This window comes from Sphaerodactylus townsendi, linkage group LG11 (genome assembly GCF_021028975.2).
Source record: "Sphaerodactylus townsendi isolate TG3544 linkage group LG11, MPM_Stown_v2.3, whole genome shotgun sequence".
In the NCBI taxonomy this organism is placed as follows: Eukaryota; Metazoa; Chordata; class Lepidosauria; order Squamata; family Sphaerodactylidae; genus Sphaerodactylus; species Sphaerodactylus townsendi.
In genome coordinates, this window is record NC_059435.1 from 57530163 (window position 1) to 57652482 (window position 122320).

At 42.8% G+C, this 122320-nt stretch overlaps 3 protein-coding genes and 1 pseudogene across 8 annotated transcripts; 1 reads left to right on the plus strand and 3 right to left on the minus strand.

Moving 5' to 3' along the window:
- Positions 1-7866: 7866 nt before the first annotated feature.
- On the minus strand, positions 7867-54483 carry PRTFDC1 (phosphoribosyl transferase domain containing 1). 2 transcript variants are annotated; one of them, XM_048511296.1, is made up of 9 exons: positions 54206-54483; positions 50828-50934; positions 47304-47487; positions 25001-25066; positions 15916-15933; positions 15505-15587; positions 13724-13770; positions 12317-12393; positions 7867-10822 (listed from the first exon to the last, which is right to left on the minus strand). In XM_048511296.1, exons 1-9 carry the CDS (start codon positions 54275-54277, stop codon positions 10775-10777), a joined length of 702 nt encoding a protein of 233 aa, XP_048367253.1. In that variant the 5' UTR covers positions 54278-54483; the 3' UTR covers positions 7867-10774. The 2 variants fall into 2 exon arrangements, with proteins under 2 accessions (XP_048367253.1, XP_048367252.1); XM_048511295.1 differs by lacking the exon at positions 15916-15933 and having other exon boundaries at positions 54206-54481.
- Positions 54484-59769: 5286 nt separating this feature from the next.
- ENKUR (enkurin, TRPC channel interacting protein) lies at positions 59770-69414 on the minus strand. 3 transcript variants are annotated; one of them, XM_048511630.1, is made up of 6 exons: positions 69309-69414; positions 68375-68484; positions 63809-63954; positions 62125-62351; positions 60745-60891; positions 59770-60309 (listed from the first exon to the last, which is right to left on the minus strand). In XM_048511630.1, exons 2-6 carry the CDS (start codon positions 68449-68451, stop codon positions 60136-60138), a joined length of 771 nt encoding a protein of 256 aa, XP_048367587.1. In that variant the 5' UTR covers positions 68452-68484; positions 69309-69414; the 3' UTR covers positions 59770-60135. The 3 variants fall into 3 exon arrangements, with proteins under 3 accessions (XP_048367587.1, XP_048367586.1, XP_048367585.1); XM_048511629.1 differs by having other exon boundaries at positions 69213-69383; XM_048511628.1 differs by having other exon boundaries at positions 69313-69377.
- LOC125441382 lies at positions 64405-64624 on the minus strand (annotated as a pseudogene).
- Positions 69415-69450: 36 nt separating the features above from the next.
- THNSL1 (threonine synthase like 1) lies at positions 69451-80549 on the plus strand. 3 transcript variants are annotated; one of them, XM_048511512.1, is made up of 2 exons: positions 69451-69498; positions 76869-80549. In XM_048511512.1, the coding sequence occupies exon 2, from the start codon at positions 76909-76911 to the stop codon at positions 79111-79113; it is 2205 nt and encodes a 734-aa protein (XP_048367469.1). In that variant the 5' UTR covers positions 69451-69498; positions 76869-76908; the 3' UTR covers positions 79114-80549. The 3 variants fall into 3 exon arrangements, with proteins under 3 accessions (XP_048367469.1, XP_048367470.1, XP_048367471.1); XM_048511513.1 differs by having other exon boundaries at positions 69459-69498; positions 76887-80549; XM_048511514.1 differs by lacking the exon at positions 69451-69498 and adding an exon at positions 73331-73426.
- Positions 80550-122320: the final 41771 nt, after the last annotated feature.

Here is a 122320-nt window from a genome sequence, read left to right on the forward strand (position 1 = left end):
TAGATAGTTGTAATAGTAGATCTCCAGCCCCCACCTAGAGGATGGCAACCCTACTTGGTGGGGTGCAACAAGACGGAATGTTCCACTCTGCAGTCCTTGGACGCACGCCAATACATTTTCAGGCAGCCCCTCCTGATTACTGCTACATATTCTCCACCACCTTTCATTTTGCTCTGTCTAAGCAGATCCCAGACCGGCCACGGAGCTTTCTTCTCCCCGCTGAGCCAGGCAGGAACAGCTTTACAGCTCAAGCTGTGCTCTGAGCAATCTGGGCCTACCCATCTGGTCTTGGTATTTGGCAGGGAATTGTTTATGTGCTCCATGGCATCAGTGGGCACATGCGGTGTGTTTCCTTTTGTAAGGTTTGGGCATCTCTGTGCTTCTGCTGAAGGAAGAGGCCACAGCTCAGCAGTAGAGCACATACTTTAAAAAGCAGGAGCCTTCTGTCTGAGCTAGAATTATAAAGGATCTCAGGTAGCAGAGCTGGAGAAAAGCCCTGGCTGGGATCCTGGAGAGCTACTGCCAAACAATATGGGACTAAACAAACCAATGTTATGATTCATTGTCAGTAGGGTTACCATCTCCAGGCCTGGAGACCTCGTAGAATTACAACTGGTTTCCAGATAGCAGAGTTTGGCTCCCGTAGACTGCTCTGGAGACTGGAGTTTCTGGCATTATACCTTGCTAATGCTCTTCCATTCCCTAAGCCACACCCTCTCCAGGCTGCACCCCCTACCCCCAATCCCAACTCATAGTTGGCAAGTCTAGTTACAAGACGGACTCTTTTGCTGATTTCTAGTCATTTTGTTATTGTGAAACATGTGATACAGAATAGGACTGGCGTGGCCTCTCCTGGGGAAGGTAATGATAGTCGCCTGTACAAGCACTGGGTTATTGCTGACCCATGAGGTAATAATGTCACATCACAACATTTACTAGGCAGACTATGTTTACATGGTGGTTTGCCACTGACTCCCCAGTCGTCAACACTTTACTCCCAATAAGCTGGGTATTCATGTTACTTACCTTGGCAGGATGGAAGGCTGAATCCATCTTGAACCAGCTACCTGAAGCTGACTTCTATTGGAATCAAACTCAGGTCGTGAGCAGAGCTTGGACTGCAGTACTGCTGTCTATTACTCTGTGCGCTGGGGGTGAGGGGCACATTAAAGGCTCCTTCCATAAATACGCAACCCTCCCAGCCTGGCCCAAGCCTCCCCATTCCATCCTCCTCCCACGCCGAGTCTCCCCATCCCACCCTTAAGCAGAATATATAATAGACTCAGCATACGTTTTCACATTGTGCTTTAAAATCTAGTTTAAAATCTTTCCCTTGATCTGGTTATAGGACACCGCAGTTTGGGACCATATTTGATGTATCATCAGGAATTCCTTTACCAGATAGTTTTGGCACTGCACCAACCAAAGGAACAAATGAACTGAATTAATTCTTAAAGCTGGACACTCCAAAGTGTTGATGTCACCTCGGTGTATATGCAGGAATTCTGCTTCTATCTTTGTGGGCAGAGTGTGGAAGGACGCCAGTACTAGAGAGCAAAAGAGGAAAGAGAGGGAGAAATGGATGACTGCCAGACATAAACATGTTCTCCATAATGGTTTATAAAGAACATCCTTTCGCCTTATATAATCTACCAGATGTTGAATTTAAAAAGACTGCACACACACACACGCACGCACACACATACACAAAACCCCTCCTACAAGTAATTCATGAGTCATGGGGTGCAACCAGAAATGAAAAGGATCTATTGGCTCGTGTAATGAAAGCATTTGGTGGGACACAGCATAAATGTTATTAAAAGATTTGAAAAGGCCTGGAAATAAAATGTGCAAGCAATTAAACCACTGGTGGGTTCTTTGCTTCACTTTCTTCAACTTTTTTTAGTTTCATAGAGCAGAACTATTCAAAAATGCTACCAACACAGCCAAAAATGAAGTATAAAAGTAGATGCATGTACAGATGGAGCATGTCTTTTTCTTTCCATCTATCTATATTTTAAACTTTACAATGTAGTTCAAACTGGTTGAATCTAGTCCAAAGTGGCAATTTCCACTGATCCCTACTTCCTGCTGCAGATCCTCCACTTGTCATTCCTCAGGATCCCGGATCCCCCAGAACTGCGTTTTGTGGAGATAAGCGGGCTGCCGTGGAAGGAAGGAGGGAGGAAAGTTCTGTTTTGCTACTGGGAAATTGAATCTGGATCTAACCCAACAAAAAGAGCAAAATTAACTACTGTTCCATCAATAAGAAACATTCGTCCAATAATTTGGAGTACATGGTTATTAGTAATAAAATTAAATGCTTCTGGTTTTCTAATCTTCCCCAAATTGTAATTCTACAACTAAAGGCACCCAGGGAAGCTGGTAGGTCAGGATTGGTCTTCATCCAGTATACCATTAACAGTCAGTTCACTGCTATAGCATGAAGCATTGGTCGCCAGTTTAAATGCCTTGAACATTTTACAGGCCTTTAACATTCAAAGTCTATCAATGACTGCATCACTTGCTGCGATGTCTAAATGGAATATCCGTGTTTTAGAGATAGTAAGATGCAGGGCAGGAAGGCAACTGTAAATGTGGGTGGGACACTTTGTCCTCTGCCTTCTGATTGGCCAATAGAGAAGCAGGCTGCTGGTCCTGTGGTTTGATCCTGCAGGGTTATTTCCCCCCCTATTATGTGGGTATCAATTAAAAAAATGAAAGCCTGGCTGTTTTTAAGTATCTAGTACATTATCATCTGTCAAGGAACTTAGGGTGGCATATGCTATTCTCTTTTCCCCCAATTTAGCCACACAACAACTCTGCAAAGTAGGACTATGCCAAACAGGGGTCACACATTTAGTTCAGCACTTTCCCTAATGTGTCAAGATGTTATACTGGCTACTGTTCTCTCAAACCTCAAGAGCTTCCTTCTTGCATGTCAACAGATCCTATTGGCATTTAATAAAATCCCTGTAATCATTCAGTGTCAATAAATCTGAAGGGGTTGAAGAAATTTTAGTTTATTTTGATGGACTTATATCCCACCCTTTCCCATGCAAAAAATGTTCCTCTGTACCCATATCAATAAAATCCCATCAATTTAAGTACCCAAGCAGCTACTATTACAGCATATTGTACTTATTAGTTGGATTTACCCAGGAGGAGGAGTTGGAACAAGCTCAGAGTAACATTTGGGGTCCTTTCCCCTCCTGTGTTGTCTACACAACAACTTTGTAAGGTTGACTGGACTGAAAATGTCTGTTCCATGGTCACCTGGTGAGTTTCATGGCTGAATTGGAGGTCTGAACCAGGCCAAATTGCTACACTACAGTTAAAAATACATAAATGAGATAAATATTAGATATGTTCTCTCTGAAACCCCATAAAGTACAAAGAAGGAAGGAAGATTACCATCTAATCTCTTTCTTGAACACTGATCTAAAGATTTTCACATCCCTGTCGGCAAATTAGGTTTATTTTAAAAATGCATGCAAGGAGAACTTAAAGGGCTTATTCCCCAAAGGCACGATGTTCATGGGAGGCCCAGTGTTATGCAATACTGTAAAGTGAATAAAATTATTCTGAACTACTGGATGCCAAGATGGCCTCTGACTGCCACGAATGAGCATACGGGTTTTGAAGAGCTCAGATTTAGGCACGCTGTATTCTGTCCCTTGAGGTGGAAACACAGGACGTTAGGAGAGGGTCCCAGTAGCTTCCAGCAGGGGTCCCCAATCTTGTTAGATACAGATAACTTTTAATGGCATAAGTCACAAGGATTTAAAATAAAATACAAAAATTAAAAGATGAAATACAAAGCAAAATTAAGACCGTTGGTTTACGACTGTACATAAAAACCTGGCCGTTTGCTCTAGAGCCATGGTGGTGAACCTTTGGCACTCCAGATTAATGGACTACAATTCCCATCAGCCCCTGCCAACATGGCCAATTGGCCATGCTGGCAGGGGCTGACGGGAATTGTAGTCCATAACATCTGGAGTGCCAAAGGTTCGCCACCATGGCTCTAGAGCATCCCTGGATTCGTTGTTTAAAAGATAAACAGTCTTCTGCTGGTCTGTCCAGCACTCTAAGCCCAACAATAAGGTTGAGAGAAACTTTGTTCTGGCCCTGTTACGAAGGGGGCAATAATACAGAGCACGATGTACAGTTTCTGCAGTTTTCAGCATGCAGACCCCAACCTTGTTGAACCTCTGGGCATTTTTTAAATTCTGAAAGCAGGTAGTGAGCACCGCAAGACAATGGCTACCACAGAGTGGTACCAATAAAAAGTAGTACCAATTAAAAAATGGTAGCCGTGGGCCTGTGCCCAATTTCAAAATGTGAGGTCCTTCAGAGTGTTGAGAAGTTTCAATCCAAGCATCTTCATGCTATGAAGGCAGCTATCTCTGAATGGTTGGTCTCTGCAGACACAAACCTCCCAGGCTTTTCTGAAACACCTCCCAGTGAGGTGGAGGACAGACAGGTTGGACTCTTTGCTTTGATGAGATGCTTTGGGGGAAGGATTATTAGAGCATCAAGGAATGTATCAGCAGGAATGCATCATCATGTTGGGATCATTGTCTTAAAGTTTCTAAGCAGCAGTTAGATCTTTCCTGATGCCTCAGGTAAGATACACATGAAAGAAACTGCTGTAGATGTTTGGAACGAGGCAGTACTTCCCATCTTCCGGTCCTTCCATCTTCAACAAAACTGGTGCAGTAGGTAAGGCAACAACAAACGGAGCCCTTGTTGCAAAAATCAGCCCCTGTGCCAGATGACTGGGAAATAACAAAACACCACCTCAATTTTTACAAAGAGATCCAGAGGCCACCCACATCTGTTCCAAGGAAATTAGTAGAAATGGTTATTAAAGAGAGGATTGTTAAGCACATTGAGAAATAAAGTCTACTGTGGGAAAATCAGCAGACATCATTTACTTAAGACTTCCAAAGGGTTTTTGACAAGGAACCTCAACGAAAGACTCCTGCATAATCTTGGCAATCATGGGACAGGCCCTCTTATAGTTTAAAAGTTGCTCAAATGGCAGGAAACAGAGAATAGGAATATATGGATAGTTCTTGCAGTGGAGGGAAGTGAGAAGTAGGGTCCCAAAAGGATTGGTCTTGAGATCAGAACTATTTAATTTGCTAATTGTTGACTTGGAATTGGGGCTGAGCAGCGTATTAGCCAAGTTTGCGTGTGATAAATTATTCAGGACACTGAAAAAGTGTACTGTGAAGAGTTGCAGGAAGATCTCTCTAAATTGGGTGAGCGTGCAACAACGTGGGTAAGTGTAAATTGGTACATCATGTAACAAAAAGTCCTATTTGTGTGTGTGTGAGAGAGAGATTCTGAGGCCAAGAGAGATCTTAGGATTGTAGTGGAAATCTTGATGAAAATATCAACCCAGTGTGCAGCAGCAGTGAAAAAGGCAAACCTCATGCTAGGATTTGCAATTTTGGTTGCCCGTCTCACAAAGGATACTGCAGAACTGGAGAACCTACACAGGGCAGCCAAGATGATTGGGGGCGGGAGGGCCTTTTCCTATGAAAAGGAGGCTTTTTTTCCTATGAAGAAGAGCTGCACAGTCTGGGCCTTTTCAATCCAGAAAGAAGTAGTGAAGGAGGAACATGATAAAATTATGCGTGGGATGGAGAAAGTGAGCAGAAGAAACCTCTCCTCCCTCTCCTCGAACTTGGGAGCACCCAAGAAAATGGTTGGGAAACAGGTTTAGGACAGACAAAAGGAAATATTTCTTTATACACTGTCAATGGAGGTTTGTATCACTCAGTTCATCTGAGCTGTCACTGCATGGGGGACAGGCCAATTGCACCCAAACCTTAGTCCTTGTCCACGCTTAATGTGCCTGATCGTTGGAATAGTTTGAATAGGAGCATGGTGCAATACCCCCATCTACTATTTTAAAATAGCCTATATGGGGCTAAACAAGCAAATATCTTAGGACTACAAAAAAACAAACAAACCTAGGACTGATATTGAAATTTATGAATCACTTTGAGTAAAATTAAATTGGGTGCTGTGGGTTTTCCCAGCTGTGTGGCCTTGGTCTGGTAGTTTGTGGCCCCACAGCCTGGAAATCCCACAAACACAGTCGATTCTGACCACAAAAACCTCTGACAATACACAAAATGAAACTGCCATGAAAAACAAATACTGCAGCAGTATTTGAAGCCCATGGAAATGATTCTCTGGAAGAGTCCTGACCTAACATGATAAAGTTCAGTTCTCCATGGCTCAATTTATCAGTTGCAATGGATGGGTAGGTTTGTTTATTCCTCCAATGAGAAGGCTAATTCAATGCAGGAAATTCCTCCCTACCAACCAACCTCTATCTCATCAAAAATCCATATACAGTATTCACAAACACTGCAGAGGTAATGAGGACAAAGGAATACGTTCATTACACTATGGAAATAACACCATAATGACTGTAGTTCATGCAGGATTTTATCTAGCTAAGAAAATTGTAAAAGGCCAGTGTACTCAGGACATATTGAGATTATCACTCACAGGAAACATTTACAATGTTTCCCCCCCCCCCCCTTTAAATTGAAAAAGGCCTAACTGTGGGGGTACAGATGCTAAAGAAGAAAGGGGGAAAGTCATAAACAAATTGTAACACAGCAAAGGGTTATTTATACCAGCCTAAAGGAAATCGTGGCTAACAACAATAGGCCCCACACTGTTCAGAATGAAGCAGCTCATGTTAAGTTTCAAATCAGTTTTTTGCCTTGGCTTCCTTCAGGAAGTTATTAAGAGCAGTATGTATACAGAACATATTATCCTTCTCCAAATAGGTCTACCAGGTGAAGGGGGAACTTCCTCTTGCCGATGGTGGTGAAGGAGAAAACAGGAACACTCAAATCATACAAAACTTTACAACGATCGCTTAAAAATGCTACATAGCTTTATTATAAAAAAAATTCCTATCTTTAAATACAATATGCTGTTCCAACCATTCATTCTCAGCATTTGCATTCACAGGTTATAACCCTAAAATCAACAAGACAAAAATCAACATCTAGAAAAATAAATGCCATCTAAGCAAACCGTCATACATGATCACTTTTGAGTTACAGAAATGTGTGTTCTCAAAGGTCTTCAGTTTCTGTGTCAAATCGGTGACTTTCCTACATTGTATACAAATTTGAGGGTGCAGTTTGGAAACCAAAGTCTGGTAGCTATTGTTCTGTCCCAATTAAAACTCAGTATATTAAACACAGTTGAGTACATCCATGACATCTATTATCTCTTGAAAGGTCAAATCAACAGCGCCTTGCAAAGATTCATTAAGGTTCAGTTTCTATTGAAACTCCGTACAATCTGGGAAGAACAGATGACATTGGTTTGTCAGGAATGCACCAGTAATGACAATTAACTGAAGATCAACCAGTTTTGGACCCAAAAAATTCACGTACTTCAGCTATCCTACATTTTATTACCTCAAATAGGCAGTTTCCACTTTGGTTGGGGGAATTAGCTGGAAGAAGAAGAAGAAGAAGAAGAAGAAGAAGAAGAAGAAGAAGAAGAAGAAGAAGAAGAAGAAGAAGAAGAAGAAGAAGAAGAAGAAGAAGAAGAAGAAGAAGAACAACAACAACAACAACAACAACAACAACAACAACAAGAAGAACAAGAACAAGAAGAACAAGAAGAACAAGAAGAAGAACAAGAAGAAGAGGCGGAGGAGGAGGAGTAGGAGGAGGAGTTTGGATTTATATCCCCTTTCTCTCCTGCAAGGAGACTCAAAGGGGCTTACAATCTCCTTTCCCTCTCCCCCACAACAAACACCCCGTGAGGTGGGTTGGGCCAAGAGACTCCAGGTCACCCAGCTGGCATGTGTTGGAGTGCACAAGATAATCTGGTTCCCCAGGTAAACCTCCACAGCTCAAATGGCAGAGTGGGGGATTAAACCTGGTTCTCCAGATGAGAGTGCACCTGCTCTTAACCACTATACCATGCTGGCTCTGGAGACAGAAAGTGAAAAAGGGTAACTGGGATTGAGAACCTATGTATATCAGGATAGTCCTGGGTGAAAAATCCTCAAATGAGCAGGCAGTTGTATAATTACAGTGGCGTAGCACCCACTGGGCAGGGGGGATGCCCCGAGCGGAGCCGCAGCGGAGGTGTGGCCGGGCCATGACATTCTGGGGTGTGGCGGGAGCAGACTGCGCCGCAGCAGGGGTGCAGGGTGCGCGTTGTGGCCAGTTTCCCCTTGCTCTGCCTCTGTATAATTAAAATATGTTTTAATTAAAGAATAAAAATAGTAAATGAAGAAATACGTGAAGCAAAGAACACAAGCACACACAGCACACAAGAGCTGACTAAGAGAAAAGGGAGGAAGCCGGATATAAGTTTCAGGGATGGGTGATCAGTCTTGAAGGGACGTTCAGGGAAAGCAACACTGAAGAGGAAAACAAGCAGCATTTCCCAGAGCAAAGAAAAGAGCCCACATGCAAGACATAAACACAGAGACACTATGAATGGCCAACGGAATAATATTAATACCCCAGAATGGCAGTATGAGGTAATATGGCAGGAAAGCCAGACACAAAGAATTGACTGCTTTTCCGGGCTTCGAACAAAAAGATAGGAGAGGTTTGATGAACTGTCAGGACTCAAGGGAATGCCTGGGCTAGTCTCTTGAATATTGACTGATTGCTGGGATGGGACTGAGTAAGTAATGATCAGTCTGGAGAACTGATTGAAGCACCTTACGGTGACACAATAGGAATTAGTTAGCCCCATTGTCCAGCTAGGAACACCTTAGGGCCGGGGGGGAAATTCAGTGGTCCACCACCTTCCTGTCCAGGCTTGACAGACAAGATGAATCCCAGAACACTCTGAGAGGCATCCACGTTGTGGAAAGCAGTGTCTTCCTCTGACGCCTGCCTTTTGTCCCCATCCCTTAGTGAGTGGAGTGGTCCGACTGCTTACACTGCGAGATGAGATCGGAATCAAAACCAATGATCCTTCTGGTTCAAATATTTTCCATGCTACTTCTCACTCCCTTCCAACCAAAGAAAATGATAAGAGAACCATACTTACATAAGAATGACAGATGGTTTAAAACACAATCCTAATAGGTTTACTGAAAAGGAAATCCTGCAGAGTTCAACAGGATTCATTTCCAAGTATTTTAAGACTGTAGTCTTAGAATGATTAACAGCATATGGAAAAATACATGTATGATAAACGAGCCTCTGGATGAGTCACATACAATGTGCAGTCCAAGGCATTTTTGATATCCATTACTTGCGATTAGTTTACAAACAACATTAAGGCAAAAGAGGGCCTGCAAACCATATCCTGTCATTTTAAGTTTCAGCTAACCTATAATCCACCACAGGGAACCACTCTGATAGGTACTGATGGTATTGTGACAATTTGTGTGCGTGTGCGTGTGTGGGAGGACCAAACCCAAGTAATAAAGCCTGAGTTATAAACAAGCAGGGATACATCAACTATCTTATCCATCTCGTTATCTTGTTACTGAAATGAAGCCTGATAGTTTGATGCTAGAAATTCATGACTCTGTTGTTGTGTTAGATGGTTGGATCCGAACTAATGTTTCTACAGGTGTAAGGATTCCTGCTCATGGAGCACAATTTTCCCACTGCCCTCCCTCTCAGCTGTCTCTTCTCTCCTGTGAACAGAATTTTGTGGACATTTTGGCCTGCTGCAAGAGAAGGAAAGCAGGAAAATCATACCCTGTGACAAGAAATCTTTGTGCCTGTGGACATGTCTACTCTGCATCTAGCCTCATGTGGGAAACCAATGTAGACTGAGTTATAAAGGCCAGATAGAAGGCTCTAGTAGACCAGATAATATCCACATGCTCTTTACATTAAAGTTTCCCTTTCAGTCGTATCTGACCCTGGAGTACTACTGTAAGCAGTGATTTTAATAGAAAAACCACTTTTGTGGGGTAGTTTGCCATTGCTTTCCCTGGCTATTCTTTACCTCCTAGCTATGAGCTAGGTACTCATTTACCAACCAAGAAATGGATGGATGGCTGAGTTGACCATGAGCCAGCTGCCAGAATATCTGACCCACAGGGGGCTCAAACTCCTGACCGTGTGAGTGGCACTTAACCACTACGCCAGGCGGCTCCTGTTATTTACATTACCTACAACCTTTCATAGCCCCCCACACACACCTTTGAGCCCCAAGATCCTTTACACCATACTTTTTCTCTCTCAGGATGTGTTTCCTGCTTTCTGTTTTGCTACACACTTGTTAATACTGTATGGATTCTAAGTAATCACCAGCAACATTTACTAGGAGTCACACTCTCAGACTATGAAGTCACTCTGTGTTGGCACAACCGCTTGTGTTAGGAAGTGCAAACAGAGGGAAAAGACAGGAAGTCAAAAAGGATGGATCAACAAGAAGGCACAAACACATCATTTGAGAGCAGGGGAATATGGGACCACCAAAGTTTGCCAAAGCCCCAGAAGCCCTTGTGAAATGACGCATACATACATTTGTATTCTAGAAATTTTTCACAAAATTGTTTTATGTGTTAATCGATAAAAACAAATATCTCTGCCTTACCTATTGTCTCTTCATTCTGAATAAAACTTATTACATGAAAGATTATGAGATAACTGAGGCATTAAGAAGACCTAAGTGTGAGGAGGATGGTCATGGGAAATAACACTTTTTTAGTCCAGGATGAGTGAGAAGGATGTCAGTTGAACTGTTCTTCAGGAGATCTTGTCAAAATTCCAGTTCAGTCCGGCAAATTTCTTTAGACTCTGTATTTGGCTTTGCCGTGGTTATTGATAACACATATGTGCTGAAATAATGAAACAGTTTAATATCAACAATTCGTAAAAAGACAATCAACAGTGTTTATTACTCATTCTAATAAGTAGGATGCAGCAGTGGTAGATTAATATACTAAAAATTAAATGTTACTAGGATAATGAATCCTAATTAAGTGATGCTGTGCTGTGCAAAACAAGGAAGACACAGTGTTCTACAGAGGTCTTCACTGCCACATCAATTAGCTGCAATGTGGAAGCATCAACTGCATTTGCATCCAAAGTTGAGTATCCATCTCTATAAACATTCAAGATGAACAGATAAAACACATTCCCTAATATATTTTAATTCCCTTTAATGTTGCTTGCCTTGGCCTAGATCCAGTCATGGAGTTCTGAAGGATGTATCACACTTACATCTCCCTAGGAGGGCGCAATAATTTCGGCTGTTAATCACTGAAGTCTTGTGAAATTTTGTTTAAGGGAGGGGGGGTCAGTGAATCCTCATGTACAACAGAGAAGATAAAGTAGGTATGTGCAATGTGTGTATGTGTTTGAAGTGCATCTTAACAATGGGATAAAATCAAAGGATAAATTAACATTACCCTGCTGCAAAGGCCCATTTGCAGTTGCCTCTTACCGTGTTGCTTTAAAAACAAAACTAAAAAGATATCTGCAAATTGGAATGGGCACAGCATGCTTGAGAAGGGGTTTCATTGTTTATCACCAGTAATGCCACAGATGATGACGAAATGGGTGGAACTGCACTACAAACGCTATCATGACAGCAGGATCCAAAAATCCCCGTTTTGAACACATGAAGCCGCTTTAACGATCAGTATTGTTTACAGTGACTGGAGCAGCTCTCCCTGTAGAGGTTTTCCACATCACCTACCAGCTGACCTTAACTGGAGATGCCAAGAACTGAACTGGGACCTTCTGTATGCAAAGCAGATGCTCTGCCACGAAGCCCTGGCCCCTCTCCAAATTTCCATTTGACAGAACGTTGCAGTTGGAGTGCTGAGAAAACACCATGTCCTTCCATCTTCTGAAACGGCAAGAAGGCCAGGCTCTCCAGATGCACGAGTTCTAACTGCTATGTAAAACAGACTGAACTGGGAGACCGGTGTTGAAATGCCACCTCATCCTTAGACTCAGTAGGTAGCCACATCATCCCTCAACCTTAATTCTCCATCCGCAAAACGGGCACCAAAAAGCCACCCTGGCAGGGCTTTTTCAAAGGCAATCAAGCGGAGCTCAAAGCCCATTCCGCACATGCAGAATATTTCACTTTCAATGCACTTTGCAGCTGGATTTTACTGTGCGGAACAGCAAAATTCACTTACAAACAATTGTGAAAGTGGACTGAAAGTGCATTACTCTGCATGTGCGGAAGGGGCCTTAGAAAGCACCATGCATAGCAAAAATGCCACTGTTCCAAACTTGTAGCGGTAACCCAATGTAAACTGGCCAGCTTTGCAAACCGCTGTTTAGAAAAGTTTATTCAGGGCCCCAATGATGCTTACATTTAGATCTCTGAAGTGCTCATTGTAGTCTAAGGCATAGCCCACCACAAATAAATTTGGAATTTCAAATCCATAATCTGTACGGGAACAACAAAGAAAGACCATATTGTTAGAAAGACAAACATGGACGTTTTCTTCTTGTGATTGTTCGCTGACCTGGAAAACATATATAACAGCCAAATCTCAGCTCTGCCTTGTGTGAAGTCTTCATTACGGCTGAGGTGGGGCATCTTCTTAATTAGAGCTGTCTAGAGGTACTCAATTAGGTCATACAATATGCAAATAAGTTGTCCCATTTTGAAGAAAAGAAGATACAGACTCCTGACTGCAACTCTTACCCAGAGGCGTGGCAGGGGGGCGTGATGCACTGGACACGTGCCCCTGTGGGGGTGTGGAGAGCGCGTGGCAGGGACGTTCCAGGTTGAAGGCGTTTCAGGGCAGGACAGGGGCAGAGAATGCACTGGTTCACCGGGCGCTCCCCCCCCTTGCTACGCCTCTGCTCTTACCCAACCTATGATGCTCATTCTAGTTACCATCAGGTGTGGTGTGCCAGCTTGGTAGGCTTTGTGAAGGGAGTGGACATGTTCATGGAGGATAGGGCTATCCACAGCTACTAGTCAAAATGGATACTGGTCATGACCCATTCTCTCCAGCATCAGAGGAGCAGCGTATTATATTAAGTGCTGTGGAACACAGGCAGGATAACGGTGCTGCAGCCATCCTGCTTTCGGCCTTCCTTGGCCACAGAGTGAACAGACTGCTGGACTTGATGAGCCTTGGTTTGATCCAGCATCTGCTCTTACCCAACATATGATGCTCATTCTAGTTACCTTCCTTGGCCACTGTGTGAACAGACTGCTGGACTTGATGAGCCTTGGTTTGATCTACGCCTCTGCTCTTACCCAATAGAGAATGCTCATTCTAGAGAAGACTAGACACAGTGTGTAACAGACTTCCCCCTGTGATACACCTCTGAAGATGCCAGTCACAGATGCAGGCGAAACATTAGGAACAAGATCTACCAGACCACGGCCACACAGCCTGGAAAACCCACTACAACCAGCAACCCATACAGTTTTCAAGGTAAGAGGCTTGCCATTGCCTGCCTTCGTGAAGCAACCATGGACTTCCTTGGTGGTCTCCCATCCAAATACTAGCCAAGATCAACCCCGCTTAGCTACACACCATGAAAAGTGGTATCTACCGCAGCAGATTTCCTCGTCAGTTGGCAACCCTAGGTAAGGGTCCTCCTTTTTTAACTGGTGGAAATTTCCCATTCAAATGCCATTCTGAGCATCAATGCCAAAAATGCTCCGTGGGCTAGATGTGGAGTTTCTTGTATGTTCAGTGAAAGGAAGATAATGGACCATTTTAGCTACAGTCAGGAAGGGAAGAAAATCCACTTACAATCAGGTCTGTACCCATCAGGCTGTGATGTTCTTTTCAGCAGCAAACTGTCATGAAATGAAGAACAAAATGTTTTTCTGATTAAAGAAAAACTGGATTTGTTCGGACAACTTCTCCTCGCGCATTCTTCCTTGCTTTTTCATTCACTGCCCCGGGGCTTGTACAGCTTGTGACACACCAAGCTGGACACAACCCATCATCCTTATGTGGCTAATGAGGTGTTCGGAAAACAAGCCCATTTTTGTAGTCCCAAATGGGCTCCCATAAATAGTTTGGTTCAGGCTTAGTCAGTCACAAGATGTTGATGCCTAGCCTAAACTTTCCTTTACCCTTTCAGTAGCGTTAGTTTGCGTGATGTAAACAAAATAGGTCTGTTGCCCCTTCAGCTGCTATCAGTAACATCTGAGATGTTTGAATGGTAACCAGGGGAAATGCCATAAGGATATCCTCTGCTTGTTCCACCCCTATTCTTAGTTGCTGAGTCAGTTGTCTCTTTCTGTAATCAACTCATACAGAAAGTAGATGGTATCAAATGTCTAAACAGGAGTTTCTAAAGGAAAAATCAACTCATCCCATCCTGTTCCAATCTTATTCACCTTTCTATTTTATCTCCATTAATAACACTGTTTTTTGACATTATGAACATGCTATCTGCTAAGATCATCTGGTTCAAGGGTAGGGTACTAAGCGAGGGTGTTTTCTAGTCATCCCAAAGACAACAAATTTCTGGGAATTTTGAAATATAAGTAATACCTAATTCTTTGATCAACTGATCTGTTTGATTCTGCTGCTTTGTTACCATAAAATCTGTCACTTGTAACCTTAAAGCTTATCTAGCATGCACATTTAAAAGTATAAATGGCTTACAGCCCAGTCGGGGGGGGGGGGGGGGGTCTGAATCCGCCTATGGAGATGGCGAGGGGCTGCACCAGCAGATCTGCCCTCCCAGGGGCACCTACCCAGGTGGAATGCAAATCTGCCAGAGGGCGGCTGCTATGGCCCTCCATAGCGGGCAAACGTAACGCAGAGCACTGCATCGGCACTCCCGTGCCCTCACTGCCTGTGCTGGTGTAATGGGGCTGTTCCAGAGGCATGAACAGGTTGGCTTCTACCAGGTTAAGCCACCTTTTTGGGCAAAATCAAGGGCTTTTGGGCAGCATGGAGGCCTTTCTGGCAGCTGGGGGCTCTGGATTTGGCTGCCTAATGCAAAACTACAGACCCAGTCAGTGCTAAAGAGAGCTTGAAAACCGCTACCTCTGACAGACAGGAAAAAAAATAAAAACTGAAAACAAAAAATACAATTTTTGCAGTAAACCAAAGGAAGTATGGTATTTGGAAAGAAATACTCTCATATAATAGGGTGGGCTGATCGCTCGATAATAACTTGAGCTTTGTAACACTGAGAACACTGAACTGGCCAGTCGTGTAATATCACATACATTACAGTAGATTAACTGAAGTCAAAATTAATCCCAGTTAGTAATACATATCCCTGAAAATATGGTGTATCTGTGTATAGTATACAAAGAAATTATCATTTGCTAATGGTGTAGGTTGTTTGAGCATTTCACTCAGTACAAAAGACAAAATATTTCCTTGGAGGTTTTCTTCCCCCAGTACTCTCGTACACTTTTTATGGGTTCAAGTTTTTCACCTTGGACTTTCATACCTCTAAGCCCTCCCGCCTCTTTTGGTTGGTGATGCTGGGGATTGAGGCCTCTACCTTCTGCATGCAGGACAGGTGTGCTGATGTACCCTTCCTCCCCGCAAATGTCACTTACCTTGCTACCTTAACCATTTTGGGCTTGTATTTTTCAATGTTGTTGAGGAGAGCTCTCATTGTCCTTCCAGTTCCAATAATATCCTTTGTAAAGCATGAAAAGTACATTTAACAAGGAGAGATGAAAGCTCTACCACGTTAGCCTAATTCTGGTTTCTTGGGAAACTGGCTTGCTTTGTTCCTTCAGCACTGTTTTTATAACTACCAAAGACCAGAGCAAAGGTTATATTCGCTAAAGACTACACTTGGAATTACCTCCAGTTGACCCCCATACCATCCACATATCTGACGTTAAACGGCGTTTAAAAACTACCTCAATGAAGCTTATGTGAACTTCATAGGATTCTGTTTGCATATCTGGATCTAGGGCAGAATGTAAATAGGTACACACATGCAAACACAGTGAACTTACCTCCACAATTAATACATTCTGAAACAAAATGAAAGAGAGAAACTCAGTTAAACACAGAATGAAATGGAAACAACCATGACAATGGATTGTCGAAGGCTTTCACGGTCAGATTCAACTGGTTGGGGTGGGTTTTCCGGGCTGTGTGGCCGTGGTCTGGTGGATCTTGTTCCTATCACAGTGTGTGACAGACTTCCCTCTGTGATACACCTCTGAAGATGCCAGCCACAGAATGCAGACAAAATGTTAGGAACAAGATCCACCAGACCACGGCCACACAGCCCGGAAAACCCACAACAACCAGAACCCTGACAGTTTGCTGTAAAACAAAGAACACAGTCGGAACCCTGGCCCATATGCATCGTCAGCTCTCCCAATGGGTTACAGAATAGAGAAGTAGATTCTGATTCTGGACAGCTCCACACATTCCCATGACTCTCTAGGACCAAAGGCCAAGCTGCACAGCATGTCAAGAGATTCCTGGTCTCTTGGCATTTTATTGAATGTAGCCATGAGGGCCATGAGGCTACATTCCTTTGAGGAGGATAGATGGGCGTGTGGAGAGTTAATTTTATTTATCTATGCCACTTTCCACCTAAATACAGTCTTCAAGGCCGTGAGAGATGCTAGTTTAATTCCGTTCAACATGCTAGGCCAGTGGTTCTCAACCTTCCTAATGCCACGACCCTTTAATACAGTTCCTCATGTTCTGGTGACCCCCAACCTTAACACTTATACATTTTACAGATGGGGAACACTGATGCAGAGAGTCTTAGGCGACCCCTGTGAAAGGGTCATTCGACCCCCAAAGGGGTCACAACCCACAGGTTGAGAACCGCTGTGCTAGGCACTGTGTGTGTGAATGTCAGTCCACTGGAATGTATATATATTGCTGTATATGTATGTATATGTATACTGCGATTTATGGAGCAGTTCTAAGCAGAGGTGACTTCAATGGCCTTAAAAGGGTGGAACTCTGCTTAGTACTGCACTGTTAGATGGGGACATTGGTTCAGGGAAATGGTTAGATACTTATACCTCCTATGCTGTTCCTTTGCTCAAATTAACAAACACCTGACATCCCATGGCTGCATTTAAAGGCAGGAAAACAGCCAAGGATCTCCCAATGTAAAAATGCAGTTTGGTCCTGAGCCAACCAGCCAAGGAGTGGCAGGAAGGAGAGCTGCGGGAATTCCTCAATAGTGTACTATCATCCTATACTTTATAGCATATTAATTATGGAGGAAAATAATCACATTTGAACAATATCCTTGAAAATATGCTGTTCACATCTGCAGTATTCACAGGCATTATCATTCTCTAATCTTGTAGATAGTTTTAAATAGGCTTCACGCAACACATTTTGAGCCTCTGAAGATGCCAGCCACAGGTGCAGGCGAAACGTCAGGAGAAAATGCTACTAGAACATGGTCATACAGTCTGGAAACCACACAACACCCCAACACATTTTGAGTTAGTAAAAAAACCTTGTTTTAAAAAGCATGTCGCTCATTCCAGAGACAAAGAATCATGTTTTTCCCCCTCTGGTGTTCTCCAAATTGTCTAAACTTTCCCATCAGGAAGAAGTAAGTTCTCTGGGAAAAATATGAAAAACGTTTGTTTTGTTTCTTGGGTCTTCATTTCTGTACAATACCCCCTGTGAAATCAGCACATAAGGCTACAGACAGTGCAGTTTTAAGCAGATTAACTACAGTAGAAATAACTTTACTTAGGATTGCACTGTTCAGCACTGTTCAGTATAAACTGCACAGGTATTTGTGCCTGGAATGGCAAAGACGGGCTTCTGGTTGCAGAGATGAAGCAACACACACAGAGAGAGCAAACCCAACGAAACCTGTTCAGAAGTCAGCCCCATTTTATTCAGTGGAGTTCGCTTCCAAGAAAGGGTTCTCAGGGTTTCAGCTATAAAATTCATAAATTACAAACCATATCACGGTACAAATGACACAAGCTCTTTTATTGGCATTGTCCTGCCTATCAAAACCTGTTTGCCTGTGGGTCAATCAAATGCCAAGCTGGTCTAATCCCGCCCCGCCCCCACCCCCCAATACTAGTCTATGGTACAGGAACTCTTTCCCCAAGGAGAGGCTACCAAGAGCAAAATTCTGGACCCCTTTGAACACCTCTGTGAAAATGCTAGCCAACAGGTGAAGTATGTTGCCTTCCGAACCTGTATGTACACTTATGAAGTAACCTGCGACGTGTCAACTGACTTGCTAGCTGAGAATACTCAAGTAATGAGTCAGTACACCTACACTGTTTATCTCCACATGGGTGGTTAGCAAATGGTTCAGAATTGGCTAATAAAACATTTTAACAGTGGCACAGCAAGCAAATACTACAGAAACGAACACCCATCTTTTAGGAGGCTAATAATATTTCCTTTTTCCCTTCAGTCTTTTTTTTTTAGGGCGGGGCGGGACGACACAGATAAGCCACTATGTGCAAGTGCCAGACACAGGCCATGATGGAGCAACAATGCTTTCTCCTCATGCCATTCAAAAGTAAACTCTATTGCTGGGAAAGGTCTTGTTGATACTAAAATAACAAGAAGGTATGTTGCAGGTTCCACTATAAAGTTATGCAATCGCAACATGAAGTGGCCCAATTCTCCTCTCGTAAAGGTTTTACAACAGATCATTTTTGCTGACGGAAGTGAAAGGATTGCATCCAGGTCATCTCAACACCACCCTGAAGTCATCAGAGGCATCAAAAGCTGGGACTAAGTTCTCACACGCTTCTAGAAGTCCTTGCAACAGGAGGAAGAGGCTGCTCTCGGTCTATCTAGCCCAGGGGTAGGGAACCTTTAACACTCAAAGAGCCATTTGGACCCGTTTTCCATGGGAAAAGAAAACACTTGGAGCCGCAAATAATTTTTGACATTTAAAATAAAGATAACACTGTATATATTAGGGGTTTTTTTCCTTTTACTCCGCTCATTCTGATAAGCGTATGGATGCGTCCGCCCTGCTGCCTGCGAGAGGGGAAGCCCACGGCGTGGCCCAGCCGGCTGCGGGCAGTTGGTGCGCCTGCTCTGCTGCCTGCAGGGCGGGCAAGGATGGGGCCAGCAGCTTGGCTTGTGGAGCCGCAGTGCAAGGGCAGAAGAGCCGCATGCGGCTCTTGAGCCGCAGGTTCCCTACCCCTGATCTAGCCAGTGGTTAATTGGTGACACACAAGGAACAATTTCCTCTGAGCTGTCACTCTGTCATAGGCAATCCCAACCGGTCTGATTCCTGTCTGCACCTTTGCCTTGATTTTCTGGCCCAAATTCTACCATGTCTCTTTTCTATCCACAATGTAAGACCAGTTTCTGTAAACCAGCCCCTAAACCAAGCTTGCTGTCCCTGTATAAGGTACCAGAAATACTGGGATTATTGCTGTGCAAACCATGATATGCAGTATGATGTAGTGGTTAGGAATAGGTGTCAAACTCGCGACCCTCCAGATGTTATGGACTACAGTTCTCATCATCAGCTGATGGGAACTGTAGCCTATAACATCTGGGTGGCCACGAGTGACACCTGTGGGTTAGAGTGTTAGACTAGGCTCTGGAAGAGGCAGATTCTGGGTGGCCACGAGCCAACTGTTCTCACTATTAGTTTAAACTTTCTCACAGGGTTGATGTTAAATAAAGGAGAATTAAATAAAGGAGAAGGACATAACGCTGTAATGTATTTTGAATCCCCACTGGGGAGAAAAGACAGTAATAAACACATAAAATGCTGTTAATGGTTTGCTGTTAGGCAAAGAGGTGTCAACCTGATATGACTTTGTGGGTTTAGCTTACTTGTATCTGATTTGTAGCTCTAATTGGAGCTGAGTAGCAACTTTATTTTGGCATCACAGAACATGCTCCCTCTTTTTACAAAGAGCACTAAAATATCAATAGAACATTGAAGTGCTGTTAGGAATAGGCTTTACAGGTTCTCTGAATTGTCAGCTTCAGAGAAGTCAGTCCCTTCCCTGGGAGAGCCAGCGTGGTGAAGGGGTTCAGTGGATTCTAATCTGGAGAACCGGGTTTGATTCCCCACTCCTCCACCTGAGTGACAGAGGCTTATCTGGTGAACCAGATGTGTTTCCACACTCCTACATTCCTGCTGGGTGACCTTGGGCTAGTCACAGTTCTTGGGAACTCTCTTAGCCCCACCTACCTCACAAGGTGTCTGTTGTGGGGAGAGGAAAGGAAAGGAGATTGTAGGCCACCATGAGTCTCCTTACAGGAGAGAAAAGTGGGATATAAATCCAAAATCTTCTTCTTTATATCTTTGTGAGGGAAAGGGATAGAGACTTTTTAAAAATGAAAGCTGGTAATTCAGAGAACCTCCTTGGCCTATTGTTACAATGCTCCAGCGATATATGAATATTTTAGTGCCCATAAAAAAGAAATCACTCATCTTCAGCATGCGAATGGGTGGTTTGACCACGACACTCCAATGATTTGACAGTAATCTGGGGGTGGGGGTGAAAGTAGGTAAAAGTGGTCCCAAAAAAACAAGACAAAAAACCAAGAGAAAAACAAAACACCCTAAGTGAAAATTAAAGGTACAAAAATATGTGCAGAAACTAGGGGATGAACCAAAGCAGTACAGGGCCAGAACCAACAAAAAACCCATGTGGAAAAGCCTAGTCTCTGTTGGCCACGCCATTTTTTCTGAATTACAGAACTATGAGAGCAGGTGTGAGTTGTTCCCATTTTCTCTTTCACAAGCTCATCTTGGCTCCAAGAAATTAAAATGACTCGGCAGATGAATCAAATGTGTGCGCTGATACAGCCAAACAACAGAACCATGCCGAAGGTGGCTGATTATGTAAATCAGAAGATTACGCTAGATCTCATCCTGATAAAAGTGCTGTTTCTGAAAAGTTTAAATTTGGCTTGAAAGCTACGAAGAAAATCCCTGATAGCTGCAGTCATTCACAGCTGGAACGAAGAAGGACGCATTTGCACCTGTAATCTCAAGTCGAGGCGGTTTACTTCCCCAGTAGCTTGAGCAGTAAATCGTTTCACTTCCGCTGACCTGTCATGTCAGTGCAGAGTAACCTGAGTTGGCAGCACAGACAGAACAAAAGTGAATGACTTTACTGCTAATTTTACTGCAGGACTGAACTCCTGTGAGCTAAGAGTGTGTTAAGAGTGCAAACTTGCCTTAGAGGGATTGTAAAATTCCATTCTTTACTGACCTGGGGTTATATTCTGTGGAAAATTTCTGGGGGGCAATTTTACCGATTCTCCCCTCCTGTTGTAGTCCTCAGACTCCCCTGTCATGCTGTGTCTGTGGCCCACGAGTATTTTAGGACTGCAGTGGAAGGGGGGATGACAAGAAGGTTACAATCCACTGAAGGAGGTCCTTCCATAAGCACAGATTTACCTCAGCATAAGGGTAGAGTTGGATGGCTGATGTAGCAGGATAAATGGTAAAACTTGTGCCCCCACTTGCATGTGCAGATCTTTTTGATGGGACCCTCTGCTAGCCAAGAACTTTCCCGGTAAGTGAAATGGCCAGTCTACCCCTGCCTACAATATGTCAGGAGGTGCTCCTGCCTTCCATCAAAGGGATGTCCTCGAGGGAGGCATTCACACCTAGCCCAGAGAAGGGGCAGCGCTTGCTCCCCTCTCCTATGCTAACGGACCTTTCTCTTCCTTTCATTTCCTTTGATGCTGGCAACTGTAGTTAACTAGGAACAACTCTGGCATCAACACTGAAGGAGTAGCGGCAGGTGGTTGCTCTATCGCTATGCTGTCCTTGGGATGTTCGCTTCCCCAACGGTTCTTTCTTTCTATTGTGTCTTTCTCACATTCTGAGGGAATGAGGGTGGGGGGGGGGGGGGGTTAAGGGTGCTGGGAATAAAGGCAGCAGTTGTTGCAAGTATGATCAGAACTGGCTTTTGCAAAGCCAGATATGGGCTGTTAGTTATCAATAAAGACTTCTGATCAAGAATCCAGAGTCTCGTGTTGACTTCAGTCTCAGACCCTGACATAATGCAGTCATAGATGCTTACACATCGGGAGGGTGTTCTCTGACTGGGCTGTTATCGAAAACTGAGGAGCAAAAAATGCAGGTAAATGATAACTGGTTATACATCAAGCTTTCAGGAGTGTCTGGATCAGCTACCACAGGAATGGCTGCTGGGTCTGGAATAGCTCCACTCCCTCATAATTGCTCCGGAAGAGGAAATGGAAAGTATCTGAACGATGTCTGCAATGAGAGTGTTTTACTGTGCAATTTTAGGAGTTCTGACTGGCTTCTGTTTCATAAGCCACTTTGAGGTTGTGGAGGTAGGGTAGGATAAAAACACACTAGATAGATAAATATTTGGATAGTTAACTTTTGAACTGACCCCTGTAAATTGCCTTTTTAAGAGGAATCTATTCCCAAGCTACTTGCTGGAGACAAAAGTCCTGAACACAAAACAGATCTGTAAACAGGATCAAGACACATACACAGGGGTGAAGGAATAAGTGTGCCAGCCCTGCCTCTGTCTAGATACATTTGCCTGAACAGGGATATGGCATTCCCAATCACAGAGACTGAGCCAATGTGTATACATGCAGATGCAACAACCATGCATCTATATTTTGGTGAACTTGGGTGGGATGAAACAGAGGCCGCATATTCATTCCTGCACTGTCACAATATGTTCTGCATATAGATTAGATATGTATAAAAGCCACTGTTTAGTTCCATACTGCCAACAGCATCATCCATTGATTTCTTGGTATCAAAGTCTGTTCAATGGGACAGAATTAGACCAGGCCATGACTTTTTGTTTTTCCTGATAAACTGGGAATCCTTATCGTCGTCTCATTTTCATTATGCATCTTACACTCCGTATTGCCCAATCCACATGCAACAAACACTAGCTCTATCCTGTAATTCGACAGCATATGTCCATAACCATATGGCTGTGCAGCCTGGCTTTGGAAGGAGAATATTTTATTTTAACCAACTGACAGGGATCAGAATAAATAGGCACTGTGACAACTCAAATGAGATCAGTAACCTTCATGCTGCTAATGATGAATGGAAAGCTAATATTCACGACAGATGATGAGACCACAGCTCTCGCTGAGTGTCAAACTGACTTTCCTTCCCTAACCTCCTGCCTTTGCTTCTGCCTCAGGACATGTTGGACCATCTTCTCTTTGGCTGCAGAAAATGTCAGAATGCCGATTGTTTCTACAGAAGGTAGACAGAGCGCCATCAGCCGTAGGCTGTGTTCAGACGTCACAATAAACCACAGTTGAAACAAACTATGGTGCGTACTTGTAATTCTGGTTAGTCTACTTGACATGAGTGACAAATCCCAGTTTTCTGCCTCTCTTTTATGCCCCTTCCCCCAAAACAGAGGATATCTTGCTTTCACAGCTATGCCTGTGACCAGGAAGCCATAAGAGTTGGTCAAGGTGGGGCCTTGATAGAGCATCTTCTTTGCATACAGAAGGTCCCAGGTTCAATCACTGGTACCTTCTGTTAAAAGGATCAGGTGGCACATGATGTGAAAGTCTGAGTTAGAATAGACAATACTGTTCTTGAAAGACAAATGGTCTGATTCAGTATAAGGCAGCTTGGGTGTGTGTGTGTGTGCGTGCGTGCGTGCGTGCGTGCTACTTGAAAAAAATAGAATGATAGAGTTGGAAGGAGTCATACACGTCATCCAAATCCTTCATTAATAAAGGATTAACCTACAGCATTCCAGTCAAATGGTTGTCCAGCCATTGCTTGAAGACTGCCAGGGAGGTGGAGATCACCACCTCCCTAGGCAGACAATTCATTATTTAAAAAAATCTTCCTAATGTCCAGCCGGTACCTTCTTTCTGCCCGTAATTTATACCCATTATTACAAGTCTTATCCTCTGCTGCCAACAGGAACAGCTGCCTGTCCTCCTCTAAGTGACAGCATTTTAAATACTTGAAGAGAGCATCGAAGTCCCCCCTCAACCTTCTCTTTTCCAAACATTCTCAAGAAGAAGAAGAGTTTTGGATTTATATCCCACCTTTCTCTCCTGTAAGGAGACTCAAGGTGGCTTACAAGCTCCTGTCCCTTCCTCTCCCCGCAACAGACACCTTGTGTAGGTGGGGCTGAGAGAGTTCCGAAGAACTGTGACTAGTCCAAAATCACCCAGCAGGGATGTAGGAGAGTGGAAATACATCTAGTTCACCAGATAAGCCTTTGCCACTCAGGTGGAGGAGTGTGGAATCAAACCTGGTTCTCCAGATTAGAATCCACATGCTCTGAACCACTACACCATGCCGGCTGAAGTCCCTCAACCTTTCCACATAGGGCTTGGTTTCCAGGCCCCTGATCATCCTCACCGCTATCCTCTGCACCTGCTCCATTTTGTCCATATCCTTTTTAAAGTCAGAACTGTACACAATACTCCACGTGTGACCTGATCAATGTGATGTACAGCAGGACTATGACATATTGCAATTTGGATGTTATGCCCATGTTGATATACCCCAACACTGCATTAGCCTTTTTTGTCGCTGTATCACACTGACCATTCATATACAACTTACAGTCCACCCACACTCCTAGATCTTGTTCACACACAGTGTTACCTAGAAGCGTATTCCCTATTCGGAGTGCAAGCTTCTCATTTTTGTTACACAGATGTAGAATTCTGGACTTGTCCTTGTTGAATTGCATCTTGTTTGATAGTGAATCAATTCATATGTCATATCAAAACATGATTAGTACAAACTGTGGTTGACAAACTAGTTTGGGGCCATCAATTAACCTGCATTTGATTGGACCATCTGTATTCAGATGTCTGAATTTACTGGGATGTGACAAATCCATGGTTTATAAATGATGATCTATTGTGATATTATGCCATTTCTGTACTGCTTAACATGTCATGTTAATACTTATACTATGTTCCAGTTCTTTCTGGTCGTTGTAGAAAATCCTAATGCACTGATTATTGAATGTCTCATTTTGTTGACTATACTGACTCACTAAGTGTAATCCGCCTTGAGGCCCTCTGAGAAAGGTAGATATAAGCAACATAAATAAAATATAAATATCATAAATAACAAATGTAATTAAAAAGTTTTCAAACCTTTCCGGTCAACTGTGAAAAGTCCTCTCCCCCGATTATTTGTGTATCTTGCATAGACTGGTCATTCTGGAAAATAAAAGAGTATGACGCTTTATTTGTATGCCCAGTTTGGAAAAGAAAAACATGGCAAAAAACATTTCTTGTGGGTTTCTCATTCCGGCTGGAAAACTCAACTGCTAATCAACTTTTTGTATGAAGAAAAATATGGTCTTTTAAAATCCAACCAGTTTTTCAGCTGGTGAAAATGAAAGGGTCACATTTGATGCCCAAAAAGGCTATTACTGGGGGTTGTGAGATTTGAAGTAAGGAAAGAGAATTGGCCAAGTGATCTCAGTGGTCTTTAATTTCCATGGGACTTACTGAACATCAGAGTGAGATTCATTCAAAGCAGTGTCCCCACGTCAGTAGACTGACTGCCAAGAAAGTGCAGAAAGGACTGTTAAATTCTATAAATTTTAGTAAGAGAATTAAGGATGGTAATTCCCTCCTACAAAAATCAATAGAATTTATATGCTTTGCAGTGCAATCCTAAACAGACCTATTCCTTTCCAAGAACAATTAACTTTGAGTGTTTAGGATTGCGCTGCAATTTTGGGTGCCTGTGTTGCTATGCTACAAATTATATTGCTGAATGGCAAGTACTTTGATGGGTAAAAAAGGCAAACAAAGTATGTTACTGCAATTTATATTCCCTTTAGTTGGGTTAGATATTGCTTAATTGTAATTTAAATAATAATGTACTAAATTGCAGTAACATACTTCAGGAATTGGGAGGTGTGTATGTGGAGAACTTGGGAGAGACGGGGGGGGGGGGGGGGGGGGAGAAATTTGTAGAGGGAAGAGAAACTTATTAGAGGAAGGGCAGGATAAAAATGAGAGCTAAATTGATATAAAATCCCTTTGGTCCCTAGAAGAAGGTATATGTGAGTATCTAATATTTTTGTAATATGCAGGAAAAAATTTTTCTTGATAACACTGCATAGGTTAGTTTGTGTACAAGAGTCTTCCAACTTCTAGGGAAAACAGGAAAAACTAAAAGGGGAAATATGCAAAAGATCTTTGCTTATGGTTTTATACTAAATGCTAAACTCCCTTTTGATTACTCTGAACTACTTTCCCTTTGCATTCTTGCCGTCTTGGCTGCAATGACAACTCCAGTGCTGGCAAAGAATTTAAAAAGCGAATCCAAGAGTCTTTCAAAGCACAGGATTATCCAAACCAATCAGAAAAGTGAGGCTTGTATAGTTGTGGACTGGCTGCTACTGGAGAAACTGCGATGCAATTCCCTGTCTCCGTTTTTGCAATTGCTGTCAAGGCAGAAGAATATTTCCTTGCAAGGTAAACAGACGTACAAATGAAAAAATAACTCCACCCCTGTGCATATTGCATTAATACCCACTTTTAACCGATTCTTGCTAAAATCATCACAACTCAAGCCTTGCTTACTTATTAAACTCCCTTATAGCTATCCACATCTGTTAAATTTTCTCTAAACATATTTCAGGTTTCAGCAAACCATGAATGGCGTTGTACTCCATCATACCAAGGGAGAATACATAACTTTTCCAAACAAAAAATGCATTCAAATGCTTTCCCTTGCATGTTAGCCCTCTGTTAATGTGTGGAGTTTTTCTTGAGGTCTGTTGCCCACCCTGTTCTATGCACCTGGCTCTGTCTCCTCAGCTTCCATACTGTCAGGCTTTTTAAAAAAAAATTGAGAGGGTTCCTGTGGTTTTAACCAGAGAAAAACCACCAGACAGCAGCTTCCCTTTCTTCATGCTGCAGTAAAGCTGTATGTGTGGAATTTTTGACACAACAGTCAAAGCACAGGGTCACTGCTAGGAAAAAACCCCCAAGATAGATAGTTATTCTGATCCTTGAAGAAACTGGTGAAGCTCTGTTATGGTCTATTGTACTTTCCCTCGACACCTGCCTGGTCTATCACTAAGATCTTATTCCCATGGCTCAGATATTGCTCTTAAAGAGTCAGCTTCTGAGAAGATCTTGGAAGATCAGGCTCAGAACCCTGCCAACTAATTCTGCTATTAAACATCCTCACAGCTCAAAGAATGTGCTAAGCTCCGACAGATAAATGACCTGTTCAAAATAACAGCCTGCAGTCTTTGTTGAAGCAAAAGCTCTTTTCTAATACCTTTTCCCCTCTGGAACACTATTTCACTTCACAAAAGGGACAGGTACCCGTCTAGGGGACAGTTAAATCAATTGTCCCTTGTGATTTCCGCAATGAAATTGTTTCCCCAAGCATAAAAACCCTGCACTTTCCTTAGCTGTCACTGTCTCTGATTATATTTTCTCCTTAGCAGCCGTATTTAAAAATAGCCATCAAGATGATGTAGACTCGGCAAATTAACAATTTGAGTCTAATCAGATAAAATAAATGCTACAGAAATATAAAGGTTAGGAAAAGATTATGGAAATGAAACAGATATGGGACAATAGAACAGCAAGGTAAGGAAATTGTTGGAACTGACATAAACTTTGGAGATGATTTCGTTCCCAATGACCTGTGTGATCTCTTATGGCAATTCTGGGTTCTGCTACACAGAACATCCACATTCCATTTTGGGTCATTCCAGTTTGCACTGATCACAGCTTGTTTCCTCTGCATTAATCCATCTATAACTGACACCTGTTTTCTTTTTGCATTATCTGCAATGCAGGGAGTTGTGAGGGAAGCAAGTATATATCAGAATAGGGAGGCCTTGATGGCCTATCGGTTAATACCTCTGAAACCAAGACAGCCTCAAGCAGGTCTGCAGAGGCAGTGCGTACATTATAAAACAAAACAAAAATAATAGGATTGGGGGGATGGAGGTAAAAATATGAAATTGTATGTTAAAATGCTGAAAACCATTTTGTGGATCTGAAAAGGATATATGTAAATAAAACCAGAAGTAGGAAAAATAAGATGAAAACCATATTAGATTGGATTATGACAGTGTATTGATTTGCTTTGTTAGGCTGGAATGCCCATTAACTCATTTTTAAGCCTCTCCAGTACCCAATATTTCTTAAGCAAGATGGTGACAGTATAGTGTCTTGTTGGATTGAGACCTGGGAGGCTTAGAATCATAGGCTCATTCCGCACATGCAGAATAATGCACTTTCAAACTGCTTTCAGTGCTCTTTGAAGCTGTGCAGAATGGCAAAATCCACTTGCAAACAGTTGTGAAAGTGGTTTGAAAACGCATTATTTTGCGTGTGCGGAAGGGGCCATAGAGTTGAAGAGACCTCCAGGTCCATCAAGTCCAATCCCCTGCCATGCAGGAATACACAATCAAAGCACACCTGACAGATGGCCATCTGTTTAAAAACCTCCAAAGGAGAGTGCACCACACTCCAAGGCAGTGTATTTCACTGTCAAACTGCCTTTACTTTCAGGAATTGGGTGCAAATCCCCAATGTATCACGAAGCAATCAATAGGGCATCTTAAGTCCACAGCCAATCAGGGTGCCAAGGGGGAGGCAGGCTAGTTGGCCTGGACCCTAAGCTCAAAAGAGACCTCAAGTACAGACACTCGCTAATTTTTTGGTTTTACAACCTGTTTTAATGCAGATTGTGAACTGTCATTTATTATTTTTGTTATGTCTAGGTGCTTCAAGAGCTGGAAGTGGCCCAGGCCTCGGCAAACCTCTGAGAGAGCCTGCTTGGACCAGCCTTCTCTCTCTGCCTATCCGGATTTAGAGGGTTGTTTATGAGGATTAAGTGGAGTTCCTTGGAGGAAGGGTGGGATAAAAAATGCACTAGGTCAAGAGACATATTTTCAGCTTCCTAATGTATTGCACTGTTGGGTTTTTAAAATATGCTGCTACCTGCCACGAGCCTTCAGGATGAGCGAATGTGAGTATGTGTGTGTGTGTACGCGCGTTTTTCTAGCATGAAGTACATTAGCAAAGAAATCAGCCTCACATGTTTCTGCAGCAGCCACCTTCTCAAACCTTCCACGATAACAACAACTTGCATGTGGCTGATTCCTTCAGGATTAGATCATGTCTTTTGAACTGGGTGGGGTCGCACGTTATTACACTCCTCTTACTTTTTCGGAGGCCAGTTCTTGGATCCGTTTTAAACGACACGTGCAATGAATAGGGTGGCCTCAGGAAAAAACAACAAAAACCCTGTAACGGGCCTTTACTCACATGAAAGCAGAACATAACCAGCACGCATCTGTCAGCTTGTGGCAGAAAGTGGAAATTTTTAAACTGTTTAAAAGGCTACTGTAATCGTGGCAAAAATGCAGCTGATTTACATTTTTAAACGTCTGCCTCACTGTACTGTGGATTATACCTTTTACTGTTTGTCCCCTTTCCTGCCATTTATACCATCGTTACACTTTTATTTTTTGTCTTCGCAAGACATGAGCCGATTTTTGTGTCTATGGATGGTGATTGAGAACTGAAAAATACACAACAGGACTTGGATGTACCAACTTTTATAGTTCTTCATTTATCCATCCCTACCATAGCCTCACTGTAGCAGTCATGAGGGCTGTTTCTCTACCTGAAAAGTTGCGGGGACACATACACACAAGAGCTACTGGGGTTCTCACACCATGCACCCAATCCAAATCACAGCCCTGCAGGAATTTTTAAAAAATTACAGTGGCTTCTAAAATAGCACTGGCGACTACAAGATGGGCCTGTAGCCCCCATCATGCGTAGTCTGGCTCTGAAGAACTGAGGCATCACAACCAAATTCATGCTTTTTTACAGTGCAGGTTCCAGGTTCCATTTGTTGACAGTTCAAAGTTAAAAGTTGTCAGGTAACAAGCTCTGTGAAGTTGTCCTTGTACCTGAGACCTTGAAGAGCAAATACCTGTCAAAATAGAGAAAGCTGTGCTAGATGGACCACTAGTCTGACAGAGGATGGGGCAGCTTCACGTGATCATTAAAGAAGAGGTGGTTGCTGTCAGGTGACGCAAGGGAAAAAAGTATGGAGGAAGAAGTTGTCTCAGCTGACCAGTTGCTGCTCCTCCTCCCTTTCTGTTGATCATTGCTCAGACACGGCAGCCCGCATGCTTTGGGTCGGTTTCGCTACCAAGCGTTTTTACACAGGCACCCGGTCCTTTTAAAATACCCTTTTTGAACTCGCAGTCTGAAAGGGGTGGGTGAAATTTTTGCCTTTGTGCCTGTGGGGGAGGGGCTGTCATGACGCCAGCCCATACCGAAAAATCTTAGGAGCGCTGTAAAAAAACTAAACAACAGTTTCACTTCACACCCCAAACTCAGCCTAACCCACTTATCTTCCCACTTTTCAGGATCACTGAATGGATTCTTTGTGTCCCTGGGTCTCAGGAATACACCCTGGAATGCCAAATGCGACTCCATCTTTATTTGCAATAGTAAGAATAGAATTGGGTGAAAATTATTCTAGGTTTTATTTAAGTGGGATTGTTTCCAAATGTCTCCAAGACTCGTGGAGGATTCACTTTTTACTTTCCCTTAACAGCTGAAGGGGGGCATACCTGGCTGTCTCTCACTTGCTCCTACTAGAAAAACCGTCAGTGGTATCTAGCTTTCCAACCACCTTGGAAGTGTTGATTTTAGCGCATACATACCTACACCTATTTTTAGCACATTTGGAAGAGTTTACTACATATTCCGGATGAACACTCTACAGAACTGGAATTTGTAAACTCATCATGCTGAAAGCAGGAAATCTCTTTTCCTGGTACTGACTCCTAAGAAAAGAGTCAGCATGGCAAACAATGCACCATGATTAATAGGTGTTTATAAAGGATGCAGACATCATTATTTGGAAAGTTTTCCTCAAAGAGGGGGAGTTTAACAATGAAAGCCACACTTTTAGGATGTGGGCTAGATACTGGGATTTAAGGGTGACTCCAAAAGTTACGTACTGTTTTATCTAAACTGTGACATTTTGATGGTTCCTTCATTTCCTAGACTCATCAAAAATAAGCAGTGGGGTACATTTCAGTCTGGGTCCCGCTGCTGACTTTATGTTAGCCTCGTGATCAAATTATCTACAGCTGAAAAGGATTTTTTACTTTGTTATCTGTGGGATGATCAGCCAACATGATGTAGTGGTTACCAGCAGTAGAACTAACCTGGAGAACTGGGTTCAATTCTCTACTCCTCCACATGAAGCCTGACCTTGAGCCAGTCACCGTTCTCTCAGAACTCTCTCAGCACACACAGAGGAGGGCAATGGCAAACCACTCCCAAATATCTCTTGCCTGGAAAATCCTATGGGGTTGTCATAAATCAGCTGGTAAAATTACACACATTTGTTGGATGACAAAGAGAAATGGAAAGTCCGCATCTTTGAAATCCACTTTTCTGAAATGTATAATGCAGTCCAGTAAAACAAAGGTCTTGTGGAGCTGTGGCAGAGTAATAAGACGGGGTGGGAGGGGGGGGGGGAATCACATTTCCCCAAGTATTTTCTAATAACTGTCACAGTTAATGATCGAATTCTGCTTGACAATTGGAGGATGGACATGAGAGATTGTTGTAGGACTTGGGATAACAGCAGGGAAGCACAATTAAGACACACATCTCCTTGTAATAGGCTTCCTAATAGCAAACACTTCTCAGTGGTTGTAAATCTCAGGTTGCTTTGGGACTAGTTATCCCAGGGTAGAAAAAAGAAGGATGTGAGTATATAAAACAGGAGAGAAAGGACACAGCCCAGAGAACATGCTATCTTACATGTTGTTGTACTATGTTATTTTTCTTGCTCTTAATAAAAAGGTACGACATGGCTTTTGTTTTTTTGGGACGAAAACAAGAATAGGACGCGGATTCAGAAGTGCTTAAGGGAGTGAAAGAAGAACTGAGGAGGGTAAGGGGAGAGACACAGGAAAGAGGCAGAAAATACTGGGGTTGTCTAGTCTTTTGCTATGTCTGGTTCTGGTCTGGGAATAGATCCTAAGGAAAAAAGTAAAAAAATATGAAAACCCTAAAGTTCTACAAAAAGGCAGGAGAACAGGGTAGGAAAGGGATCATTGAAAACTTTTAATTAAGCCTTTACAAACCGCTGCGGACAAATACGGTTGCACAGTGGGAAATACACATCCATGTGCACACATACATTCAAACACAGAACCACAGACTCAGAAGCAATCACTTTACTTGCATCTATACTTGGTACCTCCAAAGGCTGATCTTAGCCCACTGATTAGTGATGCATTATGATTGACACAAGCACACCCTATACATACAAATACGGAGAAAGGTTATAGTAGATCTGTGGAACAGAAACACTGGCTGATTCGGCTCTGCAATTGCAAGTAGAAAGTATTCCCAACTCGGATTCTGGTTGACTCCAGTTCAACAGCACTTGCATAAGGCCTGCGTTAGGCTGTCAGAAGCGTTACACTGGGCAGCAGCATTGCAACACAGCGAGATGTTTTCTAATGATGAGTTCTTTCAGAACCCAGGAACAATGCAAGATTGTGTTTCGCCACTCTGCTGTAGATTAACCTTCCACCCATGGCGTCACTGCGCAAGCAGTTTTGGTTGGGAGGGAGACAGAAGAATGGCCATTCTGAATGCCATTCAGCCACTAGTGGGGAAGATTTAACCTCCAAATTTAATTATATGAATGAGAGGGAGGATGAACGGGATTATCTCCAGGCTCAGAGCAGATCAGTAACCCCTCGGCTGTGAACTGTGCACGCCTGATAAACCTGAACTCATCGAAAAATGTAGTGCTCTCAGATTTCTACCAATGAAAACATCTGTCTAGACAAGGGGAAAATATTTAAAAGAACTCCCTCCTTTTGAATTTGTGTTTCTGAATACTTTTTTTTTAAACTGGAGGATAGTTTTGTAAGAAGTACAAGGTGCTCTTTTGCATATCAGGCAGCCATACTGGTTAAGTCCTAATGTTCCATTGGAGATGCTGATGCAAAATGGATTTTAATACAGTCCAAAAGTGGGCTAGGGCCATAGGGTTGGATCCAAGCAACTTTTCTGCAAGTGAAGAAGGAAGGACATCTCTTCTGTGACCGCTCCAAAAGGCTGTGCTGAGAATCATCAGAACTAAAAGTACAAGAGGCACCAAAGTTGGGAGGCGTTCCATGGAAGGCAGCTGAGTGATATTAAGTGAAAAGTTCAGCTGGATCCAACCAACCATCAGCCCAGTTTTAAAAAATGTAAGTTGATCTCTACCATGGGATAGGAAAAATAAACAGGATTTATTCACTACATAAAGTGAGCACCACTTCTCCTCCAGGATAATCATCCTGATGTGCAAACATATTCTAGGAACAGCAGTGGCGTAAGAGGTTAAGAGCTCGTGTATCTAATCTGGAGGAGCCAGGTTTGATTCTCCGCTCTGCCGCCTGCGCTGTGGAGGCTTATCTGGGGAATTCAGATTAGCCTGTACACTCCCACACACGCCACTGGGTGACCTTGGGCTAGTCACAGCTTTTCAGACCTCTCTCAGCCCCACCTACCTCACAGGGTGTTTGTTGTGAGGGGGGAAGGGCAAGGAGATTGTAAGCCCCTTTGAGTTCCTACAGGAGAGAAAGGTGGGATATAAATCCAAATCTTCCCTTCTAGGTGGCTGCCCAGGTTAGACAATATGAAGAGCAGAAGTTGTGCTATAGCAGCAGATGAATACATATTTCCCAAGAGCTCCCTTTGTGTATATACTTTATTTTTCCTACTCAGGATAAGCAATATGTGCAGAAAACAATATGCATATTCTATACTTAGGGAGGATCTTAAAAAGACTATCTAATTTTCTGACTTAACATTAGATGTTAAGTATTTATTTTGCTGCAGGGACTTCAAAACACATGACTGTATCCTAGGATCTTTCCACTATCCAGGAATTCATATGCTGCAGCCCGGCAGGACTGATGTTATTCTAACCTCTCAAATAACTTCTTGAAGCAATAAAAAGCTAGTGGAAAAACAAAGTGAGCAAACAGTCCATCACAAGCTCACGCCCTTCTCAGTGATGTGATAGCTCATCAACAGCCTGACCTTGAGTTCCCTGAGAAGGAAGGACTCAATGCCACATACAGTACTGGAAGTGATGCAAAGGGAATTTTTTCCTTGATGCAAATGCGTAACATATCTTTAAAAACACAGCTGTTGCAGATGTTCGGCACCGTTTCCATCAGTGGTCAGCTAGATGCTCCCCAAGGAAACTGATATGCAGAGCATCAAGTCAACAGCCCTTCCAGGTGGCTTGCCCACTCCTCCCATCTCCAGCCACCAATATTGAGTGGTATATGACCTCTGAACTCTCATTGAACTATCGTGGCCGACAGCCACTGATAAAACTACTCTCCATGAATTTACTGAAGCCCCTTTTCAAGTGACCTCACTCAACTGGCATTATCATGTCTTGTGGAAATGTATTCCATCCATTAAGATTTGGGTAAAGAATTAAATACTATTGCTTATCTCAACCTCCTGCCAATCAATTTCATTTAGAGACCTTGCGATCTAAGATCGCTCTCCCTTATGAAAACAGAAAGGTAAGGTATACATTTTGTAAAATGATTAAAAATAGATAGTATTGGATACAGGAAACATTTCTTTATTTACAACATTTATACTGCTGCATCTTTTTTTAAAAAAGATCAACATACAGTTCTTAAACCCTTTAGCCCTACATAATAAGGAAGATGCTCTTAACCCTCAGTCATTTTGGTTGCCCCTTTCTGCACCGTCTCCAGCACTGCAGAATTATCTTGAAACGGGGCAACCAGAACTCTGCAGAACGTCTCTAAAACAGTCACACCAAATATTTATTACATAAAAATATTACGGTGTTAGTCATGTTGTTTTTAATAAATCCCCAACATGGAAAATAGTTTTTTCACCACTGTTGCAAACTGACAATTAATGTTTTCACTGAGTGTTTATTACAAGGCCAGGATCTATGTTCTGGGGTGTCCCTGTCAGTAAAGATCTCATCATTTTTGAAAAATTGTTATCAGCTAAGCAATAGTCCCTCTAACACTTCCCCAGTGCTACACAGAATGTTACAGACACGGAGCGGAAATCAGCGCGGCCCCTTATCTGCACGGCACTAATACCTTGCGGCCTACAGGGAACGTTGCAGCAAAAGAAATAAGTGTTAAATATTTTTACAGGTACATCTATGTGCAAGAACACAATGATAGTTTAAAACAACAGCATTTCATTAGCCTGTTAAAAAAACCTTCAGGAAGAAAAGTGGCTAAGAAGTGAGAAAATAATAAAAGGCAGGGATCCTCAATCTTGTTGAAACTGTGGGCACAATTTTGAGAAGAGGCAGCGAGTATCACAACAAAATGACTACCATGAGTGGGTCAAACAATCTCAAGTCATGGGAACTTGGTTAAATGACAAGATGTTGGAAGGTTTCACAAAATGCCAGGAGGTTCCAAGCGAAGCTCCCTCCTATGATGGAGGAAGCGGTTTCCAATTCAGTTCTTCCTAGGGATACCAGCCTCCAGGTGAGACCTGGGGATCCCCTGGAATTACAGTTTATATCCAAACTACAGAATTTAGTTCCCCTGGAGAAAATGGATGCTTTGGAAGGTAGATTCCATGACATTGTATTCCAATATGGCCCCTCTCTGATGCCCATGTACCACCTGATTATCTTTGGCAATTTGCCGGCCCCCTTCCGGGGTTGGGACCGGATGCCATCTATTAATTTGAGGATGGGATGTAATGTTGCTACTGTTTTAACTGGATTTTAATGATGTTATTCGATTTGCCTGTATATTGTTATTTGTTGTCTTTTGTTTAATTTGTACACCGCTCTGAGCCCTTCCGGGATCGAGCAATCTATCAAATAAAATAATAATAATAATAATAATAATAATAATAATAATAATAATAATAATAATAATAATAATAATAATAATAATAATAATAATAATAATAATAATAATAATAATAATAATATGAATCAGTAGATACAGAGAAGGGGCATGGTTTAATGGTGGAGCATTTGGTTTGCATACAGATGGTTCAATTTCTGGCAGTTCCTTAAAAAAAAACAGGTAGTAGCTAATGCTAAAGACCTCTGAGAAGCTGGAGAGCAGCTTCTAGTCACGTCAGACATCATTTGACTGACCAACAGACTGACTCAGTTTAAGGCAAGTTTCATGTGTGAAAAAACACATATTTGGCAACAAAGCTTGTGCTGGGATCATGGAACCTAAAATCCTGCCATTTTAATCAACATAATTTCATGTGCATAATTTGGTCAGGTTGTAACAAGAATTCAAAGTGTGTGTCGTGTCTGCAGGGAGTTGTGGAATTTCGTTAGTGAGAAAAAGGTTTTGGAGGCAGCGAGAAATGTCAGAGAAGGGCAAGGAAGCATAAAAATGATCATTCCAGAGTAGAACGAAAACAACAGATATTTGTGACATATTTTAAATTTGGAAGAGCTGCCCTACTGTCACTGGAAGGCCTTTTTGGTTCCTGAAGGCTTATGCCTCATAGGGTGGAGCACATGCTGTGATCTATTTCAAGCAACAAGAGTTTAGAAATACCAGAGGAGGTGGTCATCAAATTCTTTATGAAAACTAAAGTCCTTGGGCTTGCTCCAATTAACAATGTCCCTTTTCCCCCCCAGAGAACTAAGGAAATGCCTCTGGGCAGCCTTACTAGAATAGGAATGGGAAGTGATAATATTTACTTCAGATTTCAGAACCCACCCAGATCTGGTATTACCAATGGGATAACCATTAGTTATTCTACTGGATAGTTACAGGATGCAGTTAAAACTGGGGACACTTCTGACGCAAAAAAAATGAAAAATTTAGTACCAAATTAAATTTTGTGTCAGGAAAAGCTGAAATCTATGGTGTTTATCAGTTTATTTTAATTCTGCTTCGGCAACGCACAGAGAGCAGAGAGGAGCTATGGGGGCACTGAAACCTCAATTCGCTTATCAGTGAATTTCTATAAACATCATGTTCTTGCTCTGTAGGCAAGGTCTGATTGAAATCAAGAGCTAGATTCACATTTTAAAATAAAAGCTAGACTGGGGTTAGAGCCTGCTACTGACTGCACGCAAATCATAAACTCTAATCACTGAGCCACAGCTCATCCACAGTTTTAGAAACAGTCCTCTAACAACATCCCACAACTCTGCAGGTCTCTCTATCTGCCTTCTCATGAACCACCTTGCTAGCAAGGTAAGAGACAAGTGTGACCTGAAACTGTCTTAGAAGAACAGGGAAAATCTCATCCAGGAGAGAGCTCCCCTGTCACATCCACCTGTTGGGCAGCAATGATATCATTCCCACCCCCACCCCGCCCTTGCTGAATTTACAGCAAGAATTTACAGTTGATTAAGAGACTGCACATTTGCTGCTTAGGTCTGCCTTTATCTTAGTTAATTGGAACAATTACAGAAAAGGTTACATTAATTGCTTTTTAAGAGCTGCAATTGGCCTCCTTATTTTACTTTAGACCTTGTTGATTGGTTGGCTACTTGAATGTATGTTGCTTATCTCTTCTTTAGTAATACCTAATCAATTATCTAGAAATAACCACAGATGATTGTGATGAATCAGACTTAGAGAAAGATGATTGACATTCTTCTATAGAAAAGCACATCAGGTTTCTCTGGCTGGAAGACTCAGAGCACTAAGAGGTGAGATCTTTTGGTAGTTTTATATATCTTGGACTTTTTGGATAATCCCTGAACGCAGGGAGACAAAAGCTAAAGCCTGATTTGCTTCAAAACTACCATTAGTCATAATATGAATAAGCAGTGCTAGGAACTGTAATAATTTTAGTATGCATTTCCAGTTACTGTGAGATTGATTCTTTTCTGCCTTTTTTGTCTTGCTCAATAAAAAATAATCTTTTCTTTGTTCAACAAAAGATAAAAGTTTATCCAGGTGTCTTGTCTGGTTTGCTAATAGTGCAAGAGAAAAAACCAGAATCATTCCCCAATGTTTTTGCACTATCAGAGTTAGAAGCAGGAAAGTTTCTTCAACCTGATAAATCTTAGAGAGCTCTATGGCAGTCAGTTTTCACACAGGCAAAGTCTTGAAACTGCCTAGTATAGAGTGTAGGTCAGGGTGTGGGGAATAATCCCATGCCACACAACTGCCACTGTTTCTGTTCCAACTTGCATCTCAAACGATTTGCATGCCTGCTAACAAACACACTAAGAAAATGCACAAAAAGTGACATGCTTAACAAGGAGACAAAGGACAAAAAGACAAATGTGGGCATAAGGAAATAGGCAACAAACATCAAATCTACCTTCTAAAAAGAAAACATAGTGACAGTGGGAGACTTGGGGGAGACGGGTCACAAATGGGGGTCCAAGGGCTGATTGGTCATTATGGCCAACAGGAAAAGTCCTGGTGGGCCGATGGCCCACCCCAGCCCTACGAGTAGTAAAAGATTTGATCTTATATACTGCTTTGTTGCCTGAACTGGGCCCCTGCTAATGCCTCATTTCTGGCCTGCAGAATGCATGATAGTGCAGAGAAAAGGGCCAGTTGAGATATGCCTATAGCTTCTTTATAGATAGTGCCTGACAGACCTTAGAAGGTTTGTAAAACAGAATGGTTCAGAGGGCATACTTATTAAGGGAACTGGACTGTAATAAATGGAATTGGTTGGGAGGGCTTTCTTATTAATGGAACTGAGCTGTAATTTATTGCACTGTTTATCTTGCATGTATTAATCTGTCTGCACTGAACTGTTTCCTAATTTTTGCAGTGTAGTCAGAATGATTTTCATTAGGGCACTGTTTCCCTAGTTTGCAATCTGCTTGTGAAAATATTCAATCATTTTTTCCTGCAGGGACAATGGTCCCACTTCATCTGAGGTTGAACAGAATAGAATAGAATACTTTATTTACGGTCAATGACCAAATATCATCTGAGGTTGGAGATCCATGGTCAGATGTCCCAGCATCTTAAAAAAAAATTAATAGGAAACGTTGGAGAGAGGCCCAAATTGACTTGCAGCATGGATGATGGGAGAGAGGGCATTTAACGTGATCCTCTTGTTCAGAATCCCTGAATCCCCTCACTATGAAGATGCCATCAACAACGCTGGTAAAGAAAGACAGCCGAATATACCTGTACCTTTCCAGATGTAGCTAACAACAACTAACAGCAGGGCAGAACACTTGTGTACCCCGATACAGTCACCTAACCTTCTCGACACTTGCCAGCCATATTACCAGTTGCTGCTGTGCTACCCCAAATTAGCACTGCACTAAGCATCTCTGGATTCTGGTCATTTGTATAAGAGGGGCAAAAAGATCACACAGAAGCCTTGTACATAAGTGTTGGGAACTTCTGTGACAACAGCTAGTAACCCACAATGGCATTAGCTACTCATCACTTTATGTCATGAGCAGCCAGCACTCAATGCTGCGGTTTTTTCTGGACTACAAAGTGTTTCTGGGCCAGTCATTGGTTCCCCTGCTCTTAAAGGACTAAAAGGATTCCAGGTCAGGTAAAACCAAGGCTTTGGTTAGGTAGCAGCAGTACTGATTCATGACTTGGTTCCTGATCAGTGGCTGCTAAGGCCCTTTGCTGGGAGAAGCCTCTTATTTCTTACAGAGTTATAAAACTCCCTGCCTGCCTGGCAGATTGTGGCACTGAAATTCCTTCCTAGCCATCCAAAAGGGAACGCTCAACCCTTTCCCCAAAAGTCTGTCGAATTCTGAAAAGGAATGCAAACACAATATGACAAAAACAGCCCTTTATAACCCCAACTCTAAACGATTTGGGTTTAAAATTTAGTAAGACAATTCAAATTCCCCACATGCTAAAGAGTTCTCTGGGGATCTTTTCTGCTATTCAAGCAGCTCCTAGCAAAAGACAGGTCTGTTTGCCAAGTCCAGATGGCCAGAGTCTGTAGTTGGGCCAAATTCTGCACTAACTGACTTCTCCGGCCTCCCCTTCTGAAATGCATTTTAAAATCAGTGCAAAACACTGGCCTCCGGGTTTATAGGAATGCATTCCATCCAGCAGGCGCCAATCTGTAATTAATCCATGGCCACATACTGTGCACGAAGACAGCCCAAATCACCACTTCAGCAACAGATATGAAAGCGCTATGAACAGAGTGCTTAAATTCTGGCTGTTTCCTGCAAAAAACATTCTTCGCCCATTGAATTAATGGAAATTTTTTCTTTTAACCTAAGGGCTAGAAGCCTATGTATGTTTTTTTGTTTTTGTAAATGGAGAAAGTCACAAGTTCCATTTCCCATGCCAAATTGGGGCAAATAACCAACAACATGGAATAAGCATCCAACCCCCAGATATAGCTGTGTTCAGTGAGTCTAACAAACACTGCTTTTTCCTACTGCACTGAATTAAGCCAAGTGGCATGGAAAGGAAGCTTCCTGTGGCCACATTTGTTAGAGAGCTGCTCCTGATCCGCTTTTACTGTGGTTACTTCACAGGAGAAATGTTCACAGGCCTACGAAGTTCACTTCCGTCCCGTTCCAAATGAACACCACAGTGTTTATAAATTAGCAACCCAACAGCGATCAAGTGCTTCTTGGAGGGCTTCCCTGCCAGAAAGCAGCTATGGATGGTCTCCCAATTGGAAGCAATTAGTTCTGTTCACGAGGACAGACATTTTGTAGCCGCAGCATCTGCTCCTTATAGTGCTGGTTGGTTGGGGGGGGGGGGGGTTCCTATAACAACCTGATCCTATGCACGTTTACTTGAAAGCACATAGGACTGCTGGGTATAAAGAGGACCAGGAGTCATGACGACTGGAAAAAAGGGTAAAAGGTAGAAGAGAAGAAGAAGAAGAGTTTGGATTTATATCCCCCCTTTCTCTCCTGTAGGAGACTCAAAGTGGCTGACAATCTCCTTTCCCCCCTCACAACAAACACCCTGTGAGGTGGGTGGGGCTGAGAGAGCTCTGAAAAGCTATGATTAGCCCAAGGTCACCCAGCTGGCGTGTGCTGGACTGCACAGGCTAATCTGAATTACCCAGATAAGCCTCCACAGCTCAAGCGGCAGAGCATGGAATCAAACCCGGTTCCTCCAGATTAGAATTCACCAGCTCTTAACCACTACGCCACTGCTGCTCCCTTACTTAGGTAGGAAGTAATACAAGGAGAAGATCAAGAAGCACCAATTAATGGAATCTTGGGTAGGATGGAAAGAGGCCTTGGAGAAAGTCCCAGTCAGGAAGCTATTGCCCAAGGAGAAAGTAGAACAAAACTCAGGCAGAATCTACCAACAGGAAAAAAGCAGGTCATTGGCAGGGAGAGAGAAGACAGACAAAGGACCATTATAGGCTTGGTGATGGAGAGTCACAGGAAAGAGTCCAAAGAACAGGCGGAATTTCTCATATTGATTCGAGCCATTCAGCAAGTTGAACTAACCTTTATCTTCAGTTCAGCAGAAAAATTTAATAAAGCCTGAGATGACATTATGTCCTGTATACTTCCAATATGTAAATTGACTGGAATTCCTTACCAAAGCAATTGGAGCATCACAGAATTCGCTTAAAACGTGTCGGCTTTCAAGGCAAATACAAAGCTGACAGCCCTCCTGTCAGTCCGCTTAGTGTTTCTAGCAGCACAAAGAGATTCTTCTGTTTGATAGAGCAAAACAGCATTGAAAACGAACGATTACAAAATAAAATTCCCAATAACTTACTGCAGGAAAAACAAACAGATAACATCAATGTATTCTGTTGGGTACACTTTTCAATGTGCCTATTGTGTGAACTGTTGTTCAGGGAGGAGTGTCACATTTTTTAAATTAGCTATGTTCCCGGTACCATAAATAATTTTGATTAATTTCAAAGGATTAAAAGAGCAAGCCACGCAACTGTTTAACCCCACGTGATTCAAACATCAGCAAAACTAACTCTCTTTTGATGATTTCTCATGAAGCGGAGATGAATAGAGAGTTACTTTCTTGAAAACAGCAGCTGACATGGTTACTTTCAAGCCTGCAATCAGCGTTAAATATTCTAGAAGCCTATGGACGTCCTACTTGAAAGCCTATGAAAATATGCAACTGTTCATTTCCCTGTTTAAGAAGTAAAATGAATAGCAGTCAAAAATAGACAAACACACTGAGTTATTATTATACCAATTCTTGATTTTGTGAAGTTTCTTTTCTAGTATCCAAATGTTTATGAGGCTATAGGCAATGGACAAAATCCAGAGAGGCCGTCTCTTGCACAAGCCCCACTGAAAGGAATAAAAACTATAAAAGAAAACTACTGAGTTTCCATGTTTTCAATGGGGTTGGCACAACAGACATTCTCATTGGATTTTTCCCAGCAGTTGCACTGCTTCACAGCTTTTTCCAAACAGTAGATTAAACTGGAGAAATTCAGCATAAAACAGAATTGTATTAACAAGCGATGAAGTTGCCCAAATTTAAAACAGAGGGAGAGAGAAAAAACCATTGCTTTCCCCTAAATCAAGAGCCTTCGGTCCTTCCAGACCTGGGTCTCTATGAGCATGGAATTTGCTGAGCTTCCAGCACATAACAAGAAACTGCATGTTGGCAAAATCATGTGACAGGAAAGGGGACAAAGTTGTAACTTCACAAGGTCACGGTCAGGACTATGAACACAAGACCATGAGTGAGAGGGATAGGAAACACATACGGAGCACTAAAAGGTACACCATAAAGAGGAACAAGCCAAAGGTCATAGTCATAGAGGAATTCTCTGGAACACTAACCAACTTCCTCTCACCATTTTCTGCTCCTTTGAATGCACATGCAAAGATAGGCAAGAGATCCTTGCTTTCAATTCATGGGGGTCCTTCCAAAATGCAACAAAACTGGTAACTCTATGAGAGCTGATGTTCTATCTGAAGGAACCAAATAATTGGCTGAACATCATTTCCTAATTAAGCCTAGGGTCCAACTATCAATGTCACATACATGTGATTGTAGCAATAAATCTCCATCCTCCTGCTAAAGAAAAATGGTGGTAGTCAACTATACACAGTAGTACAAACCAAAGCCCCTAATAATTGCCACCCCCTTAAAATTGTGTTATTTTGCATCATTTAATGTGTAATGTTAACAGTTATGCTTTGCTTCAGTTCAGTTTTTTAGACTTCTGGACTGATCTACAATCCAAATCCTGTTTCATTGTTTATTGAAAGTCCCAAACTTGTATTGACTAACTCTGTGAAATCCATCTTGAATTCCAGGAAGAAAGGCAGATTATAAATACACAAATAAATAAATTGTGAGAATGGTCCATTTATTCTTACTCTTTGCTTCCTCTCATTTAACCAATTTTTAATCTATAAGTAAGCCCATTCTGTTATACCATAACTGCTACTTGTACTTGGGAGTCCTTGGTGAGGTACCCTGACAAAAGCCTTTTGAAAATCAAAGTATATACTGTTTACAGGTGGTCACCATTGTCTAAATGTTTGTTCACTTTCTCAAACAACTCCAACATGTTGGTGAGGGAGGACTTCCCTTTGCAGAAACCATGCTGATTTTCCCTCAGCAAGCTTTGTTCTTTTCTGTGCTCAAGAATTCCATCTTTGATTATAATTTCTGCTAATTTGCCTGGAATAGATATTAGAGTCAGTGGTCTGTAATTTCCAGGTTACTATCTGGGCCCATTTTTAAACAGAATAACATTTGCTACTCTCCAGTCTTCTGGTATAATGACTGAATTTAGTGAAAGGTTACATATACAGATTAGTAAATCAACCTGAGCTCCCTAAGAACTCTCAGGTGTATGCCATCAGGACCTGAACATTTGTCAGATTTCAATTTCCCCTATCTTCATCTCTCATCACTGCAATTTGACTTAGTCCTTCAGACACCTTTCCTGAAAATAGTGGCTGCGGCATGGCAATCTGCCACACAATTTCCAAAGGGAACACAGAAGCAAAAAAATGCCAAGTCCTCAATTTCATGCGCTCTCTTCCTTTACATGCATCTCAGATATTTAAAACATCCTGGTTCCCCAAAGGAACCACATTTTACTATCATGGCAAAATGATTCTCTTTCCCACAAACCAGGATTAAACCACAGTTTAGAACAGGCAAGAGGATTAACCAGAGCATGTTATTTTGTCAGATATAGACCCCATGACAAATTGTGGTTTGTTGCATACTAGTAAGTTTTCAATATTCAAATTACACCTGGGGGGCCCAAAGAACGCCAGGGATCACCAATAAATTGTTATTTGCTGAGTGCAGTGCCCTCTGTGGGGTATATTGGGAGAGGCAGTCTTGTTTGTATGATATTCCTACTCTATTTAGGGCTTTAAAGGTTAATACTAAAACCCTGAACCTGTTTCGGTACTCTACCTGGAGCCAATGAGGTTCCAAAGATACTTGACATTTTCTATCAGTTCTGATGGAATCTCTCCCTCCTCCATACAGTAGGCACCCCCCGTCCCCCCGAAAAAAAACATGTCAATCAACAGGGGGAGAGGAAAATCGGTAAAAAGTGTCCCTGATGAAAGCACTTTCCAACAGTAAAAATTGTAACCAGAATCTGCTTTTGAGCTGCCAACAAACACTTTCTGTCAGACAGGAATAAAATGCAGGAAATGTTCCCAAACAAGCTCAGAAGCATCCCCTTCCACTTACAACACCTATGACAAACTAACCTCTTAGCCATGAATGCTGAACTTGGGAACAAGAGAATTCACCAGAATCCCACCAGTGTTTACATGACTTGGACACGGCTCTTGGAGACAGACAGTTGGAGAGAGAAAAGAGACCAGCTGTGTAAAGTGAGCAGAAAGCAGCAGGACGCGCTTAAGGAAGAGAGAAACAGGAAGTGGTTAGTAGGGGAAAGCTAGAGAAAGAAAAATAAATGGTGCAAGAAACTCGCTACCTGAGGACAAAAGCATGTCGAATTCCACAGACGAAAAGAAAACTCAGAAGAAAGCATTAATTTGAATGGGGGAAAAACTCAGAAAAATGAAAATAAGAAGATTCATGGTATAACATCAGACACATAACATGCAAAAGACAAAGGGTTCTTGGAGACAGTCTACTACAGTCATCAGTTCTGCTTCAGTTCAATGTGTCAGTGCTGAGAACGGTATGGAAACTGAACACTCTCCCTTCCTCACTTTGATTTGCAGAAGAACGAGATGCATAAATCTTAGGTTAGGCAGGAGAGCTCCACATCTTCTGCATACCGAGACAAAGGAATGTCATCTGGATATTTCTGATAACTAATGCTTCATCTCCTGATTCTCACTGTTGCATCAATTCAACCCCTCCCCATCAAAAAACCCAGCGTATTTAGAATAATGATATTTTCACTGTTAAAAATCAGCCAGGATCCAAAACGCTGCAGGAGTTTACTGAACAGGCTTGGACTAATCCAAAGGGATGTTTCACATTTTTTTCTTTGAACAGCTGTGAGCCCAGAAGAAAGCACACAAGAAGGGATTAAAAAAGAAGTTCAAGGCAGGAGGCAGGAGATACTATTAGAAATTTTAAAAAGATACAAGAAAACACACAAGAAAGTGGGAAAATCAAGGACAGACAGAAAGGAATTGAATTGCACTGCGTTTAGATGGACAAGACTTTTGGATGGAAAGGATTGGAACAAAGGATTGAAATTTTGGAAGTGAGGCACAGAAACAATAATTTACAATACAGAGGAATTCCGGAAGATTTTGATTAAACAAATTTAGAAGACAGTTTTTGCCTACAAGGCTACCTGAAGATTAAGAGACTAGGAATTGACCAGATATTTAGAATAAATTGAAGTTTTGCATTTAAGAATAAATTGCTATGGGATATACTGGTCAGGTTTACGCATAAGGAAACTCACAACGCCATACTGAACAAACAAGAGAATCTCGACTTAAAGAAGTAAAAGAAGTACAGATTTTTCAAGACTTGCCTACACATTTTTTGAGAAAAGGGAAAGACTGATGTCTTAATTCGATAAGGAAAAAAAATAAAATATTGCTGGAGAGTTCCATTTGCTAGGACAAAAGGATACTTATTACAATAGAACAAGCTAAGCAACTGGCAGAAGAACTATCAACTGAGGATGCGTCCAAAGAATCTGAGGGAGTGTCTGAAAGAAAATTTCCTATTAGTTCAAGAGAAAATGTTCCAAAACTGAGAAGGGGGGAGGGGACAAAGGATTATCAGATAAAGAAGATAAATTAGAACAGACTACAGCATGAGAAACAAGTGGGCAAAATGAAGATTGTATTGATAAATGATCTAAATTCTCCTTCCAAGCAAAAAAAGATAGTCAACATATTTTTTAAAATACACATATATTACGTATATAAGAAACTTACATAAAAATATGGATGCATTTTAGATAATAAGATGTTGAGTGAAGTATATGTGGCATTTAAGAACAACAAAGAAAACAGACGACACAATTTATAATTTTAAGGATTTTTTTAATGAAGCAGGAGGAAGAAGATATTAGAAGGGCTACAGGATGTGAAGTAACCTCAAATCCAGTTAAATATTTAGGAATAAACTTGACTTGAGAAAAATGATACACTATTCAAAGATAATTACAAAACAGTGTGAGTAAAGAGACAAGAAGACTGCAGAGATGATCGAAATAAAAAAAAAACCTCATGGCTAAGAAGAATTTCCACAAAAAAAAGAATGTATTGCAAAAATTAAACTTTTCAGGTGACACCAATTTACATTCAGAAAAAAAAACTCTGAAAAAGTGGCAGAAACAAGTAAGTTTATATGGAGTAGTAAAAAGCCAAGAATTGGATTTAAAATTCTACAAGATGAGGAAAAGAGGAAGACTAGCCATACCCAATATTAAACTATATTACCAAGCGGCCAGCCTGGTCTGTGTTGTGGACTGGATTAAACACCCAGATGAGAGAGAAATGAAATCCCGCTCAGTTTCAACAGCCAACTGTTCTCCAGTTCTGGCATGGAGGATGGTATTTGAGAGGGGAAAAGTCTAAGTCTCTCTGGACTCGTGATAAAAATCTTGCAGTTCTTTGGATGTTGGCTGGGTTACTCTGACTTTGTTTAGAACATAACTATATGGCATGCTTAAAGATATTTCAATAGGTTGAACTGACCTCAGAATCTTTGAGAAGTGTACTTTTTCTGGAATAAAAAAGCCCTATTCTGATTGACTGAATTTCTGCTATTCTCTGTCACTCAGGTCAATCTCTAATTCAACGGATTTTAAGATCCTATTAAAACAGGATTATCTTAAGTTTAATATCACCATTTCCAAAATAAACGCTAAGAAGAGACGCTACCACACCCATGGTTTATAAATCGACTCCCACAGAAAGCATTCATTAACAAAATCCCTGTGAATAAACTTAAATGCGATCACCAAAGATACATTCAACAACAAAAAACCCTCCAAATTCATTACTTACGCAGTAACTTTTCACTCTGACAAAGTCAACTTTCATGGAGATGAACCTTTCTGAATTTCTACTGAGATTCTTAATATGTTCCACAAGGTCAGCACAGAATTTGTAGCCACCTTTAAGTACACAGAGAACCACAATGTCATTGTATCCAATATCTTGCATGATATCTTTGGCCAAACGTTCTATCCTAAAGCAAAAATTAAGGACAAATGTATGTTAAGACTCAGGTTTTCACAACATTAAAATACAACTGGAAGTAACAAGATTTTAACATTGCCCTATCAAATTGAATTTTAAATTTGAACCTGCGCTTCCAGATATCTCAAAAAACGTGGATTATTTGGTCAGAGAGCAGTGATAACCCCATGGGTTATTTTTAAGCAGAAACAGGTAAACAACATCTTTCAGAGCTCTTCTTTTTCCCACACTTTTTACTATTCTGAGCATTTGGCACACAAAGAGTTATTTCAGGTGACTTTTTCACCCTCAAGCCATTCCTTTATTAAGATTCAAAGCGCCTAACAGAAATTATTTGAACGTTACTCCTGGTGACAGAGCATCAGAGCAGACTCCCCAGTTGCTGTCAGCAGAGGTATGCTTTGTCAGAGCTTTTCACAATTAATTTTTAAGAATTTTAATAAGTTATTCTCCAAAAGCATGAAATATAAAACAGGCATTACTTGTGCATTTATATTTAAAAGGATTCTGAAGGGTGCAGACACTCAAAGGTTGCATTTAGATGTTAGAATGTCAATTCAATTCCCTGCTCAGCACCACAGCTCTGGAAAGTCACAGCAGGACTGGTTCATATTATGATTTGAGGTTATGTGAAGGCGCTTCTGGCTTGCACATTCCGTCCCCTCTCCTACTTATACTGTAATTCCCTCCTCCTTTCAGAATTCACAAACCAACCAACCAACAAGTATTGTCGGAGGCTTTCACAGCCAGAATCACTGGGGTGTTGTGTGGTTTCCGGGGTGTATGGCTAGTAGCATTTTCTCCTGACGTTTCGCCTGCATCTGTGGCTGGCATCTTCAGAGGATCTGATGGCAGAGGCGTAGATGGGCCAGAGTGCACCCGGTGCCCACTCTAGCTTTTCAGCTCTTCCCTCACTCCAAGATACTTCATTTCACTTTAGCAAAAAGGGCAGGCTGGAGAACAGGCCTGCCTGTTCTGGTGGAAACTACATTTCCCAGGGTCTTCTGGGAAATGTAGTTCCCACCAAGTCCTTTGCAGCCTGGAAGGGAACAGGCAGGCCTGTTCTCCAGCCTTCTTGGTTTGCTAAAGTAAGTGGGGCGGGGGGCGCCATGGGGGGGGGGGGGAATCACACACACACACACACACCGCACTTACTCTAGCAAACCAAGAAGGCTGGAGAACAGGCCTGCCTGTGTGGGAATAGCATAATCAATTAGCGAGGGCATCAGCCTCCCCTCCCTTGCATGCCACCCCTCACTGTCTTTCCTCTCTCACTTCTCTTCCCTTGCATGCCTCCCCCTCCGTCCCTTTCCTCTCCTTCCCTCTCTTCCCTTGCATGCCACCCCTCCCTCCCTCCCGCTCCCTTCCCTCTCCCTCGTGTGTATGTGTGTGTATGTGTTTCACTTCCACTCGAGTTACTGCCTATGTACTGTTTCCACTGCTCCTATCTGGCCGTCTGAGTGAACTTTTTGATCCCTTTGAAATACACAAGCACATGGACATTTTCTACAGAAAGGAAGAAACCATGAAAATGAACAAAATTTGGATACCAGTACTGGGGCTAGTGAACACCACCCAGAACACCAGCTACCACTCTAGGCAGTAAGCAATCAAAGGGATCAAAAGGCCAGGCTACTACAATGCAGATACCCTCACTAATTGATTATGCGATCTTTATGGTTATGCACATGCTAAATGGGTGGATTCACCCAACACATGCAAATCAAGCTTACTAATTGAACCATCTCTCTGGACATATGAGAGAGAGAGAGAGAGAGAGAGAGAGAGATGCCAGCCACATATATCTCTTTATATATTTACTCTCTCTCTCTCTCTCTCATATGTCCAGATATATATATATATATATATATACACACAATATATATATATGCCAGCCACAGATGCAGGTGAAAAGTCAGGAGAAAATGCTACTAGAACACAGCCATACAGCCAGGAAACCACACAACACCCCAACCAATAAGTTATAGCAAATTTCACTATATTCAGGGGAGGGGAGGGGACCCAGCATCTGGACATGGCCCATTCTCAAAAGCTTACACCCAAAAAATCTTGCTGATCTTTAAGGTGCTACTGAACTGAAATCCTGCTCTTTTACAGCTGACCAGCATTTCTGCTTTCTGAAACAAATTCTGCTGTGTGCTTGCTTTTCAAACTAGAATTGGAAACATGAGTAGGTGTGGTTGTTGCTTCCAAGGCTGTTCTGGAAGGGAAATGTGAAATGATGGAATGGTGAGATCACAGCACACCCAGAAAGGATGAAGGCAACATGTGAACCCAAACATCACTTAAACAGAATGAAAATGATGGAATTACACATCAACTGCACCAGTCTCTCCATCCATGCGTCAACTCACCAGGTTGTTGGCTACAAATGTAACACCAACCTCCATGGATGAAGGGAAAGATATAAATGTAAAGAAATAGAGGAAATTAAGGGGGAGGGACTTCCTGCCATAGCTTGTAAATCAATCAATCATCAACTAAGAAGAAGAAAAGGAGGATGTTGTGGGTTTTATGGCCGTGTTTCAGAAGCATTTTCTCCTGACATTCTGCCCGCATCTGTGGCTGGCATCTTTGTATTGCCTTCAACAATACAAAGAAGAAGAGTTTGGATTTATACCCCTCCTTTCTCTCCTGTAAGGAGACTCAAGGTGGCTTACAAGCTCCTTTCCCTTCCTCTCCCCACAACAGACCCCTTGTGAGGTAAATGGGGCTGAGAGACCTCTGAAGGACTATGACAAGCCTAAGGTCACCCAGCAGGAATGTAGGAGTGCGGGAACACATCTGGTTCACCAGATAAGCCTGTGCCACTCAGGTGGAGGAGTGGGGAATCAAACCTGGTTCTCCAGGTTAGAATACACCTGCTCTTAACTACTACACCACACTGTTTCAGTTCTGATAACATACAGCTCAATGCTGGCTTCCGCCAGAATGACAACTTTTCCCTTCAAAATACATGGTGGCTACCTTATCCAAATAAGCTGTCCAGTCACCAAAAGAGCAACATCCATGCATATTCAGTAAATAGAGTGAGAAGAGGACTTCAATCTTGAACACCTGTTAACAAGCAAAGCATTCTAAATCTTGCCCATGTCCATGGTGACATGGGTGGGGTCGAGGGCAGTGGGGGCAGAGCTGGAGTGGGCGGGGCAGGGCATAGCCTGGGGGACGTCCTGGAGACAATTTGTCTCCCGGCGCCCTTTATCCCTGGTACGCCTCTGTTCCTGCTGTCAAGCCTATAAGCTACTTCCTTCTTTGGAGTCACAGAACATTTAGCTATGATATGGGGCACACTCACAGAACCTTACCTGTCCACAATGATCCCATTTGGAATGAGCACATAGTCAAGATCCCCATAATAGTGCTGTGGATACGTAAAGAGATCCAAACTGTATCCCGGCCAGTCATCTGAAATCTGTAATTCAGATACATTACATTAGAAATTTTTATTTGCAGTACAAAGTTATTGCTGCATTGCATGAGTTTAACAACTGTTGGCAAAGGGTTTGATAGAAGCAAAATAATCCAGGCACTTGATCATTTCCAGATCATTTAAAATGAAGACTAATTACTGAGAAATTATATAAATCAACTCTTTAGAGGGGAAAAAGCGAGGAAAATCAGAAAATCTCTTTGTCTCTGTCTTTTGGGAAGACACACGTACAATACATCTACAGTTTATACTTGGTTGTTCTTAGTAAGTGTGCTGAGTACCGTAGTTCTCATGATACAGTCAACACATCTAAATGTGTGCTACAAACCCTACATTTACCCAGGTATAGACCCCTCCCATTTTAACCCACTGATAAACCCACTGATTATTTCTCACAGATGGATGTACACATGCACAGGTAGGATATACATGGTTCACTGTAACTTGTGAACACGGCTAGTTCTTGCCTCAGCATTTCTACTTGAATAACATGCAGAAAGAGACCTTCACATATTCTATTGTCATCTATGTATCACCTCCCACTGAAGAGAACTAGAATATCCTGCTGGGGATAACGCAGAGATTCCTATGCTTTCCTCAGACATTCCATACACCCAAACTCACACCAGATAAGCATCCAGCCTTGGCCAAATTTCCTGTTAGCAGGAATGCGGGCAGAAATTGTTTCATGCTAGCTGGGCAAATGTTTGTGGTTACAGAACCACTTTGCTATAGCATTATGATAGAGAAACAAAGCAAAAGGAGCTATGAAACATCCCATCCCCACTTTCATACAGTTAGGGAGAAAACAAACACATTCTTCTTAAAAGTGTACATGAAGCACATGAGTGAAATCGATTAGAGTGAAATTGATTAGTGTAAAAAAAACTGCATGGAATTACATGCTAGAAGAAGAAGAGTTGGATTTATATCCCCTCTTGCTCTCCTATAGGAAACTCAAAGAGGCTGACAAACTCCTTTCCCTTCCCCTCTCACAACAAACACCCTGTGAGGTAGGTGGGGCCGAGAGAGCTCGGAAGAACTGTGACTAGCCCAAGGTCACCCAGCTGGTGTGTATTGGAGTGTACAGGCTAATCTGAATTCCCCAGATAAGCCTCCATAGCTCAGGTGGCAGAGCGGGGAATCAAACCCGGTTCCTCCAGATTAGAGTGCACCTGCTCTTAACCACTGCACAACTGCTGCTCCTAGCAATTAGTTCTGCTTTAAAAGTAGGCACAGCATCTTCCATAGGTAAGTAACACCCACAGCTGTGATTTTTAGAGTGTAAGAATGTAAAAGAAAATGTCCTGGGCAACAAATCATAATATATTGGTAATCCGATAGAGATAGGATTCAAGAGAGGTTCTCATAAATATATGTAAAAGAGTAAACATTCCTGTACTTCCTGAAGATAGATCTGTTTCATCAACTGGGCAATTTAGTTAAAGACTGAAGACTCTGGGCACTTTCGCACATGCAGAATGATGCACTTTCAATCCACTTTCACAATGGTTTGAAAGTGGATTTTGTTATTTTGCATAGCAAAATCCAGCTGCAAAGCGCATTGAAAGTGGACTGAAAGTGAATTATTCTGCATGTGCAGGAGGGGCCCTAGCCCTTCAGGAAAACAGGTGCTTTGCCCAGCTGGGTATTACATCCCTAAGGACACTTGAGGTACCACTGATTGGTTAAGACTTGCTTTAGATGACAGGAAAGAGCGCCAGTTCCACAGACCGCATGCCTCAAAGATACATGAGTCTCAGAGGAAACCAGTAGAGGAACACTATTTCTGACCTTAGGTGTGGAATGGTAGAGCAGCTTTATTTATTTAGAATTCTTCTGTACTGTCTTTCCATACAATCAAGGGTCCACAAGGCAGCAAACATTTGAACAATTAAAATGCAGATAAAAATATAAAATTCAATCACAACACATGAACACAGAATGAAGGCCAATAGCCATTATTTGGAGGGCATGCCAGATGTAACAAAAAAGTCTTCACCTACTGGTAAAAGTACTAATACAGGAAGACAGACAAATCCTCCTGGGGAGAGAATTCCGAAGTTTTGGTACAATGATGGAGAATGCCTTTTCTCTGGTCGCCTCCCACCTAGCCTCAGATGGTGAACCAAAGCCTCTGCTATTGGAGACGCATTAACTGGAGAAACTAGGGGGCTTCCTGCCTAGGAAATGCCTGCTCTACCACTGCACCTTGGCCTGTCCCCAGATGACTGAGGGAGTCTACGACAATGAAAAGAAACTTCATAGAAACTTCACAGGGACAAGATAGTCCAAGAGAAGCAGACAAAAGGCTCAAGGCAGGAGAGGACTCTTGGAAGGAGTCATTTCGGGGAAGAGGCAAGGCAAAAGTTGCATCTTGGCCATATGGTAATTTTTAAAATGCATTTTTGGAAGCAGATCATACGTCGTGATGCTATCGATGCTCATTACCTTGGTGTGAACAAAATACATTTGCCCTAAATGCAGCCTGGTGTTACTAACCATGCAAGATCATAGAACTGTGCCTTGCCTGTCGTCTTTGTAATATTGTATACATCCACTCCTAATCAGGATGGTTTCTACAAGGGAGATTTGTCCCCCATCCCCAGAATATACGATCCCAGGTGAAGGTGACATATCTGTAACTGTGAGCACAGAATGCTGTAGCTCATCCAAACTACTTAAAAGAGGAAGATACAATTTTGTATATGAGACAGAGGATAATGTGTGTAAGGAGAAAAGTAGTGTTGTCTTTGCAAATGCCTCTAATCAAAAACAGGTAGCAACGGGATGAGATCACCGGAATGTGGTTTCAGAAAGCAAAAGGTCTTTGCATTAATTCATATGAATATTAAGCTCAACATCACCCCCAGAATCCAGTTATTCACCAGAGATTAGAACCCGTGCAGATAAGCATGCAATGAAGCGGGGAGGGAATAACCCACCGATTTTTACTGTTTCTTATTATACCAACCAAAGATACCAGGTGCCCAAAGTGTTAAGGCGGTATTTCATCCATAGAAAGATGATGGGAAGAAATACTCCAGTTCAGAAACTAACCCCGTTTCACTAGTTCAGATGGGGGAAGGGAAGAGGCGCGGGAGAAACTTGGGTCATTTTATAACACGTTGACGGAGGGGAGGCGGAGCGGATCGGAGAGGAAAAGGGTAAGGAGGGCTGAGACCCAGCAAAGGGCTTGGCACCAGCAGCTGGCTACTACGGGAGGAGGGGGGGGGGATTTGTTGGCATTTACCACGACCCCTCGGCCGCTGCGTCCCGGCGGCGCTGCCTCTGCGGAGCAACTCTTGCTGTTCAACCCGGCCATCTTCCGAAGGGGGTTGGCCAAAGCCTTGGAGGAAGAGCGAGAGCGGAGGAGGAGGCAACCGGAGATTTGGAGGGAAAGCGTGCAACTCAGCCCGGCCTCCTCCTTCTGTCTCGGCTCGGAGCAAGAGGAGGTGGAGACGGAGGCGGCGCTGGAAGAAGGAGCCGCAGCTGCAGCAAAAGGCCAGCCGAGGAGGAAGCGGTCCTTGCAGCCGCCCACGGGGAGCCTCGTGCGCTCTGGGGCTGCAGCCTCCTCCTGCTGGCCGCTACCAGATGGTCCCCAACTCAGCAATCCGGCGGGGCTCCAGCAGTCCGTGCATGGGGAGTTTCTCCCACCCCATTCATTCAAGACGAAACCTGGCCTGTGCCTTAGGATAGAGCCACGTCTCAGCCCCGGAACCCGTTACTTCTGATGCCTGATGCCCACCGGATCTCACACTTGTTTTGTGGCTCCTTCCACACATGCAGAAGAATGCACTTTCAATCTACTTTTCAGCTGTGCAGAATAGCAGAATCCACTTGCAAATAGTTGTGAAAGCGGATTGAAAGTGCCTTATTCTGTATGTGCGGAAGAGCCTGAACGCATTCCAGCTGCAATGCGAGCCCAGTGCCTTTGCATTCTATGGGGCTGACCTCAGAGGAGACCACACTGTTAGAGTTGGAGCTTGGGGCTGTCAGACCAAGACCACTATTCATTCATTCATTCATTCATTCATTCATTCATTCATTCAGCGAACAGGTTTTTTTTAAAGACGGTTAATAGTGGGAGAGGAGCGGAGGTGCGTTTGTGAGACGACCGTCATGCAGCTACACCTAAACATTAAAAAAATTGATCAGGCAGGAATTTTCTCTCAATTTCCTTTCCAGTGAGCAGTTGGAGCATTCACATATGCTGGTCCCCGACGTGCTGCCTACAGTGGTCCGGCTAACGTGCTAACAGATTGATACGCAGGGGTAGTAGTAGTAGTAGTTGTTGTTGTTATTATTAGTTCGATTTATAGGCTGCCTCACCTCCAAAGGGCTCGAGGCGGCTCACGGCTGTTTCCAATAACAGCACATAAAATACATAACTAAAACTTAACCCCATTAAAACAAATTTACAACAGCAGCAGTTACTTAAAATTTAAATAATATCTGTCCAGGTAGCAACAGGATGCATAGCAGAAGTTTGACACGAATTTAGGCTGTCTGGGAAAGTGGTGTGTGTGCCTGTGCATGGTTGGTTGCTTCCAAATGGGGAGGGGTGGAATCTTGCTCAGTGGGTGAGCATTGAAATATGACATCCATGTACAGGCGGAAACTACGCCTTCCAGGGAAAGAACTGCTGCTTGTTTCTGTTGGATGTACAGATTGGGCTGTTGGTGTGCACTCCTTCCGAAGTGAGGCCTGTTTAAAATGTGATGCTGGCTGAGACTAAAGCTTGTGGTGGAAGCTTGTTGCTGTTTGATTTAATTTGTCACCGAAAGCATATAAATAAGAGCTAATGCTGTAAAGTGGTTAGAGTGGTGGACCCTTGGATCTAGACCCAAATCTCAGTCGCTACTGTACCATGGAAGTCATGGCTGGAGGGCCTTGGCCCACTCATTTCCTCTGCACCTAACTTGCCTCATAGAATTGTTATGAGGTGACTGAGGGAAGAATGGCGTTGTAAGGTGTTGGGGGTCTCTACTGAGGAAAAAAGTGGGTCTACATAGCTTGAAAAAATAAAATGAAGGGGGTCAGTGGTTTCTTCAAGGAATAAAGTGTGGGGTCGTCGTCTTTCAAATAATATTTGACCTTTGTGTACCATTTCAGAGTGTGCAAAAGGCTTCCTGTCCACTCTCTCATCCTGTGAAGTTGGTATTATCATCCCCATTTGCTGATGCACAACTGAGGTCCCAAATTAATTTTTGTATAGGGGAGTTCACAGGACAGCTTTTGACCCATTGTGGTACACTAGGTTTCCTCAGAGGAGGAGATTTTATAAAGGAATTGGGCTGCATTAACATAGTAGAATGATACAGGAAGACATTTCAGTAGATACAATGGGACTGTGGAGCATGTGTGGCTCTCTGTGTTTATCTTGCTCTCACTGTAACATTTCTGGCGTCGTTTCATATGCCATGTTTAATATTTATGTCTTTTCAGATTTCTGAAATTCTAGTCCTATTACATTGTTTATTAGATGCCTCTTCCAATTGATTGTAATGACTTAAATTTTGTAACTCGCCTTGAGTCTCAGTGAATAACATAAATAATTATGAGCAAGAGCAGAAATAGGAAGTAGTTATCTGAGCAACAGATATTGCATTTTTTGCAGTTATTGCGTTTTTTCACCTTTACAAGATGTTCCACCGGGCCTTTGGAGTGTCCGGCCGCTGATGTGGTGCCCCCTACTGCTCTCTATTGCCCCTCGTTTTCGGGGCTGTTACATCAGGGTCCCTCATATTGAGGGGCCTACCGTCCCCCCCTCTTCTGGGGGTAGGTTTTAAATTTGGGGTTGGACGCCTGTTCTTTATGTATTAATCTGTTTTCGCTGGTTTTAAGTTATTTTATTGTTGACATGAGATGGAGCCTATGTATTTATATTGTATGTGTGGTATTGCTCCTGCTTGTCTCTGAACTTTGTTGTTCACCGCCCGGAGCCCTTCGGGGATCGGGCGGTATAGAAACTGAAACAATAAATAAATAAAATAAAAAAATAAGACTGTTCCTATTCACAGCTGCCACTTGTTCATTTTTGAAAGGCACAGATGGCATGCCATTTTCAAAAAGGTTCCAACCTCCTTGAGTTTCCCAAATGAATTAAAGGAGCCTCAGGGCCTGACTGATCAGACAATTTCCCTTTGCTGAGCTTTTTGGGTTGCGGGAACGCAGTATCCCTTGGGGTTCCTCTGCTATAGCTGCAACCTAGACAGCAAATTCATTTAGTTTCCAAAAACCCTCACTGTGTAGGATGGTTTTTTGTCTCTTAATTCCCCACCCCCCCATGTCTCTTAAGTCTCTATTGCTCTTAAGGAGCAGCAGTGGCGTAGGAGGTTAAGAGCTCGTGTATCTAATCTGGAGGAACCGGGTTTGATTCCCTGCTCTGCCACCTGAGCTGTGGAGGCTTATCTGGGGAATTCAGATTAGCCTGTGCACTCCCACACACGCCAGCTGGGTGACCTTGGGCTAGTCACAGCTTCTCGAAGCTCTCTCAGCCCCACCTACCTCACAGGGTGTTTGTTGTGAGGGGGGAAGGGAAAGGAGATTGTCAGCCCCTTTGAGTCTCCTGCAGGAGAGAAAGGGGGAATATAAATCCAAACTCTTCTTCTTCTTCTTTCCCCCCCCATGTTATAGCTGTATGCCTCTCTTACTCAATTCTCATTTAATTGTAACATACAGTATTTATTTAGTTCATCCATCACCCACATTTCTCCTCAGTGGGAACCCAAAGCAGCTTATATCATTCTGCTTTCCTCCATTTAATTGTCCCACCATCCTGTGATGTAGGTTAGGCAGAAACTGTGTGACTGTGTGATTGGGAACCTAGATATGCCAAAATGCGACAAGAACAGATTGATGTACAAAAAAATAGTTCGACATTTGCTCTTGTTATTCTGTTCCTCTAATAAAGGAACAATTTTTAAGGCAGTAACAACTGCGTTTATTTACCCTTGTTCCTTTTGCTATACTATGACGAGCCAATTCAGAAACACCACTGTTTCAATTGCTTGTGCTTTTTTTCATGTAAATATACAGTGACATTCTTAGGATTCTCTAAATGTATTTTGACAAAACTTCCTGGAGCGAGAGCATGGAATGAGAATGTTTTCCTTGCGACTGCAGCTCAAATGGTTCCCATTAAAGCATTTTTCTTCAGCACTCAGTAGAGCTGGTGACCCTCATGAAAAAGTACACATCTGGTTTAAATGGAGAGATGTCTGCTCCACATGTTGATCCATGCTTGCAGGAGCACCAGCATAGCATCTTGTTTTGCTAGCCCTTACTTGTGACCCAGCAAGCCTAACTCTGCTTAGCAACTATGTGTGATATTTTGCCATGGGCTAGAATGAATCGTCCGTCTGAGCTGCTTGGTTGGAGCTGCCAAATTGGCAGGGTGGGGGTACCCACCACCTGGTAGTTCTTTATACATGCTTGATGGGTTGAATTCTGTTTGCTGAATAACCAGTTGTGCAGCTTTAGAGTGTTAGGACACCTGGACTGATACAATAGAGGCAATGAAATATGACTAGAAATAGAACTAGGATCAACCATCGCTGAACACATGCAGCTTCCTGGAGAAGTTATTTTGCTCCTTTCTACCAACTACCCTGTTTCCCCGAATATAAGACATCCCCTAAAAATAAGACATAGTAGATGTTTTGCTGAAGTGCGAAATATAAGGCATCCCCCGAAAGTAAGACATAGCAAAGTTTTTGTTTGGAAGCATGCCCGACGAACAGAACACAGAAAAATAAGACATCCCCTGAAAATAAGACATAGTGCATCTTTGGGAGCAAAAATTAATATAAGACACTGTCTTATATTCGGGGAGACACGGTAAGAAGCCCTGGCTTAGATAGCCCAAGATAGTCTGATCTCATCATATCTTAGAAGCTAAGCAGTCAGCTCTGGTTAGGTCTTGGATGGGAGACGACCAAAGATGTCCAGGGTTGCTCCACACAGGCGATAGCAAACCACCTCTCAAGAGTCTTTTGCTGTGAAAATTCTACAGGTTTGCCATAAGTCAGCTGTGACTTGACAGCACTGTCTGCCACACCAACTATGAACACACAAACAAGATGGCAGAAAAGCAGGATGTAAAAATCTATGAAATAAAAAATATTATTTATAATATTTAAATACTGTTGAAATTAACTATACAAGGGGTACATGTTCTATGTTGACTTTTCCTTGAGATTATACACAAACATATTTGACTTGCCCTCTTTGGCTCTTTCCGCACAGGCCAATAAACCCGAGTGAGAGGCGGGTTACACGAACCCGTCCTCGCCCCAGGCCATTCGCATGGCTGGCTGCCCTGTGGACAGCTGGCCATGCGAATGGGGTGCACACCTTCGCACAGAGGCGCATGCCATTTTGGGTCCCTGCACAGCTTTGCAGGGAGTCAGGACTGCCCCCAGGGCCATGTTATGGCTCGTTCCCCCTGCGTGGCTGTGCAGGTGTGAGCTGGGGACTGCGATTCTCGAGTGTGATCGCGGCCCCCGAGCGTGGCTTCCAGTCGCGGCTGTGAGCCGCCTTAAAACAAGAGAATTGCCAAAAACGTGATTGTCAAAAAACCCACCCTGCCGCTAACAGAACGGATTAGGGGCAGGTTAGATCCGTGTTGGGGGCGCGAACCGTGCAAAGTTCCTGCCCAACACGGGTTTTATCCCACCCTTCACCCGTGTTTATTGGCCCATGCAGAAAGGGCCTTTGCAAGGAAGAGCAAGCCTGACCATCAGCCATCATCCACTCAAAGAACAAAAACATATAACATAAAAATCACACAAAGAAGAAACTTGCATCTTTAACTGAAATATCAACAGCACTTTATTAAACGCCACCCCAAATCTTTCCACTGTCTTTTTATTCATGCATATACTCGAATGACTACAGTACAGGATGTTACATATTATAATGATATCTGAAACTCTTCACATTCTTTATATTATAAACCTAATGTAGAAATCTAGAGGGAAAAATAGATGTGTATTTGAAAAAAACAGGTACATTATGCGTATTTACAACCTTGAAAATATTAAACATGGTAAGATTACATACTCACTGAAATTAGTTACTTTTCCTAATGTTGAGTAAACATGTTTTTCACTTCCTACGGAAAGCAAACTTCAGTTTCATCTCAGCACAAAAAATTATTTTTTTTCTGTTAAAATGTCCTTATTTGTTTGCAATGTAAATCACTTTGTGTTTTTCTATGTTGTTAATGTCATGTTCCAGCTGTTTCATCTGCAACTCCAATCTTTCTTTGTTAAGTTTCTTTGGTAAGGTATCAATTTCTACGGAAAGGCTTTGGAACGCTTTATGAACCTGTTCCCAGTTCTCCTTAAGACCCTATATGAATTACAAGAAAGAAACAATTATTTTGACTTGCCTATAAACATGTAGCGAAAAACAGACTTTAATCATTTTTTGAGTCTATCCTAGTGACATAAGAAAACATTAAAGTAATATGTCACAGAGTATTTCTTTTTCTAAGCAAGGACAAAATATTTGATAGTTAAAAGATATTCTATGGAGGCCTACGAATGCACGTCTAAAGAAAGAAGGTGATGAGATGGAATCCGCTTTTTCAGATGAACTTTGAGCACCCTCATTGCTTAAAATTTTGTCCACATCCCATGGTCTGCTCAGTCCTGTGTACAGCCATTCAAGAGCTCCATCTAGTGAAAAATATCTACTCGTACTATTCGAAAACTTTTATAAGCCCTTCCCTATTTCTGTCTGAACTTATTCCTGAGACCACCCTTTCTAAGTCAGCCGACATACGTCCAGAAGTTCCTCCCGCTCTTCATCAGAGAGACGTTTCATGGCTTTTTCCCTGAGAGTCTTCTTCACGTAGGCATCGTATGCCTCCTGGGCTCTCTTTGCCTCTTCAGTTCGCCTAAGTACATATTTTGGAGTGACACCATAATCCTGCAAGAAACAAAAGGTTCACAATTTTTTTTTTAAATCCACATATAAAATGTCGAAATAACTTGTATTTATTGAGAAAGACAATTCAGAATATTACCCTTAGCCTACTCCCTGACCGACTCACAAGAGCCAAATACAGATGGGAAAACATATCAAGTGTTAATCTGAACGGATGTCTGCAGGAACACGTCTCTGCTGATTTGACAAAATTTTCACCTGCAGCATTATGCATACAGGAAGCCTGCAATTGAAGCCGGCCTCGGTGCCAACTACAAAAGGAGAAACTACAGAGACTCATCCTATTTACCTTTTACCCCATGCTTCCTCCAGGGGGGTTGGTGGTGAAATGTGCCGTTGTAGCAGACTTATGGCAACCCTGTAGGGTCTTCAAGGCAAGAGATGAAGAAAAGAAGAGTTTGGATTTATATCCCCCCCCCCTTTTCTCTCCTGCAGGAGACTCAAAGGGGCTGACAATCTCCTTGCCCTTCCCCCACTCACAACAAACACCCTGTGAGGTGGGTGGGGCTGAGAGAGCTCCGAGAAGCTGTGACTAGCCCAAGGTCACCCAGCTGGCGTGTGTGGCGTGAATCCCCCAGATAAGCCTCCACAGCTCAGGCGGCAGAGCTGGGAATCAAACTCGGTTCCTCCAGATTAGATACACGAGCTCTTAACCTCCTACGCCACTGCTGAACAAAGGTGGTTTTCCAGAGCCTGCCTCTGCATATCAGCCCTGGACTTTCTTTGTTGTCTCCTATCCAAATACTAACCAGTGCTGACCATGCTTAGCGTCTAAGATATGATGACTGAGCTAGCCTGGGGCAGGTCAGGGAGCTTAGGTGGTGTATACGATTCTTCAATCCTCCATTTGATTGTCACAAGAACCCTATGGGGTCCTTCAGGCTGAGGCAGTGAGCCAAGGCCATCCTTTGACCTTCACGGCAGATTGGGAATTTGAACCCAGGTATCCCCAGTCCGAATCTTACACGGTAACCGCTGCACAACACTGTGCACAACTACTTTACACAATTCTGTCCTTTCCCTGTGCATGGTCATATATATAGGAGAAATGCTGCTCCACAGAAACCCCCTGGAATGAAAAGGAACAAATTATCCCTTTATTTAGCACAATTATTAAATATACAATTTAGATGTGAAGTCCCAAGGATTTTGTTCATGCCACAGGACAAAAATCTTCCTAAGCCCTGCAATTTTTACACTCGTTTGCAAACATACCTTTTTTTTCCGGTATTTTGGAACTAGTCCTGAAGTTTCAAGGGGAAATTTGTCTCCTTGATACCTGTCGACACTAAATGGTACCGGTTTCTTAGCCACTCCCATTATAACGTTTGCTGCATTTGTGTTTATGAAATTCTTTTTACTCTGAATGCCCATCACTGGGTGATCTGTTCTGCAGGGAACGCTTAATTTTGGAGTTTTCTTGCCAGTTTGATCTTTCCCCCCTGTTTTTGATAAACAACAACAAAGGTACAGTAGCTGTAGATTTTCTAGTATCACAAGTGTCTAAAAAACATAAAAATTTAAAGTACTTTCTCTCAATATGTGGCACAGACTATTAGCTTTGCCCAAACTCAGCTGAGAATTTTACTTATTTGTTTAGAACATTAGTATGCCATCTCTTCAGCAATCTGCTTGAGGTGGCTTACGTCATAAAACATGAATTAAAATTGATAACAGCAGCCAATAAGAAGTATATAAGCACATTGGAAACCTACAGAAGAAAACATAAAACAGTTAACAGCCAAAATAATCCTCATAACTGTCCTCAGGCTAGAACAGTGGTTCTCAATCTGTGGGTCGTGACCCCTTTGGGGGGGTCGAACGACCCTTTCACAGGGGTCACCTAAGACTCTCTGCATCAGTGTTCTCCATCTGTAAAATGGATAAATGTTAGGGTTGGGGGTCACCACAATATGAGGAACTGTATTAAAGGGTTGTGGCATTAGGAAGGTTGAGAACCACTGGGCTAGAAGCAGTTTGTAAAATCAATTAGAAGGGCAGGAAGTTCCATTCACAGGGCTCTGGCAACTAGGGACAGCACCACTGCCACGCTGCCTCCTGAGGACTTTCAGGCAGTGTTGGGAGAAAGCAAATACAAACACATACTGGCCACCTGAAAAGCCCTCTATAGGACTCAATGGACTCTCCCTTTTGGGTGGCATAAATGCCAGCATTCCCAGCCCCAAAGCCTATGTGGTTGGCACAGGTATCCACTTGTTCACTAGCATAACTCAGAGGCGTACGGCCTATAGGGGCATGGGGTCACCCATGTCCCCGGGCGCATGCCTTTCGGTCATGTGGAGAGGTACCGGTGCCAGGCGCCCCCCCCCCACATAACCAAAAGGAATGCCCCAGCCGTACACCACTGAGCCCCCCCCCCCCCACCGGCTGGCTCAGGAGCACACCCCTGCATTCGGGGGCGCTGAGCCACGCCCCCGGCCTCCATGCAGGCCAGCTCCATGCAGGCATCCATGCAGGGCCTGGAGAGGGCAAAAGCTAGCCTGTACTGAGGTTGGGGGTGGGGCTCGGCCCCCCCAAGCCATGCCCCCGAGCACGGGGGGGGGGGCACCGAGAGAAGCGGTTGTCTTCGGGCACCATTTCCCCCCAATACGCTTCTGGCATAACTCCACAGCAGCAACTGCTTCTGGGTTTCACCTCCAGAGGTGTTTGCACTCTCTGCCAATGAGGTTGCCCTTCACATTGGTGGTGTGGCAGCACAGATGCGGCGCTGTCCCTGGCCACAGGACGCTCCAGGTTGGGCTGTTAATGTTATTGTATTTCTCTTATTTTAAAGATTTTGAACACATACTCAGAAAGCAGCATGTACATATTGCAAGTCAACAAATACCACAAAATAGAAATAAAAATGCCTTCAAATATTATTGTGCTGAAAACATACTCTTTGGTAGTTTTGGTTCCTTTGAATGTTTCTGAAGGAAGTCTTTTGGAGAAGGTACAAGGACTTTGGGTGGCCCAATAGTCTTCCACTGAGATTTAGCCTGTTGCATTGTACATTTCACATATGGGTTTAGTGCCGATACGTATCTTTAATGAAAAGAAGATATACAAGCTATAACAAGAAATCTGAAGGCAATAAATAATGATTTACTAATGGTAGGAATAATAGAAGATAAAAGGGTGAATAGAAGTTTGGGACCAATGTATACAATTATGATTAGAGCTGCACATGCGGTTATAGCATTGGGTTGGAAAGATAATAAGAAATGGACAATCTCAAAATGGTTGGAATACATATGGGAACAGATACAGTTAGATATTTTTGAGATGATGTCAAAAAATATGCTATGGCAAGAAAAATTAAGAGACATTATCAAGATATGGACAACGTTTGAGAACTGGATGAGAGAAGTCGGATTTAACGAAGACATTTGGGAGAAGAGAATACAGAGAATGAACTTTCTGCTGCTTGCTTGAATAACGAAGAAAAAAGAAGGGGGAGGGAAGGGGAAAAATGTATAGTTCGAATAAATATACTGTATGTCACTGCTACATATATATTCTATACAATAAAAAAATTAAAAATAAGAAATCCGAAGGCAAACTACTTTTCCTTTACACTATTTTGCCCTATTTGTGTGTGTGATCTGACATTCAAAAGGTATAAAATTAAGAACACATGGAGAGGCTTGCTGGATTAGACTAGTGATAAGAACAGATACTATGCTTGATCTTAGCCAATTGGCTGAGAAGCACTGTTGATCAGACTAGTGAGCCATCTAGTTCAGCATCCTGTCTCACACAATAGCTAACCAGTTACTATGGGCCAACAACAGGGCATGGTTCTGAGGCCATGCCATAAAAGGAACCAGCAGAATACAGAATATGTTGTCTTTTACTCAAGGAATAAAAAAGTGAAAGATGTTTAGATGAACAATGTCACCTTATACTGTTTTGTGCTAGAAAAACGCCATTATCCATCTAACATTCAGTCATTTTGAGAACGGAAGAAAGTCTCTGCTATACAAGAAAGACGGCTGGTGAGTGTAGGGACTGTTTCTAGTGTATTTGATAGACTACCACAGCATCCAATTTAGTAACACTATACGCATTTACAGAAAATCTCTCCATTACTCTGTCATGACTTCATATGGTTTTCATCTCATGTATGACAAAGGTCTTCATCATCTTCTGAGAAGGCTGGAAATTTAGTATAGTTCTGCCATTTAATTCAAGAAAATGTCTTCATTGTACAGTTATATCACTAGTAAACAATAACAGCTGCCTGGCAAAACCATGGCTCCACTGAAACTATTGGTACTGTTCCCTTTGACTGCACTGAGACCATAGTTTTGTTCTGAACATCTATAACATGGTGGCTCCCAAACCACATGTCATTCATACCATTGTGAAACAACAGGGGCTGAAATGCGTCTTGATGAAGAAGAGTTTGGATTTATATCCCACCTTTCTCTCCTGTAAGGAGACTCAAGGAGGCTTACAAGCTCCTTTCCCTTCCTCTCTCCCCACAACAGACACCTTGTGAGATAGGTGGGCTGAGAGAGCTCTGAAAGAACTGTGACTAGCCCAAGGTCACCCAGCAGGTTTCATGTGTAGGCACAAGGAATTAAACCCAGTTCTCCAGGTCAGAGTCCATCTGCTCTTAACCACTACTCCACACTAGCTTTCTCATAACACAAAGAGTTGTGAAACAGTGGAATCAGCTGTCCAGGGAGGGGGTAAGCTCCTTCTAATTGGAAGTCAAACACTCAGCTAGGATGCTCTTGGCTGATCCTGTATTGAGCAGGGTGTTGGACTGGATTGCCTGCATGGCCCCTTTCAACTCTATGATTCTAGGCTGCTCTTGGCTGAAGTGATTTTTGTTCTCCAGATTAGTGTCCACTGCTCTTAACCACTACACTATTCTGGCTCTCACTATGCCATATTGATAAATGAAGCCATCACGCTGGATGGGACCATCACATTATGCCCTGTGCAACAGCGACCCTTTCTCTCTGTACCCATTTATTCTATATTTTAATTCATGTATGAAATACATATGCCATGTCTCCAGATTTCTGCTTCAGGCAGCTTACATCTACATCAATACAATTGATGCCCAGCCATGAAAACATAAGACAAAGCCATCAAAACAAGTCACTCAAAATCTTTATCACACCTTTTCTTCAAGGAGTTTTGGGAGTTACATTTTTTTATCCTTTGCTTTTTCCAAGCAACTCAGGGGACCACACACCTTCTTTCTCCATTTTACTCTAACAAGCCTATGATGCACTTTTGATTTATATTGTTGTATTATGTTTCAGCGCTACTTGTTGGTTTTATTGTACACTGGCCTGAACCCTTCAGGGGTAGGATGGTGTATTAAATTTCATAAATAATAATAATGATGATGTACACTAAACTAAAAAACAGTGACCAGCCAAAGTGAGTTTCAGGATCTGAGTGGAGGTCTGTAACAGGGTCTCTAGGGCCAAGTCCTGGACTGTAACCACTACATCATCCTGACTCTTTTGCTACAGAAAAATATGGCGCCCAACAAGCAGCCAACAAGGTAGATAAGTGCTAGGGAGTGCCAGAACCATCATCGTTGGTCAGATGAAAAGTCCTCTCCCTGATTTTAAACATATGCTTATTATCAATGACAGGTGAAATATGCTCTAAATTTTAATTCAGAAAAAAATGAACCACAGATAGAAGGGTGGTAATGGTGGTGGGGACAGATGAATCAATTTTAGCACATGTTCACTATAAGTTGAAAAAAACCCACATTGGTTGATTGCAATGTTTTACAGAAATATGTAACTATGGGAACCCAAATATTTTACTCCTATAAACAGTACTGCAACGTGCATAATTCTACAATAGATTATACCCATGTTTGAAGAAAAGATCTCTAAAGTGAGATTACCCCAGCAGTTTCCTTCATCCTGCCTTTTAGCTCTTTCATGGTACCATTTTTACCAACACAGTCGAGTAGTTCTGAATGAGCATTCTAGAGACTGGTGGACTTGCATATAGGGACGAAGATACACAGATGGTTAAGGTACCATAATGCTTTTAAAAGTTGCTTTTTGCTGGCTCAGTTTGAGGAGGAGAATTTAATATATGCTGTTCAAAAGAATACAGCCACTGTCCCAAGGAAAAGATTTTGGAATAGAAGAACAAGTGGTGGTAAAACCTGCAATATAGTAATATCTGGAATTAATATATAGAAGCATCTGTATGCATGTTTAATGGAAAATAATTCCCACTGAGTCCAGTGATATTGGGGGTGGGCCAAAGCCACATGGGACCCCTATGCCAGCATCAGTGCCACCAGTCCACGCAAAGAAGCACTGATACCAGTGCTGGGGCACTAACAGCCCAGTCCAGTTCCTGAAGGTGACCAGGGATGGCACTGCTGCTGCTCAGCCACCCCCAAAGAGCTTCCAGGCAGTGCAGAGAGGCAGGTGAAGTCAGAAGATCCCTGGCTGCTTGAAAGCCCTCCATTAAGAAAACAGAGTTATGCCAGCCAAAAGGCTGACATAAATCTGTCTAACCTACTGCTGGTGTTCCCAGGGCCAAAGTCCAGTGGGAGCCAAATAATGTTGGCTCTGTCTCTGGGAACGCCCCCAGTTGCACTGACCTCCATGTTACACCATCTTTACACAGTGTAATTTTTCTTTGGATTGCACTGTATTGCATGCACAGCTAGCAGTTTTCCTCTTTACTTTTTTTCTCTTTGCACACAAAGATAATTAACAATAACCTTTGAAATGCTTCTTAATGCTTCTGGGAGCAGCAGTGGCGTAGGAGGTTAAGAGCAGGTGCATTCTGATCTGGAGGAACCCGGTTTGATTCCCAGCTTGAGTTGTGGAGGCTTATCTAGGGAATTCAGATTAGCCTGTGCACTCCCACACACGCCAGTTGGAGGACCTTGGGCTAGTCACAGCTTTTCGGAGCTCAGCCCCACCCACCTCACAGGGTGTTTGTTGTGAGGGGGGAAGGGCAAGGAGATTGTAAACCCCTTTGAGTCTCCTATAGGAGAGAAAGGGAGGATATAAATCCAAACTCTTCTTCTTCTTCTTCTCTTCTTAATATTACATATAATGGATCCAGCATCAAGCAAATATGCATGTGGTAAACTAGCAATCTGAGTTCCTTAGCCAGAAAAACAGGAGTCTTGAAGTACCTTAAAGAACTTTGATTTGAGCTACAACTCACTATATCACACAAAGTGGTCACAAAAGCACAGGCTTTACAATACAATGCCAGTTAGACTTTAAGGTTTCACCAGTTTATTCTAGTCAGACAAAGAAACCTATTTTTTCCTGATGGATGTCACCGACACCTCCTGTCATTTCAACAGCTGCTGTATGATAGGAGATTCTAAATTCATTTTCTGTTAATACAAATAGCATAATTTTGTAAGGAAGTGTGTGTCTGAGCGACAAATACAAAGCTTTGTTAAAATGGGTTCCCAAAGAAAATGCTTATATCCATATACCTGGGTCCCTTGGAAGGCTTGAGTGGACACAGAGGTATTAAATTGTAAATGCTCTCCTCCACCAACATGGCAGCCATCTTCACAACAGTAACGTCCCACAGGTTATTTAACTGAAAACAATACAGAGGATTAATTCCTTTCCTTCAGATTCTCCCTTACACATTCCCTTCATGTAAAAATGAACACTTGTTCTAACATAGACTTTCACAGTTGCCATTTGGTCAGATGTGCCTCTCCAAAGCTTATTCTGGAATTAATGTTAATTTTGCTGAACTCCTAAGTGGATTCTGCACAGCATATTTATAAGAGTTGCAATGGTTATAAATGAACTCTTTTCCCTTTTTATAAATGGAAAATGAATTCATTTATAACGATTGCAACTTGCTATAAATTCATTGTGCGGAATCCACTCTAGTTTATTTTATTGCTACAGCTTACCACCGGGAGGCTGGAATGAACTCACCCACCCCACCCTTGTTTCGACTTCTAGCTGTTTCTCTTTCTGTCCATCATTTACAATACAAGCAGACTAACAAGATCTATCAGGCTTCCAGCCAGTGGTCAGCATTACAATGCTCTCCGCTCGCTCCTTCAAAAAGGTTATGTCCTGAGTGTCAGGATATGGCTGGAACGAACAAACTACAACAGACTTCCTGAAGTTAAAGAAGTCTGGGTCTGGTCATGCTGGAGTTTCACTTTGGGTGTAGGTGGCAAGAAGCGCGAAAGTGCTCAAACTGAATATAGGCACAACACGTGTCCACAGGCACACCGTGTAAGTTGTCCCCGGACACTCTCTCCTCTTCTCCCACCCAACCTCTCTGTCCTCCTCCACGCTCACCCGGTCCCTCGCCCTCTGCTCGGACGCGTCTCCGCTCTCATCCGAACCTTCCTGAAAGTCACCGCAGCAGCGGCTTACAATGAATAACCAACGAACCCACTGTTTGGTTGCTCCGGGAAACCATTGCTTGGCAACATCCCTATGTGTGGAAGTAGAAGCTGCTTTGTGGCGTCACTTCCTGAACAATGATAAACAATGAGGCGGAGGGGAGGGGGAGAATGACGCGCAGGCGCAGGAACTCCCAGCAAGAAGAGGAAGCTGGCGGCGGCGTGGGGAGCGCGCATGCGTGAGTGGGAATGGCTTGTTAGGCGGTGGTTTAGTAATGGCGGAGAGGGAGTTGTGGGAGGTGCGGGTTTGTCTGCATAGTGCAGCCGTGTTTGCACGGGTGCGTCCCTTTTTGTATCCATGAAGGCGCGTTTCTGTCGTAATATTTTGGAGGGAGGTGAGGAAACCAATGCAGGGCTGACCATTCTTGCGTTCCTGCAGTGGAGGACAGAGGCGACTTCTTTGCAACGCGAGGCTCCAGTTTTTGTCCACTGATATACACTTTTACTTTCGAGGAGTACTAGCCATTTGAACTTTGTTACAGGAAAACCGAAAATTTTGGCACCTAAAAGTATTATTGTGCAATAAAATAAAAAAGTCCGTTGATGAGTTTAGTTGATTCCAGCATGAATTGAATGAGTCAGAGCTCACTCACATCTCTCTGATTCGTTAAAGCTCAAGTTAAACTAAATCTTGCTTGTTTTCCGGGAGTTGCTGGGTTCTGCAGCCCTCACTTCTGTTTAGTCTTATGTAGAGTTACTCTGGTCTAAACCCATTGATTTCAGTTTTAGCTCTGGGATTGTGCTGCTACTGTTGTATGAGTCTCTGTCTGTTGATCTGGCCCATATAGTAAATAACAAATGAAAAACTATGCTATCAATGTTAGTTTTAAGTTGGTGCAAGAAACAGCATCATGTTTCAGCCTTCCATTTTCACGTGGATTGTTCTGAGTTAAGTGTAAGTTATTACTGACCCATAGGGCCACCTCACATCCTGACCTTTGCTACCGGTACGCAGGATCGTTCGCCACTGCCCTCCCCAGTCCCTACAATTTACCCCCACATGCTGGACCTCAGAAGGATAAAAGGCTGAGTCACCCTTGAACCAGCTTACCCCAGTCCCTACAGTTTACCCCCACATTTACTGACCTCAGAAGGATGAAAGGCTGAGTCACCCTTAAACCAGCTTACTTGAAACTGGCTTCTGTTGGGATCAGACTCAGGTTGTGTGCAGAGCTTTTGACTGCAGTACTGCAGCTTTGTCACTCTGTGCCAGGAGGCTCCTGGGATAGGTGGTACTTACAGTCTAATAAAATACATGAATTCTCAAAAAGCAAGCAACCATTTTCTGCAAAGATAGTGATTATTTTATTTAATTAATTTGGAGGCTGTATATGCTTCCTCTCCAGAGACTTGCATAGGGTGTAGTTTTTTTTGCAAGGGAAGTTCTGAGAATTGACATTCTACTTGGCAACTTTGAATTAGGTTGCACTGTACGTTTTGCAGTGGAACGTCCACAGAGTTAAAGGTCTCTACCAGGTGCCTCCTGGCCTTATTGCTGTTATCGCTTGTCATGTATCACCCTCTCCACAGAGTCTGAAGCTAGGTTTTCCAAGTGAAAAGTGTGTCCTATAAACACACAAGCTGCCCTTTAGCAAAAGTAACTGCAACCCATAGTCCAGTCCAGTTCTTTGTACATCTGTGGACATTGTGACCAAATATTTGTTTATTTATATTTGAGCTTATTAGTAATGTCTCTGTTTTTAAAAGAAAGCACGTGATATATAAACCACAATAAAAGTTCATGTGAAGCAAAATAATACTATTAAGCAGGTAAAATTGTTATAAGCACAAAAAGTTTAAATGAAAACCATGATTACAAATGACAAACAATTATTCGTTGCCCATTGGTGAATAGCATTTGAAATAAAAATATGTTAACCTATTGGTATACTAGGGCCTAGGGTGCCATGATGCTCAAGGTTACCTTTTCTTGGGTTCACCAAGGCTGTTTCCGCACAGCAGCGGAAACACACCTCCACCAGCATGAATTGTGCCGGTGGAGGCTTGAAGGCCATTCGCATGGTAGCGTGCGTGCGGCCCCCGAAGATGTAATGAACCGGAGAGGCGGCTCCACACAGGAGCCGCCCCCAGTTCATCCAGCTCACTCACCTCTCCGTCCAGCACAGCTCTGCAGGGCTAGAGGGACACGCCCACGCTACCTTCCAACCTCCAGGGGTCGAAGGACAGCATAGGCGTGTCTTTCCAGCCCTGCAGAGCTGCGCTGGACCGAGAGGTGGGGGGGGGGAGCCAAAAGCAGTGCCTTCACACTGGTGTGGTTTGCACCATGCCAGCAGGAAGATGCTGCTTTTCAAAAACCTCGCTATGGGAGCGGCAGGTTTCGATAAGTGGCATCTTCCGCGCCAGGCTTTGGCCAGAGGACAGGGGCTGGAGTCCCTGGGGTGCTGTGCGAACAGCACCCCAGGGACGGTGTTTTTTCCGTCCCTAGGGCGCTGTTATTTGGCCGTGCGAAAACAGTCCAAGTGTTTTCAGAAAGTGAGTGGGGCCAAGAGGAACTTTTGCCCAGCATGGCTTTTGGTTGACTGTTGGAGATCTGATTTGCTATGCAGATTGTCTTAAAAAATTGTTCAACAATAGCTTCCAATGCAGCACAAGTATCTTCGCTGCATCACCGTATGCCTATGCAAGAAAATATGTTTCAATATTATATCCATTTTAACAGACACCCTGTTAAACAGTGCTGGCTGATATGTTGAAGAATTACTGTTAAAACTATTCATGATCTCACTCCCTGAGTTGGTTGTGGTGGGTTTTCTGGGCTGTGTAGCCGTGGTCTGGTTTAGAGCTTATTATGGTCTTATTCAGAGCTCAGTATATTTCACACAGCTTGGAAAACCCACCACAACCAGTTGAATCCGGCCGTGAAAGCCTTCGACAATACATCACTCCCTCAGGTTTTGTGGTTGATTCTGCCTCCTGTGACTCCCATTCTATGGTTGTACCCACCTCCAACATCAGAATTCCAAAGTTGCTTACAGGCATAATGGTTGGAGACCTCTGAACTAGAGCAAGGGAGGTCCTTTCCTTAGCTTTTGCATATCAGATATATAAAGGGGACATAGAACAAGGTTTGTAGAGGCTTTCTGGGGTTGGGCTCCTTTGCTCATAACTGATTGTTGATGTCAGTCCGGCTAGAATTGGAAAGACGCTTTCAGGACAACTTTCTTATATCTTACTTCTGCCATGGAGTAAATTTTAGAAACTGTACAGAGATGCCAGATGGCACAAGGAGAATGGTGTCAAGATGTAAGGGAAGTGTGACACCATTATTATACTGGGATACTACCACTGAGATGGCACAATCAAAATCAAGGAGCAGAATGCATTGGGAGAGTTTTTAAGTGAAGCTTCACTGAAATTAATATTGCTGGAGACGCTTCCACATGTGAACTCCCTATTGGGTTGTGCTACTTTCCAGTCTGAAATAGGATCTAAATAAAAAAAATGTGCCTCAGACAAAAATTACAGTAGTGTTAATGGATTTATTCTTGCTCAGTATACTTCAACAACTAAAAAATATATGTTCAAAACCGCTCTTATTTCCCTAATTTTAGAATGGAATTTTCCTTACCGAGGCTTAATCCTAAGTAACTGCTGGTTACTTCAAAACCAACTTGCTGTTTATGCTTTTCTAATTCAATTGTGCAGGCTGATATGTAAACACTTAAATTGGAAATATTCTTGCCACAGTATTATCATTAATATTCATTGAATAGTGACCTTAAGTGACGTCCGCTTGGGCACTCGTCTTGAATGACAGGCTTAATCTTAACTGGTGGCTTGCAAATGGTTGACAATTTCCACTGAGGCAATTTGCAGCCCATTATGCTCTGATAGCTTTCTCTAAAAATAATCTGTTTTCTTTTCCTTGCGTGAGCTAAGTAGGTAAGATTTATAGTATTATATTTTTCCAGAACAAAATATTTGAGTTTTGAAAAGCCGAGCAATCATAAAAGGTTATTCCAGTCTTCTGACTTGCATAATTGTGTGCTCTGGGTGTTCTTTGCAGTTCATCTTGATGCTGCTGTTGACTTCCCTGAGCAAATAAATTGAATCCACTCTTGGCAACTTGTGTGTTTATCGGTGCCGGTAAGCACTTTTTCGCGCCACCCCTCCCCCCTCGCTTGCTCATCCATTCCCACTGGAGATCAGTCGCTTGGATGGCATTTGCTTCATTCTGTTATTTCTCTTTTATTCTGTTCAGTTTACATTAAAGGGGGGCGGGGCGAACATAGTCCCTGGACAAGAGCACTTCACAGAGACTGCTTGTTTTTTTGTAATGTCTGCCCAGAAGATAACTTGATGCACTTGAGGCACTGTTGTAACTGTAAGTTGTGACTTGTTAATTTAAGCACAATTGTTGGGTGTTTTAAAGGACAAATATATATCTGGAGGCTTGTTTCCGATTTTGCATGAAAATATTCTCTGTGCACTTCTACTTTTTTGATGTTTGGTGTTGCAGTGAAAACAGGGGCGTACCTAGGCAAACTGGCGCCCGGGGACAAAACCTGAGTTTGGCGCCCCGGGCCTGGCGTATGGGCGGCCACCCTCCCCCACCATGACCAATTTGGGCATTTGGGGTTATTTTTGAGAATGTTTTCGGACCTGCGAGGGGCGCATTTTAAAGCTAGCTGCACCATGATTTCAAGAATTTACCATCAAGAGACTGTCCTGATGATTACCACCCAAATTTGGTGATGTTTGATTCAAGGGGAAGCAAAGTTACTGGACCCCCCAAAGGGGAGTGCCCCCCCATCATTGTTTTTCAAGATGGGGAGCTAACCTGAAGATAGAGGGGCTGCCCATTTTGAGGGACAATAACTGGTCCTCCTGAACATAACTTCACCAACTTCTTGGGAATGACATCATAGAATAGTTAACAGATGATACCCTGGGGTAGATTTTTAATTGTCACCAATAATAAAATACATCCTTCCAGGCACCCCAAAAAATTGCCCAAGATTCTTTGTTTTACGGTGACTTTGCTCACCCTCGCGGCTAATGAGAATTTCTGAGGCAGGCTGCACATTTTGAAGATAGAGGCAACTGAACTTTCAAGGTGAATTGGCTCCAGGAGGGCATCCTGCTAATTGCATCCAGGCTTAGAGACGCTTTGTCTTGCCTGTCCAATTTTATGGGCCCCCAAGGCTTATTTTGTTTCCCGGCTCGCCTGCACATGAAGCCTGCTGGGTGAGTCTCTCATCAGAACTTCTCAGCCCCCACCCACCCCCAAAAGCAAAGCTCACCAAGCTTGGATGCTATTGCTCCAAGGCCTCTTGGGCCACAGCAGAAAGTCTGGCAACTGGCTCTCAAAATGTGTAGTCACTGCCCACACCTCCAAGAAATTCCCAAGAATCTGCCCGCCATCAAGCTCTGCGCGAGTATGTGCATGTGTATAGCCTGTGGTGGAGAAAAATTATTTTTCCTCACCATAGACTTCAATAGAGACTTTCTGTTATGCTTATTTAATCTGTGGTAGAGGTTTCAACAGGGCTGTGGTAGTGGTTTTCTCTGGGCTGAGGGCACTTTATTTCCTGTAGGGCTGCTGGTGTGAATCTCCTGAAAGTGAACCAGCCAGCTTTTACAAAAGTTTGCTCTGTGATGGCCGAATGCTGTGACACTCAGGTTCACCTTCAACTTCGGTGCCCTGGCGGCACCACTCTTCCACACACATTTTAGCAAATTTGGCTGGTTCCTTTTCCAGGAGACTCACACCAGCAGCCCTACAGGAAATACCCTCACTCAGAGCAACATCCCTACCACAGTGCCTCCTGTTGAAGCCTCTACCACCAGAGCCTATCTGGGCATAACAGATAGCCCCATTGGAAGAGTGCTATGGTGGGGGAAGTAATTTTTCCCACCACAGAACTAACTAAGGAAGAGCCTGTGCAAATTCACAGGGAATTTCTGCAGCGTGTGGCAGGCTGCACATTTTGAAGAAGATAGAGGCACCAGACCCTTTCAAGGTGGTTCCAAAGAGACTAATGAGAGTAATAAAGCATCCAAGCTTGGTGAGCTTTGCTTCTGGAGTGGGGGGGGGAGGTTGAAGAGTTCTGGGAGAACTCAGCCCACAGGCTTTCATGTGCAGGAGCAAAGGAAACAAAATAAACTCCTTTGGGGGTATAAAATTGAACCCCCCCATAAGCAAAAGTCTCCAAACCTGGATGCAATTAGCAGGGGATGCCCGCCTGGAGCCACCCCTGAAAGTCTGGTGCCTCTATCTTCAAAAAAAATGTGCAGCCTGCTCTACACTCTCAGAAATTCCCCATTGGCACTAATGTAAGCAAAGTCACTGCAAAACAAAGAATCTTGGGCAAATTTCTTGGGGGTGCCTGTAAAGGGTGTATTTTTACAGCTAGTGACCCCCCCAAAGAATTTTCAGGGTATCATCTGTTAACAATTCTTATGATGCCACCCAAGTTTGGTGTGAAGTTATGTTCAGGAGGACTAAAGTTATTTATCCCTCGAATGGGTAGCCCCCATCTCAGGGTTAGCTCCCATTGAAAACACCACTGGGGATGCGAGGGCACCCCCCTTCAGAAGTCCATAACTGCTTCCCCTGAACCAAACATCACCTGGGAATTTGGAGTCAGTATCATCAGAATCTTTCTGGGTGGTACCCCGAAATTTTTTGGTGCCCGCTAACATTTAAAAAAATCCGCCCCCCTGCAAAACCGGAACGTGAAAAACACTTTAAGAAATGTAAAAAAACATACAAACGACCCTGAGAAATGTTGGCCCCACGTCGACCAAATGTAGCTTCGGGCGCCAAGGGGAACCCCAGGTACGCCCTAGGTAGGAACGCCACTGAGTGAAAATGAATTGCACCCTTGGGATCTTTTAAATAAAATGTTGTAGTTGAGTTCCAACTCTTCTGAAGTCAGTGACTGGAGCCTGACAGTGACCACATTTCCCATTTTTGCCAACCTGTCATTAGCATTCGTTTGTTCAAAGTATACATCTATATGTTTGCACACAGCTCTGAGGGAAGGAGTGCGTGATAAGATGGATAGTGCATAGTGTAGTTCCTAGTAATAGGTTTTGAAGAGCTTATTCAGAGGCCACTGAGAATTTTAAAAATTGATCCTAAAGTACTTCGCCTGCCTGGAGTTGGTGTTGCAGCTATGTTTGTTTTAGGTCTGCAGTTATAAAAGTGGTTCTGTCTTGGTCTTTTTGTACTGATAAATATGTGCCACATACAAAACTGAACTATTACTTTTAAAATGTTACTATATGAGTATGAAACCAGAAGCTAATTTTTGTCTATACACCTACTGTCGAGACTAGAAATTTTGCAACAGGTACATACCTAAGAAAGTGAAATGCTATTTCCTGCACAAAGATAGTAGAAGACAAAAATTTTTTAAAATATTGTTGAAAACTATGTGATATGGTATAAAAGGTGGGAGATTAAGTTTAAAACATGCTTGCCTAATGGAGGAAAAGAGAAATCAGAAATACCTTTAGTTTCTAATAGGCATGTTGTCTAACTTTTTTGATGGCTAACTGACTGTCTCTCCTCTCTTTAAAGCTTTTCATTGTCTTGTAGGATTGGTTTGGAAGAGAAAAAGATGTTTCGCGTGGCTTCACGAGTGAGCTGCACTTCTGCATCCAGGGTATATTTAAAGTTGATTTTTTCAAGAAGCTTTGCACTTTCATGGAAGTCATGGATGTCAATCCACTCTCTTATTGGGGACAAGAATATTGTTCTGATGGGACCCCCTGGAGCTGGGAAAACAACAGTAGGAAAAATTGTAGGGCAGAAGCTAGGCTGCTGTTTCATAGATGTAGATGACGATGTCCTTGAAAAAACGTGGAATATGTCTGTGTCAGAGAAACTGAAGGATATTGGTAAGGAACAATTTTTAGAAGAGGAAGGAAAAGCTCTATTAAGTCTTTCAGTGTCAGGGTGTGTGGTTTCCCTTACCGGGTCTAACCCAATGCATGCTGCCAGTATGGAGCATGTGAAAAAAAATGGGATTGTAGTCTATCTGGATATACCTACTCCAAGCATAATGAACCGACTGAAATTAATGAAAGTCGATCGTATTGTGGGTCAGGGTCCCAGCACTTCATTGAAAGACCTACTTCAGTTTAGGAAGCAGTTTTACAAAAAGTGGTACGATGTCCGTATTCTTTGTGAAGATGGAATTACGGCCGTGGCCGTAGCAGAAAAAGTGCTTCATGCAGTTAAACGGTATCAGGACTCAGAATCAGAAGGCTTAATTTCAACCAGAAGTTTAAAGGGTGATGAGAAAGGTCAGCAAAAGCATTCCATTAAATACTTCAGTGATGCAGTTGTTGAAGGCTTAGCACCTGATGGTGGACTCTTTGTTCCTTTGAAGGGCCTTCCAAAATTTACTGCTGGAGAATGGCAGTGTTTATTGGGGGAAACATATGCAGAAAGAGCTCAGCTTATACTGGAAAAATGTATACATCCTGCGGATGTACCTGCTTCTGAATTGTGGGCCATTATTGAGGCTGCATATGGGCAAAATTTTGCATGTCCTAAAATTGCCCCAGTTAGACATTTGACCAACAATCAGTTTCTTCTGGAGCTCTTTCATGGACCAACAGCTTCATTTAAAGATTTGGCACTACAATTAATGCCTCGTGTGTTTGCATACTGCATTCCTCAAAGCTGCAATTATTTGGTCTTGGTAGCTACTTCTGGTGATACAGGAAGTGCAGTTCTAGATGGTTTTAATCGGCTTTCGGAAACTGACAAGCAAAGAATTGCAGTGGTCACTTTCTTTCCTGAAAATGGAGTCAGCCAGATACAGAAATCACAGATGATTGGCTGCCAGGGTAAAAATACAGTGGTAGTTGGCGTCAAATCAGATTTTGATTTCTGCCAGTCTGCCATCAAAAAAATATTTTCCGATTCAGATTATACTGGTTTTCTCACCGTGGAATATGGAACGGCATTAAGTGCAGCAAACTCTATAAATTGGGCACGACTGCTTCCCCAGGTGGTTTACCATGCTTCTGCTTACCTTGACCTGGTCGAGCAAAATATTATTTCTTTCGGCTCCCCTGTAGACGTCTGTATTCCAACAGGAAATTTTGGCAACATATTAGCAGCTGTGTATGCAAAAACGATGGGTGTTCCTATAAGAAAGTGTATCTGTGCTTCCAACCAGAACAATGTGTTGACTGACTTTATAAGGACAGGCCTTTATGATCTAAGGGGAAGAAAGCTAATGCGGAGTTCATCACCAGCAATAGACATCTTGAAGTCTTCCAACCTCGAGCGGCATTTGTACCAGGTTGTTAATGGTGATGGAGCACTGGTAGCACAGTTGTTTAACCAGCTGGAAAATCATCACTACTTCCAGTTACAGAAGGAATTCCTCGAAAAGCTTCAGCAAGATTTGGTGGCTGATTGGTGCTCTGAGAAAGACTGTCTGGGTGCCATCCACTCTGTGTACAATTCGACAGGGTACATCTTGGACCCCCACACAGCCATTGCAAAAGTGGTTGCCGATAGAGTACAAGACAAAAGCTGCCCGGTTATCATTTCATCTACTGCTCATTATTCCAAATTCGCCCCTGCTATCCTCCAGGCACTGAGAATGGGAGAAATAAAACAGACTCCATTAAGTCAGCTTCACTTGTTAAACTCCTACAAACCTTTGCCTCCGATCCACAGGGGCTTATTAGAGACTGTGGAAAAGAATAAGCAACAGAGCCATCAGGTCTGTGTGGCTGATGTGGATGTCCTTAAGGAACACGTCGAAGCCTTAATACAAAAACAGTTCATGAAGGTTTTCTGAGGCTTGGTTGGTCTCTGTTATATAATTCAGTTTTGAATATTGTTGTCCTGCAACAAAAAGCATGTTTTAATAAATGTTTGGTAAACAGTGTATCAAGTTTAGTGGAAGTATTGTCGAAACGATTAATGTGAGAAATTGTTGAATGTGATCTAAGAAATCAAATAAGTAAAAGGTAATGACCCCATAGAGCAAATATGGGCAATTTGGAGTTTATGTCTCACCTCTCCCATAGATCTGTTATATAATCTTCTGCAAGTCACACTCCTTCACTCAGTTTTCACCTCCAAAATAGGAATAATAATGACTGAGTTCATGCGGTGCTGCAATAAACCAACTTGAGAAAGATACACAGTGCTTTGCTTTGCTATCTATGTGATCAGTACCTATGTCAGTGATACAAATGATGATGTGTGTGATTTTGCTCCCGAGTCACAGCTGACTTATAGAGAATGGTTTTCAAGGCAAGAGACATACAGAGCTGGTTTACCATTACCTGACTCTACGTGGGCTGAGAGAGTTCTGAGAGAACTGTGACTGGTCCAAGATCACCTAGCTGCCTTCAGGTAGATGAGTGGGGAATCACACCCACTTCTTTGGGTTAAAGTCTGCTGCTCCTAATCACTACACCACACTGGCTCTCTACAGATGATGATAGCTGAAGCAGAAGTCCCAGGAATCTAAGCAGGGCTCCCCTGGTAACTACATTCATATTTTCCATGTAGCTTTTTTTTCAAGCAACAGTTTTACTTTTGGGAATAACATCACTCTCAAGGCAGATATCGCCCAGTGACTTGGCAGTCCTTTCATGGGAACCATCTGTATGGAACCACCGTTTATGAAGTGTTTAACATTTCAGGATTTGTTGGGCATGTAGTGGTGGGACAGGATGATTTCCAAATATGGACAACCTTCAAGATTTGGGGCAAGGAAGCAGTTATGCGAACTGCCCACAAGACTGACATTCTTGCAAAATGAAACACGAGTTTGGTTGAAACTACCAAAAATCACGTTGTGGTCTTTATGTGGCCTATAAACTGAGACTATCACACTTTGGTCACATCATGGGAAGGCAAGAATCACTGGAAAAAGCAGTTAAGCAGAAAAAGCTAGGAAAAGTTGAAGGTAGCAGGAAAAGAAGAAGGCTCAACATGAGATGGGTTGATTCTATAAAGGAAGCCACAGTCTGCAAAACTTGAGCAAGACTGTTACCCCCCCCTCCCTCCCCCACAAGGCCAAAGAACACTGTGAAAGATGAGACACAGATGAAAAAGCTGGTACAAATTCATTTAGTTTATCAAAAGAAGAGACCTATGCTGATCTCTGGTGGAATGCTCTTCCTCCAGCTTTCCGGGCCCTGTGGGACCTCAATGAGTTCCGCAGGGCCTGTAAGACTGAGCTTTTCCACCGGGCCTTTGGGGAGACCAGCCGCTGATGTGGGTGCCCGAAACAAACATGCTGAGAAACACTCTAGACCCACTGTCCCTCTCTTAAGAGGAGGTTTTAATAGTCGGATGCCATCTATTTTTAAACTTAAATAAGGTTTGAAATTTGAATGCTGCATTTTAAGTCTTAATTTATTTTTATCTTGTTTTATTGTCTGTTTGTTAGTGTTGTACACCGCCCTGAGCCCTCCGGGGGAGGGCGGTATAAAAATACAATAATAAATAAAATAAAAAATTTATTAGATTTATAACCTGCTCTCCCTGCCAAAAGCAGGCTCAGAGTGACTTCCAGTATTTTAGTAAAAATATGTACAATATAGACATCTGCAATATAACAAAACTTTAAAAAATCCAACCAGGGAAGGGCAATTAAAATGAAATAAAGTAAAAACATCCCTCTGACCTCCCATGATCCTCAATACAAAACAGCAGGGAAGGGAGGTCAGCCAAGATGGAATAACCTCCGTTACTGCCCTCAACTATAGGCCTGGTGGAACAGCTCTGTCTTACAGGCTGGGGAGTGGGGGTTAGGGTCGAAAAGGCTGCAGCCCTAGTTGAGGACAGCTGGACACTTTTTGGGGCAATGGATCACCATTAGGTTGTTCACAGAGCATAATGCTTTTGGAGGAACATATTGAGAGGTGGTCCCTCTTCTGGCTGTCTAGATTATGTAACGTATTTAATTGTTGCTTTGAATGCACAGCAAAATTGAAGTGCATAGGCTTGCATGACCTCTAAAATTTCCATGGATGGAAGGATTTGCACCCACAGATGTGACTTCCCTGCCTTCTTCCTCTGGTACAGCTAAAAAAGACCCCTCAAATGCTGTTCCCAGGAGATGAAGGATCCCTTGGAATAGCTTTGCGGTCAGGGGTGGGTTGGGTTGTAAATTTGCTACAGAAAGAGGGAATCCATGAAAACCACCTTTATTCCTTGTATACCTGGAACTTCTAGAGTTGAACCAAACCATGTATGTAATCTAAAATGTGTCAGATATTTGATGGGGAAAATGTGCTCAAGATATGTGAAAGTATGCTCATATCAGAGAGGCGTAATGACTGGATGCTTCAAACACAGAAACCAAAATTAAAGACAAGCAGTCGAGGTAAACAGCTTTTTATTTCATATAACCTTCCAAAAGTGCAAAACTGTCTTGAAGTGTAGAACTTACCTGTGGGAGAGCCTGGAAAGGTGTGCTGAATTTCTCATTAATTGTTTCTGATTATAATGTTCACAGATAGTTTACATTTTTTACATTGTTGGGTTTTGGGGAAATGAAAAGCTCAGTCTGCCCAGATTAAATCACATCCTCAAAGAGAATGACTGTGCCAACCAAACTGTGATTTCCGGTATATAACTTCCCAAACACTGGATCAAATGCTTCCTCAGCTGCATCTTGATGGCTGGCAAAGGAATCGTAAATAGTTCTTAGGGGACAGTTTGTGAGTCATTATTTGTGAAAGAGAACACCTTTTAATAGTAACCTTGTTATATTCAATTCTTAGCCACAAGATGGCATTCTTAACTGTTTACGATCAAATAAGACTTCAACATTTGGTCATATACTAAGAAGTCTCTTTAAGTTATTTATGTTTAACAGAAGTGTTAAATTGAGTTAAAATTAGCTCCGATCCATTGAGACAGCTTTTTGTAGAAACAAGAAAACAGCTTCCATTTTAAATACTGTCGAGTCAGTTTATTTTGTAACCTTCAATGGAGACATTCTGCTCAGAAAGGAGGAGGTCTGTCACAGGTTTTGTGTCTTGGTCAGTAGAATGTGGTCAGTGGTTACTAAACAGCGCTGGATGTACTCTGATGATTGTATACGTGGCAGGTTACTGTTTCCTACTTCATTTGCTGCAGCTGTGAAGAGTGGCGTAATGGTGGCTTCATCCCAGATGTGTGTCACTTCTTCCTTGTGGACTTTGGTGACTCTCTTAAGGTCAAAATTGCCTTCATAATTATGTCATTGCTGAAGTTATCAGTATATATTTGAAGAAATATTTATACTGCACTTAAAACTAGGGATGATTTTCAACTATGACTGAACCAGAAACATCCCCATAATTTCTCCCTTATGCAAACCAAGCCCATTATTCTTATTTTCTCATTGCCATGAGTTTTTCCCTTAACATCACCGTCCTGAGCCCAGCCTCGGTTGGGGAGAGTGGGATAGAAATCTAATAAAATAAAAATTTAAAAAGTATGCAACTTATCAACAACATTTGTGTGTCAAATCACCATCGTATGTTTACTGTATGTTAGAAATATTGTAGACAATATATAAACAGTGTATGCATTTTGTATTTAAAATATGCTATACCCAATAAAAAGATGCTTTTAATATTTTGGAAAGCTGTTATTTAAGAAGAAACTTTCTGAGCAACTGTCAAAATGTGAGAATCATATTACACTATTTTCTTGTCTTCTCTGGATTTTTTTTTCCAGCTCTCAGGAATCTGGGGAGTAATGAAATGGATGAGATTCTGGCTCTTCTTGCTTCAGAGAGCATGTGTCCTGTCCGTATCAATTCCTTGACATTTTTGGCGAGCGAATATGGCAGCAGGGATTAAAGGATGTGGTGACATATGCATTCACTCTCAGAACAGGGATCTTGAATCTGTTGAGCTCAAAATTAGGATGCTCACCTGATAACATATGCTAGAAAATGTGGATTTAAATTTGGAAGGTGTGTCAGCTTGCCTGTGTGTTAAACTGTAATAGATTAAATACTGTATATATTAATCTCTTACAACTAACTTATATCGACAAGTGAAAGAAAGGGCAATATTTAATCCTTTCTGTCTCCCGGTGATACCGGTGGCTTAGCCAGCGGGGGTGTAGTGATTAGAGCAGGTGGATTCTAATCTGGAGAACCGGGTTTGATTCCGCACTCTTTCACATGAGTGGCAGAGGCTTATCTGGTGAACCAGATGTGTTTCCGCACTCCTAGATTCCTGCTGGGTGATCTTGGGCTAGCACAGTTCTTTGGAACTCTCTCAGCCCCACCTACCTCACAAAGAATCTGTTGTGGGGAGAGGAAGGGAAAGGAGCTTGTAAGCCACCTTGAGTCTCCTTACAGAAAATAATGGTGGGGTATAAATCCAAACTCTTTTTCTTCTTCTTACATGAGAGAAAATAGTCTTTATGGACCCATATAAGAAGAAAGGTAGAACACCTCAAATATACGACCGTCACACTGTACCACCAGCTTTCATACTTTGCTTTAGACATCATTTGAACAAATGTGGATTCAAAGTAAATATGAATATTCATATTTAAGAGATACATACCTGGCTCTGTCAATATATCATTTTCAAATCAGCTCACAACAAAGTTAAAGCAATAAATGTTAATTAAAATGTACTAAAGCCACTTAACAGCAAAAATATAAACTTGTTCTCATATTTATGAAGACATAAAAACAGAACAGCAATGGATGAAATGCAAAAATTTGAACTCGAGATGGCAAAGAGAGACTTCCATGGATCAAAAATCTAACAAGATCTACTAACCTAAGAACAATGAAAGGGGCAGATCTCAGAACATTAAAAAAAAACTTAACAGGGATTACATTTTGCAACTGGAGAAATTTCCTGGAATGAAAACATTGCCTCGTGTTTAAAAGGCTAGTAGTTTTGGTGCCAGAGGAGAAAATTCAGGTGTCTTACTGCTAAGACACAAAATGGGCTTGTCTCTGGTGCTCATCTTCCTAGCTTCTGGTATTGAAGCCACATCTTGCAAGGTCCCCTGCTGAAGATCTTGACTGGAATGTAGGCACATGTCCAAGGAGGCACCCATTCAAATACCATAGTCTTGGGATGTGTACCACATTTTAGTTAATAATCAGCTCTTTGAATTGTGTTTGGAAGCAACCCCCCACCCCACAGTCAAGTCACATCTGATTTATGGGGCCCCCTGGTGGCAGTGGTGGGATCCAAAAATTTTAGTAACAGGTTCCCATGGGGGTGGGATTCAAACTGTGGCATAGCGCCAATGGGGCTGGACGGGGCACAATGGGGGCGTGGCCTGGCATTCTGGGGGCAGGGCATTCCTGGGTTGCAGGCAAGGACTCCAGCCACTGCGCCGGTCCCACAGGAAACGAATGCACACAGGCGCAGGCTGCCACGCACACCGGTGCACCTCCTGCTAGACTGCTTCAAGTTCTGTGCGCTACTGCTGAGAGGAGGGGCGTAACTAAGGCAAAAATCACATGGCAAAATCACCAGTTAGTAACCCCCTCTCGGCACATACAAATAATTAGTAACCTACTCTCGGGAACCTGTGAGAACCTGCTGGATCCCACCTCTGCCTGGTGGGGGTTTTAAGGCAAGAGACATTCAGAGGTGGTTTGCCATTGCCTTCCTCTGTGTCACAACCCTGGTATTCCAAATACTTGCAGGGTCGACCCAGCAATCCATAAAAGTATTTTGGAAATGGTAAGGCACTATTCCTGTAATTTGCACCTGTAAACAATGTAGCCACTGTGCTGTGGATCAGCTAAAGTTTGCAGTCCATCTTCCAAGGTAGGTCTACTTTGCAGTAGTCCAACCTGGATGTGATTAGAAAATGAATAACTGTGGCCAGGTCACGCTATCACAGATAGGTTGTAGGTGGCACACCAAATGTGACTGGGCAATGCACCTGTACCTTCCACAGGAGCCCTGCAGCTGAAAGACTAGATTTGATACAACCTCCAAGCTGCTAACCTGATCTTGAAGGAGTTGCTTTGCCAGCCCAGTCAGTCTGATTGCAGAAGTCCCAATTAGCCTGCTTTTCCAACTAACAGCTTCTCGACTGGACTTCAATTTGCTACTCCTGACCGAGTCCATTTTAAATACCAGATAATAGTTCAGGGCATGTACTGCCTTACCTGTCTTTGTTGAAAAGGTGAAGTAAAGTCAGTGCTGCTGGGGGTCAGGCACAGGAGGACGCACCGCCTCATGGGGGCACCCCATTTTGTTAACAGTGGTTAACTATTGTTTTAGGTGTTGTTCCATTTCCATTTTAACTTTTAATGGCATATAAATTATTAGCATATTTCCATTTAAAAGAGAAAACTTTTAAAACATTTAAATACGGGTGTATTTTAGGTGTTGTTTTGACTTTGTAACCTTATGCTTTCCTATCAATAAGTTAAGAATTCAGAATGCATTTGCTAAATCATGTCCAAGTTATATGAAGAGTGAACATCAGTGACTTCATTCATATAATGGTGTATGCGAATGTGCAGACTTACTGCACCAAAATGGGACTCCACACATTGTCTGGTCAACATAGGTAATTAAAGCAATGTTGGAGAATGTGCATAATGGACATTGTCAATGGACTGCATGTATGTAGGTACAGGTCAACGTATATATTCTCCACATGAGATCTATGCATATTACTAGGCTACTTATCAAATGTATATGGAGGCTGTGCACATTAGCTGGAAAGTGCATAAGTCTTTGACTTGTATCTGCCAACATCTTTTGCCAATTATGCAGACTGCTGCATCGAGGTTTAAAATCTGTCAGTGCTGTTAGTTATATTTACGTGTTGTCCTAAAAATGTGTCCAATTTCTGGGTCTTGAGCATATTCAGCCATCATTAATCCCAACATACAGAAGTCTGAAGATTGGTTTGTAAAAAAAATATAATAAGAGTAACATCAAGCAAACAGTTAAATGATTGGATTGTTATTGAAGGCACCTTGGCATTTTTTTTCCCTTTTGCACAGCAGCTGCCTGGGTAAGACACTCAAATCTTTCACTGTCACATATTATCATAAAGTCGTCTTAGCAGAACAGTTTTTAATTCTCTTGAGTCTGTTCTTACAAAAGAATTCTAAACCATTCTTTATAGAGTAAATTTAATGCTATATTAAACTCAAGAGTTAGAATCATGAACTAAAAAATGATTTAATAGGAGCTTTGTGGTGAATATATTAAAATCCCTGCAGGCTGATTGCTTGGACTGGAATTCGGAAGTTCTGCTGACTCTCTTGACTTTGGCATATTATGAAGTGCCCATACTTCAGCTGGTGGGCAGGAAGATTGTTCCTGTTCTGATACAGCCTGTGTGATAATTGGAAGTTGAGAATATAGAAGCTGGCTATGTGTATTGTCAAAGCAACCATTTTAAAGGGCAGTCATTACCGAAAAAAAAATTCACAATTGTAACTAAGGCCGAAAAATCCATGGAAGATGAAGGTCCTGTGGGTAGGACGAAAAGTGCCGGAGGTGGGATTCCAATTGCCAGATTCGGATGGAGTGGCGTCAACATCTGCCTCTTCCATCAAAAGCCTGGGTGTGACTCTGGAATCCTCTCCCATCTATCAAGACCTAAATCATATATATGGCCAAAGTGCTTCTTTTCCATCTTGACCAGCCTAGACAGTTGGCCCCCTATCTGTCCCGCTCGGATCTTCCCATAGTGATCCATGCAATGGTCACTTCCAGGCTGGATTACTGTGGCCCCTTCCGCACATGCAGAATAATGCACTTTCAATGCACTTTGGAGCTGGATTTTACTGTGCGAAATAGCAAAATCCACTTGCAAACCATTGTGAAAGTGGATTGAAAGTGCATTATTTTGCATGTGCGGAAGGGGCTTGTAATTCACTGTACTCTGGCTTACTCTTGAGACTGCTCCAGGAATTGCAACTAGTCCAGAATATGATGTGAGTTCTTACCGAGACTCCAGTAAGACGGCACATTAGACCTGTGCTCCACCAGTTGCACTGATTGCCAGTTGAATTCTGGATTATGTTCATGGTTTTGGTGTTAACCTTTGTATTTTAAGGACTGCATCTCTCCATTCTGCCCACAGAGAGTACTTCGCTCTTCCGTTAGTAACCTTTTGGTGGTTCCTGATCCCAACTACATTCAGCTAACCTTGACCAGAGCCAAGGCCTTTTTGGCCTAGCCCCAGCCTGGTAGAACTCCCTAGCATCTGACATCAAGGTTCTGCAGGATCTCAATCAGTTCTGCAGAGCCGGCAGGACTGAGATGGTCCAGCGGGCCTTTGGTTGAGGCAGCCACGGGTTCATTCTGGCCTCCTGATTTTGTCCCACCTTTTTCCCTTGTCCTGTTAGTTAGTGACTGATTGGATCTATGATGGAACAGGGGCTGATGATGAATCAGCAACAGCAAGTTTCTTGCGAAGTTTTTAAAATTACAATTCTGATTTTTCAGGCACTGGCATTTTTCTTTTTCAAGGGATCCAGCTGCTACAACCTTCAACTAAAAATTATTACTTCCTATCAACCTTCCTTGGCAAGTTGTTGATCATCCAAAGTGGAGTTAGAACACCTGTTTGTGATGTCAGGGCACAGAACTATTTTATCTAGGAACTGTGAACGTCTCTATCTGTACAGAAATCTTTGGCTGGATGTAGCAGCTTATCTGTATAGCTAATTCAGAAGTGTGCCCCCTCCCTGAAGATATTTAAATTCGTAGATGGGGGCACATTTACACCGAACAAGTTTTTCTGCAGACTTAGAGGACTTCAAGGACTGCAGAAAGGTCTGAAACTTAAAAGGGGGGGAGGTAAATTCCCACAAAATTAAATAAAGTTTAATTGGGGGCTGCCAGCATCCCCTGCCAAAGGCAGCTGCTCCGGATCAGTGGGGATGCTGGCAGCAACCTAGAGGTTGAAATTGGGGGGAGTACTGCCTTGGCTGGTGAACCCATTCCAGAACTAGGAAGGCGGGCTCAGCCATGGGCAGGTTTCGAATTCTCCTGCTTGTGTTTTGCTGGCCCCCACTTGTCAGTTCACAGTTGAATGTCAGCTGTCAGTTTTGATAGCTCCATAGACACCAGGAAACGCCTGTTCCAATTATCCACTCTGACTTGAAGAAGCTAGGCGCTGCCAAAAAGGGCACACAGCCAAGTGGGGGTGGCAGTGCTGCTGAAGGGAAGAATGTACTTCTCTGGGTTCCTGTAAGAACTGTCAGAACCTGGAGCTGCTGCCACAGGCCTTGGGCTTCTGTAAATACAGGAGCTCTTTCAGTCTCCTGTGTGAATATGAAGTGCTCATAGTTTCCCAGGAAACGGCCTCAATTTCTAAACTAGACCCATCCCACAGCTGAAATTCAGAAATGAAATGGAAAAATGCTTTTCTAGTGATCTCCTGTGAATTTTGGTGTGGGCCAGCCATTTACATTTCGCTGGTGCTACTAATATAAGAATCTAAGGAACCTGTGTGGGAGTTTTGTGGTTCTACTGGACTTTTCTTTCTGTTCTGATTACAATTTGCATCGTGTGGTTGTCACAGGAAGGCCCCTTATCTGGTTGTCAGATCTCAGCTGTGCTGAATGTGAAGCCGCTCAAGGTTGCAAAGGCCACATATTGTACTCTGGAGACTGAACATTGCAGCATAACAGCTGAGTCATAGAGGCTTCTCAAGAGAACCGAACAACCAGCCATCTTTTGCCAAACAGCTTGGGGGCTTTACAAGATAAAAGCCATAATAAGAACAGTTTACCAAATGCATGAATGATGAAGTGATAGTCCATTTCCACCACCACTCGTTGTGGCAATAGCTAATTAACACACAAAAATAAACAAAAGATGAGGAAGGCACAATAGGGTTGGTAATCCCACAACTATTTTTATCAACTTTTTGGAATCATGGATGTTGTTTCTGATTTCAGGGACAGTTTGCAAAATGTAAATACCTATTCTTGGATGTATTAAAAATTCAATTGGGGACATTCGGCTTCTGGCACCACAAATGGCTGATGCTCTCCTGAAGGACTGATGGCCCTTTTGTCTCTTTTTCGCTTGGGTTCTCCTTCCAAATGATTGTAGCTCCATGGATTAAATGCAGAGGTGGGATCCAGCAGGTTCTCACAGGTTCCCGAGAGTAGGTTACTAATTATTTGTGTGTGCTGAGAGGGGGTTACTAATTGGTGATTTTGCCACGTGATTTTTGCCTTAGTTACGCCCCTCCTCTCAGCAGTAGCGCACAGAACTTGAAGCAGTCTAGCAGGAGGTGCACCGGTGTGCGTGGCAGCTTGTGCCTGCGTGCATTCATTTCCCGCCCAAGGACCGGCGCAGTGGCTGCGTCCTTGCCACAGCCCTGCCCAGGAATGCCCTGCCCCCAGAATGCCCGGCCATGCCCCCATCGTGCCCCACCCAGCCCCACTGGCGCTACGCCACAGTTTGAATCCCAACCCCATGGGAACCTGTTACTAAAATTTTTGGATCCTACCACTGATTAAATGAGCTACAAGAGAGAAAAGGTGCTGTGCTCTGGAGAGATGGCAATTGAGGGGTTGGGGGCACTGGCTGACAGCCAGCAGCCCTGGCTCTTTCACCCATCGGAGTCTGCCTACCGCCATCTTGGCTGTGGGAAAAGAAGCAAACTACTTTGAGCTGTAAGTGATGCTGTTTATTTTCTGAAGAAGACAAGAAGTGAAAAAGGGAATCTTGCCTGATATCATATTCTTCACCCAGCAAGAATTTGCTTCGTAAATACAACTGAGTTATGTGCCTCATTTATGAACTGCATCCTAAATTTCACCATGCTGGAACGAGAGACTTTGTCCAGAGGTCTGTTAGTGCTGCAATGTTGTCATGCTCTTCCACAACCTAAACAAATAAAATCTTATGAGGTCCACCTAGAAAAAGGATTTATAACTCACCCAGAATAAAAGGATTTGATCTTGCTATAGCTGGAAACCAGGAGAAAGAAGAAGAAAGGAAACAAGAATCTTTTTAAAAAGTTGATTGAATATATTTAAAAAAAAGACAGAGTGGTGAGGACATCTAGCGGGGAACGATGTTTGATTCAAAATGCAAAATGAGGGCCATTTCAGATCCAACTATATCAACTCTACCAGACAAAATGCAGAAAATTGAATTGATACTTATATCCATGCAGAATGATATATCAGAAATTAAAAATAAGATTGATGAAGTTGACAGATGCATGCAAGATATAGCAAAATTGAAGAAAGAGTTTAAAGATCTGGGTAAGGATTTGCAAAAAGTCTCTGATTACTCTAAAATAGGGGTCTGCAATCTGCGGCTCTCCAGAAGTTCATGGACTACAATTCCCATCAGCCCCTGCCACCATGGCCAATTTGGCAGGGGTTGATGGGAATTGTAGTCCATGAACATCTGGAGAGCTGCAGGTTGCAGACCCTTCTCTAAAACCATAGGAACGAATTGGAAGTTAACCAGAAGGAAATACAACACCAGGCAAAAATTAATTGGTCTGGAGTTAAGACAGAAGGAATTTGTTTTGAGAGGACATTCTCTGCCAGAGTAAGATAGAGAAGATCTTTGTAAGTAGTTTGTACCAGAGCTAACAAAATATATGTTTATTCCTTTCCAGAAATGCTAGCAAAGGTGAATAAAATATGAAATCACTTGCTGTACAAAAGAAAAAGGCACTCCAAGACTGTTCCACGTATTTGGAAGTAAGATTAAAGAAATAAGATATACTTCACATGCATTTTAAAAAGGTCAACAAAAGAAGATATACTTCGCATACATTTTAAAAAGAGAATGCAATATTTGGAACAGGTCTTGATAATCATGAAGGAGCTGCCATGGGAGATATTGATGAAGAGGAAAGAATACAGGTTCTTCACAGAGGCGCTAAAGAAGAAAAATATTCCTAGTGGCTACCGGACAGACTGGTTTTTACCTTCAATGAAATTCAACAGAAGATCTCTAATATACAAGAAGGAAGGAAATTCATCAGCAAAAATTAAAAAAAGAATTTTAAAGTATAGTATATCGAGATGAAAAAGAGGTTTAGAAAATATGATGGAAGGGGGAGTTATTGAAATTATTTACAAAATATATTCAAAAAAATAGCAGAGGTTATTTAGAAAACCAGGAAGAGCAATAAAATACATACATGCATCATGGTTAATAAGTAATGGTATAAAGTAGATTGTATATGCAAGTATTTGTAATCAAGTGATCAATCAAAGGGTGCAGAACAAAATTCTTAGTAGGAAACAAAAAGCTGGTATAAGAGATTTCAATCATTTGATATAGAATGTACTGTATATGATGAAGGTGAGGTGGGAGTCATATAATTTTATTGGTCTTTTAATCTGTAGTCTATGTTTTTCTTATTCTCTGTTCTCTTCTATTGTTGTCACAGTATGTAAAGGGATAAATGTTTGGGGGACTAAGGGTGACGTTCTATTTTTTCTTATTTTTTGTCTTTATTGTTTCATTCTTTGTAGAATGGCTGGTTCACCATCTTGTAGTTCTGCAGTTATATAAAATTATGATTTTTTTTAAAAAAAGAATACATTTTAAAATCTGTGGGCTAGATGAGATCCAAATGTTCCCTTCTTTTAAATGAAGAGTTTTTCCTTCAATGAAGCAAGACTCCTTCCTTAAATATAAAGGAAGTTATTAGATCTATCTCACCATGGTTCCTCTATAATAGTTAGTAATAGTATCAATTCTAAGGTTACTCTATATTTCATAATTAAGAATCCTCTATACGGATTCTGATTCTTTCATGATGAATGATCATACAAAAGTGGTTAAAAGACCTGAAGAGTTCACTATAAAACCATCTAAACCCATGGATCTACAAGGCAACCAACGGACTATTACGTGCAATGTAGACTTTATTCCTGTTGCCAGCATTCCATCCATTATCCTTCATTCGGCTGACAATGCCAACAAATCCTTGCGAGAAGAACAGCCATCTATCACCCTAGAACCTGCTCCCCAATGTTCAGATTTAGACTTGGTTGGAAACAATACTAAAGACCTTTATTCAGGAACTACTAGGGAAGCAGCAAAATGGATGTTGAAAATCTTTGAAATGAATATTGGAACAATGCCGGGTAGAGGACTGATTGATAATCCCCCCACCAAGTGCAAAGATGATTTCTTGAACATTGCTGGTGGGATAAGAAGCTGAACATTGCCAGTTTTAAAGATTACTTGAAAGGATTTGCAGTTATTTTAATTCAGGAGTCTTGGTGTTCACAGATTATTCATTTTCCAGGATACAAGGCCTTTGCCCAGCCACAAGGGACAAAAAACTTTTGGTCATTTCAGGAGGCTTGCATTTACCCTGATCTCCAATCTGTTAAATCTAAAGCTCTTTTAATAGCTGTCCCCATTAGCCTGTGGCAATCCTATTAAATTGGCCTCCATCCTTATGTGATAGTGAATATATATCTACCTTCCTACCAATATAAAAAACAACCTTGGACAAAAAAACTGGGTAGATTTCGATTGACTATTTACAGAATCTTGAAAGAAACTTCCTGATACTCAATATATATTATTGCAGGGGATGCAAAATGCAAGAGTGGGTAATTAATTTCTCCCCAACAGTTATTGCTAATGGAAGGATTCATCAAGAACTTATCCAAACGTTACTTACCTCCCATCTGAGAAACCTGAGGATTACAAACCCATGGTCTCCATATCTAGCAAAATGCACTGTAACAACAAAATATGGTTAATGGACTAAACAATTTAAAATGCCACGACTTTACATTTGTCTCTAAACAAGGGTGCAGTAGAATTGATTATTTTGACGGTGGTTTACCTGCATATTGAGGATTTTGAAGTTGGGAATTATTTCTGCGACCATCTCCCTATTATCCCATCTTAACCTATTCTCCTTGCCGAGATAAATTCTATCATACAAGTCAAGGATTGCATAGGAAAAATAACTTTGTCAAGTATTAATCATGAAATGACAATTTTCTGCACTCTACAATACACAAGCAAATAAACAGATGATTATGAATGCTAAATCACCCTCTGAGGGGTAAACTATATAACCAAATAACAGGAAATTACTTCAATCATTTTGCACACATTTATCAGTAGTAGTAACATCTCCCTCAAAACAGACCAAGAACCTGGTTTGATAAAGAATCTATAGAAATAAATAAACAAATAAGGTTACTTTTATAACCCATTCTCACACAGAATAGGGACCCAGGTTATACAATCATTTAACATCCTTGAAAAACAATTCAAATAACTTGATAAAGATAAAATCACAACAAAAAATCTAGAGTATGAATGGGAATCGGCCTATTTCGGCCTTGAATTCCAAAGACCCTAGACAATTTTGGAGATGTGTTAATAACCCTCTGAAACAGGCCCCTCAATATTGTATCTCTGGAAACATGAATGTCTACTAAATCCTAAGTATTTAATGATAAAGCAGCATACCAACGAAAGTGCAGACATCACCTAGAAACATCCCACACTGGTCACTTCTGTATCTCCTCAAGAGATAAATTTCTAATAAAAGATCTGAAATATGGCAAATCTCCAGGCCCTGATTTAATTACTTCTGAATTGATTAAATCCAACATAAGCTGGTGGTCACAACTCCTGTCTTCTGTTTTACCCAGGTAACTAACAGAACAACAAAACATGGTCAGTTTATTAATAGTTCCAATCTATAAACAAGGACTATCAGGACCCTGTTAACTATCGCCCCATCAGAAGTGGGCAAATTATATGCCAGGTTTCTCTCCAATCTTAAACTAAACAGGTGGATTCAAGAGCAAGAGGTCATAGGACACGAACAAATAGGGTTTTCCAAAGGAAAATCTACTCTATGACCACTAATAGTCCTGGCCCACCTTGCCCAAAAAAACAGTTAAACAAATCCATCAGGTAAGCTCTATGTTGCTTTTTTTTAGACTTTAAAAAAGCCTTTGATTCAATTATCATCTAGAGACTTCATGGAAGAAAATGGAGGATCGGAACATCGACCCCAGACTGCTTTTTTTTTAATCAGGCACTACACACCACTAACACCCCTTTACCGGTAAAATGCACTCAGGAGGCATTGACCACATTATCTTAAGCAACAAGGTGAAACAGGGGTGTATACTTGCCCCGACCTTGTTTAACACCTACTTTAAGGACTTACCACTGGAACTTGGAGATATTGATGGACACAGCACCAAACTGAAACATGACACCGGCTTCTTTATGCAGATGATACTATTATAATGTCATACATAGCCCATAATGCTCAATGAACAGATGCTACAGTTACTGTAAATTAAACAAGTTGGAACTTAACTTTGATAAATCAAAAGTTAAGTGGTGTTTCATAGATCATGGAAAAAAACAACCTGGAAAGTAGCGACAAAAAAAGAAATTGAACAAAGTCAAGAAATACAAATACTTAGGTATTTTGTTCTACTAACGCCTCGGACAGCCTTCCAAGGCCAAAACGGCATCAGTAAAAGCTACTCCAACTGTAAACGCTTTTATGAATTTCTAACCAAAGGACACCAATACATTCCAATCAAGGCATTCAATGCAAAAGTAGTTCCGCAGCTACTCTATGGCTTTCCAGTCCTTTCTTTAGCCCAAAACACCAGTCTAAACACTCCCACTCTAAATTTCTGCATAGATTAAGTGGTTTCCACTATATCTTATGCAGCTCCCTAATGCATTGAACTAGGCCTATGTCTTTAACCTTGGCTTGGATTAGAGCAACCATACTGCTAACCACTATCATTCCAAGCTGTAAGTAGTTTCACATGCTTACTGCTCTGAACTTAACACTCAAACTGGTATGATAAAATAGTTGATAAGATTGCAGAAATTGGTGCATATATCCATGGATGAAATATCAATGTTATCTTATTTAGAGGCAAAAAATTGTTAAAAGAAAAATTCCTTGAATGGGATTACTCAAAGATCTTTAATATAGCAATTCAACTGATCACCTCTAAATCAATCACTAGTTGAAGCAAAGGGTTGTATGTTCCACATTACTTTATATGATTAATTTTAGATTGAGATCGCATTCTCTTTAGTAAGATTCAATATTTTGCCATCTGCTCTACTCGAGGGTCGATTCCAAAAAATACCAAAGACCGAAGATTATGCCCTGCAACTGCATACAAGTAGAAACACTAGAGCATACTCATGTTTCAATTGTCCAAATAGGGAATGTTTAAGGTATAAGTATCGCACCATTGCTTTACATTTTTAATGTAGATATGACAGATGATCAAAGGATAAAGTATTTCCTGGATGGATCAAATCAGGATTTTTCTGAATTAGTTGCCAAGTTTCTGTTGGATATAATTGGCACATCTGCTAAGGGAGATTTTTATATTAAATGATGGTTATTTGAGTTGTAACTATGTTATTCTGGTTGTAAAACGTTTCTGGTTACAAATTGTTTTACTGTATGATGCCAATAAAGGCTTTGTGTGTGTGTGTGTGTGAATCCTCTATACTTTATTAAAAATGATCAGTGTCAATCAATTTTGATCAAGCTATACTCTCTTTTTTAGATAGAGGGAAGGAGTTTAAGGTGTTGCCAGAGTATGTGCCTAGAATGTGGATGAATGTATAAGTACATTTAGAGAGCAACCCTATGCAGATCTACTCAATTGTATTTAGCTGGGCTTAAGGCCAGGAATATATTATTAGGATTGCACTATTAGTGGATAACGTAGCTTCAAAGGTGCTCCTATCTGGGATAGTTGCTATTCTATCTAATGAGAAATATAAGCGCTGTTTTTCTGGTAGATGCTCCAGTTGGAAGTGATAATAGCACAACATTGACCTAGCCAGAACAGATTACTTAGTTCACTGTTTTCAAAGTGGGGCGGGAGGGAAATCAAGGGAGACCCCTGCAGTGTGATATACTGGAGAAAGATCTCATAAAGGTGTCTCGGTGAGATAAACCAGACCCAATTTAAAGACTGTGATCTAACAAACGCTGACTGAGAAAGCTATAAAAGCTAAAAGGCTAACTGGCTGAAGTTTCACTTTGGTTTGACAGAAAACAAAGCATTTCTGAAAATGACGTGTGTGTGTGTGTATTGGGGGGAGCACTGCAAGAAATATAAATTGGTGGATTATTTCTCTTGTCTGAAGGTAGCCTATGGGCTCTTCTGGCAAATACCATCTGAGTAGTTATCTTCTGTGCATTGGTCTGGGAAATATTGGAAAAGCAGACCCATGAATAACAAAAAGGTTTTGCATTGGCTGACAAAAGAGAGCTATTATGTGCTTTAGCAGGTATTTCATTATCTTGGAAGGGGCACCATATGGTGCACAGGCCCCTGCCTCATGATAAATTTGTTGAGGTTTCTTCCAAAAGACTGAGAGATATAAAAAGCTGGTTTAAATATAATGGAAAACCATCAACCGGTTATGTAAGTGAGAGATACGGACATTTGAAACAAACGATGGCAATAATAGGGAAAGTGAAATGACAGTCAACAGCTTGATAATGAAATTAATCTTTCAAGTGTGCCTGGATTTTCAATGACGTGTCGGTGCAATTTTCCCCTCATAGCTTAAATGCCACGTTATCCTGAGGGGCAGAATCACTTCTGTGGTATTGCGGCCGTGACTTAATTCATGAGGGGATAAAATGAATTGTGGTGCCAGCACCTGTGCTTGCCGCTCTGTGGAAAAAAGATTTGGCAGGGTCCAAGTCAGAGTGTGGATGACAGAAATATTTGCAATATCTGTGCATATGTATAATTCCTGCTCTTCCAGCTGTGTGGGTGTGTCTATAAATATGACTCAGATGAATGTTGAGGGTCTTAAGTAAGCAGAATATGACTGTATTCATAATAACATGTCCAAAAACAAAGAAGAGAGTACAGGCAAGGTTGACAGCTGCCTGGACAAGAGCTATCCTGATTCTTTTAAAAAAGCTTAACAAAATGTTATTTAGCTCTGTAATGTTTTGCATTCCTGCATTATAGCCCTGGTATGGTACCTCTCTGTAATGCTCTGAAATGGCCCATATTATGCTGCCTTGCTGCTAAGGGCTCTCACCGGATACCTTTAACCTGAGGTACAGGATGCCTTAGATATATTTGGTAGAGTGACAGAACTATCAAAACATGGGAGTGGCTGTGAGGCAAATAAACAAATCAGCTGTTTTTGCTTAAACAGAAATATGGTTTATTAAAAACTCATGATGTAGGAACCAGGTCGAGTTGATGCGCAGCAGTGGTGTGGAATCTTCAGCTGGTGGTTGCATATAGGAATTGTGTTTTCCAGATGTTAGAATCTGACTCTATCAGTTTCTACCAGCATGGCCAATTGGCTACAGTTGACAGAGGCTGGATGGGAATTGTAGTTCCTGGAACATCTGAGAGCCGCAGAGGTTCTTCACCTTTTAATATTAGAGGCAGGGGTAGGGAACCTGCGGCTCTCAGATGTTCAGGAACTACAATTCCCCATCAGCCCCTACCAGCATGGCCAATTGGCCATGCTGACAGAAACTGATGGAGTGGGTCCCTGGTATCTGGAGAAACATGAGTCCCGATGGAAACATACCAATTAAGAGCATATAAATGTGGAGTTGTGCAGAAGGGGGGTGTATGGACATGGAACATTTGGGGGATTTAGAATTGCCAACTTCCAGGTAGGGTCCAAACTCGGAGTTCTCCCAGCATTACATCGGATCTCTAGATGATAGAGGTCAGTTCCCCTTAGGCCATGACATTGTACCTTGCTGAGGTCCCTTTTGTCCCCAACCTCTACCCTCACCAGGATCCATCCTCCAAATCTTTAGATATTTCCAACCCGAAGCTGGCAACAGAAGTCCAAAGAACTGTATGCTGTCCGCCTGCCCACCTAGACCATTATTCGTTATTAGTACACCGATGCCCTATTTTCAGTCCATGCAAGCTTTTCTGTCAAGTTTGCTCATCAATGTCTAACGGCTTTACCTTCTGATCCATTGCAAAATGTGTGATATTTAGAGAAGTCCGTCTCCTGCCTCCACCCCACTATATCTTCTTGGCTCTCATCAGCCAGCTATGATTTCAGATGGACACATTACAATCCTTTCTTTGAAATATCAGCTGCTTCCCTTTGCATGTGTGTCTTAGCGGACATTTTCTAAGCAATATGACATCCCCTGTAGCCATCTGTCAGCCTCCTGTGGCTCTTCTGTTGAATGTATAATGGTTCCCAGGAGGAAGTGTCTGAGTCGCTTGCTCTGAAATGATATCATATTGCAAATATTTTTTTAAAGGTGACTGAGCACTCTGATGTCCCTTACTTCCTAATGGTTGCTTTGTTCTCAATATCTTCATTCTACTGTCTCATGCCGATGTGAACCCCTTCTGGGATCATAGTCCCAAGTCCCTGAGGGTATTATATTGCTTCAATTCTGTTTGAAACTAATGGATGGGGATAATATTTTCTTTCTGAGGAGAGATCATATCCTTCTCCAATGACAATATCTGCTTAAAATACCTGCCTACTTTGCCTTTGTGCCACTGGGATAATTTTTGTAGCATGCTATGATTGATTCAGTAGCCGTGAAATATTTTACAAAATTGTTGTAAATAAGTCCATAGAACTATACTCTGTTAGCCTGCCCACTGATATCATTATTTGTTATTGGTACATTGACAGCCTATTTTCAGTGTATGCAAGCTTTTCTGTCTGGTTGCCAGGAGACAATTTTTACTTCCTCACAGATACTGGGAGTGGCTAATTCACTTCAAACAATAACTGCTCCTCTTTCTAGGTCTATGTATATTACCTTTAGGACTCCCTTCTGTTATCTACACTGCTGGCAACAAACCAGTTGAGGAAGCTTTTACTTTCTCAGGTTGATCTCTGTGTTGTTTCACATCTCAAAGCTGGCAAACCACGGGAGTTTCACCATGGGGGATGGCTTGCTGGCGACATAATTGGGGATTGCCAGAAACCTAGTGTGCTGACATCACTTCTGTCATGACTAGAAGTGACAGCAATGTGTTACTGGCAATGCCATATATTTCGCATACAGTTTTGACTGAATGCTATTATGCAGAGGCATACCACTTAGGGGAACTATTCCTGGGTTGCAGCCATTTAGTCACGTGGGGGGGATGGAAAATCACCCCCACACCCCTCCTCCTTCTCCCCTGGGTCCATACACTGACTTCAAGACCTGGTGCAAAAAAAAGTTTGGTCGTGGTGGAGGGGGGCGGCCACCCATACGTGGGGTGTGGGCAGAGGTGGGATCCAGCAGGTTCTCACAGGTTCCCCAGAGTAGGTTACTAATTATTTGTGTGTGCCGAGAGGGGGTTACTAATGGGTGATTTTGCCACGTGATTTTTGCGTTAGTTACGCCCTCCTCTCAGCAGTAGCGTGCAGAACTTGAAGCAGTCTAGCAGGAGGTGCACTGGTGTGCGTGACAGCCTGCGCCTGCGTGCATTCGTTTCCCGTCCAAGGACCGGCCCAGCAGCTACATCCTTGCCACAGCCCCGCCCAGGAATGCCCTGCCCCAGAAATGACCGGCCACGTCCCTGTCGTGCCCCGCCCAGCCCCATTGGCGCTACGACACAGTTTGAATCCCACCACCATGGGAACCTGTTACTAAATTTTTTGGATCCCACCACTGGGTGTGGGGTGTGGCAGAAAACTCGGATTTTGTACCGGGCTGCACTTTCCCTAGATACGCCTCTGCTACTATGTCACTGGCATTGCAATGATAGTTCTCATTGCATTCAGAAATGATATCAGCACATTGGGATGCCAAATGTCTCCACTGTTTCCCTTTCATTTTTTTTCTCGCCACTCAGATGAGCAATGGAAGAAAGATATCCCTCCCCCTAGCAGGAATATAGCAACCCTAATTTTACAGTATTTTTTAAAGAGAGAGGTCCTCTTGCACATACATCCTTTTATGTGCCGTGCTCTTTCATATATTTGTAGCTGTTTTAGATTTGCTTTTGTTTGTCCCAGGTTTCATTGTAATTTTATTTGATTGTGAGCCTTCACTGGTTTACTCCCTGGTTAAATGACTGCAGTATGTAAATGCCTATGATCAATTTTTCGAAAAAATTATCTTGCTTTGCTAACTTATCACCACTTCGAGTGGTTACAACATCTGCTTGGACTGGACTTTTAAAAACTAGCTACTGGCCTTTTTCTGCACAAGTCCCCGAAAATGTTTGCAAAATGTTTTCAATCCCCACCCCCATTTGTCCACACTCCCTCAAAATGAGTCTTGGCTGCCATTTTGTATTTTTTTCCTTCTGATTTTAAAAATTCTCCCTGAATGCGATGCTTCGGTGTTTCAAACCCTCATGTTGCAAGTCCCCATACTCTCGAGCACTCGAAGCTCCGAAGATTTAGCCCCAAAGTGAAAAAGAACTGACAAAAATGAATCGGCAAGACAATAGAGCAAACTCAGAAAATGGCACAGAGGAAGAAGCCTGGAGACTGCAGAGGCATGGGAAATGTTTTAAAGAGATCGACTTAAGCCCATAACTGACCAGCTTTCTAACTTACTGCTTTATATCACAGTTCACAGTTCTAAGTGCAAAGTACAGTAGCAAGACTTTAAAAGCTATAAATATTTTTAATCTTACATGTCCAGTAATGCAAGGTTTAGCAGCATCATTATTACACTTACTCCCTTTTGATCGGATTTACCCCAACTTGCAAGGAGCGAGAAGGCTCCCACCACATCCTCAGCCACAGGTACTTCAAACTCATGTATCATTGGTTGTTTTGGGTTTTCCGGGCTGGCCACAGATGGGGGCAAAACGTTAGGAACAAGACCTACCAGACCACGGCCACACAGCCTGGAAAACCCAAAACAACCAGTTCAATCCGGCTGTGAAAGCCTTCGACAATCATGTATCATTACTACCAATCACTTCCACGACCACTAGTGCACCGGTCAGAACTTTGCTCTCAGCTGCTTTGTCAGATGTGTAACAGACTTCCCTCTGTGCTACGTCTCTGAAGATGCCAGCCACAGATGCAGGCAAAACGTTAGGAACAAGATTTACCAGACCACACCACACAGCCCGGAAACCCCACCACAACCAATATATTTCCAAATCTACACAGCCAAATAGCACGAGAAGCCAAATAATGTTAGGTTTTCAGGTTCTTTGTAATTTCATTGAAGAGCTTGATTGTAAAAATTATGGTAAGTTTAATACTGTGTACCGAGGTCAGTGGGAGGCATGAGAGCAGAATAGACTTAGAGAGTCTGAGACGGAATGAGAAGAGACATGTTCTGTTTGCATGGTATTTCTTCTGAAGGGAAGGAACAGATGGAGGTGAAGATCTCTGATGTGGAAGGACAGCCATTTTCAGTTGGTTTGGTCTGGGGGAGGTCTTGATTCAAAGCTTTCTGCTGCCACAGACTCATTTTGTCACCTCTGTCTAATTATAGCCTGTTCGCTTCATTCCCTTTCTGCTGAATGGGAACTGTAGTGAGAGACTGCCCAGGGTTGCCTGGAGTTGTCAAGCTCTTGATATATTACAAATAATTTATTGCAGAGCTAGAATATTTAGTAACAGAAAGTGCCAGGCTTGGTTCCAAAGTTCTACTTGAGACTGGTGTTGGTTTTGTAATCCTTAGCATTGAGGATCCCTGTCAAACCTCTGTCCACTTCACTGTTAAGTGTGCAACCAATATACTTCTGGGGTTTGAAATGTGCTAGATATTCAGGTCCCTGTTAAGTGTACTCTTGGTGGCAAACCTAGATGGGCACCTATTTAACAATATGAAATGATCCCAGTAGCTCATTCCAGTGCACTGTTTGTGGGCAATCCGCAGCACACTTTTTAAACTTGATGTTCCCGATTACTATATTTCATCCTAGTTCCTCAGAAATTCCATTGCCTGTCGACTGCCTCAGTTTTGGTGTCTTTTCAAATAATTGAAATTTGTGCCTGGAATGTGCTCATCGGCCTGATAATAGGCCATTGATTGGTCATCTGAATCCTCCCTCAGGAAGTCTGGTAAAGAAAGAGCCCCCTATAATTTATTTATTTGTTTATCTGTCCAGTTTATAGGCTGTTCTTCCCCAGTGGGCTCAGAGCAGCTTACAACAGGCTACATCTGAGACCATCTGTTACTTTCAGTGCTCCCTGGAACTTGCTTCATTTATCCACCAATGTCTTTATGTGAATGGACGTCGTTGTCCCCTAAGCCTTTCTTTTTCATCATTTTCTGGTAAGTCTTGCTCCTGGAGTATATAGTATATATTTATTTATTATTCTCCTTCCAAGGAGCTCAGGGCAATGTGCACAGTTCTCCTTTCCTACACTCCATTTTTACAATGATAACCCTGTAGGGTAGGTTAGATTGGGAGAAAATGGCTGACCTCAGGTCACCTAGTGAGTGTTGCAGTAAGCAGGGGTGTGAAGCTGGCTCCGCCTCTCTGTTCTAGCCCATCCCTCTAAACCACTACACCACACTGGTGGTCCAATTCATAACTGCGTGGTACGAAGGCTGCTGACTTGAGCGTGCTTTTGTCCTTCGTGAAAAGAGACGCTTGGAGAACTTGCATGTGATGTGTCCCCCATGGCAGAGAAAAGGGGAACTCCTGAGGTAGGAGCACTTAAAGGAATATCTGACAGATGACTCTTTCACTGACTATTCCAGGGGTCTGCAACCTGTGGCTCTCCAGATGTTCATAGACTACAAATCCCATCAGCCCCTGCCAGCATGGCCAATTGGAGCTGATGGGATTTGTAATCTATGAACATCTGGAGAGCCTCAGGTTGCAGACTGCTGGACTATTCCATATATAACTTTTGTTGGGGAGAGAGAGAGAGAGAGAGAGAGATCAGAGTAGAACAAAAGAGACAGATTCTCAGTTGCTTTTTATATATGAGTTTACTAACTAGAAAGGGAGGGTTACATGGAGATAAAATAAGGAATCCTTTGGGTGCTGTGTGGTTTCCGGGCTGTATGGCCGTGTTCTAGCAGCATTCTCTCCTGACGTTTCGCCTGCATCTGTGGCTGGCATCTTCAGAGGAACGTACAGCCCGGAAACCACACAGCACCCAAGTGATTCCGGCCGTGAAAGCCTTCGACAATACAAGGAATCCTTTCTTTCCTGTTACACATCTACATTACTGTACATTTGTTTACATCTTGGTACCTATCTGCTGTCTTCGTTCTCATGGTCGTGGTGGTGGTGTCACGTCTGCTCAAACAAAGAAACAGAGTTAACTTCATAATTTCAGATGTACGTGCTCACTAACATATAAGCAATGGCTATCTGACTGACCAATAACTGATCAACAGATCAGGTCATAAACAGCTGACTTCAGCAACTTGTTTACATACAAACAGTTAACCCTTTTATGACTGAGTTGTGACGGACACTTGCAAAATCCAAACAACTTTGCCAAGGCTTGAGAGCAATCTGTAGCTATTGGCTTAATTAAGAACCTACCTGTGAATTCTGTTCTGGAACCTATTGCAAGAAAAACCTGTGCTTGTGCTGCTTTCCAGGTTTAAGCTTTTCATCAATATTTTTTAGTTAGAAGCCAAGCTAGAGATTTATTTTTTTTAAAAAAAAACCAACAAACATCTATCTTAATCTCCTGCTTTAGCTCATTTATCTTCATTATATTTGGCTAATTGTGACTAATGTCTATTTGAAAAACAGCTATCCCCAAGCTGAGCCTTTGAAGTGTGTCGATTTGGGGGAGAGGGAGAAAAACTGAGTTATTAATATCCTCGCTGAAGAAAGTTTGTGCGTACTTATTCGCTCTGTCTTTACCCACTGTTTTCAGCAGCCTCCGTTTTCTCTTGAAGCACCATCTCCCATCCTTCTCTCCACATTCCCACAGAGAGCAGCGTCACGGAAGGTGACCCACAACCTGTTCTGGAGAATTGATCATGTCTGTGCTTCAGCTGTGGAAACAGAGCTGCCTGAAGCCCTTCATGGGTGGTGGGGTGGGGGAAGAGAACTCTTTGTTATTTCCAACCTCTTCATGGCAGATTTATTTTTAAAAAATCTTTTGAACAACATACAAAAGGAGCACAGTCTCCTCCCAAACACAAACACCTTGTGAACCGCTCCTCTTTTGCTTCTGTTTTTTTTAAATTTCAACCACATTATATGTTGATACAAAATGTATTGTTGAAGACGTTCACAGCTGGAAATAACTGGCTGATGTGAGTATTCCAGGCGGTGTGGCCGTAGTCCAGTAGTTTTAATGTTTTGCTCGCAGCCATGGCTGGCATCTTCAGAGGCACGTCATGGTAGGATGGGTTTCTCTCTGTGGCACTGTGTGGAATGTATGTTGGTAGATTTATAGTCCACCTACACTGGCTGCCATCGTGCCATTCTCCAGTCAAATAGGACATTTCATGTGTTGGGTGAGATGGTTTGTAATTAATTCTGTAGCTTTTTATGGGGGAAAAGCAGGCCAAATAAGTTCACTATTAATGAAGGCAAAGTAAGGAAAAATGGTTTGCTTGTGTTTATAAATCAAATAATTTGTCATTTATAGTTACCTGTCCAAGTAAAGGTAAAGAACAACCTCATTAAAATCGCTGCATAGAACTGATAAAATAAATCAGCACATTTATTTATTGTTCCTCAATATCACTTTTCATCTCAATGGGGTCCACAAGCAGTTTACAACACCATTCTCCCGTCCCTCTGTTTATTCTGACAACAACCCTTTGAGGGAGGTTAGGGTGAGAGTGTAATTGGCTTAAGGTCACCCACCCAGAGAACTTCTATGGCAAAGCAGGGATCAGCAACTTGCTGCCCCCAGATCCTAGTTTGGCACTCTAATCACTATTTTAGCATACTAGCTTCACAAACTCCATAACATTTCACAACTGCCTATAATGTGTTTATTGATGCAGTACAATTCGATGGAATGTCCAGTTTTGTACCAAAGGATGAGTATATGTGACACCTTCGGTGCATGACTGGGTGTCATTTGTGCAAATTGGGCTGCCTCATCTGTCCAGAAGTACCATGCCATGGGAGGACCTAACACGCCCTCTAGTGGTCGTTATTGCCTGTTCTAAGTAATTAAAACTAAGCAACTGGAAATATTTTTACAAACCTCACAAACAGGACCTTGAAGCCAGTCTCCAGATTGCTGATTTATGTTAGCAAGGGTCAGGGGGAAAACATGCAATTATGTATTCCATTGTTGGGAAATGCCACCTTTCTATCCTATTTAACTTCAGCCTCATAGTGCAGTCCTGAAGAGCTCTACAGCCTCTCAGCCCATTGACTTCAATGGATGTAGAAGAGTGTTGATCCTCTTAGGATGGTCCTGTTAATTTAGAACATTTTCCAAAGACTATGGAGTTTTTGACTGAAGAGAAATGACTACATTTCTGTAGCATTTTTTAAAAAAATTAAACTCCCAATCTAAGCATCTGGTGTTAAAAAAATACACTCAGTGCTTTAGTCCTGAAATAACTTGCTTTCTTTTCTGTTTCTATTAGTTCTAGCTTTCAGTATTGTGTTTGAAGAGGAGCTATTTATGGGCTTTCAAACAGTATGCTCCAGGAAAAGAATTTAAAGAATGTCCTTGAGTGAGGGAGTTTGCTGCAGGAAAGCAAAAGGAAGGTTACGGTAACCCTTGGGGTTACAATCAGATGCTTTTCTTTCAGACACTAGGGAAGGAAAGGTGCCCCTTGAGTGATGCTGCCAACCTGCATATTGTGGCTGGAGATCTCCTGGGATTTTAATTGATCTATAGGAGGCAGAGATTGGTTCAGCTGGAGAAAATGGCTGCTTTGGAAGGTGGTCTCTATGGCATTATGCACCATTTAAATTGCTCCCTAAAGCTCCCCCTCCTCAAGCTTCACCCCCTAAAATCTCTGGGTATTTCCCAATTTGGAGCTGGCAATCCTATTTCAGTCCCTTGGATCCAGTGGTGGCATCCAAAATTTTTAGTAACAGGTTCCCATGGTGGTGGGATTCAAACAGTGGCGTAGCGCCAATGGAGCTGGGTGGGGCACAACGGGGACATGGTCAAGCATCTTCTGGGGACCAGCGGGGCATTTCCTGGTAGGCAGGACTGTGGCAGTGACATAGCTCGCTGCCAAGGCTGGTCCCATGAGGAAGCAAATGCAACAGATGAGCAAGCCAGGCTGCCACGCACGCCGGTGCACCTCCTGCTAGACCTGTGGTGGCGAACCTTTGGCACTCCAGATGTTATGGACTACAATTCCCATCAGCCCCTTCCAGCATGGCCAATTGGCCATGCTGCAGGGGCTGATGGGAATTGTAGTCCATAACATCTGCAGTGCCAAAGGTTTGCCACCACTGTGCTAGACTGTTCAAGTTCTGCACGCTACTGCTGAGGAGTGGAAGAGGGGCGTAACTAAGGTAAAAATCACGTGGCAAAATCACCAATTAGTAACCCCCTCTTGGCACACACAAATAATTAGTAACCTACTCTCGGGAACCTGTGAGAACCTGCTGGATCCCACCGCTGCTTGGATCACATGATCAAGCCCAGTTGCCAGTTTGTTGTTTCTCCTTTACTCCATGAAGGTCCAGGCAGTTTGCCTGGTTCTACTCTCTCCCATTTTATTGTCACAGCAAGCCAGTAAGGCTGATGGAGTATGTGGGTGACCAACCCAAGGTCAACCAATAACCTTTAGGGCTAAGAGAATCTGAAGCCTGGTCTGCCCAAATATAGGCCGGCATTCCAACACTATACTGCACTTACTTTCAGATGTCTCCAACTACTCCAGATCTGGACAAAGCCGCTTATAGGAGAGAGACTTTGTCTCAGTTGTTGGTTATCTTCATGGCATGGAGGAAGTTATGAGTTGGACTTGGCATCTTCATGAGGGTAGAACTAGATATGATGGCATTCTGGAATTTTCCACAGGGACACCACCATCATTTTAAAGCTTGGATTTTCTTATTTCAAAAACAACACATGAGCTGATCCTGACATCCTACCTGGTGGTGTCCTGGCTGGGTGCAGGTTGAAGTAGTCTTCTCCCAACTCAGCAGGTGTAAAAATTGTGCGGGAAGACATGTGTGTAGACCCTTGGAGGTCCAGGAGAGCCCAGGTCCCTTGCAGTTCTGGTGGCCCCTAATCACCCTGGTGTATATGTAGAGTGAATTCTTTCTGTTCTTGCAATGGCTCTGTATAGTTCTTTTTTTTCTTTTTGGATTTTTAATGTTTATTTAGTTAAAATAACACAAGACAAACAGAAATACCCAAGTACATTTGTACAAAAAGCAAGGCTCTGCAAAGTTCCTTGAGCACCACCTGCTTCAGCAGGTAAATAACAGCACAGCAGTGATGACCATTGTTGTCTGTTAAATCTTTGAATCAGTAAATATCAGCAATTCCAGAGAAAAACTCCTGTCCCTAAACCCTGTGGTGGTTATTTGTTGTTATTTTCTTTGGACTCCCTTTATGTAGAGCTGAGCATTGTCTGGAAATCTCCCAGGGAAAAATGGGAAAAATGCACCGTAGAAAGAAACGTCATGTGTTGCTTTCTATCTGAAAATATGAATAACACATCGACCCTGCTCCATAGCCCCCTTTCCAGGGCATCTTTATTTTCCTACAATACCTGAATTGAATACGAAGGTAGCCTGTGGCTGAAGCACTCGCTAGTGATATGAAAAAGGAGCATTTTGTTTTCATAACAATACAGTTCAGGATATGTGCTTCATCTTTGCAGCCAGTGGTTCTCAGGACAGCTGGGCTCGCTTTATCTCTGGCTTTTGAAAATAACCATTGGCATCATAGGAGGGCACCTTTGACATTGTCCCGGACATGCCATGCATTTGAAAAACGCTCAATGAGACCTATCTAAAAACCTCAGCACCTCTGTTGGGTGTGCGAGGACTGTAAAGCTGGAGGAGATCATCTGTCTTCCATGCTATCAAATTTTATTGCTGTGCTCTGGTAGGCTAAGCCTTTTGTTAAATAAGGGATAAAGGTAACAGCAAATACTAGTTTTTGCTTTTAGGAAGGTCTTACTAATTGGAAACAATCTGTCCCAGCCAGCTTTTCTGAACTGCATTAGTGATCCTTTCAAACAGGCACATATCACAATTGAGAAAAGGAAAATCAAATGTATGTGCCAGCCTTCATGGCTTATGCTTCAGTCTCTCTGTCTGTCTCTCTCTCTGTGTCAATTGATCTGTGGAGATGGGACAAGTCTGTACCAGCAGATTTGCCCTCCTTGAGGCACTTACCCTGGGAGAAGAAGAAGAGTTTGGATTTATACCCCCCCCCTTTCTCTCCTGTAAGGAGACTCAAAGGGGCTTACAATCTCCTTTCCCTTCCCCCCCACAATAATCACCCTATGAGGCGGGTGGGGCTGAGAGAGCTCCAAAGAACTGTGACTAGCGCAAGGTCACCCAACTGGCATGTCTTGGAGTGCACAAGCTAATCTGGTTCAGATAAGCCTCCACAACTCAAGTGGCAGAGTGGGGAATCAAACCCGGTTTTCCAGATTAGAGCGCACCTGCTCTTAACCACTACACCATGCTGGGAGGGGCAAACATGCTGGTAGGTGGGTGCTGTGGCCCTCTGGGACAGCCAGATGTAGCACCCAGTTCTCCCACGGTGGAGCCAGCCCCATCGGTGCCGCAAGGGTGCTGTAGGCATTCCCAAGGTGGAGCCAACATTAGCTTCCACTTGGGCTTTGCTACTGGGAACATGGCAGTCAGGGTCTTGGACTTATGCCACTCGAAAGTTGGCATAAGTCTGTTTACCCCTATAAAGGGCTTTCCGGGTGGGTTTTTTTTTCCCATTTCAGCTGCTTCCCCATGCTGCCCGAAAGCCCTCTGGAGGTGGGGTGACGAAGCAACGACACCATCTCTGGCCCACTTGGACTGTGGATTGGGCTGCCTGAGAAATCTATGTAAACTAATTGGAAAAGGTAAATCCCACAAAGCTGTTTTACAGGGTTCAGGGGCAAACAGGAAATGTTAGAACCATCCAGACTAGCTGGCGCCAGTTCTGCTGGGAGGGGGTGTACTCATCTGGGACTCAGGTCGCCAACCTCCCGGTGGGGCCTGCAAACATCCCAGAATTGCAACAGAACTGCAGACTACGAAGATTAATTCCCCTGGATAAAATGTCTGCTTTGGAGGGTGGACTCTATGGCATTATATTCCACTGAGGTCCTCCCCTTCAACAAACTCTACATGAATTTCTCAACCTGAAGTTGGCAGCTCTGGGAACTGGGTCACAATGATGATAACGCCCGGTGTAGACTTGTTTGTGCACAAGTTCTGTTGTCTTTGTTGCCGCAGCCAAGCTGACACACCAACACTGCAGCAGTGGTGGGATCCAAAAATTTTAGTAACAGGTTCCCATGGTGGTGGGATTCAAACTGTGGCATAGCGCCAATGGGGCTAGGCGGGGCACAACGGGTGCGTGGGCGGGCATTCCGGGGGCGGGGCATTCCTGGGCGGGGCTGTGGCAAGGACGCAGCCGCTGTGCTGGTCCTTGGGCGGGAAACGAATGCACGCAGGCGCAGGCTGCCACGCATGCCCGTGCACCTCCTGCTAGACTGCTTCAAGTTCTGCGCGCTACTGCTGAGAGGAGGGGCGTAACTAAGGTAAAAATCACATGGCAAAACCACCAATTAGTAACTCCCTCTCGGCACACACAAATAATTAGTAACCTACTCTCGGGAACCTGTGAGAACCTGCTGGATCCCACCTCTGCTACAGGGGCCCCTGGACTCATCTTGCTTCCAGCTGCTTCTCCCCAGCCCCAGCCCCTCAGCCCTTCAAGAAGTTTCCCAACAAGATTAAGTTCTAATCAATCTACGAGTGTCTTCATTTTTGCAGCCATCTTGATTGTAAAATGTATACAGGGCCAAAAGATTGTTTCTTCCAGACTTTGCTGCTCCCAAGGACTTCTGAAAAGATTTATATTTGCTTGGCCTTCCATTTGAACTCAAGCCACACTTTCCTCTCGGGAACTGTTTGGAATGGAAATTGCGACAAACTGTTCAATTCTATAAACAAGATTCCACCTGGTAATTTCTTCTGGCTGAGCATCGAAAAACATATTAGACCAATATAAATAGCCAGTTGTCAGGAGTTTTGCCCCACAGGGGTTGGGTCTGTTCCCTTGGCAAGGAAAAAGTCTGCCTGACTCAGGCAATCTCTCCCATGCTGGGGAAATCGCTTTTCGCTCTCTAATCTAGATAAACACAACTGTGTCCTTTTTAGAATCTCCTGGAAGAGACTGCTTATCTGGACCCATTTCAATCTGCCTTAGGACAGGATTTGGAACGGAGACTTTTGGTTGCTTGGTTGATAACGTCTATTGAGAACTAGATAGGGGAATGTGCCCCAGTTAGTTCTGCTGGATCTGTCGTGGCCAACCTTCGGTACGTTGGGTTTGGGAGCGAGAGCAACCTTCTGCACCCTGCCCTCAACCTCTCCACCAATATTGAAGAGATGTTCCTTGGCTTTGGGAGCGACAGTTACTGCAGCTCGGATGAGGAAAAAGAGCCAGCTGTCAGTAAAGCAGTATCGAACCATCTAGAACCGCCAATAGAAGGGCGGCGAGCTGCACAGGTGCACCAACCCAACCCAGGAGCATCATCCCACACTGACAGCTCAGTGCCAGGACCATCTTCTTGACTCTCCAGAGATCTTGTTCTCTCTCAGAGCACACTACCACCCTGAGCAAGCCCTCCCTTCAGCCTGTCTCCCCCCTTGAAGCAACGCCGCTAGAGGCTGCACTCGGAGCTAATTGAGTGCTGAAGGTCAGCAGGATCATCATCTCGCCAACTGTAAGTGGCTCGCGGGAGCAGGGCCAAGGGGCAAGGCTTGCTGAGGCAATCCGTGCCCCCACAGTGAATAAGAGAGAGAGAGCACAGCCAGAGGACTCCCTGCAGAGGGCAACACATCACCTCAGCCTGCTGATGTTCTGCCCCAGACCTGTGTGTTATTCCTGGGAACCTGCTCCTTGGCTTGAGTCCTTGGCTCTGACTCTCAGACCACTCCTGTAATTGCTTTCTGTACTTTTGCTGCTCAGTTGACTGGTGAGCCTTTTTGGCTCGGACTGTGTTCTGGCCCTTGCGTTGCCAAGTGCTCTGGGATTATATGGGCTTGTTGAATAAAATCTGGGACAGCTGCTAATCTCAGCTCGCCTCCTTGGCTTCCCTGGCAGCCAACCCATGACAGGATCTCTCAGCACCTATGGATACCTTTGACCACAGTATCCTTCTGAGCTGCCTGTTGGTGCTGGGGCACCAAATTATGGTGGTTCATGTCCCATCTGGGATGGTGGTCTCAGAAGGTGGTGCTGGGGATTCCTGTTCTGCCCCTTGCCATTGGCCTGTGACATTTGATGAGGTTTGATCTTATCTTCTGTACTCTTTAATGGCTCCCCTTCCCTCCCCTCCCTTGCTTGCCATCCCTCACTCACTCCCCTCCCCTTCCTCTGCTAGTGTGGGTGGACCAGGTCCAGATGCCGGGCCCCCTCCTCCCTCCCTTGCATGCTACCCATTACTCCCTCCCCTCCCTCCCTCCCCTTCCCTTGCATGCCACCCCCTCCCTCCTTTCCCTTGCATGCCACCCCCTCCCTCCCTCCCCTTCCTTGCATGTCACCCCTCCCTCCCATTACGAGTTATGGGCAAAGACAACACCCACAGAACATCTCTTCTAGTTCTGCATTGAACTAGTATAAGAAGTGTTCTAAAGAACAAACTACGGCACTGTCATAATGGATGTTTGGTTCATAATGGAGACAAATGTCCAATCACAGGTAGATTCTTTGTAAGGACCTGTTTTCTGGAGCCCGCTTTCACTTTCCATTCTTCCCACAATGCGTGAGAACCACTTTTAGCATGACTTTTAATTTGCTTCACTATCTATCTGAAGCCAGATGGATGGCAACCTGAGAAAAGGCCTTCTCAATCGTGGCGGCAAAACTCTGCAATTCCCTCCCCCGGGATATGTCTTTGTCCTCTTTTATCTGCCTGCAGAAGATGAAGAGTTTTTTTGTCAAGCATTCCCTCAATGACCCCTCCTTCCTGTGTAACAAGATATCAGTCATTGGACTCCTCTACTGTGGTGGCAATTGACAGATTCCTCAGTGAAATGTTTTGCACACATATGTGACCCAGGTTTCTTAGGTCCAGGTCTATTATGCTGTTTGTTACCCCACCTTGCTCTAGAAGAAGAAGAAGAGTTTGGATTTATATCCCCCCTTTCTCTCCTGTAAGGAGACTCAAAGGGGCTTATAATTTCTTTTCCCTCTTCCCCCCACAACAAACATCTTGTGAGGTGGGTGGGGCTGAGAGAGCTCTGAAGAACTGTGACTAGCCTCAGCTGGTTTACCAGATAAACCTCCACAGCTCAAGTGGTAGAGCGGGGAATCAAACCCGGCTCCCCAGATTAGAGTGCACCTGCTCTTAACCACTACACCACTCTGGCTCTCGACATTTCCCATCTCTCTTGCAGTCCAATAGCACTAGTGGATATTGCCACAAGCGATGCATGTGGCGTCCCATTTCTCTGCCCTTCTTTCTTCCAATTAGCAAACCTAGGTACTCTGTAGAGCAGCTGGCAAGATTTTTCCTGCTGGAGGAAACTGACTTTCTGCCAGGCTGCCCATCTTGTGCCTCTTTTGCATAACGTAGCATCTGAGGGCACACAAGCAATGTAGCAATGCTGTTTGGGAAATTACATTTGGCACTTACTTGGACAGCTACTTGAGAGGATCTCTCTCTACTTCTTTTTTTTTCATCTTTCCCTATCACAGATTTTTCTCCATTAGGAGAATGAAAACAGAGCCTGCCTGGCTGTTATTACAGAGGCTGTCACAAACATAGTTATCCACAGCGCCTTGGAAAGCAACTCCTAGCTCATCATCCAGATCATTTGTGCAAACGTCAGTTACCAGTCTCCAGAGAGACTCTGGGCTTCATGATCAATGAAGTGTCCAGCTTGCAAGAAGGAAGTTGTTTGTCTGCAAAGGAACAGATTACTCAGTGGATAACTCCCTAATTCTGTGTTCCCCACCCTCTCTCTTCTGCTGCTTCCTTTGACACATTCACCAGAGTTGAATTTAATTATTGCATGTGTTTCTTTTATCTCATGTAATTTTGGCCCTTTCTCCCAGAAATGGCAAGTTTTATCTCAATTTATCTTTGCAACAACTCTATGGCAGGCTTGTGAAAGAGTGTCTGGCCCAAAGACAATGAATGAGTACTGTGGCTGAACAGACAGTCAAACTGAGGCCTTCAGGTTTATCTGGGGCATCACACTGGGCTCTCATGGAGTCATGAAAAGCACAGGCAGCAGTATTATCAATCCGTCACATGGTGTCAGGAGGATGCTCAGCTAAGAGGTCAGATTCCCTTTTGTGTGTGCATTATCCTTTGGACATCATTAGTCCAAAGGATCTGCAGTGGCACTATTTGTCAAATGAACAATTATAAGTAGGAAATGAAATTTTCTAGGGGAGAGAGACACTGCCAAATGGTTTGGCCTTATTTGGTGGGGTAAGACTCAGTCCTCAACTACAATGAAACTAGAATGTTCTAGGACTGAGGAAACCAAATCCACACTCTACCATGAACTTTGCAAGGTGTCCTTGCAAGATAAAGGTCACTCATCTTGCTCTGTCCACGAAATGCAAATATGTGGATGTATAGCCTCAGTTTGTCTTGGGGTCATGCAAGGAAGGGCATAGCTGTTTGAACCCTTCAACCTCCACTTGTTGTTTGAAACCAGGCTTTATTGTTAGCATTTTAAAGGGAAAAGTGCATACATTTTCTTCTTTAAAAGGCGGGGAACCAATAGAGAAATCTAGTGAGAATTGAAGGCTTAGACAGCAACTCCTTTTCTTGTAAGGTCCTGATGCAAACTGAAGCTGAGGGAACCTCCAGTCTTTAGTTTCATATTGAATTATTTGTTTGTTTGTTGATTTAGACTTGCTAAATCGCCCACTCCTGAAGGGCTCTGGGCAGTGTACAATGTAGCATTTCAGATAAAACATCATAAAACTTTAAAAAACCATTTAACCTAACATAACCATAAGATGGTAAATAGCTCTGTATCCCAGAAGCAGTAAAAATCATGTAAGTATAGGGGTTGGCACTCATCAGCAGCTGTCTCCCTCAAAGGCCTGGTGGAACAACTCTGTTTTACAGGTGGACAAGTGATCTTTTTCTTATGGGCAGAAAGACAGCTATGTTTGGGGCCCTAATCTTCTTGGAGGAAGAGAGAGATAACCACACGATAGAACTGCTTGGATGTGTCATTACCTTCATTTATGAGGTAACCCATAAAATGGAATGGTGTGGTAGTAGTAGGTGTGGCCAGAGCTCATCTCGTCTAAACCTCTATATTAATGTCAAAATTCTCTACATATTGAATCAGATTGTTCTAGAACAACCTCTCAGGCAACTCACTTCATTGTTGGTTTCAAGAAATGTAGCCAGTGATGCTGACTTTAGCCCCTTCTTATGAAGGGCTTAGAAAGATGAAACTATGCTCAGGATTGCTCTGTGGCCTGGTGTAATATAACAGTTAGAATGGAGATTGGAAGACCCAGGTTGAAATCCCTGCTTGTGCCATGAATACTTGTGGGTGATCTTGGGTTAGTCACACACTCTCAGCCTGAACTACTTCACTAGATTGTCATGAGGATAAAATGGATGGGAAGAGAATGCAGTGAGCCAGTGGTGGGATTCAGCCGGTTCGCACCACTTTGGCAGAACTGGTTGTTAAAATGGTGCTTGTAAACAACCAGTTGTTAAATTATTTGAATCTCACCTCTGAAATCCGTTGTTAATCCCACCACTGCAGTGAGCCATCTTGGGTCTCCGTTGTGGAGAAATGCAAGATATAAACTGTTAGAATAAGAATCTTTTATTGTGGCAACAGGTCATTTAAAAGACTTCTGCATATATCCTAAAATACAAACAGTATAGACTCATATATTAAAACAAACCATAAAAATGATTTAAAACCATTTTACAGATTGTATAAACGCCTATCAGGATAAACTAAAAATGAAGCTGAAGTTTCCTTAACAATCTTTCATCCTTGATATCTGCCAAGCTTTATACTCTATGGTGGAAAACTTTGCAACTTGTCTGAAATTTTCCGCCAAAATAAGTTTGCAAATATCTGAAGAGGGAAGCGTTCCATTCTAATGACTTGATAGAAAGGTAAGCCACCTGCCTTATACGATAATGATAGCAGCACAGTGGGATGAATTTTCTCTTTGCCAGTGGAGTTATCTCTGCCAAGCTTGTAGGTGGCTGACTGACATCTTGTTGGACGAGAGGATGGAGAAATGTACACTTGGTACCACTAACAGTGCTAATGTAGGGAAGTGCTGCGATAATTAATCCAGTTAGGTTCTACTGCTGATAAAATGTGCCAAATAATCTGTATCTGAAGGGGTTGGCTAGAAATTCACTGGTGACTGAAGGACTGGACAAGGATTAGGGTTGCCAAGTCCGCCCTGGCCACCAGGAGAGGATAGGGGGCTAGGGCTGTCAGACCCAGGTTGGGAAGCTCCTGGAAATTTGGGGATGGAGGCTGAGGAGGACAGGGACTTCAATGCCACAGAGTCCACCCTCCAAAACAGTAATGGCGAACCTTTTCGAGACCAAGTGCCCAAATTGCAACCCAAAACCCACTTATTAATCACAAAGTGCCAATACGCCAATTTAACCTGAATACTAGGTTTTGGTTTAGAAAAAACTGTTGGCTCCAAGGTGCACGTTACTCGGGAGTAAGCTTGGTGAAGCAACCATGCAACGCTTTGAATGGGTGAATCACGACCTTAGGAGGGTTTACTCAGAAGCAAGCCCCATTGCCAGCAACCGAGCTTACTCCCAGGTAAAGGATCATGCCCAGGCTAGCCTAGATATGTGTGTGTGTGTGGGGGGTGGGTGGGGTGATTTTCCATCCCACCCCCACATGATGAACTCTGTGCACGTGTGCCCACAGAAAGGGCTCTGAGTGCCACCTCTGGCACCCGTGCCATAGGTTCGCCATCACTGCTCCAAAACATCCTTTTTTTCCCAGGGGAGCTGATCGCTGTAGTTTCCAGGTCCCACCTGGAGGCTGGCTTCCCTTACAAGGATTTGAGTTTGGGCTGGCCACTTTTGGTTCTGGCCTCACTTTTTAAAAGCTCAGGACACTCATTTCGGTTCTAGGATAATTATTTAAGTTTAGCTTCGGCTGCGGAAGTGAACATGTCTGTGCTAAACGGCTTCACAGTGATTTCTCTGCAGCAAACCCTGCAAGGTTGTTACTATATTACCCTGGCATAGTGGGGGGAGTGCTTATTCACAGGTGTCCCTGCCCGCATGCCAGCCTAAAGGGTGATGCTGGTGTTGCAGAAATGGGGAACCCATTCTATGGCAATAGCCAAGTCTACCTACAAGGAACCTCCAGGGTTTTTTTCTTTCTGTCTCATGCTCTCAGCTTGCTTGCCATAGCAGCACATTTTCATCTCCACAGCCAAAGAAGAATGTGTCCTCCACGTGAAACAGTAGCCCTGCTGAATGGATACTCATTTCCAGCCACAAGAGGACTCTTGATGACATTGCCTCCCCTGATTATCTTAAACCAGATACTTCCTTCTGTAACTAACTTCTCCTGACCACCTTACAATGCACTCTATTGTTTATCCAACAATCCATCCAGACACCTCCCAGAGGTTATCCTAGATCCTCCCAACAGGGGTGGAGCGAGGGGGAAATGTGCCTGGGGCACGCGTGCGCCCGGTGCCCCTGCCATGCCCCCACCTGCCCCGTCATGCCCCAGAATGCCCCTGCCACACCTGGTGTGTCGTGCACCCCCCTGCCCCCTTGGCACTACACTACTGCCTCCCAAAGGTCATCTTGACACCCCTAAAGGGTTGTTCTTCACCCTATAAATATCCTACCCTCCAAAGGGCCAATCCAAAGGGACAGACAAATTCCCTGCTTCACTGATCAGATAAGGACCAGGAACCACATCTGTCCATCTTGTACTTGTTGACATGAATGGGGCATGCTATAAATTTCTAAAAGAAAACGGCGCTCACCTCCACAGACTAGAGTTTCTCCAGGATTCTTGAGGGGAGGGTGTGATAGAGCATGGTTATGTGTGCAGGTGCTGTCAAGCTGCTTCTCACTCATGGCAACCCTATGAACTGATGACCTCCCTAATGCCCTGTTGTGAACAGCCTCACTCAGATATTGCAAACTGAGCGTTGTGGCTTCTGTTATATAGTAAAACCATCTCATGTTGGGCCTTCCTCTTTTCCTTCTGCCTTACACTTTTCCCACTGTAATTGTCATTACATGTATAATATAGGTTTGCCTTGCACATACCTCCAAGGGAATGACACTTACAACCTAACATCTTCCATGAATTACAAAAAGTGAGAATTGGTACAGTCCAGATGTTGACTCTTCCTGCCTCTTTCGTATAGCTGACCTTTATTTCTCCTTGCCGCTATTGCTCTGAATTGCATAGGTCAAGTGAGTCATTAGTTTTGTACTGGTTTGAGGTGTCCTTTTGGATCATCACCATTTTAGCATTGCAGTGGCTACACAGCTAACTGATGTGACTTTTGAAGAGCTTCGAACTTGCACCCAGTCTGCTTCAAAGCTCTGTGTTATAAGTGGTGGTGTTGACTTCTGAAGCCCTGTGGTGTAGAAATGCAACCCTTTTGTTAAGACTGAGAATGGGGCAGTGGGGGTGGGGGGTGTTTCAGAAGTATAGGTGAAAGCCAGGGTTTAGTCATCCTGATAAACTGCCTCTTTTATTTGAAAACTTCTGGTGTCTTTGCTGAACATTAATTTTTCTAAAAGACATCCTTATAAATGGATATATTGCTCAAGGTCATAAAAGTTACTGGCAGGAACAGAACAGGACTGAGCAATCATTATTTCCTATAAATCGCACAGACTGTCAAATTGCTGACTCCTTTCTTTCCTTTATACAAATTGAGAGAAAGTCTCATACTCTATAAAATTCAAAGTCTTTAGACTTCCACCCAGAAATATACCGGCAATTTCATTTCTTATAAAAAACATAAACTAGAAATGGTAACTGAATTGGCTTAAGTGGCTTTATTGTTGTATCACATAGAAAAAATGTGAGACTTGTTGGCCCCTGTACATGTTGGTGGGGAGAAATAATTTTTGAACTCACATGGAGACAAGAGCACCTCCCTACCTTCCATACTCTCTCCTGGCTTACGTTACCTTGGAACAGAGAGATTGCAAGATGGTCTGTAATATTTATGCACTAAAGTTTGAACAATAAACTGGGCAGGAAGAGACATGCTCTCAGCAGTTGTCCGTGTTCCCGTCTTTTCCTGGAAATGCATCCAGAACCCATGCTACAGGAAGAACCAAAAATGTATATACATAGGGGCTATAGGAAATGCATGTATTTCCTTGATATGGAGAACTGCAGACCCCAAATGTGAGGATAGCTCATTCATTTCTTCCAAGGGGAAGATGCATGATGCTCCATTTGCACGTTACCTTGGAAACACAGAAGCAAGCCCATGAGTCACATGTTCATTTGTTTCCCTTTGCTTCGTGGTCCTCACAGAAAAGCTTTAGGCTTGAACATTTCCTGTCTGTGGACTAAGTTCTAAAGGTTCAGGGGGAAAGCAACAGCAAACACGAGCTCACCACAATACATAGTCTGGAAAAAAAACAGCACAATACAATCCTTTTAGGAGTCAGCGCTGTCCAACGAACAGAGAGCTAACCGGGAATAGGAAGTCCTGAATTTCACTCCAGTCTCCCTTGAGGATTCATTGTGTTGCTTTGGGTAACTCGTTTATGTAGTCGTGCCCGCGAGGTCAGCGCAAGAACGAGACGAGACGCGGTGATAACATCTGGTGGAGAGCGCCAGCAGCGGGAGCGCGGGTGTCCGTGTTCCTAGCGACTCTCCCGCATGCTGGTTCCTGGCACCTTTTATTATGATTCTAGCGGGGGCGTGTAGAAGGGTGGAACAGGGGGAAATCCGGGAGAGCGGGAGAACGGGAGACTGAGAGATCATCATGTGATGCATGATCTCACCTGGCTGCTACGTGCGGAGAGGAGCATCAGTGTCTGGGCCTAATCCTCACCTGGGGGCAAGACCATTGTCCCTTTGTCTGGGACACCCGGTGGTTGTGAGCCAGGTAGTTCATGACCCGTGACTCATCGAGGGGTGAGGAGTGGGGGAGCGGTGCGACCAGAAGATCGTAGGAGCGCTGGTGTTCCAGCGCTCTACTTACGGTGCTGCTGGGTCAGCAGCTCATCCCTACACTTTATCTCTCTATCTTCATTCCCCATCTGTAAAATGGGGATAATGGCCTCCTTCACAAAATGAGGTTGAGTGCATGCAGGCTTATCAAGTAAAAAGAAAGTGCTGTATAAATGATAGTTACCAGTATGTGAATTATGTATTTAGAACTCTGAATGCAGCCTTTCTTCTAAATATATCCCAGGCTTCGTTCTAAATGGCTGCTTTGTAATCTTTTTGGTTTCTTTCTGCTCTTTCTGGACAGGATTTTTTTTTTTTTAGAAAGCCCTTTAATTAATAACCTTCTTTATTTCTGGGAAGTCCAGTGAGATGCTGCTAATGAAGATGAATGAAGGGAAGAGCATATGGGCCCAGATTATGAAATTTCACTCATCTACTTGTTCTTCCAATTGGCTGACAGATATTACTTTGATTATGGCAGTGTAATTAATGACAGGGCCTAATGAAACAGAATGTGAAAAATGTGGGATGCTGCGCAATAAATCCAGGCTTTGTCATGTCGTTTCAAGTTGTTTATATAACCTTCTATCTGTTGTAGAAGAGGTGGCTAATTTTTCTTCTCCTTTAGCTTTATGGAGTATGATTGGAGGAATTTCAATGGCTGAACCTCTCCTGGTATGAAGATGCACGGTGAGCTGCAAAGCACTGCCTGCTGAGTGGGGTGTTGTGGGGTTTCTGGGCTTCATGGCCGTGTTCCAGTAGCGTTTTCTCCTGACGTTTCGCCTGCATCTGTGCCTGGCATCTTCAGAGGATCCTCTGAAGATGCCAATCACAGATGCAGGCAAAATGTCAAGAGAAAATGCTATTGGAACACGGCCATACAGCCTGGAAACTCCACAACACCCCAGTGATTCTGGCCATGAAAGCCTTCGACAATACACTGCCTGTTGAATTTCTGCTGTTCTGTACAGTTAAAGGAACAGAAAACCTAGTTAGGAAAATGTTGGCAACTCAAGCCTGTTGTTAATATGTTTGGCTTCTTGGCGGTTTTCTATCTCTTGAACTGCAGAGTTGGTCCAGAGCTGTGCCACGGACAGAAACACATCTCACAGTGACGTGCCCCTGAACATGCCATCCGTAGATGCAGGTGAAAAGTTAGGAGCAAAAACTACCAGACCATTGCCACAGGGCCATCCTAAAGCATGGGGCATGCTGGGCAGTTGCCTGGGGGACCCATGAGTATAGGGGCCCCATGCTAATCTATGTGTGTTGTGACTTGCTGTCAATAAATAAATACCATACTATCCTATGTAAATATTTGTTATTGGAAAATGCATATTTAGCATGTGCTTTACTAAAGATAATGAACAATATTAATGTCAATTTTTATGATAGTGAACATTGGCATTTGCCTCTGATTTTGTGTCATGGTCACCTCTGCAACCACACATTCATGTATGTGTATGTATCTCATGCACTGCTTTGCCGGGGACCTATAATTCTGTTAAGACAGCCCTGTGTGGCCACACAGCCAGAAAACCCATAACAGCCAGTTGATTCTAGCCGTGAGAGCCTTCGACAATACACTGTTCCAATGTCTTAAACCAAAATGTAAGTTGACTGAAAAATTGTGCTGTGCTGGATGAACTCCAAGTCAGACCACTAGTTGTCGAGCTTACTAAGGTGTAGCTCAGTGGACATCGAGATGGCCTTAAGCACAGATGGTTTTAAAAGGTGCTTAGATAACTACTAGCCATGTTGACCAAAGGAAACCTCCACATTCTCCTCAATCTCCACCCAAAAAAACCTCCAAAAAAGCTAAGATTCAAATCTTCTTAAAAGTAATTTGTGAAAGGTGCTGTCTAGGTAGGCTATATATTTTTCTACTTATGGCAAAAGCCTTAACATATATGCTAAAAAGGGAAATATTTAAGTGTCCGTTTTCTTTTCCTGTTAGATTCTTAGGAAGAGCTAATAACTCTCCTACAGCTTATAAGCTAATGTGATGATTATGAATATTAAACTTGGCAGGCTTCTTTATGAGGTAATAATTTTCCTCTGAAGTGGAAATTTATTCTGGTGGGAAACTGCAATATGGTTGAGAAACAGCCGAGATCTCAATTTTCCTCCTTATGTTGCACGTGAAAAAGGGCGGCAATTTTTAAAAATTGTCCTTTCCAGCTAATATAGAAAAGATCTCTCAGCTTCATGGCCTCACGGATATTGCACAGATATTCTGGATCTATCTTCTCCTATCCCTTATCCTTTGATCTTTATGTTGTGGTCTCCTCAGTTATGCTCCACCCCCTTGATGCCATTGGCTTATCCATTTGATGTCATGGTGGAGGCCTTGCAGGCTGAATCCAGATCATCGTTCTGGCTGTTTATTGTTTAGTTATGGTCATGTTACAAAGTGAGTTTAGATATGTAAACACTTGGGGAGGTCAGGCAGAAACTTCAGAATTTGAACATCAGCATCCCTCAGCAAAATATTTGGAGCATTTTAACTGTTCCTTTGTTTCAGTACAAAGTCCCATCTTAGGATCAAATTGTTATTGTCTAGTACAGAAAGACTGCCTAATGATACTCCCCAATAGGTGTGCATAATCTCAATTTGATATTAGAATTTCACTTAGTGGGCTGGATTAATGAAATACGATAGGTGTGCATGAGAACTTGTAAATACTAAATATAAAGGATTTCCACATGCAGGTTTATATTATCTATTTATAACAACAGATGATGATGATAAAATAGCAGCAGCAATATATTGGATATTGGAGATATCCAATATATTGGACGGGGGGGGGGGGGGGGCCATTTCATGAACAGATTCAGATAAATAACAGAGCTCCCTCTA

What these genes read in the sequence shown, in the direction of transcription:
- PRTFDC1 (XM_048511296.1), bottom strand. Translation starts at nt 54,277, where the DNA reads ATGGCCGGGTTGAACAGCAAGAGTTGCTCCGCAGAGGCAGCGCCGCCG. An exon ending in AATGGGATCATTGTGGACAG is followed by an intron (nt 47,488 to 50,827) that starts GTAAGGTTCTGT and finishes TTTTTGCTTTAG; the next exon opens with GATAGAACGTTTGGCCAAAG. An exon ending in AGCACTTCAGAGATCTAAAT is followed by an intron (nt 10,823 to 12,316) that starts GTAAGCATCATT and finishes TCATTATTTCAG; the next exon opens with CACATATGTGTTATCAATAA.
- ENKUR (XM_048511628.1), bottom strand. Translation starts at nt 69,336, where the DNA reads ATGGTTTCCCGGAGCAACCAAACA. An exon ending in GGAACCAAAACTACCAAAGA is followed by an intron (nt 62,352 to 63,808) that starts GTATGTTTTCAG and finishes TATCAAAAACAG; the next exon opens with GGGGGAAAGATCAAACTGGC. An exon ending in CAAAATACCGGAAAAAAAAG is followed by an intron (nt 60,892 to 62,124) that starts GTATGTTTGCAA and finishes TGTTTCTTGCAG; the next exon opens with GATTATGGTGTCACTCCAAA.
- THNSL1 (XM_048511512.1), top strand. Translation starts at nt 76,909, where the DNA reads ATGTTTCGCGTGGCTTCACGAGTGAGCTGCACTTCTGCATCCAGGGTA.